This window comes from Oryctolagus cuniculus, chromosome 13 (assembly GCF_051225735.1).
Source record: "Oryctolagus cuniculus isolate XC-2025 breed Fujian yellow rabbit chromosome 13, ASM5122573v1, whole genome shotgun sequence".
NCBI classification, from domain to species: domain Eukaryota; kingdom Metazoa; phylum Chordata; class Mammalia; order Lagomorpha; family Leporidae; genus Oryctolagus; species Oryctolagus cuniculus.
In genome coordinates, this window is record NC_142879.1 from 41908988 (window position 1) to 42039200 (window position 130213).

Below are 130213 nucleotides of genomic sequence, written 5' to 3' on the forward strand. Positions count from 1 at the left end.
TCCTGGTCTCCCATGCGGGTGCAGGGCCCAAGGACCTGGACCATCCTCCACTGCACTCCCGGACCACAGCAGAGAGCTGGACTGGAAGAGGAACAACTGGGACTAGAACTCGGGGTGCTGGTGCTGCAGGTGGAGCCGCAGCGCCGGCCTATAACTTTCCTTCTATGTATTGATTACATTCTATACCTTTTGTTATGTCATATTTTCATTATTGTTCAGTATAAAGTGTGTTCTGATTCCTATTGCAATTTCTTAACACTTGGGGTATTCACAAGTGTGCTGCTTCATTTCCAAACTTCTGCTGTTTTCTAGACCTTCCGTGTTGCCCAGCATATAATCTACTTGATGATATTTTACCAATTTTACACACACATGTGAAAGGAAAATGCACTTGCTGCTTTTTGGTGTAGTGTTCTACATCTGTCAGGGAGACCAAATTAAGGTCCCATCACAACCGTCCTGTGAACAGACACCTTCACAGGATTCCAGCCCCTGGCACCCGAGCCTCCAGACTGAGGAGCAGGCAAGTCACCCCTACCATATGCTGTTTGAATGGCCAAGTGACAGAATGTGTGCAAATAACATGATGGTTTTATGCCATGAATTTTTAGGATGGTTTGTTAGACAGCAACAATAAGAGGACCGTATTATTTTGTAGGCTTTATGTTTGAGAAAATGTTTTATAATTTTTACCGAATTTATGACTGGAGTCAGAATTATTCTATCAGTGTATTTTACATATGGAAGTAGACAATACCAGAAATACTGACATTTTATAGCCGTAATTTTCTGGGCTGGGCTTTCTGGGAACTCGATGCAGGTTTCCTCGGTGGGTTGCCACATCTCCACTGCCTCCTCCCGGGTCTGTATTAGCCAGAGTATAGATGTAATTCTAGTATCACTGGGTTACAATGTCACCATAAGTTTCATAAGGGATTTTCAAAAAGTTCATGGAAAATGGAAAAGTTTATTTTGGTGCAAAAATTTTTGAAATGCATACTAGAAAACATTATCTATGAACTTATTGAAGACCTCCATATATATGTATAGATTCCAACTTTTTTTTAACTAAAATTAATTCTATTTTCCCTGCACTTTTGAAGTACCTTTGTGCATATAAATCTGATGCTACATTTTCCTAAGCTAAAATTTCATATTGTAATTGTGTATGTGTATAAAACAAAACCCTGAACAGTGAGTCACACAACACAGAAGTATACAATTGAAGGTAAAGTTCAGTTTTGAACAAACAGGTTAAACAGGATGAAGCTTCTGTATCTTTGTTCACTAATCCTGACAGCGGCCACCCAGGTTCTCATGCTTCTGGCTGTGTGACTTAGCAGAGCTCTTGGGTATCTCTCTCAAGGGCCCGAGGCCATTAAGCATTTGTTGTATTCTGTGTTCTCAGAGTTGGTAGACAGAAATGTTTAATAATATTTTAAGCCATTAGTATAAAAAACACAAGAGTAAAGTTAAAGAAAAAAGTGTTTATTTAGGCCATCAACTAGGATCATAATAAATAATGCAATATACTAATGTAATAACAGATGTTCTCATGCATTTATCACATTTATAAATATACAAGAAAGCTGGCTTACAGGGCTGTTTGGACAAATTTGGAAAAGTATACTGGGCACTACAGTGAAAATTAACAGTGTTAAGACTATTAAACAGATTCTCTTGTCTATCATTCTTAAAAATACATCCTGTATACATTTGTGAGTAAATAGTAATGGTTCTTTATAGTTCTTATGCTTTGTAAACATGCCATACTTATCCCAATTGTCAAAGGATCTGGGCTAATAATTTATCAATATTTCTAATGAAAACAGTTTAGAAAAGAATTAACTCTTCTGCATTTCAATGTGAAGACTGATATATTACAAGCCAGATCATTCAAACAATAAAATATGCCTGAATGAATTAAACCCAAAGTTTATAAATAGCAACTATTGTTTGTAATATACAAATTCCATAGAATTATATAATTTATAAGTAAATGACCAATTATCTGACTGCAAAAGTGATACTTTGATTAATGCTTAATTTTGTTAGTAAATTTCACACAAAGGGCTAAAATAGGATAATCTTTAAAATAAAGCTTTAAAACAAATAATTTAAACATATCTTAAACACTGAATATGTGTTTTTGTTATTTACAGTTAATCAATGATACCAGTGTTTAGCTTAATTTAGCCAATTGCCAGTCTTGAATCTTTCCACATCTGTTACTAAGATTTTCCTTATAAATACTTAGACAAATCAGTTTAGTGAAGGAGAGCGATCTGTGGTCCAGAGCAGTTCGATGTATGGCCATTTGGTCTGGAGACAGCGTTTAATAGGAGTGTCATCCGTCTGTAGCATGGGATCTTCAAAACCCATAACGACTGCAGTTCCTTCTACGTACATTACCTGTTGAACAAAATAAAGCCACAAAAGTCAACTGATATCCTTAGCAAATTCTGAGGTGGGATAAAACAGTTTTGACAGACTGGCAAATAAAGTATTACTTACTGTTTCATGTGGAACTTTTAGTTTGATAAATTATGAGCGGGAGTATTTGCTTACTGATTAATATGGAAATAAATTTGTAAATTAGATAGTGATACAAATTTTAATTCCAAGGTGACAAGGTGATTCATGCTCTAGAGAAAAATATGAGAATCACAAAACATAATACAGATCGTTTCCAATAAAAGAAAAATCATTCTTCAAATGATATATACCATTTGAAGGACATTTTCTTGTATGAACATAGTTACTACTGCTTTTATATTGAAGCGCTGGAGTGCTTATGCTGCCTCATGAGATGGAAAGCTATAATAGAATTATAGCTTTCTATTCTGAGGAGGACTTAAATTGAAAGGAGAAAATAAAGTATTGTCTTCTTAGAGCTGAAAACAATTTGTGTGTTTGTCAATGAAATTTGCTATTGTATTAGATTTTCTTTGAAATGCAGCTCATGAGTATATTTTGTAATGCATGAAAAGTGATGGAGAAAAAGATTTCAGGTCAGAAAAACAGGCTAACAAACCAAACAAATCAGAGACTTTTCAGGTAGTGGCAATGATCACATAAAATATAAAATCAGGAAAAAAAGTTTCTATGACATAATACACCAACAAAAATCTTAGCTCATTCCAGCAAGGGCCCACTGTGTATAGTAGAGCACTCAGCCATATATTTCCTCTTGCACCAAGAGAATTCTAACTCTGTATAACTTGGACAGACTGCCTTCTTCCAAAGCATGTATAAAGCAACAACTTTATTAGCTCAAATGGGAGCTCTCTTACAAACACATTAAACAGAAATAGAATATATTACTAAGCTAGACAACTTGGTTTCATAAGTTTCATTTTTTAGGAAGCTCTAAAGACCTATTTTGGATCTATGTGGGCTAATGTATTAGTTTCTTTCTAGAGCTGATGAAGTAAATTTACTATGACAAGCTCAGCTCCTGCTTTTCCCTTTCCCAAAAGCAGAACGACCTTTTTGAAAAGTTGTCCATAAAGCATAGAACTTACTTAACAAATAAGATGTGGCTTGTTTTTCACAAAGAACTTAATTAATTCATAGCATCAGAGCAGAATTATTTGGGCAGAGTACTAGGACCTTCCTTGAGTGGCCTCACCTAGCCTTGGGTGCCTTGAGGCTCAAGCTCTCACCTGCTTTGCCAGCATTCTCCTTTTGTTCCCTAAAATATTTTAAATACTGCCTTACTATGGGGTCTACCGTATTTCTGACTCTTAGGCTTTGGACATGTATGCCTAGCTTTATAACTTACAGTGACAGACTATTTCTACAATATTCCATGTTCTTTGATTTTTGATCTTTTGGTTAGTATGTGAGATGCTTGTTCAAAGCATGATTTGAAACGTACTATATACAGGTAGTGTCACCAACAGACCGAGGACAGGTTTGGTGTCGCTCCCCGTCTTCGTGGAGGAACGACACAGGACCCTGCGTTGTTCTTTCGTCTGCTCGGCCCTTCCCGGGTTTGCTGCTGGTTCTTCCCGGGTTGGCTGCTGGTCCTTCCCGGGTTGGCTACCAACCCTTCCACCTCCGTGGAAGGGCGGTTCCCCCCGCCACTTTCCCCACTTCTGCGGGGGAGCGGCACACCGCCGGCCGGCTCTCTCAGGGGCTGCTCAGGTGTTCCCTCAGATGTTCCCCTTAGATGTTCCCCGTGCATGTTGTCTCTCTCCTCCTTTATAGTCCTCTTCCACCAATCCCAACTCTGCTGCCCACACGCCGAGTACGCTGCTCTCCTCCAATCAGGAGCAGGTCCTGCTGTTTATTGGTTGAACTGGAGGCAGCTGTGTAGAAGCTGCTTCTCCCTTCTCAGCGCCATATTGTGGGAGAGCAGATGCATAGGATAAGTCTTAATTCCAGTAACAGTCTAGTCCGAGTTGCTCCCCACAGTTTGGGAATCAGGAACTCAGTTCCACCCCTGCTCTGCCAATGACTTGCTACGTGACCTTAGGTGAGTCACTTTAATCTCCCTGCCTCAGATGCCACATCTGTAAAATATGGGTTATATTTGACCTACCTTGCAGGAATGATGTCAGTGAATAATTAGTGACTATTAAGTAACTCATATCACAAAGCTATGCAAAACTTTAAATTCTAGATGAAGCACCTAGGAAATCCAAATTTTCTTAACAATTTATATTCTTCACTATGTATATCAATAAAATCTGTTCTTGCAAAAAGATCTCTGTACTTAAAAAACCTTGAATTTACATTTTATTATGAAAATAAGAGTAAATACCTTTTAGATTTGGCCTAACTAAAATCATGTATTTAATTAACATTATGATCTATTGTCTGCAGCCTTTCTCACTTATGAAAACTTGTGAAACCAGCATGGATTGATCAAATTAAAAGGGAAAGTTAGGCACTGTTTTTTCAACTATCAGCTACATCTACTGTTACTTAAATAGATGAAATATAACAGACATATCACATGTATACACAAAGCTAATATTTAATAAAGGGTGAATTGGTGAGATCAAACTTTTGCTTTAAGTCAGTTGAATACATCTGGAAAGGAATCACTAAGTGCCTTCGTCAATGATTTACAAAGGAAAGCAGTAAAGCATAATGGGTAAGAGTACAGGCTCCGAGACTGACAACCAGACTCACCCCAAGTCCAGCAGTTAGGACATGGCAGAGCTGGGATTGAGTTGCTTAACTCTCTGTGCTTTGGTTTTCCCCCTCTGTTAAATGAGAATGTACAGACAATACTACTTCATAAAGTAATAGGAATCTAAGATAAACAGAGTATGCAATACAATTCCAGGTAAATGCTCCATAAATGCTAACCATTATGGTTATTTATTTTAATCCTTTAAAACACTTTTCTCAGTAGAAATCTCACCATTACCCCTTTCTCCATTTAAAGGAGTCAGTAACAACTTTCAATGGACTAACCACAAATGTAGATTCAGAAAAATGTGCAAAGGCAAGGGTAACGATATGCATATAGACAAAGTAATTTTATTGTACTGAAACTCTTGGTCCAAACACCAATGTAGAGTATCATGTACAAGAGGTTGTCAAGAAGGCTATGGAAAATGTGTATTATGAAAAAACGGCATGAACTTCAAGTTTCTTTGCACCAATATAAACTTTTTTGAAATACCTTCTTACTGTACTAGTCAAATCAAAATATGACTAGCTCTAAATTATACTGTGATAGTATAGAGACTTCTGGAAAAATCTTTTTAGATAACAAGTGTATGGGATGAAACACTGTTATATACCATTATGTTTCTTTCATCAATCCAGTTAAACACAAATTACATGTGAATTATCATACCTTTTCATTATAATTTGATTGCTTCAATCCATTGTAGTGGTAGACAGTGAAAGATTCTGGACCACTTGAGCCCTATACAAAATAAAGAAATATTAAAACTAAAATCTTCACCTTTTGATAGGGGAAACAATAGCTTGGTAAGCAGAAAACTTAAACACAGAAGATACTGGGAAGTAGGAAAGTGTTGGTTTCCACTACAAGCTTTTCTGCAGTTCAAATTTTTAATTAAGTGCATATATTACTATATATTTTAAAAGGATAAAATTTTAAACCGTATCTCCTTTTTATAAATTATTCTTAATACAGAAGAGCAGGGAATCACTTTTACTCAAATCACAAATATGCATGCACCAAGTTTCCAGTTTTGTCAACAACATTGAATAAGGAGCCTTTGTTTCAAACAATCATTGAAATATTGAATATTGAATCACTGAATATTAAAACTTTTAACTAGTAAAAACAGTATTGTGGGAAATGAGAATACACAGTGGCTAAACTGACTTTAATATGTGGGTACTTCAAAAAGTGGAAAAATGAAATTAAAGTTTTTTGGTGCAAAATAAATTTTGAAATCTATGCATGGGTTTTCCATAATACTCATTTCCATGAACTTTTATGCATGGATTTCACAAATTTTTTGCAATGAAAACAAAATTACATTTTCCATGCACCTTTTTTTTCAGAAACTTTCAGAAAAACTGATGTTATTCCCACTGTGCTTACCATGGTTTTGAATTAGCTAGAGTTAAGTTCAACTCTCAACCTAGTATTCATCAAGGCCATTGCTGGTCTAACCTCACTGAAGCAGATTTCCTGCAGGGCCTCTGATAGAGCCTGCCTGTCTGTACCACCTCCTGCTCTCCCTGGCCATTGCACATCATGCAAGCAGGCCAGAGACCCCCTTGAAGAATTCTTAAAGTTGGAACTAAAGGAAGAGAGGTACTGGCCCCTCTGGTTTCAGTTCTTAGAGAAAGATGGGCTAAGAGAATGACGGTCACTTTACAGTGAGAAAGGAATGGAGAGAGAGGGCCTATGCTTGAGAGGGAAGCCTGAGCGCCAGCTTCCAGGTGCTGCTTCATTTCCTCTGCGCTACCCCCTCCCATCTGGACACTTCCTGTCCACTCAGCCTACTCAGACTGTGCTTCTGTGGTTTGCAACCAAGAATCCTAAAAATAACACAGGACTCAATCTACTGTTTAGTCCTATCACTCCAACTATTTCTCTTTCCTAATTGTTTTAGACAAGCATATGACTCGTTTTCCCAGGAAAAGACCTTTTGTGGGCCTTTCTCACATTCACAATTTTTTTTTGAACTCCTCTCTCTAATACTCTGTTCTTCCTTGTGTCTGCTTTTCCAAGGCCTGGTTGAAATGGACCTTTTCTGTACCGTCTTTCCTGAACATACTGGGTGGGTTCTTTATTACCTTCGAACCTTTATAATTCAGCTGTATGACTGAAAAGGATTCATATCTTGCATCTTTTATTGTTGTTTTGAAAGACACCTTCAGAATTTTAACTGATTTTTAACTTTTCATGTCTTATATTCCCAACTAAAACCAAAGCTCTTTTATAACTTTCTGTATTCTACTCTAAATGCTTGACACAAACTGGAAAAAATCAGTAACTGATCATTTTCTTAATTATATATATGCTGATGAATTTTAAATAAAGTTCTTGAATTCCAGAGTTAATATATTTTAATTTAAAAAACATTTTACTATAAATGGAGAACAATTTATTCTTTTTATTAATAAACAATTGGCATAGAACACCAAAAAAAGTAATGCAACACAGAGTGAAAAGTGTTTAGACTCTGGCATTAGAGCTACATTGGACTCTTGAATCAGCCATTATTAGTTGTATGATCTTAAGCAATTTTACATTCTCTCACCCTCAGTTTCCACAGGCTAAAAGGGAGAAAATAATTTCTGAGATACATAGGGTCTGGTGTATAGCATGAGTTTAATAAATGGCAGAAACTTCTGATATTATAAACAAAAGTTTGGACAGTGCTGCAGCTCACTTGCCTAATCCTCCACCTGTGGTGCCGGCACCCCGGGTTCTAGTCCTGGTTGGGGTGCCGGATTCTGTCCTGGTTGCTCCTCTTCTAGTCCAGCTCTCTGCTGTGGCCTGGGAAGGCAGTGGAGGATGGCCCAAGTGCTTGGGCCCCTGCACCTGCGCGGGAGACTGGGAAGAAGGTCCTGGCTCCTGGCTTCAGACTGGCGCAGCTCCGGCCATTGTGGCCATTTGGGGAGTGAACCAGCAGATGGAAGACCTTTCTGTCTCTCCCCCTCACTGTCTGTAACTCTACCTCTCAAATAAATAAATCTTTAAACAAAAAAGCTGTTTATTAAGCACTTACCAATATATCAAAACATAATATTGGATTAAAAAAACTTTCAAAAATAACCCTAGCAGTTGGAATGTGAATAAGATATCATAATCCAATAGTTTTTCTAATATCAGAAAATGTTATTTTTCAAAGGTTAAAAAGCTCCAAGCCTAGACTGTGACAGTCTTTTACTTTTTGAATTTTACTTCACTCATTTTCTCTACTCACAATATCCACAAAAGATAACAGATTTGAGACAGAAGTCCCCCACCCCCAACTTTTAAAAAAAAGAACAAGACTGAATGCCAGTAATACTTAATACTCGGAAGACAATTTAAGTCTGAGATACCAAATTGACAATTATATCATTTTTCTTCTTGTTAATATATCTGTTCTACAAAAAAAGATAGAATAGAAACTGGCAAGAATTTCTCTTAAAACAGTTAACTTCAACTTAAACTAGGCTAGTATCTGATGAAATGACCATAATCTATAGCTCTATAGCTAACTGAACATTTGGGTTTAGTAGTAAAATTCTTCACTTAGATATGGAACCAAGATAAGACAGCTAGAGAATAGAGGATTGGCTTAATGATGATGCAGACAGAACCAAGACTTAGATCAATTCCTATTAACTAAATCCAATGGAGGGCAGGTCACAAATATGAACAACACAGCTCCAAAGATTTTTCTTCCATTCAACAGCAACTCACCTGAAATTCAGGTTCATTATATTTTCTCCAAGTATCTAAAAAAGTTCTATGAAGCTACACGCTAACCTCTTTAACAAGAGAAGGCAAGTGGGGGTTAGAGTAGTCAAAGTGAATATTTCCTTTTATTCCCATACAAGCATACATCAAACAGCCCATGGAAAATGTAATTAAAAGATGTTTATTTATTTTTTGACAGGCAGAGTGGACAGTGAGACAGAGAGAACGGTCTTCCTTTGCCGTTGGTTCACCCTCCAATGGCCGCCGTGCTGCGGCCGGCGCACCGTGCTGATCCAAAGGCAAGAGCCAGGTGCTTCTCCTGGTCTCCCATGGGGTGCAGGGCCCAAGCACTTGGGCCATCCTCTACTGCCTTCCCGGGCCACAGCAGAGATCTGGCCTGGAAGAGGGGCAACCGGGACTAGAACCCAGGTTGCCAGCGCCGCAGGCGGAGGATTAGCTTACTGAGCCGCGGCGCAGGCCTAAGTTTATTTTAGTGTAAAAATTTTAAAATCAATGCATGAGAGTTCTGTAGAAAGTTCATAGAAAATGCATATTGTAAACTATTCATGGATTTCATCTTTTGTGTGCCAAAATAAACTGATACTGTAATTCTATTTTTTCACAAAATTTGTAAAGTACCTTTGTGCTTCTAAACTTTATCCTTCTTTTAAAAAAAACCTCATTTTATGTATATATTACTGTATGCAGTATCTTCTGCCGCTCCTCACCCCTGTCAAGATTCTGCCATTAATATACTGGGACATACATAGCCTTCTGTCCTTGCTGTATGGGAAGCTGTCTACATAATAGTAAAGTCTCATATCTGCATGTAAGAACATTTTTAAAGGAGTAGAAAAAATGCCAAAGCAATCAAATAATCATACCAACAGAACAAAACAATAGACGTTGACTATATTACCTGATCAGGAAAAAATTCTTGAAGAAATGGACCCAACAATATGATTCCTAATCCTTCTGGATCTAATTTATTCTTCATGAGATTTATGCTATTGGAAGAAAAAAGGAAAAAAAGTGGATAAAAAGGAAAAAAGGCTTACTTTTCTTCTTTCATGATTAAAACTACTGGTATTGTAACACATCTGCCTGCCAAAAATCCTAAGGATCGTTCTTTTTAGAACCTTAATGACAAATACAAAGGAATGACATCTAATTTGCCAAAACTTGGTTATTTTTAAACCAGAGTAATCTGTTACTATTTAAAATTTAAATCATGACTATGACTTTGGAATATTGTTCCTTATTAGGTAAAGTAATTTAAAAACTAAACCCTCAGGCTTGTAACCTCCCAAAGGCAAATTCTCTTTGCTTCATAGGTATGCCTGAATTTAACAATTAAAGAAGCACTGAATTTAAAAGTTTGTTTTAATCTCAAGCAGAAAAATGTTAAAGAATTAAATGAGATAGTTTTAAAATCCTTAGACAATGTAACTTGAGGGTTAAAGAGGCAAGATTCTCCAAGAGTTACAGTGCAGTGGATTACAGTAGGTGGCAGGTACTGTGTGGTCTGGTAGCAGCCTAACATTAGCAGGGCTGCTTTGCATAGCTTTTACCATTTACGTGTAGCCAAGGCTGGTGAAAGTGCTGTCATGTATAACTAGAAAGGTGGCAGAGAAAATGCACTGCAGTTTGAAGGGTTTTGAAAATGAAAAAGTGTCTTCAGAAAGGTTTATTTTCCATGTTCTCTCAAGCCATATTTAACATGGCATTTACAGTTTATTATTACAACACACAAAGTGTCATGTTCAGGGGTTTCAGGTTGTCCTGGTTAAACAACTTCTCCCCTTTGGTTGAATTTGCATCACCGTCTGTTGCTCAGTTTATTCTGGCAGTGCTGTGACAGAGTTAGGAATAAGCCAGTGGCACAGGCCAGATACAGCATGGGTCAGTTACCAGGTAGCTCTTCCATACAGGGAGTTTAGCTGTTTTCTTCTAAGCACAAGCTTCAATTTAAGGTTTGTGAAAGTTGCGTCCCGGCTGAGCAAACTTCAGGGCTGGGTGCCTCACCCTGTTGCAGGCAGTACTGGCCCTGTGAGATGCTGGAGTGGGCCTGTTACTATTATTAACCCTAGATGTCTTATATTTTACAACACAAATGATATGACAAATCCAATTTAATGGCTCTGAGTAAGGCCAGGAGGTTATGATATGAAACAAAGAGAAGGTCATAATACACTTAATATATATTTTAATAAATTAATCCTTAATAGGACTGAGTTGATGAGCCATCACAAATTAAAAATATGACTAATCTGAAATAGAGGGAATAACAGTCTAATCTTCCAACTCCTTCTAGAAAATTAGACTGAATCAATTATACTAATTTTGTAACACAAGAAGTATTATCTGTACTAACTTTCAAGGGAAATTAAGTAGATGATATATAGTTACATGTATGAAATTTTGAAAACAAATTAACCCTTCCTTCTTCTACTTACCCATTTTAAGAATCACTAGTAACCAAAATTACCTGAGTTCAATTTTTTTGCAAATTAGAGGAGTATAAACAAAATGGTTTGTACCTGGAAATTGGTTGAAAAGAAACCTAAGTGGTGTTAAAACATTTAATGGACTAGTTCAACCTTCTCTTAACTTTTCTTCTTTAATTATGACTAAACAACAAATAAAATCATGTCTCCAGATAGCAAGATATCATTCCAAATATAACTAGTTTATTAATGTTTCCTACTTTTAAGAAAAGTACAGCTGAACTCATTAAGTCAGAATGGTACCAAATTCTACACACCGTGTATACCAATGTTTCATATTGCTTTTTTCTACATTATATATTGTCAGCAAACTTGTCTGCTCACTGTCAGAAAAAACTTAAAGGGAAAAATAGATTGTACAGAAACAAAAAGATCCTAGGTGACCTTTATTTCTCATTTGATCAATACTTCTAACTTGAGAGTCATTTTCTCAGGGATAATAAATATCCTACACCTATGGAGGAAGCTATAGGTGTAACAATGTATGAAACTCAACAGTGAGAATGAAGACAATGAAAGGATATTAAGGAAATACTGAAACATTTATGTTCAGTATTGTGTTGCAGCCACAAAGCTTTCACAGCAACTAATTCAATCACTTAACACTGGCGAGGTGGTCATTTATTTAAGCACAGCAATTTAGCAATATCTACATTAAATAGAACTACCATTATTTTCATTGAAGTCATTAAAGATATATATAGTATATAACACTTCTCTCTATATAGGGAAAAGATATACTTAAAGAAAAGGACATTTATGTTTTTAGCACTTTTATAAGAAAGCAGGACAGTAAGTACAGGGTTGGAGAGGAAGCTCACTTGGAATATGCTAAGTCTCAGCTATAATACAGAATTTGTCTTTTTCATAAACCTTTGCTTTATATACATTGCTATGATTTGTATGTCCAAATTTAGAATTTTTTAAAAGGCTAAAATGTACGTTTTAAACTTAATGGAATCTTTTTTGAGTTGGCTTAATAATAATTCTTATTTAGCTTACTATTCAGGATCTGAAACAAGATCCAATGCTTTCATAACGTCTTCTAGAAGTGAATCAGGTATGAATCCATTATCTAGGGAAAAAAAGAATCTGAAATAAGAATTTAGTTCAAGAAGTGCTGTTTTTGCTGTCAGATTCCAGGGAAAAATAATAGAGATGGAAAGAGTTAAGAAACAGCATAATGTTTATTTTAGCACTGAAGACTATTATTAGACATTTCCTTATATTAGGTTCCTTGGCATACAAAGATTTATTTTCAAGTTTAGTTTTAAATAAAAATTAACCATAAAAGGACTCCAATGAAACTTTAAAATCAAATTCTTTTTTAAACAGTCTTACAAATTTCTACTTAAGATTAGAAAAAAACAACTTAGTAATTAGCTGTATCTTTCAAACAAGGTGAACCTTTTAATTCCCAGTAGGAACCCAATTAAAATAATTCTTGGAGTGGGTGTTTGGCATAGCGGCTTACGACATTCACATTCCATATTAGAGTGCTTGGTTCAAGTACCAGCTACTTCAATCCAGCTTCCCGCTAATGCACACCCTGGGAGGCAGCAGGTGTGGCTCACGTACTTGGGTCTCTGAACCCCACGTGGGAGATTCAGATGGAGTTCTGGACTCTAGCTTCAGCCTGGCCCAGTCCTGGCTGCTGCTGGCATTTAGAGAGGAAAACTGCACATGGGAGATCTCTGTACTTTTCAAATAAAAATTTTAAAACATTATTTTTAATCTTAAATATGTTTTCTCACAATGTTATTTGGCTTCTTGAAACAGTGTTAGTGATCCACTCTTATTTAGCTAAGTGACAATAAGAATAAGAAAACAAATCCAATATTTGTCGATTTAAATAAAAGCCACAGCTTTAAAGAAAAATAAATTAAAAGTTGAAATGCAAATGCAAAGTAGAATCAACTGTTGATGACTATTACATGGAAAATATTCCTTTTTTTTCTGGTGAGGGAACAGCTTGATGAGGAAATAAATAACACTGGTAAATTGCAAAAATTCTGATGATGCAATAGAATGTCACACACACATACACACACAAACCTTACAGGGGAGTATGGAATGGTAGTAGTTGTAAACAAGCAAGTTATTTATTCCCTTAAATGTACAGTGCTTGAACTCCCCTATCCATTTACTCATTCCTGAAGACTGTCTCAACTTGAAATCGGCTTCCAACACAATCTCTTTTACAGGGATTAGATGATTAAGAAAAACAATCTTGCCTTGGAGAACAAGACGTCCAAAAGTCCTGATCCAATAATGAAACTGCAGAATAAAGTATGCAGTCGCCCTTTCACGATGTGCAGCTGTACACTGTCTCTATCAGAAAGGAAGGTGTTAGCTTTGCAAGAAGGTCTCTTCTATTCTTAAATCTCATAAGCAGTTTACCCATTTGAAGACAGAATGGTCTGGCTAAAAGGCTGAAGTAATTTGGAATAGTTAAAAATGTACATTCTAAAAAATGCATTTACTCTTATCCTTCAATCTGTTATCCAAATTCAAGGTATAAAGATATTGTTTGAAGGCATCTGTGAAAATATTCGAGCTTTTATTGCTTTGGGAGCTCAGCTTGGATGAGTATGCAGAGAAAAATTACTTAGTCACAGACTGCCCAAATGTAAAACAGGCTTTATTTGGCTACCAGCAGACAGGAACAATTATCTAGATAAGTTTCTGCATTTAATGGACTATCATATACATCCACTGATATTGTAATGTTCTTTAGGCACAGCATGGCATGTGTTTTGATGGCTGGCAGCCTTACCTTAGAAACCACATCTTGCAACCCAGCTGCCACCCCCAGAAACAGTTAATAGGCTGTATACAGACAAATACAGCGACATCAAAAAAATATCATCTTTGTAACACCATATATGTGATTAATCTGAAACTAAAAATATTCCATAAAAATATTTTAAGGTGCCTATATCATCTCCAATCTCCAACACACAAACACTGTGAAATATAACATAACCATCAAGTCAGTGACAACCTTTTATACAGACTAGTGTAGTATTTTAAAATTAAAAGTGTAAAATAATTTCCTCAACACTTCAAAAAGACAATATAGGCTCAAGATAAGAAGATTTCAAAAATACATATCTTTTTAGGACATGTATTCTGCAAAGATAACTTCTACAGAAAAAGATCATTTAGACTATACTTGCATAAAACCTAGGCCATTTAGCATTTAGTCAACTGAATTTCTAGAGACTATGGAAATAGAAACACAATGATAGAAAACCTCAATACCAACAGCAAAGGAAATGTGTGAGCACAACTGTTGATTATTCAAATCTAAAAAAAATTCAAGGAAAAGGTAAAACTTGAAGGCATTTGTGTATATTAACCACATGATACAAACCAGACTTTCACAGGATTTAAAACTCAGAAAAATGGGAGATATGAGATGGGGAAAGCAACAGAAGACACAACAGCTATGATATGTAATATGAATGTTATATGATAGTAAGCATATTCCAATTCCAACACAGATTGTATTTTTAAAACACTTGAGGGAGAAAGTTGCTTAAAAATAAGTTTTTTTAACTTAGAAAAAATGCAGATTGTTCAAAGTGTCAAGTACCTAGAGTTTGAGGAGAGGAATAACTTAATGCAACAGAATGCTGATGGAGAGGAAGTTATTCAGATAGGAATTTCATGGATAAATGATAACATCACAATTTCATAATTGTGAAAAATTCAGAGCTGGATTTTAAGGGAAAAATATACCAATTTTGACTTCTGTTTTGAAAGATTAAAAAATGAAAGGGAGAACTCGCAGGTCTCTTAACAGATGCACTAGCTGAAATGAGCACTGCAGGAAGAAAGCGAATATCAGAAATGCAGAAAAGCAGGAAGTAAAGGAAAAAGGTTTCTGTCATTTGAGCTAACAACAGCTTCCAAGGAGACTGTGGAGAGGCTGAGCACTTGGGATTGTAATATCTTCCAATCCTGTACATGAGAGAAAGTTGACAATTAACTAGGTTTTAACACCATTTGTCTTAGTCAAATTGATCATACTGATCAATTTACTTCCATCCCTATCATTTCTATTTTACAAAAATTGCAATAAAAAAGGAACTTGAATACAAAGCACATATCCAAATACATCCCCCTGCCAAAAAAGATACAAAAGGAACAAAAAAACCCCATAGATGTTCTTCAAAGTCCTTACATAATGCTTTGCATAGTCCTAATATTAAGATTCTCTTTAGGCGCTGAGCACTTGTGTTTATTTTGGCTTCTGAATTTGGGATTACTAAGTTGAGCCAAGTAATTAGAGAAAATATACCAAAGTCCTGCTGAAATTAAAAATTTGGTAGTATTTAACAGTTAACAAAATATATGTTGGCCTTATTTTCTAAGTCCACATGACATCAAATTAAGTAGTAAGGTAATAATATATCCTTAAAGAATTCAAAATGGAGAGCATTTCAATGAACAACTAGAATGAGTCAATTACTAAATTCTTATTCCACTAAATTAAAAACAATAGTTTAAAGTAAATTTATAAAGGGTGAAATGTATCTCTTTATGATTTATGCCTTAACAACAAGATAGTGGGGTGGGGAAGGGATGGTGTGGGGGGAATGTTGAATTGGCTTTCTGGTAGAACACCCCACATCTAGTCTTGCTTCTCACAACTAGCTATGTTGACTTTAGAGAAATGACTCAAACGAAGGTTGGTTTTCTTAAGAACAAAATGTTGATGATGGCTTCTGCCTATCTCCTGGGAATATGGCAAATAGTTAATCAGGCCACAGAGGTAATGTGCTTTACAAATTGTAATCTTTCATGCAAATAGCTCACTTTGGATAGATCTCCATTTACAAACCAGGTTTATGTTCCAAAAGATCAATAAATTGTGATTAGCCTCAGCAAATTCACTTAATTCATAATATGTCTAAGTAGTTGCATTGCAGGTCTACCAAGCAGTCACTTACATGAATAACCACCAAATGTGGGAGGGAAGGTGGTATCAGGAGTGAGATAAAGAGACAAAAATACTCCTGGATTGTCGCTCCCCGTCTTCGCGGAGGAACGACACAGGACCCTGCGCTGTTCTTGTCTGCTCGGCCCTTCCCGGGTTTGCTGCTGGTCCTTCCCGGTTGGCTACCGCCCTTCCACGGAGGTAGCCAACCCGGGAAGGACCAGCAGCAAACCCGGGAAGGGCCAAGCAGACAAAACAACAGCGCAGGGTCCTGTGTCGTTCCTCCGCGAAGAGGGGGAGCGACATAATGGTGCCGTGACTCGGATAGGAAGCCTAGGCAGGGTTTAGTGTCGTTCCTCCACGAAGAGGCGGAGCGACATAATGGTGCCGTGACTCGGATAGGAAGCCTAGGCAGGGTTTAGTGTCGTTCCTCCACGAAGAGGCGGAGCGACATAATGGTGCCGTGACTCGGATAGGAAACCTAGGCAGGGTTTAATGTCGTTCCTCCACGAAGAGGGGGAGCGACACTGGATAACAGAACTTGATTCTTCTTCCGCTTCTATTGAAGGCCCATATGGGATGTGGTATTGCAGGCACTATGCCATAGCATCAACTCCTGATGCCATTTCTTTTTGCCAGTTGATAACATTAACTTTTTAAAGATCAGGTTTCCTATGTCTGGACACTTCTTGCTCTGCAGGCACTTCTTTATGCCTTTATTCGTTAATAGTTATATCCTAAGATCTTCTGACTCCTTGTATGCTACCCATCTGAAGATCCACATTCACTCACATTTTCAACTTTGGCTCTAAAATTTTTACCAACAAAACAAAGATAAGTTGAATTAACCAAAAACAAGTACACAAAAACCGTATGTTTGGTTTAGAAATGTTCTGTGGTAGTTACACTTGGGTGAGAGTATGGATTGATACCTTGAAAATCACTTCAAACCAAAAATAAACTAGCACAACAAAGACTTTACTAAAAACTCTGAGAAGATGCTCAGTTTATTCATCATGCCATCTTACATATTTCAAGACACAATGTGTCCACTATACAAGGGATTTCTTCCTCATAGCTCACACTGTAATTAGTATCAGGATGGGTAGAAACATCTCCCTAAGTAAGTGCTGAAACAGAGCACACATTTTTGTGTGTAAGTGCATGCCTGTAAAGTGGTACTCTGACTGGAAGGTGAGCTAAAAGATAGGAAAACTTAAAGATACCTGAGATGGCAGAAAATAAAACATATGCTTTCAATAAATCCTTTAAGAGGATATGCTGGCCGGCGCCGCGGCTCACTAGGCTAATCCTCCGCCTAGCGGCGCCGGCACACCAGGTTCTAGGCCCGGTCGGGGCGCCGGATTCTGTCCTGGTTGCCCCTCTTCCAGGCCAGCTCTCTGCTGTGGCCAGGGAGTGCAGTGGAGGATGGCCCAAGTGCTTGGGCCCTGCACCCCACGGGAGACCAGGAGAAGTACCTGGTTCCTGCCATTGGATCAGCGCGGTGTGCCGGTCGCAGCGCGCCGGCCGCGGCGGCCATTGGAGGGTGAACCAACGGCAAAGGAAGACCTTTCTCTCTGACTCTCTCTCTCACTGTCCACTCTGCCTGTCAAAAAAAAAAAAAAAATAATAATAATAAAAAAGAGGATATGCTGTGGTTAATTCATTCGACTCATAATATCATTAATTTCCATTGTCATTCCAGTAAATTCTTGCCTCTAGCATCACCTCTCCCTGGTAAATTCTCCCTAACTTTTTCTTGCATCATATTTTTCTATCCAAGTCAAATACCTTGCTGGCTTTGCCTTGCACATAAATTGCTGTCTTGACAACTTAGGACCCCACTTTGGAGCTTTGGAGAGCATGGTGAAATCAGACTGCAGCAGCCCAAGCTACTGGTGAAAAAGCTGCAGGAAGAACCAAGAGGGAATCCAGCTTGAAGCCCCCTGGGGGGATAGTGTACCTGCCAAACTAGAGGAGAAAAAAACAAAGGGGGGGGGCAAGGCATGTTTTCTCTTTCCCCAGTCATCCTGCAAAGGTGTCCTGTAACACGCTAACAGAGAGAAAGCACCAATTTGGACATATATAACAGCTGTGCGAGCTTGTGTCCGTGCCTAGAAACCAGCCAAGCAGAGACTCCTGAGTCTGGTGGGGAGAATAGACAGGGGCTGGGTGCCCATGACTGTGAAAACACTGAGGCTGCATGGGGAGGACTCGGCGTGGCTGGGATATTGGGCAGTTACTGTGGGAAGCTCCACACCATCAGGGCTCCCTGTGCTGGGGAATATGAGCTTATACTGAGGACTGCACAGATCCTTTGTGTGGTCCTTGTGGCAGGACGAATAATATACTCACTGGGCCAGGTGCTTAGGCACTGGTCTCCTTTGAGGAAAGGAGCTCAGGTGAGTCTACACCAACAAACAAGAAGAAATCTCCTTTCTGATTAAAAAAAAGATTTAAATGCCAAACACCCTGCAGCATTAAATAGAGCTCTCTGGCCACTTCCACCAGACACCTCTATATATTCCCTGAAAGTAGACACTCCACTAATCCAATCAGACATAGTCAAAAGATAAAAGCCACCATAGCACAAAAATCAAACCAATGAGTATCCCCAAAAATGCCGAATAATAAATACACCAATCCAAGAAACAAGAATAAGGAAGACAACATGACACCCCCAAAAGAACAAAACATCTCTAGATTGTGAAGATGATGTGAAGGAAGAAATGCAAGAAATGGAATTCAAAATATTGATCATAGAATTACTTAGAAGTAATCAGAAGCAAATGTATGAACTAATGAAATCCATACATGACATGAAAGAAAACTTTTCCCATGAAATTGAGATCCTAAAGAGAAATCAAAATGAAATTTTGGAAATGAAGAATTCAATAGAACAAACAAAAATATAGTGGAGAGCTTTAACAACAGAATTGAAGCAGAAGAAAGAATATCTGACTTAGAAGACAAACCACAGGAAATTATGCAGACCTAACACAAGAAGAAGAAATTAGAAAACTAAAAAACACTGTTGGGAATCTATGGGATACTATTAAATGACTCAACATACAGGTTCTAGGAGTTCCTGAAGGCATGGAAAGACAAAGGATTAGAAGGTCTTTTCAGTGAAATAACAAAATTTTCCCAATTTGGAGAAAGAAAGGTGAATCCAAGTACAGGAAGTACACAGAATTCCTAATACACATGACCAGAAAAGATCCTTATCACAACACATTGTAATCAGATTCTCCACAGTAAAACAAAGAAAAGATTCTAAAATGTGCATGAGAGAAATGCCAGATTACTTTCAGAGGATCTCCAATTAGACTTATAGCAGACATCTCATCAGAAACCCTACAGGCTAGGAGAGAATGGCGACATTTTGTCCAAGACTTAAGAAGAAAAAAACTGTCAACCCAGAATACTATACCCTGCAAAGATCTCATTTATGAATGAAGGTGAAATAAAGACCTTCCATGACAAAAAGAAACTAAAATAATTTGTCACTACCCATCTAGCCCTGCAGAAGATGCATATGGATGTGCTGCACACAGAAACACAAAACATGCTCATCAATACAGAAGAAGGTAAAGGAAGGAAAACTCTCAGGATAAATACAAAGGAAATCCAAAGTAAAAAAATAGGAATTTTTAGGGAAAATGGCAGGGCAAAATCATTACTTATCAATAGTCACCTTGAATATAAATGGCCTCAACTCTCCAATTAAAAGACACAGACTGGCTGAATGGATTAAATAAAACCTATCTATTTGCTGCCTACAAGAAACACATCTTACCAACAAAGATGCATGTAGACTGAAAGTGAAAGGATGGAATAGGATATTCCATGCTAACAGAAACCAAAAAGGAGCTGGTGTAGCCATCCTAATATCAGACAAAATAGACTTTAATACAAAAACTGTTAAAAGATACAAAGAAGGACACTATGTAATGATTAAGGTATCAATTCAACAGGCAGATGCAACTATTATAAATTTATGTACCTAATTATGGGGCACATGGCTATTTAAAAGAAATGTTAAGGGATCTAAAAGGAGACACAGGCTCAAATACAATAGTATTGAGGAACTTCACTACCCTACTTTTCAGCAATGGACAGATCAACCAGACAGAAAATCAGCAAGGAGACAGAGTAAATTGACATTATTGACCATTGGGACCTAACAGTTATCTACAGATTTGTTTCCTCCTACAGTTGCAGAATACACATTCTTCCCACCTATGCATGGAACCTTCTCTAGGATTGATCACCTGCTAGGTAAGTCTCAGCAAATTCAAAAAAATTTATATCATACCACGCATCTTCTGAGACCACAATGGAGTGAAGCTGGAAATCAGCAACTCAGGAATCTCTAGAACATATGCAAAACATGGAGACTGAACACTATACTCCTGAATGAACAGTGGGTTATAGAAGAAATGAAAAAAGATATAAAAAAATTTCTGGAAACAAATGAAGATGACAATACAGCATATAAAAATTTATGGAATACAGTAAAAGCAGTATTACAGGAAAGTTTATGGCAATCGGTGCCTACATCAAGAAATTGGAAAGGCACCAAATAAATGAACTAACCATGCACCTCAAGATCTAGAAGAACAGCAGCAAACTAAACCCAAGACTAGACCTAAATCTATGACCTGATACCATAAAATGATTAGAGAACATTGGGGAAACCCTGCAAGACATTGGCACAGGCAAAAAGTTCTTGGAAAAGACCCCAGAGGCACAGGCAGTAAAAGTCAAAATCAATAGATGGGATTACATCAAATCGAGAAGCTTCTGTACTGCAAAAGAAACACTCAGGAAAGAGAAAACTGACAGAATGGGAGAAATTATTTGCAAATAATGCAACTGATAAAGGATTAATAACCAGAATCTATAAAGAGATCAAGAAACTCCATAACAACAAAACAAAGAACCCATTAAAAAATGGGCCAAGGACTTAAACAGATGTTTTTCAAGAGGAAATCCAAATGGCGAATAGACTCATGAAAAAATGCTTAAGATCACTAGCCATCAGGGAAATGCAAATCAAAACAATGATGTCTCACCTCACCCCAACTAGAATGGCTTTCATACAGAAATCAAAAAATGCTGGTGAGGATGTGGGGAAAAATATACCCTAACCCACTGTTGGTGGGAATGTAAACTGGTAAAACCACTAAGGGAATCAGTCTGGAGATACCTCAGAAATCTGAATATAGGCCTACCATGTGACCCAGCTATCCCACTCCTGGGAATTTACTGAAGGGAAATGAAATCAGCAAATAAAAGAGTTATCTGCACCTCCATGTTTATTGCAGCTCAATTCATAATAGCTAAGACATGGAATCAACCTAAACGCTTGCCAACCTAAGACTGGATAAAGAAATTATGAGATATGTACTCTATGGAATACTACACAGCGTTTAAAAAAGTGCAAGTTATGACCAGTCATTTGCAACAAAATGAATGAACCTGGAAAACATTATACTGAGTGAAATAAGCCAGTCCCAAAGGGACAAACAGCACATGCTCTCTCTGATCTGTGATAATAGAGCACCTTAAACAAAATCTGTTGCAGTGAAATTGACACTTTGAGAAGCAATGACTTGAACAGCACTTGACTTCAACTTGACTGTTTAATTTTTTTTTCCCCTTAATGGAGAATGAGACTAGGAATGGGAGAGGGAGGAGGAGTGGCAGTGGGAGGAGGAGGGCAGGTATGATGGGAAGAATCACTATATTCCTAAAGTTGTACTTACGTCATTAAATAAATGGTTTCTTTGCAAAAAAAAAAAAAATTGCTGTCTCTTACCTGCCTGTGTTATAGATTTATCAATTTTCTCTTTTGACTTCCATTTACCTATGTGATCTTTCCCTCTTCTTCATAATAGCTCATTTAGGAACACTTTAGCCATACCACTTTTTAAATCTTGCATTATACTTGATACATCAATTTTATTTTCATATTGTTACAGTTTCTAAAACCCATTTTTGTTAAGTTTAATCCTTTACTCAAAATACATTAAGAAGTTAGTAACTGTTGTAAGAATGATATATTACTAGAATTTCCATGAATCAAATTTTCAAGACAAAGAACAGATACCTAACAGTTAAGTTTCAAGATAAAAGAAAATGTATTTTTAAAGATAATGAAGCAGTTCACAAGGATCGCAGTGATCCACCAAGTTCAGTTTGCACATTGTAATTTATGATAGAATTTAAGACATTACTCGTTTTGAAGTTACACTTGAAAAGTCAGTGATTTAGGTATAATAGTTAAGTCATAACTTGTACTTCAGTATATAATCACAATGATCATTAAGACAGCCCAGGTAACAGTAATATTCTTTTGCATCTTTTTTTAAAATATTTATTCAAAAGGCAGAGTGACAGAGATTTTCTATCCACTGGTTCATTCCTCAAAGCCCCCAACAGCCAGGGCTGGGTTAGGCCAAAGTCAGGAGCCAGGAATTCCATTTGGGTCTCCCACATGGGTGCCAGGGGCCCCAGTACATGGGCATCATTCACTGCTTTCCCAGGCTCATTAACAGAAAGCTGGATCAGCAGTGAAGCAGCAAGGACTTGAAACAGCACTCTGGTATAGGATGCCAGCACCACAAGCAGTGACTTAACCCACTGTGCCACAGCACTGGTCCTTCTTCCTCTTTATCCTAGTATAATCAATTATACAGAACACCCCACAATATCTGTTCATTTAATATTCATTTGGATAAAGAAGAAAATGACTTACCTTTCTAATTAAGAGTTTATTTAGAAGGTACTATTGTCCCCTGACACTGAATATCAGAGGTCAAGATTCAGGGAACTGAAACTACAGTACTCCAAGAAACATAAAAACCTTACACCATGGCAGAACTTGATGAGCACCTAAGTGCCCTACTTTCAACATTTTCCTTTTATAATTTTCAAGTAAGACAACCTACAGTTCATTCAATAACTCAAATCATTTGGAAAAAAAAAAAACCTCAGGTGGTTATTATTATATTTCAAATATACAAATGGATGAACCAGAGTCAATGTTTATGAAATCTTTTTACCTTCTGGATCATAGGTTTGAAATACTCTCCTAGCTTGTTCTGAAGGAGCCTCAGGGGCAACTAAAGCCATATCCTGAAAAAAATAAAGAGCATACTGTCAACCAGGTACAAAATGACAACGTTAAAAATAAGCAAAACAAACACTAGTGTGAGGTGCAGATATGATGACATTTTGGAGTCAGAAGACTTGGAGGCACATTTATATCACAGGTGTACGACGAGGAAAGTCACAAACTTTCTGGGCCTTAATACTGAATTTGAAAAATGGCAATAATGCTTCAACCATAGAAAAGTACTGTAAAAATTACACGTGAAGCTTTATATAAACAATTTAAAGTCTAATTTCATACAAGCAATTATTATGAAAATGCAATTTGTAACAAGCTCTATGTATATGTTTCATGTTACCATCTAATTAAGAAAAAATGTAACTTAAAATATGCTCTAGTTTTCAAATATTTAGAAATAAAAATCCAGATAATTATTATAACAAAGAATAACAGAATTACATAACAATGCATTTGAAAAATATTACTTTGGTAGGCATTTTATAGCATTTCATGGGAATATTCAATGATCAATCATTTTTGAATATTTTCCTTAAATAAATACCTTGTGGAAGAATTACTTCTTTGTCCCCAAAAAACAAATTTTCTATAGTAAGTATTACTATTTATAAAATGTTAAGCACAAAAATTTTGTTATTTTGATTCTTCACAAAGCTTTACTCCACATATTTAATCCACTATGGAATTCTATCTAACCAACATGAATTCAGGAGTTAGGCTTCTGTTATTTACTTGTGGTCACAGCTCTGGTCTAGAGTAGGCCATTCTCTTTAATTATGTTCACTCCAACAAAACTCATCAGAGAGCAAGCTTCCAATTATTTCTTTCTACCTAGCATCTTAAATCATTTTTTTTTGACAGGCAGAGTGGACAATGAGAGAGAGAGACAGAGAGAAAGGTCTTCCTTTTCCGTTGGTTCACCTCCCCCCACCCCCGCCAATGGCCGCTGCGGCCAGCACGCTGTGGCTGGCGCACTGCGCTGATCTGAAGCCAGGAGCCAGGTGCTTCTCCTGGTCTCCCATGCGGATGCAGGGCCCAAGCACTTGGGCCATCCTCCACTGCACTCCTGGGCCACAGCAGAGAGCTGGATTGGAAGAAGAGCAACTGGGACTAGAACCTGGGGTGCTGGCACTGCAGGTGGAGGATTAGCCTATTGAGCCACGGCACCGGCCCTCGAATCATTCTTAAGAAGCTGTGGAAGTATACATTTAAATAAAATTTAAAATGCTGTTAGCCTACGGGTAAAGGTTTTGTAAGAAATTACTTTCTAACTTTAGACTTACCTAATCATCCTTCACAGATGAAGGAACACACTACTTAATTTTTGTTAAAATGTAAAATAAAAGACCATCATTAGTAATTTCAGTATTGTATAATTATTTCCCATTTAACTATCCCTTGGAATGATGTCCCTTTCAATGTAATTTTGCTGCTAATATACATGTCAAGTGAACCGTATTCCTCTGGCCTAACTTTAATGTTTTTCTGATTTTAAGATCCAGTCCTTGGTTACTGGATAACTGGATTGTGTCTAGTCTTGCCAGGGGGGGTTCAATAATTCATGGAAAACTCCCATTATTTTTTAGCTCCATTATCCTACAACTACTTGAAGCCCCTTCATGTGAACAGTGTTAAACCAAATAAACCTGAACATGCATTTTGTAGGACAGGTCATCTGAGAGGGATTGCTGGGTCAAAGGACAAATGCGATTGTAATTTTGATGGATACTGTTAGATTCTTGGGTTATGTGATGCTATTTACCTATTTCGAACAATATATCCCAAAACACCCTGTTTTCTAATGTTACCAACACAGCCTTTGCTCCATAATTAACCTTGTGCCAAAGCTAGGATTGTCAACTTGGCTCTCAGATTTAGGGAGCAACTAACACTAGGGTTATTCCTTAGCTGTTTTAGTTGCAAAAGCTTTTACTCTGGAAGGCTAGTGTTGTGGAACAGTGGGTTAAGATGCCATATTGGCACCCATAACAGAGTGCTAGTACCAAGTCCCAGATGTGTTTCCAATCTTGCCTGGCAAGGCAGTAGAGAATGGCCCTAGTACTTGGACCCCTGCCATCCTTCGTGGGAGAGCAGGGAAGAATTCTGTCTCCTGACCCAGAACTGACTGTTGCGATCACTGCCTTTTAAGTAAATAAATCTTAATTTTTTGCCTTGTTATAGCATATATTTTAGCTCCCTCATCTATTTTCAACTCCACTTATTTCTTTTTCAATTCTATCCTTTAGGAATGGTGGCTGGAATTTGTGAATGAACACAAATTCTGACTGAGGAGAAGGTATAGAGCTATAGATCAAATCTTATGTAAAGGGGAACTTATATAGGCCGAAGAGGAGGATAGTCATTTTTTCAGTTCACCATCTGTTCCATTCAAACTTTTATTTTCACCAATAAATGCAGATGACAAGTGGAAAATGAGCTGTAAACCATTACCTAGAATTTCTAAATATTACTTAAAACTTCTATTTAGGCCGGCGCCGCGGCTCACTAGGCTAATCCTCCGCCTAGCGGCGCCGGCACACCGGGTTCTAGTCCCGGTCGGGGCGCCGGATTCTGTCCCGGTTGCCCCTCTTCCAGGCCAGCTCTCTGCTGTGGCCAGGGAGTGCAGTGGAGGATGGCCCAGGTGCTTGGGCCCTGCACCCCATGGGAGACCAGGAAAAGCACCTGGCTCCTGGCTCCTGCCATCGGATCAGCGCGGTGCGCCGGCCGCAGCGCGCCGGCCGCGGCGGCCATTGGAGGGTGAACCAACGGCAAAGGAAGACCTTTCTCTCTGTCTCTCTCTCTCACTGTCCACTCTGCCTGTCAAAAAAAAAATAAAAATAAAAAAAAAAATAAAAAAAACTTCTATTTAAAGAAAGGGAAAGGGAATATCAAGTTTTGCTTAAAAACCAAAACAATGTATTGGGGGGAAAAGGGTGATGGAGAATACAAGGAAGCATTACTGTAATACTGCTACACAGTGACGTTTTGGGAAATTACTACTGTTTATCAGGTTGAGAGAAGCAAGGAAGATTCCAGAGTTTTCAGCCACCGAAGTTTTCACATCAAATCCTCTGGCATTAAAGGCATCAAAAAATGCAGGATCATAAAAGAGTTTAAAATAACTACCTGATGGTTTGCCTCTAAGTTTGCCTCTAAGTTGCACATTTACAAAGGAACCAAGATAAATCTTAATAAAAGAATTGTATGTCTTGCCTCTAGTTATGAATATGTAAAAAGGTCAGGTTTTGGAAAACGAGTTATTTTGTTTAAACCCATTATTTGTACTAGCTTGCTACAGAGACAATCTGAAGCTCGGGCAAAAGTCCTGGGATAATCTTGTTTAACAAATGTTCATTTACAGGGCCGACGCAGTGGTGTAGCGGGTAAAGCCGCTGCCTGAAGTTCCGGCATCCCATACGGGCGCCAGTTCGAGTCTCGGCTGCTCCACTTGTGATCTAGCTTTCTGCTGTGGCCTGGGAAAGCAGTAGATGGCCCAAGTCCTTGGGCTACTGGACCTGCGTGAGAAGACCCGAAAGAAGCTCCTGGCTTCGGACTGGTGCAGCTCTGGCCGTTGCGGCCAATTAGGGAGTAAACCAGTGGATGGAAGACCTCTCTCCCTCTGCCTCTCCTTCTGTGTTTAATAAATGAATAAATCTTTTTAAAAAAATGCTCATTTATTGCCAGGGTTGGTAAACTTTTTCTGTAATGTAAATACTTTCAGGTTTTGCAGGCCATTTAGTCTCAGCAACAAAACAGATGACCATGGCTGTTACAATGAAATGTCATTCATAAAACAAGTGATGGCCCTATTTGGCCTGAAGGTCATGGTTTGCTGACTCATGATTTAGGGATGATATTACACATTTTTCTCCATCTGCTCTAACATTTATTGAAACATGGCTTCTTTTTTGATATGTATCTGGTGGTACAAAGATGTATAAAAGCTAAGAAGGTAAGTAAAACACAAAAGATATTCTGGCTACCCCCCAAAAAGGTAGGAAATTCTAGCTGGAAGGAACAAAAATCAGGAAAGGCAAGTGAATTAGAGGGAAAACTAAGTTGTTAACTATCACTGGGAAGAACTGAGAGAAAAGGAGTAGTTCAAAAGGGAAATCAGCTTTCATAAATTTAATTTTGAACTTTTAAAATTTTCAGGTAATGGTCAAACATCTACATAGAACTCATGGAAATATCTTAATCCCCGGGACACTATGAAAAGTCACCAATTGCAATTATAAGCTTATAGGCCATTAGACACAGAATAAACGCACCAAAGAGGGCTGTAAAACCTAGCAGGTAAGATACTGAGAAAGATGAAAGCAGAATTCAAGTAAGAGTTCAAATAAGAATGGAATATCTTCAAAAAGGAATTTAGGCATTTTATTCAAGTTAAGAAATGTGAAATAAGTATCTCAAAATCTTCAATGTGAGGACCTAACAGTTAGCACTACCACCCCATATGTTAACTATCTAGAAACACTACCTGTTTTTCCTTGTTTATTTGAAAGGTAGAGTTAGAGAGACAGGGAGGGAGAGATCTTCCATCTGATGGTTCACTCCCTAAATGGACACAACAGCCAGGGCTGGCCAGGCTGAAGCAAGGAACTTCTGTGGCCCCCATGTGGAAGCAGGGCCCAAGCACTTGGTCCATCTTCTGCTGCTTTTCTAGGCACATTATTGGAGGGAGCTGAACGGGAAGTAGAGCAGCTAGGACATGAACTAGTGCCCTAAGGGATGCTAGCATCCAGGCATTGGCTTAACCATTTATGTCACAACGCCAGCCCCTCTGTTTTCCCTCTTAACATACAACCCAGCAGTACTGGTCAGGTTTGATATAATACAACCACGAATGTGTCATTATTATAAAGCAAATTGTGCTTTTGGTCTCAATGAAATACTAATAGGTAATTTGCTAAACTCCTTAGGAATTAGTTCTTCTTAATCATACCACTTAAGATGTTTTTACATGGTGGGTAATGAGGGGAGGAAAAGGAAGTAAAGAAGGGGTCGGCGCTGTGGAGCCCCAGCCTGCAGCACCAGCATCCCATATGAGCTCTAGTTAGAGTCCTGGCTGCTCCACTTCTGATTCAGAAGTGCTAATGTGCCTGGGAAAGTAGTGGAGGATGGCCCAAGTCCTTGGACTCCTTGCACCTATGTGAGAGACCTGAAAGAAGCCCCTGGCTTTGGATTGGCCCAGCCCTGGCTGTTGCAGCCATTTGGGGACTAAATCAGTGGATGGAAGATCTATCTGTCTCTACCTCTTTCTGTAACTGAGTCAAATAAATCTTTTTTTTTTAAAGATTTATTTATTTGAAAGTCAGAGTTACACAGAGAGAGAAGGAGGCAGAGAGCGAGAGCAACAGAGAGTTCTTCCATCCGTTGGTTCACTCCCCAATTGGCTGCAACAGCTGGAACTGTGCCGATCTGAAGCCAGGGGCTTCCTCCAGGTCTCCCATGTGGGTGCAGGGGCCCACGGACTTGGGCCATCTTCTTCTGCTTTCCCAGGCCATAGCAGAGAGCTGGATAGAAAGTGGAGCAGCCGGGACTTGAACTGGTGTCCATCTGGGATGCCGGCACTGCAGGTGGTAGCTTTACCTGCTACGCCACATCACAGGCCCCAATAAATCTTAAAAAAAAAAAAAAAAAAAGTAAAGGAAAAAAGATTACAGCAAGTTCACAAGTTCTAACTGAAACATTCTAAACATTTTCATGCACAGATCAAAACTATTATGTTGTCTAAAGTGATACTGGCTTGAGTGTTTACAATGTTTTTTGCATGACTGTAGAAAATGATCTTTTTAAAAAATGTTTATATACAGGTAGGAGAGATCAATCGATCTCCCATCAGCTGGTTCACCCCCCAAATGCATGCAACAACCACGGCTGGGACAGGATAAAGCCAGGAACCAGGAATTCCACCCAAGTCTCCCATGTGAGTGGCAAGAACCCAAGAACTTCAGAAGCATAGAAGCCCCGACTCCAGTGTGGCTTGTAGGAACCACAAGCGGTGGCTTAACTTGTGCCACAACTCTTGCCCATTAAATTTTTTTTTTAAGATTTTTTTATTTATGTGAAAGGCAGAGGTGGGGAGTGTGGAGGTCTTCCATCTGCTGGTTCACTCCCCAGATGGATCCAACGGCCAGGGTTGGGCCAGGCTGAAGCCAGGAGCTTAGTGTCTCCCATGTGGGTACAGGGGCCCAAGCACTTGGGCCATCCTCAGCTGCTTTCCCAGGCACATTAGCAGGGAGCTGGACTGGAAGCAGAGCAGCTGGGACTCAAACCAGCACCCATATGGGGTGCTAGCAAAGCAGGTGGCAGCTTAACCTGCTACACCACAGCACCAGCTCCATAAAATGATCTCTTAAAGCTTGTTTAAATTAATATAAAATTGTGCCCATAGGTGAAATAAAGTTTCAAAACTCCATTCCCAGCTAAGTGTTTTATGTTGAGGTTGTTTTAACTTTCTGATTTAATTTAAAATCAAATTCCAGTACATTTAATTTAAATGTTTCTGAATAAAGTTCCTTGTATAAAAATCTGAGGGACAATTCATGTGGCAAATCTGGTAATCTACTAATATAAAATGTGTCTGATTGCTGTTCAAACTTACTATGCAGGCCGGCGCCGCGGCTCACTAGGCTAATCCTCCGCCTAGCGGCGCCGGCACACCGGGTTCTAGTCCCGGTCGGGGCGCCGGATTCTGTCCCGGTTGCCCCTCTTCCAAGCCAGCCCTCTGCTGTGGCCAGGGAGTGCAGTGGAGGATGGCCCAGGTGCTTGGGCCCTGCACCCCATGGGAGACCAGGAAAAGCACCTGGCTCCTGGCTCCTGCCATCGGATCAGCGCGGTGCGCCGGCCGCAGCGCGCCGGCCGCGGCGGCCATTGAAGGGTGAACCAACGGCAAAGGAAGACCTTTCTCTCTGTCTCTCTCTCTCACTGTCCACTCTGCCTGTCAAGAAAAAATTAAAAAAAAAAAAAAAAAAAAAAAAAAAAAAAATGAACAAACTTACTATGCAAAAATCAATCACAGAATTACATTCAATTCAAGTGTATAAGACAAACTGTTTCTCTAAGATTTTATAACTGCCATATTTTTCTTGTACCTAAAAGAAATGATTTAAAGTATGAAGTAAAATAAATTTTAATAACCACATGTGAAGAATATGAAAATTTCTACCCCTCAGATTTCCCATTTCAAAGACTTTATTCAACAATAGTTTTTAGATTATATATTTAGTATATTTTCCAGTCTAATTATTGACACATCTGTAATTATTTTTTTAAAGACTGTCAAGCATATCAGAAGACAGAGAAAGACCTAGTCTTTGTGCTTCAGGTTACAGGCTAACAGAAGATAAACAGTTGTTAGTGTATTATTATTTGTATATTGAGAAAACCAACATTGAAAATGAAGTTCATATAAAGATATACTAATCCTCCATCCCCAAACCACTGAATTTTGTAAATTAAGAAAAGTTATTCAAGCTAACAGGGAAACTTGCAAGTATTTTTTTTTTTTTCATCCTAGCTGTGTACTTAAGAGAATATTTCAATGTGTACTGCATCTGAAACTCTTTAGGTACCTACAGTAGGCAAATGTCCTAAACTAGAGTCAAATAGCTATTTAGGCTCTGCTTTACCATCAATATTCTTTTTATTCTGAAAGCACTCATCTATATTAGTCTGATATGATGACATGCTTTGATCAGAGAAACATTAAATAATTCCCAGGGATGGTGCTGTAGCACAGCAGGTTAAGCCACTGCCTTCAATTGCAAATGGACACTGGTTCAAGTCTTCACTGCTCCACTTTGGATTCAACTTCCTGCTGATGTGCCTGGGAAAGCAGTGAAAAGCAGCACAGAGAGCTGGGTCCCTGCCACCCATGGGGAAGACCCAGATGGAGTTCCAGGCTCCTAGCTTTTGGTTTGGCCAAACCATACCTGTTGCAGCCATTTGGGGTGTGAACCAACAGATGGGAGTTCTCTCTGTCCCTCCTTCTCTGTAAAATCTGCTTTTCAAATAAATAATTTTTTTTTAAAGTAAACAATTAGTATTTAGCCAGTTTAGTGGTCTACAGGGATTATTAAGCAATACAGCTTTAAAAGCCTGACCCAATTCTACTGAACTGGAAAGTACAACTGAATGAAGGGCAGGAGGACAAGCTGCAGTGGGACTATCTAGTATCCTACCAGTCATGAAGTAAACATCTCTTTTTCATGTAGCTCTGTCTGCACTATCAGTATAATAATTCACTGTTTACAAGAAGCTTTTTAACTGTTGTAACATTAGCTATCCTTCGAAACACCTACTGAAATATAAGGCCTGTGTCCAGGGGGTTGGCTAGAATTAAGTAGTTCATTACTGAAAAGGCCTTTAAAGTTTATTCATTGTACCTTTCATCATTATCAAGAACAATCTGCTTTCACGAGTATTCAAAGAAGCTTTGAGAGCCTTAGCTAATTTCAGGACTGATCACATACATATGACATTTTAGCTTGCAGACAACATTTTATAGTGCTATAAAACTAAGAAATAGTATGTAATTTACCCTTAAATTATAATAATACTTCACTGTAAAATACTATCATTTGTTTTGTACTGATTGTTTGCTTACTAAGGAAAATTTGAGAAGTTTTAAGGAACAGGTTTTAATTATAAAATGCTCTCAAAACACAAAGCTCTTTAGGGCCAATGTTTAGTTAACCTCATCATTTGGAAACAGGTAAGAAGGTGATCTATTTTACTTTTCCATTATTTTCCAGATAATGTGTGAATGATTTAGACATCTCCAAACAACGATTTTCTGTGGCTATACCTGATACAAGAGACTGGGTACTTTACAGGGAATAGAGGTTTATTTAGCTCATGGTTGTGGAGGCTGGGATGTTCAATAACAAAGGTACTAGCCTCTTGAGGACTCAAGATGAGGGCACTCTTGCTGCTCTGGAACATGGTGAAGGGCATCCCATGGTGAGACAGTGTAAGTATGCTCGTTCAGGTCTCTCTTCCTATTCTTACAAATCCACTTATGCCACCCCAGAGGCCCCATCATGACCTCATCTAACCCTAATTACCTCTCAGAGAACCTATCTCCAAATTTCATTAACATAGGGACTTGGGGATAAGTTTCCAACACATGGACTCTTGGGGGACACAAGGAAACCATAACATTCTAGGTAGATATTGAGGGAAGACTGGTGGCTCTTTCCTTTCAAGAGGCTGTTTATCATTGCCTGTGGTTGTGAAGGGACTTGAAGTACCTTTCTGTGGAAGGATCTACTTCGACCCTGACCCCGACCCCAACATCAGGTTTGGCTAGACGTCTTCTTTTGGGCAGAGAAATAGAGTGGAGTTCCTGTAGAATCTGGTAAGTGCCACTGTCTGGTTTTATCAGAAGTTTTGCTCTGTTCCCTCAGTCATAAGAACTGCACATTCCAGCAAAAGAGCATTCCTTCAGCTCAGATCGTAGAATGAAGCAGAAACACAGAGCACACTTGGAGCCAACATGTAAATAAAGAGAGAAATAAGTTCTGGAGGGTGTGTGTTCATTTGCACAGGGGGAGGAGTGTGGTAATAGTGGTATTCTCCAGTACAGGCAGAGAGGGTAGAGAATTTAAATAAAACTGTTAAATTCCCTTAAATCTTCATCACATGCAGGAAATTCCAAACGTCAGGGTCAAACATTGCTCCTACATGGCAGGTGGATTATTCTCATTGTCCTCTTCTTGAATAAAACCGTGTAAGCCACAGACATTTTGAGGGTGGTAATTACTGCAACAAGCTGGCAAAAGGAATCAAACATACTATGCTAACTGGAACTGTTTTGCTTGTGCCACATGCAAAACATTTGCTTTTCCTATTCATACCTGATCTCCTCTTTCCTCATATTACCCAGCAACACTGATTTTGAGAACATAAACTGTATATGGAGGTTTCTCCACATATACAGGCTTCCTATGTTTTACAAAGAACTGAAAGTGCCTGAGATGATTGTTGAATACCAATAATTTAACTCTGGTAGGTAGGCTTGGATTATTAATAATGGAAGATAAGGGATACCTCTGGCCCCTACCCTTTTCAACTACAAAGTTTGAATGATTAAAAAACAATTACAGGCTGGCGCCCGGGCTGATTTAGCTAATCCTCCGCCTGCGGCACCAGCACCCAGGGTTCCAGTCCCAGTTGCTCCTCTTCCAGTCCAGCTCTCTGCTGTGGCCCGGGAGTGCAGTGGAGGATGGCCCAACTGCTTGGGCCCTGCACCTGCATGGGAGACCAGGAGGAAGCACCTGGCTCTTGGCTTCAGATTGGCGCAGCGCGCCGGCCATAGTGGCCATTTGGGGGTGAACCAACAGGAGGAAGACCTTTCTCCTAACTGTGCCTGTCAAAAAAATATAGTAATCATGTTTAAACATTCTGTCAGACATTTAAAGAGAAGGCTTCACTGTTTTTTAAGGCCACATTACTATCATAATTGGCTTTATGTCGTTTCATTCTAGTGTTGTCCCTTCAGCACCCACCTGACCCCTCTTCCTACCTCTGCTCTATCATAGCACAGTGACTTATTTTGTCCAAAGGAAGGAGAATAGTTAAAAGCACAGTTCAGGAATCAGAAGATGTGAATCTGAATTCTGGTTTATTACTCACTAGTATAGTCATCCACTGACATTCATGAGGGACTGATTCCAGGACTTCAGGGATAACAAAATCTGTGGATGCTTCAGTCCCTTTTATCAAATGGAGTAGTACACCGCACACAGGCTGTGGGCCATCTGAGTGGCTGACCAGAGATAGTGGGGGTATAAAACAGTAACAGATGGGTAGTTTCTCAGGTAGGATGATAGGGCAGGTGCGTCTGCTAACAAGGCAGACGCTCAGTCTTGTTCAGCTGGTTCTGGTTGGCTGTCAGTTGCAGGCTTGATGTTTCTGGCTGGTACCCAAATGGGCTGACCCACATTCTCTGGAAAGACACAAGACTATCCCCGGCCCTTGGTTAGCAGAAGGTGTGGTCCCTTCCATTCTCCTGTCAGGGGGTCTTTCCACCTAACCATAGGGGCTTGGGTCTGGGATGGAAAGGATCCCCAGTGTTTATAAGCTGGGCTGATTCCTTGGGAATCAAAAGAAAGAAAATTGATTGTGAAAAGGACCTCAGTCAAAGCAAGCTGTGGGTCCAGGGGCATATGATTGTTTTTCTGTCTTTATAAGAGATATTTTATTGCCCTATGAAGCTATGAAGTGTTTTTTTTTTTTTTTTGACAGGCAGAGTGGACAGAGAGCACTGTCACATCACAGAAAGAAAGGTCTTCTTATACCATTGGGGTTCACCCTCCAATGGCCGCTGCGACTGGCGCCAATCCGAAGCCAGGAGCTTCTCCTGGTCTCCCATGCGGGTGCAGGGCCCAAGCACTTGGGCCGTCCTCCACTGCACTCCCGGGCCACAGCAGAGAGCTAGACTGGAAGAGGGGCAGCCAGGACAGGATCTGGTGCCCCGACCGGGACTAGAACCTGGTGTGCTGGCGTCGCAGGTGGAGGATTAGCCTATTGAGCCGCGGCGCCGGCTCCATGAGTTCTTTCAATGACTGCCTGTCCCTGTGGGTTGTATGGGATACCTGTGGCAGACTGTATGTTCCAGGACCTCAGGAAAGAATTAAATTTCTGTGATGTATATGCTGGCCCGTTATCAGTCTTTATCAGGAATGGCTTTGAAACCACCACAATACCTCTCCAAATCAAGCTTACTCAATGACAGCTTTACAAAAAATCTTCTCTAATTTGCTATCAACACTATTAGCCACATTTTTTAAAATCAATTATAGACAGCTGGAGTTATGGACTGCTCAATGCTCACTCTAATGAAAACTCATAGGCTTTACTAATGAACACCTTAGGCCCTTTGATCATCAATATTTTTCATCTTTAGACAGTTATTTGGAGTTTATTTTAACAAAAAATAAAACATGTTCAAAAGGGGAAAGGGACGATTTCAGCAAGCAGGTTGACACGGTAGCTAAGATTATGAAGTAATAACAAAGGAAATTCAGAAAAATTATAAAAATGAGACAAACATTGTTTCATGAGGGCAGTTCGAATTATAGTAAAAAAGACACAGATATGTAATGTTCATTTTGTTTAAGGAAGAACATTTAGAATACATTTTAAAAGCTTTCTAGCCAAAATAACAAGTTTTAATATTAATATGGTACAAATTGCTGCCATAGCTCTAGATCACTGAAAACAATTAGCCTCAAACTGCATTAAACAGATAGAGTTTGTGATTAAAACTTCACATATTTTAGTAGCTGATGCCATGGTGTAGTAGGTTAACAGTCCACATGCAGCGCCAGCCGCCCATATGGGTGCCAGTTCATGTCCCAGCTGCTCTTCTTCTGACCCAGCTCTCAGCTAATGGTCTGGGAAAGCAGTGGAGGATGGCCCAAGTGCTTGTGCCCCTGCACTCATGTGGGAAACCCAGAAGTTGTTCTTGGCTTCTGGCTTTGGATCAGCACCGCTCCGGCCATTTGGTGAGTGAACCAGCAGATGGAAGACCTCTCTGTCTCTAAATCTGCCTCTCAAATAAATAAATAAATATTAAAAGAAATTTCCCATATTTTAATAATTCAAATAACAAAATGGTTAGTATATGTAGACTTCTACCTAAACTTTTCAAAAAGTTCACCTAAGAGAATATTAACTATTATTGTTACTATTCTTATTTTATAATATAGGTGTTAAGTCATATGAGTTAAAATATAAAAAAATACTTCGACCTCTTAAATCCACTTCCTTAAATCCAGAAAAGACATGAAATATAAATATATAGACAGACAGACAGATACACACACTTAAGATAAATGCATGGGATGACTAAACTGTATCAAAGTATTGGAAAATTTGTCATAAAATGCTAACCTGTGAATTTAATCATATCTCATGTCCTATGAATTGTACCCAGTAATTAAACCTACCTAAAAGTAAATTTTCTTATAACAGTAAAGTGTATAAGACATTTCTTTTCCTTACAATTGTCTTCATTACATGAGATACATGTATCAAAGTTAAAGTTTGTTCAGTTTTTAAACACCTAACAAAAACAGGCTCTAACCCTTAATTGCAGTGGTTTTTCTAACCTTATAACAAAGAGCAACACAGAAAAACAGCCTGGTATGTGGAAATAATTCTACTCAGACTCCTGGTAACAGATACCACTATTAAGAACACGGCCAGCTTACACAGGATCAGTTAAATATTTTGTTTCTCTCCTGCATAAAATTTAGCTTCTTTATATTTAGTTTCTATTTAAATGGTAATGTTTTTCATGAGTTCTTATCTGAAAGCAAAATTGCTTTATCATAGAAAAGGTCAAAGGTGATGTTCTATACAAAGAGTCTTTTTACAACCATAAAAGAACAAAAAAAAAGTATGTAAAACTCATCTCCTCAACTTCAAAAGGAAGTCTGAAATGGATTACCCAGAAAATCAGTCACTGATCTTCTGAAGAAACTAGATGCTATAGGTTCCACTTGTTTTTCTATTGTATCAACAGTTGTCATCCATATTGAGATTCAAATGCACAATGAGAACACAAAGAAGACAACCTTATTTTGTGTACCATTTCATACTTATATAAGAAAAATTTAAAGCCCTCATCTTGATTTTGTGTTAAAAATTAATTTCATAATTGGTTCCAATGCAAGGGAGAAGCAAGAAAATGACCTAAATAATTTATTCTTAAAATCTAAATATAAAAAGGACAAAGAATCAAATGGAATTAAAATGGTTAGAGGAAAGAGGAATATTTAGGCATTTAAATATATGAACATGCTTCATTATGAAAGACTGACACCTAAAACAAATATTTAACATATTAAAAAACACATTACACATCCATGTTTTAATTAAGAGTTAAATTTTTTCTCTTAAAATTAAAGGAAAACATGAAAGATGAATTTAAGTATGAGTAGCTTCGAAATTCACTATGTATGTACTTTTCAGAATGTCTGTGCAGTAGGTTTCCAACTTTTCAACCTTATCAAAAGTACATGATTTCTGAAGAATCATGCCCAAATAGGTACTTTTCATCTCAATGTACATATCTAAAGGTTTTGTTCCCCTAGAGTTCAGATGACACACTTGGAAAGTTTTCCATGCTCCTTAACAGGAATTAAGTTTCTGTCTCTGAAGAAGTCCATTCACGTACTGCATTTCACCTTGTCCACATTCAGTCATGAGAAGGTGGGAACTCTCCTGCTTGGGAACCTAGCAGTTTCTGCAAGGTTTCTGCACTAAGATCTGTGATATCCCTCCACAATAGTAATGATAAAAACTCCCATTTACATAGGCAGCTTACATGTATTTCTCAGACTCCCTAAGATACTATGTCAAGGAATATAATACCCGTTTTGTTTTATGGAGCCAGATGTTTTACTAAAAAAAAAAATCACTTTGTCTTTATCAGGTAGAAAATGATATTTATACAACGTGGAAAATTGTGAAATTTTAAATACTTAAGAAATGCATCATCTGTGTGGGCTGACTGCAGCAGCTCAAGTTTTTCTCTTGGTTAATTTGTCAAAAGAAAACTCCTCCAGTTTCTGGTCTCAGTTTTCATAAATTGAGAATCCAATATGTAAAGTTTTTATTTCTATATAAATTTATATAAAACTGGTTATTATAACCTAAATCTTTTTTTAACATTTAAAATTTTTAATTAAAAATAAATCATGCTTAAACACAGACAAATTTTGAAACCAAAGGTACAATCTGAAGGACAGAAAATAAATGGGAGATTATGTACCAGGAGGAAGCTCGGAGCACGGCTCGGGACAGAGCCCATGGGGGTAGCGTTGCGCACCCATGGGGACACCTGCCGTGCAGGGCTGCTGGCCTGGGGGTCCCTGAGCACTGTTGCTGACAGCCGGCCGGCCCATGCCCCTGAGTCTGCAGTGCAGCCGGTGGCGCTGGGTTGACCTGCGCCCAGCACTTCGGGGGCACTTCGGGGAGCTCCCCCAGGCCCAGACGGTGTCGCAAGTCTGCCCCGCTCACCCACACCTGCCCCAGGCAGTCCACCAGGCTTCAACCATATGCCCTGTTTAGGTGGGGCCGCTGTGGCAGGTGGGAGGGAGGCCTGGGAGCGCCAGTCACCACTCACAGCAGAGACACCGCTGAGGCTGGCCAGGGTCCCATGAGCTAATCCAGGGCAGGCATCTGTCCATCTGCGCCCTCACTGCCCCCTCCTTCCCCACACCAGGGGCTGTGCCTGTGTGCCCACCCACCCCCAGACCACCCTGAGGGCTCAAAGCCCCACCTGTGTCTTGGCCCCCGACGCCCCTCCACCTGCTGGCCATTGTGCGGGGATCTCACCTAGGCGAAGCTCCCCGAAGTTGACACAGCCTATCGACTCGGAAGTTGGGACCCACCATCAGGACGCCCGAGCTGGCCCCCGAGGTGCGCACGCCGTGGTTGTTCTGGCTCCCGCCACTCCTGGACATTCTCCTGGCCTCTTCCAACTCCCCTCTCCCTCCTTTCTTGTGAAAATCCGTAAGTCTACGGTATCCTGGCCTCTCCATGGTGACTATGCCACACAAACACCGAGGCTGTGGACCGCTGAGGCATGGGCTCGCGGCAGCTACCACAGCCCCGCGCCAGCTGGCATGGGCACCCTCGCGGGCCTGGCCGTGGCGCGCATCTCGGTGGCCTCATGGTGGCTTTCGGGCACAGGAGACATGCTGCTGGCACCTCAAATCTCATGGCCCCCAGCTGTGCTGCGCCGAGGGCGGCGGGCCGGCTTCAGCAGTACCGCACAACCCTCCGGGCCTCACCCCTCGGCCCTGGCTCGGCTCCAGCCGCTGGGGCGGCCTCCGCATGTTCCGGGCAGGAGGCCTCTGGCTGGCTGCGCTCCGCAGCGGCCGCTCGACTTACACCCCAGCGTCGGCCAGCCTATAACCTAAATCTTTTTTTTTTTTGACAGGCAGAATGGACAGTGAGAGAGAGAGAAGGGTCTTCTTTTCCGTTGGTTCACCCCGCTCCCGATGGCCGATGCGGCCAGCGCACCACACTGATCCGAAGCCAGGAGACAGGTGCTTCTCCTGGTCTCCCATGGGGTGCAGGGCCCAAGCACTTGGGCCATCTCCACTGCACTCCCTGGCCGCAGCAGAGAGCTGACCTGGAAGAGGGGCAACTGGGACAGAATCCGGCGCCCCAACCGGGACTAGAACCCAGTGTACAGGCACCGTAGGTGGAGGATTAGCCTATTGAGCTGCGGCGCCGGCCAGCCTATAACCTAAATCTTTTTTTTTTTTTTTTAACAGGCAGAGTGGACAGTGAGAGAGAGACAGAGAGAAAGGTCTTCCTTTTGCCGTTGGTTCACCCTCCAATAGCCGCCACGGCCGGCGCACCGCGCTGATCCGAAGGCAGGAGCCAGGTGCTTCTCCTGGTCTCCCATGGGGTACAGGGCCCAAGCACTCGGGCCATCCTCCACTGCACTCCCGGGCCACAGCAGAGAGCTGGCCTGGAAAAGGGGCAACTGGGACAGAATCCGGTGCCCCGACTGGGACTAGAACCCGGTGTGCCGGTGCCGCAAGGCGGAGGATTAGCCTATTGAGCTGCTGTGCCGGCTGTAACCTAAATCTTAAAATAAATCTAACTAGATGCTTAATTTGGTTTTCCATATACATCTTCAATGATGCTTAATTATTTTTTCATAAAGCAAAACAGTTCTATAAATTTCAATGTTCCATACTTTACAGAAGCAGTATAATTATTCATAATTATTTGTGTATTATCTACTACTGGTAATGCCTTTTACACTATTAATTTGCTAACACATAGTCCTTTTCCCATATAACAGCTTTTGATATTCTCTGTGCAATGTTAGAAAAGTTTTTAGCCTTCTATATATACTGGTTTCTTTTAGCATGAAAAATGGAAGTCTAGGTCCAATGATTTCAATAGCTCTTGCCATTACTAAATTTTAACTTAAAAAAACAGCTTTTACACGGTGTGTCAAGCATCAGTCTACAATGACAAATCCTCTCTCATTACTGTCTTTTGGAGACGAATTCAAGAAGCAATGTCAGAGCAGCTATAGCACAAATACATGCCTTAGAAAGGCACCTCACATCTTCCCAATCCTGCTGTTTCAGAGTGCATATAATGGTTAAGTTGCCTTAATCATGCATCAGTACACTTAATAACAGGAAAGCTGTTAAGGCATATCTTTGAGTGTCTGAGGCTCTTAGATTTAATCACTAGAAACATCTCATTAGACATCTCTGCCATTCATCCACAAAATCCAACCAATCATGAAATGCTGCGATTTTATCTCAGGAGTAAATCTGTCAAGTTCAAGCACATCAAATCAGACCACTCTATTCTTTGCTTGCCTGCAATACAACAAAAGTACTCATGACCTAAGATATTTTTCAATAGAAGGGGTCTTTAAGAAATCCATTGAAATTGCATATTATTAAAAAATGATGCATGGCTTTCTTTCAAAAAAATTTCACCAAAGTTTAACTTCATTTTCCATGAACTTTTAAATATCATTATATGCTTTTCTCCAATTAGTCAGATTCATCTTTTTAAGATGTGATTTCATTTTGTTCCATTCCTTCCTAACTATCTACTGTAACCACCAATTTTTTTTTTTTTTTTTTGACAGGCAGAGTGGACAGTGAGAGAGAGAGACAGAGAGAAAGGTCTTCCTTTGCCGTTGGTTCACCCTCCAATGGCTGCCGCTGCAGCCGGCGCACCGCGCTGATCTGATGGCAGGAGCCAGGATCCAGGTGCTTTTCCTGGTCTCCCATGGGGTGCAGGGCCCAAGCACCTGGGCCATCCTCCACTGCACTCCCTGGCCATAGCAGAGAGCTGGCCTGGAAGAGGGGCAACCGGGACAGAATCCGGCGCCCCAACCGGGACTAGAACCCGGTATGCCGGCGCCGCAAGGTGGAGGATTAGCCTATTGAGCCACGGCGCCGGCTAACCACCAATTTTTAACAAGCCCAGTGGTTGCCACTACTCCTAGGATTAACAGTAGTAACCTGGCCTCTGTACTTTCCCAACCTCATCTTATACTTTCTCCCCCAAATTCTCAGTGACCCATCTATTCTTGCAGTTTGTTCTCACCACACTCCTCCTTTCCACGAAGTTTGTTTGTTCCATCTATTACCTATGTAAGGAGTGTTCTTTTTCCCATAGTTTAATCTTACTAATGACTTAGTGTTCATTTTATACATCAAAATTCTTCAAAGAAACATCATCATCTTCCAACAGGAAAAATCTTACAGCATTATATACCAGTGCACTCATTACACTTGTGATTTTAAAAATGTGATTATGTGAGTGAAGCCTTCCATCCTTAGAATGTATATACCTCCACAAAAACAGAAGCCTTCACCATTTTTTGTTCACTGTATTCACACCACCTGGCATAATGACATAAACATACTGTACACCCAGTAAATATCTGATAAATGAGTATATGCATGAAGACAGCTACAACTGTTGTCACCTTCAGTACATACATCACATCAAGAATTTCACTACTCTCACAGGTATTTTGCAGTGCCACAATACAGGTTGCCTTGACAATTATCAACTTAAAATGTTTTTCTACTTTGCTCTATCCAGTACAAATAATTCAGTGCATGAAACACATCTAAACAAGCAAATGTAACCATCTAGCAAATCTATACATGATACCATAGATGTTTAATAAATCTACATTGAAAACGGTAATAACAATGGCTAAGATATGTGTATTTAACTTGTCCTAGATACTGCTAAACATTTTACATTTAAACTTTACCACAATTGTAAAACCTATGTATCATAATTAGTCTATATTCTAAAGGCATGGGAAAAGAGGCTAAGAGATGTTAGGAAGTGGCAATGATGGAATTCAAATGAAGACTGACAACAAAGCTCTTTAGCACTCATTTGCAAAAACACTACTCATAGCTAAAGGCTGAGATAGCTTTGTTGCACCAATTTTGAAATAAACATATCCAAACACATCTATTTCAATACTGTAATCATGTATATGTTAAAACTGTGAGAAATATTCTATTTTAATATCACGGAATTAATAGATAAATGGCAGCTTACAATATATTTTATATCATGTTCGATTTTTAGTCTGTAACAAAGCAATCTAACACTTTAAATTCAATTATTTTCTCCATAGTACAAGAAATTTCTGAAAAACAAAAGTCAAAGCTCTAAAGTCAGAACGTTTTATTGAAATGATTCCGAAGCTGAAGAATGATTTATTCTCTAGAATTATTATTCTTTTAGAATTTGGAACAATGCATATTAGCAGGATTTGACTGAAGTTTGCACAACGATCCAAACTAAATATGGACTTATATTACTTATTTTGTCTGACTTCATACTTTAAAAAATCCTGCTATAAGCATACCTTGGCAAAAAATACGGTGAGGTGAGTTTCACTGCCAACAATCCAAATAGGGAATTTTGGCGATTTCAAGTAAGAACCAACCTAGAATAAATGTAGCAAAATAAACAAATGAGCAATTGAAACTGATTATTAAATATCCATCAACTAATATTTGAAACATAGCTAAGATATCCAACTCATATTTAAACAGAATAATGTATTGTTCCACAGCCTTATCCATAGAGATCAAATGCTGAACATAAAGATAAGTGTTATATAGATTGTAAGCACTGAGCTTATATTGCACCTTTACATTAGAACAATAGTATAGATTTTAACATGGCCAGAAATAACCAACTTAGCCCTGAAAATTATTCTCAGGTTTTGTTAAAGTTCCTAGATAGAATGACCACTTCTAGAATGTTAGCTTGACATCTCAAACTCTAAACTTGATAATTCCTTTATAAGGAAAATAACTATAAATTAACAAATTAGATTTTTTGAATAAACAAAGGCAAAATCCATACTAACACCCCTATTCTCAAAAAATCTAGGGAAATACAATAATCTGTTTTAAGAAAAACACAATACACAACATTTAGAAACATAAAAGAATTCTGGTCATTTGACTCTTAATGATAAAATAAGTTCAAAGTTTTATAATATGTAATATCTTTAAAAATGTATAAAAAGCCATATTTATTCCCTGTGTTCAAGATTATATATTTAATACACAAAACACTATACTACCAAAAATTTGAGAACATGTTTTTCTGTGTTTGAGAAAATAAAAGCTTAATACTCAAATAAAATGGATTTATGAAACCTATATGTTCACAATAGTCAATTCCATATTCTTTTCTTAAAAGAACTTCCATTCATTCATTTATTTTATTAATTTGAAAGCAGAGAGACAAATTGCCCATCTACTGGTTTACTCCCCAAATGCCCACAATGGTTGGGTATGAGCTAGGCAGAAGCCAAGAGCAGGGAACTCAATCCAAGTCCCTAAGTGTTTGACAGGACCTAAGCCATAACCTGCTACCTACCAGAGTGTGCATTAGCAGGAAGCTGGAATAAGGAACAAAATTGGGGCTTGAATCTAGGTCCTCTGATATGGGATGTGGGTGTGCCAAGCAGCACCTCTTAACTGCTACAACCCCTGATATACTCTTAGAAGAACAGAAACCCTAACTTACAAACAACTAATCTCACCAATCAAATTGCTGAATTTTCTCTTCTCACTCAGTTTGCCTATACTTGGGAAATTCCCAGTAGTTACTTATAACTATAAATCAGGGTCAATAATTATTTTCTAATTAGTCAACAACCCCTACTTCAACCACCACAATGGCACTCTGGAATTTATCCTCATCACTAGAAGGGAAGTGGAAAATAGTGCTCTTTTTTATTCATGAGTGAAAAATCAGTATCTTCGTCCTATGATAGAATGTGCTAATACAGAAATGCTGAACTAGTGAAGTTTAAGGGATAGTTAGGGGGTTGGCTCCATGGCGCAGTGGGTTAATCCTCCGCCTGCAGTGCCAGCATCCCACAAGGGCACCGGTTCTAGTTCCGCTGCTCCTCTTCCAGTCCAGCTCTCTGCTGTGGCCTGGGAGAGCAGTGGAAGATGGCCCAAGTGCTTGGACCCCTGCACCCACGTGAGGGACTGCGAAGCAGCACCTGGTTCCTGGCTTCGGACTGGCCAACTCTGGCCATTGCAGCCATTTGGGGAGTGAACCAACAGATGGAAGACCTCTCTCTCTCTGTCTCTCCCTCTCACTGTCTGTAACTCCACCTCTCAAATAAATAAAATCTTTAAAAAAAAAAAAAGGATAGTTAGAAGATACAGGATCAAATGCTGAACTCATAAAGTGTTTTATTAACAATAAGTGAATGAACATCTAGTACAATTCCGTTGGAAAAGTTTGACAGTCCCTCAACAGTAAAACATAGAATTACAACATGAAACAATTTTACTCCTATCTATATAACAGATAACGAAAATATATGTTCACAAAAAAAACATGTACATATTTATAGCAGCATTATTTTTAATAGATAAAAGTAGAAATAACCTAATCACCTGATGAATGGATAGACAAAATTGGTATATGATATAGCAGAATATAATTTGGTCATAAAAAGGAATGAAGTACTAACACATGTTTAAACATAGGTGAACACTGAAAACATACCACATAACAAGAAGCCAGACACAAAAGGGTACAAATAATATGATTCATTTACATGAAATGTCCAGAAGAGGCAAAACCATAGGGACAGAAAGTAGAACCATGGTAGTCAAGAGCTGGGGATGAGGGGAAGAGATTGCTAATGGCTTTAGAGGTTTTTTTTTTTGTTTGTTTGTTTGTTTTTGTTTTTGACAGGCAGAGTTAGACGGTGAGAGAGAGAGACAGAAAGGTCTTCCTTTTCCGTTGGTTCACCCCCCAAATGGCCGCTACAGCCAGCGCGCTGCGTCAATCCGAAGCCAGGAGCCAGGTGCTTTTTCCTGGTCTCCCATGTGGGTGCAGGGCCCAAGCACTCGGGCCATCCTCCACTGCCTTCCTGGGCCACAGCAGAGAGCTGGACTGGAAGAGGAACAACCGGGACAGAATCTGGTGCCCCAACCGGGACTAGAACCCAGGGTGCCGGCGCCACAGGTGGAGGATTAACCAAGTGAGCTGTGGTGCCGGCCCTAGAATTTAAGGACGGGGAAAACACTGTGGAATTAGATACTGGATATGACTGCACAGCCTTGTGAATATACTAAAATTCACTGAGTATATTTTAAAATGGTGGATTTTAGAGAATGTGACTCAAGGCCATGTTCTTTTTTCTCTGGGTGGGCATACACATTGTGTTTGTGTGTGTGTGTGTAGAGATCACTTCTTTTTTTTTTTTTTTTTTTTTTTTGGACAGGCAGAGTGGACAGTGAGAGAGAGAGACAGAGCGAGAGAGAGACAGAGCGAAAGGTCTTCCTTTTGCCGTTGGTTCACCTCCCAATGGCCGCCGCGGCTGGTGCGCTGCGGCCGGTGCGCTGCAGCCGGTGCGCTGCGGCCGGCGCACTGCGCTGATCCGATGGCAGGAGCCAGGTACTTATCCTGGTCTCCAATGGGGTGCAGGGCCCAAGCACTTGGGCCATCCTCCACTGCACTCCCGGGCCACAGCAGAGAGCTGGCCTGAAAGAGGGGCAACCGGGACAGAATCTGGTGCCCCGACTGGGACTAGAACCCGGTGTGCCGGCGCCGCAAAGTGGAGGATCAGCCTAGTGAGCCACGGCGCCGGCCCTTCATTTGTATTAATAAACATATGGTCAAAATTTTATCTAAAATTTTAAGTCAGTAAAAATTTTTAAATATTTATTTTTATTTGAAAGGCACAGAGACAGAGACAGAAAAAGAGTAAACTCCAATCTTCTGTTTTTTTCCCTCAATGCCCATAACAGCTGAGGCTGGGCTGGGCCAAAGCCAGGAATGCAATGAAGGTCTCCTATGTGGGCAGGAACCTAATTAATTGAGCCATCACTTCCTCCCAGGATCCACATTACCAGAAAGCTAAAGTCAATAGTGTGAGCCAGGTATTGCAGGTAGATATGACACATGAGTGTCTTAACTGCTAATCCAACCACCCATCTCAAAGAAATTTGCTACACTATTAAAGAGTGGGGATATATTCAGATTTATACAATTCACACAACCACAATTATTTCCTTAATGCTATTTCTCTTTAGAATACAGTAAAAAAGGAATTATCCAGATTTAAAAAAAATTATGTATAGATAAAACCCAGAGAGTAATATTTCTTTTTAAAAATGCCATCTTAACTCATTTTGGAGGCCTTGGCTAGAGTCCAATCTCCTTAAAAAAAGATAGCTGAGGGGCCGGCATTGTGGCATAGCAGGTTAAGTCACTGCCTGAGATGCCAGCATCCCTTAATGAGCACCAGTTCATGTCATGGCTGCTCCACTTCATCCAGCTCCCTGTTAAAGCATCTGGGAAAGCAGGGGAAGATGGCCAAAGTCTTTGGGCCCTGAACCCAACATGGGAGACACAGAAGAAGCTTCTGGCTCCTGGCTTTGGGCTGGCCTAGCCCGGGCCATTTCAGCCTATTTGGGAATGAACAAGTGGATGGAAGACCTTTCTCTGTCTCACCCTCTCTAACTCTGCCTTTCAAATAAATAAATAAATCTTTAAAAAAAAAATAGCTGATTAAATAAGTTCATGCCCCATCCACTTTCCTGATAGGTTTTTCACAGACTATCATCCTAATCACTCTATAGTCTAGACAGCCCCTATGGCCAAAGCCCATGAAAATTATTCAAATTAGCCAATCCATAGGGAACCCAGGAAAACTAGTTAACCCTATAGCTTGTTGTTAGTCAACTGTGTGGCCCTACCTGGCAGCCCCCTCTCATTTGAAGCTGTAAGGAATGAATTCTGTCTTTCATTTATCCCAGTATCAGGGTACTGAATTGCATCATTAAAAGAATCTTTAAATCTTACAGTAAAATGCTAGAACATTCAATAGATAAAGAGAATAATGTACAACAGCTATTGATTTCCCACCATGATCTTGAGGGAAAAAACATTTTCCTGTTCTAAAACTGCACATATTTGGAGAACTTTATTATAGTTGTGGTACAATTATCTGTTCATTCATTTAACAACTATTTACTGTGTACTTAATATGTACCCAGCAAGACAACATTCCTGTCTTCCAAGATTCTATTTTCCATTAGGGAAGACAAAAGAAAAACAAATTTGAAAGACTAAAAATAAAAAAAGTAAACAAAAAGGATTATTACAGAATAACTATTCATATGAAATACTATAAAAATGGGTAACTGAGGGTATGGTCAAGGAAGACTCTTTGAGGCACAATCTGAAGTACGACGTGAAGGGAAGAGAAAGGTATCTATGCAAAAAGTAGGGGTACAGCAAACTGAAAGCCTACTGGGCAGGAAGGTGCTGGGCATGTTTGGTAAAATGAAAGAACACCAGCAAGGCTGGGACACAGCATGGAGTAATGAAACTGAAAGGATCCAGTTCATTAGGTTCTTACTAGTGACGTGGCCAATGTTTTGAATCATAAAATCTGCACACCATACCCTTCTTCGAAACACTTGACCCAGGTTCAGGTACACATACATACATATACATTTACTTTTAGGACTGTGTGTGTGTGTGTGTGTGTGTTGAGGTTAAGGAACACAGTTTGATGCTCTGGTTGCCAGGCTCTCAGACAGCTTTAGCTTGTATTATTAAAGTCAATGAAAACAAAAGGGCTGCTAGAGTTTAACAATATCATCACTATTAATAAGTAAGATCAGGATGAATCCTATTTGTTTATCATACTCATATCATTCTTGTCCAAGTGTTGCTGTGAAAGAGAAATGATATCAGAAAAAAAAAGGAAACAAAGGAAGGAAAAGAATAAAAAGAAAAAGAGAAAGGAAAGGAAGGCAGGCAGAAAGCAAGGTAGAGGGGAGGAAAGAACAGGACATTATTATTGTGACTAAAAATAAGAAAGAAAAATTGTTATTATTGCTAAAAACAATCACCACCACCAGAACCACTGCCATAGGAGTGTTGTTGTAACTGAAAAATAAAATTAGACTAATTTCTTTCTTTATTCAAAATTATGAGATCTTGTTAAGTACAAATCATTAATATTTTAGTATTACCCAGTAGTCATTTCAGATTGTACAGGGAGGTAATAAAAGAGTTTTATTGCAGTTCCAAACCCTAGCACATGTGCTAAAGAAGTTGATGTTGTGAAATGTTTGGAATGTTTTAGTGTGAAATCATTTTTCAGATGGAAGAGTTAAAAGATAAAATTTCAGGTATTTTAGTCAATTCTCTTTTGTTGCCTTAATAAAGTATTACCAGTTGTTTTTGTAAAGCATACTTTATTCATAAAAAAACACTACTTTCTTTTTCCTTAGTATAATATTTATATTCAGTAATCAAGGTCTCTATGTATTGTACTGGGTTCACCCAACCAACACCACCCCCCAAAAAAGCAACACACTTGGCATAGGCAACAGTACAACGAACCAGGTATCCTTAAGAAATTTGTTTAGGGTAGTAATCTGGAAGGAAGTGAATAGAGTGGTTATGTAGTAATGGTGGTAAGCTAAAAAAGGAGCAAAAAAAAAATCCAGAACAGTGGACATGTTAAATAAAAAATATCCAAAGTACCTTAAAAATCATTTTACCTTGGGGTGAGGGCTGTGGTTCAATGGGTTAAAGCCCCGGTCTATAGTGTTGGCATCCCATATGGACACCAGTTCAAGTCCCAGCTGCTCCACTTCTGATCCAACTCTCTGCTATGGCCTGGGAAAGCAGTGGAAGATGGCCCAAATGCTTAGGCCCCTGCACCTATGCGGGAGACCTGGAAGAAGCTCCAGGCTCTTGGCTTTGCATTGGCCCAGCTCTGGCCGTTGCAGCCATTTGGGGATGGGACCAGCGGATGGAAGACCTCTCCCTCTCTCTGCCTTTCAAATAAATAAATCTTTTAAAAAAATTACTTTTACCTTACAGTATCTTAAAGCTTCCATTAATGTTAAGAATCCCACAGCTGCTTGTTCATGTATACCAAGAAGTTCTGTAAAAAATTAAAATATAGCATTGTATTAGTATATATATATATAAATATGAAAAGTACTTTCATGCATATTCATGAGGTTACTTCAAAAGCTTGTGAAAAAGGATCAGATTAAAATATAAGCTTACTTTGGTGCAAAAAAAAAATGTTCAACTATATACATTGTTTACTCATAATATGTGCTTTCCACCAGCTTTTTGAACACCCCTCATAAGCACAGATTCCAGATTTTTTGCATCAAAATATACTCATCGTTGAGTTCCATTTTCCATGACCCTTCAAAAATTTATTTATTTATTTGACAGGTTCGGAGAAAGAGTACTAGAATGTGTTCCCATCAGCCAGTTCACTCCCTGAATGCCCACTATGGCCAGTGAGCTGGAGCCAGAGCTGTTAACTCAATCCAGATTTCCCCTGTAGGTGGCAGGACTCAACCATTTGAGCCATCCCTGTTGCCTCCAGGATCTGCATTAGCAGGAAGCCACAATTAGGAGGTGGAGATGGGCAAAAAACCTAGGCACTTACATGGGATGTAGCACCTCAACTGCTAGACCAAATGCTTGACCCTTACTATACCACAACTTTAACTCAAAACTATACTTTGAAATTTCCCACACATTCATTAAGAAGCCGCATCAATTCTTCATGTAGTACTACTTATTCTAAAATGCTTTTAGATAAGGTGGATAAATCTGATACTTCAGATGTATATTAAATTTAGAAAAATTAATATTCAAGATTACTTTTAAAATAGAACAATACCATCCCTGAAATCTAGATAACTGGTAACAAAATAAAGAAAATGATATTCAATATCCTTGCAAAATGGTTAATTTGAACTAACTATGATTTTGAAAATCATAATGAACATGCTAATAAGTAGAAAAATTTGTCACTGGGAACAAATACAATACTTAAAACATGAAAATTTGATGCTATCCTTCTTCGCTGTAAATGAATACAGGGAAATGAATATTAGGGAAACAAAGATGGAAAGAAAATGGTCTCTGTCTTATAAAGTCTCAAAGGGAAACATGGAAAAAACATGTACTCTTCCAAATAAACACACACACACACACACACACACACACACACACAGTGGTATAAGAGCACCTGCTTACAGTGTTAGGGAAGGTCTACAGAAGTGGAAATATTTGAGTTGAATCCTGAAGCACATGTATGAATTTTCCAGGCCAAAAAGAGGATGAGATCAGAATTAAAACAGAGGAAATAGCAAAGAATGAGAAAAGTCACATATTGAAGGAATGAAGATTTGTCAAGGCTTCTTTAAACATTTCTGGCCTGGGAAACCGGATAAATATTTTTTGATTAAGTAAAAGAAAGAATCTGGAAGAAGTAGGTTCTGGAGTCAAGTGAAGAGAGAACATGAGTTTGGTTTTAGTTAGACAAGCTGGGCTGGAGGCACCTTTAGTACTTCTATCTAGAAGGGGATAAACTGGAAGTAAGGCTCAGGAACACAGGACAGCAAAGTCAGGACTAGATATGGAGATCTGGGAATCATCAGCATAGCAAAATCATGTATGTGGATAAGAAAGAACTAAGAATACGGAATAAAAGGATTTAAAGATTACTGTATAACAGAGAGAGAACTATGATAATGATGTCTTTTATGGACTACAGCTTTCAGCTAACTTATGATGAGTAGAACTATAACAATATATTTGGGTCCATGCATATCTCTAAAAAACATTTTTTTCTGGTTAAAAATTATCTCCACTGTGAACATAATGTATATATAGTTTTGCTTCCTTTTTACAATCTAGTCATGTTTCTACTATGCGGATATTATGTTTTCTTATCAAATAAGATAGTAGGGATATTAACCCCTACTTTGTTGTAAATATTTTACTATAACAACATCTAGATTAATCTTTTTGGGTTTTTAAGTTCAAAATTAATAAAAGGTATTCAAATCACAATTTGTATTTTATCGCCAGCTTCTTACAGACACAAAAGGGTTGTGGTTTAACACTCTTGGGTTTACAAGACCCTCTTTCAGAATACATGAGATCAAAATGATTTTTCTAATCACTCATAATTGTCGGGTTCAGCCTTAATTCTCACTAGTGTACAGTGGAGTTTTACAGAGGTTACATGTGTTACAGAGCAACAGATTGAATTCATAAGCAGATATGAAGACTCAGTTGTACACTTGTACTACTGGTAAGCCAGACATTAAGGAGATTTGCACAAATCTTTTATAATGCCATTCTACTATTTTTTGTTTTGGAAAATAGTTTTATTTAAATTCAACATTGTTCATGCAAGGGTACTTCAAAAAGCTCCTGGCAAAATGGAATTAAAGTTAAATTCTGGTACAAAAAATGTTGAAATCCCTGCATAATTTTTTAGAACATGCATTTTTTTCATGAGCTGTTTGAAGACTACTTGTATGTATGGATTTCAAAACTGTTCAGCACCAAAATAAACTTCTCTAATTCCATTTTCCATTAACTTTTTAAAGTATTTGCATATTTACAACTAACAGACATATTATTGTCACATTAAAAATTACTGCATATCTTTAAAAAACTACATATTTTAAAAATTTCTCAGTCTGAATTTATAACATGAAACTTATTAGTCATGGTTTGCTTATAGTGCATGTAGGTAAATCTCTTTGGGAACCTCAGTAATTTTTCAGAGTATAAATTAGGGCAAGACACCAAAAAATGAGAACTTTGGGTAAGAGCATTCAAAGGAAATAAAATAGAAATGGGTTAGTTTTGTAAGCCTTTTTCTTCCTTTCTGAAATGTAAGAAGCACTAAACATTTTTATGTTCTAAGAATACAATGTTGGGAAATATTTTCACAATTTAATTTCTCAAATGAATTACCACCACCTAGTGTTACAATTAAATACTACATTATCTATTACCTTGGCATTTTAAACAAATGCCTAGAACAGACTATTTATCTCATTTAACTAAACATAGGACAGTAATTATATGCTTAGGCATCTAGTTTGGACAGTAACATTTTAAGAATGTATTATATCCATTTCCAGAAACAGAATATATACTTAACATTTTATTCTCCTTTGAAAGGTAAATGGCATCAAGAATATTTTTATAGCGAGTTATAATGCACTGAGGATACAATAGTCTCACATTATAATTTACAGAATTTGTATGAGCCTTTTTCAGTAAGTGTCAAGGTCTATTTACATTTTCAGGAAATAATGATCATTTTATGATCATCTTAAAAATTTAATTTCTCAATATTTGCTTTTTAACTTACAGAAGAGTGAAACAAACCATGAAGACTCATCCAATTCTTGACTAAGTTTCCAAATATGCCACACTAATGTGTAACTAGATAGCACCAAAGAAACAGGATTATATTCCTTGGCCTAAATATAATACCTGTTTTTATCTTTCTAATCCACAAATGAAAGCTATACATTTTTATAGTGCAGAACATGATATTTGAAATCTACATACTTTGTAGAATGGCTAACTATATGCTAATTAACGTGTGTTACTTCACACACTTATTGCTTGTGGTGGGTACACAAAATCTATTTTTCTTTTTAATTTATTTGAAAGACAAGAGTTACAGAAAGAGGTAGAGACAGAGAGAGAGGTCTTCCATCCACTGGCTCACTTCCCAGATGGCCGCAACGGCCAGAGCTGCGCCAATCCGAAGCCAGGAGCTTCTTCTGGGTCTCCCACGTGGGTGCATCTTCCACTGCTTTCCCAGGCCATAGCAGAGAGCTAGGTTGGAAGAGGAGCAGTGGGGACTAGAACCGGCCCCCATATGGGATGCCGGCACTTCAGGCCAGGGCTTTAACCCACTGTGCCACAGCACCGGCCCCACAAAATCTACTTTCTAAGTGATTTTCAAGTATACAGTACTTTGTCTTTAAGTATATTTACCATATTTACAATAGATGTTGAATTTATTCCTTCTAACAGAAATTTTGTACCTTTTGACCAACATCTCAATTCTCCCCTTCCCTGCCTCCCATAACCACCACTCTACTCTCTGCTTCTATGAATTTGCCGTTTTTAGATTATCTTATTATATTTTATAATTTACTTTGTTTTCTTGACCTTTCATTTAAGATCATTCATTAGTCCCCATCCACCAGCATCTTGCTTAATTCAATGATATCAATTGTGTACATATATATAATATATATAATGTGTATGTGTGTGTATATTTATATATATGTGTGTGTGTGTGTGTATATATATGGCTGTTTTATAGTTTCCTCCTCTCGCCATTGACTACAGAAGTTTCTCCTGACCTTTCAAATTTGATGCTGACATGGAAACAAAGTAACTGTACTACAGTTATTTAACAAATGCATCCTGAGTGCCAAGTATTAAAAAGAACAATATTAAGCATAATGCAGGAAAATAAAGCTACCACAGAAAAGACCAAGATAAAAACACAGATGACCAGATCCTCTCAAAGGTAGATTAACAGTGAACTGTAAGAGGACAAGGTAGGACGTATCATGAAAGTCAACTGCTCAGAGGTAGGATAGATCACTGTAACTGTGAGAATCACAAGTTCTCTTGGAAGACACAGCATCTGAAGTGGGTACTGAAGGACTGGGAAGACATAATAGAAGAGATACAATATGGGTCTTCAGGCATAGAACTAGGACAAACATGAAAAAAAAAAGTAGCTTAATTTTGTTCAAGCAAAATGAATTCATTATGGTTGAAAAAGGAAACTAGGTTGACAGTATATAGGATCTGAGTAAATAAAGTAAAAAAATTTGTAGTTAAAAATGAAAGTTTTTTTTTTTTACAAGAATGTTAGAATAGATTAAAAGCCATAAAATACTGAGATGAGCTTGGGTATCTCTCTTATAGATAAAGGAACCTACAATTCGAGCCATGAAATCTACTTTTGATAGTGAGGAGCTTTGTAAACCTACTTACTGGTTGTCTCTTTTATTCCTAAGAAGTCAACTTGCTAGAGTGGCATCCAGCTAGGGTTGTCACATTTAACAAACTAAAAAACAAACAGGGTGCTCAGTTAAATTTAAGTTTCAGAAAAACTTTTTTTCTCCAGTATAAGTTATCATATATTCCAAATTTAATACAGGATATACTTATACTAAAAAATGATTGTTTTATCTGAAATTCAAATTTAACAGGTACACCTGTATTTTATCAAGCAATCTGGTAACAGCTAACTGAATGTATCTTTTTAAGTAATAACGTTCTGGAAAAATAGCATTTAATACTTTCTCATATTGACTTTGATTAAATACTGTATTTTTCAAATACGCATAACAGCCAATTAATTACAACATTTTAATTATTTAACATTAAGGTTTCAAAAAAATATTAACCTTAAAAAAAAGTTTAGATTTTCTTTCTTCTCTCATAATTGAGCTTTTATTGGGACTAAGAATCCCTACAAAGACATTTCAATTTGTATATAATTCTTCTGTATTGAAAATCTAAAAAGCCATATATTGTGATTTTTTTCAACTTATTCCAGTTACTTTCCAGCTTCAAATTTGGAGGAAAGAATTCCTTGAGAGTATAAAGTACTGATATCTTTAAATGTTGATAAAATGCAACATTAAATCCCACTAACCCACGATTTAATATCAGGTACACTACCTACACAAATTTTCAGTCTTTCACAGCACATTAGCAAAATTGTTAGGAAAGCTCGAGTACCACAACCAAAGATGTCACAGAGTGCACACAATTCTGACAGGGCAACAATCAAAGAATAACTTTCTTTAGGAAACAATTCTACTAAACAACAACACAGAAGTAACTGAAAATGTTCAAGACAGATCAATTGCACAACTGACTCCAAACTGCCTTTTAGTATGCTTTGCATCACAGGTTATAACAACTGCCCCTTCCCCCAGCTATGGAATGCTAAGCTGACAAAGCCTCCCATAATTAATATCCCACTATTTTCTGGCTGCATCCAAAAAATAAGCAACCAGCAAATGATTTCACCTCTTAACAAAACTCATTTACACTTGAAACGTGGGAAGACATGGGATTACTTTCTTAAATAATTTCTACAGCTACTAAAAAACTTGCATTTAGGAAATAGCTGATTCCTCTGGAATGTACACCAAAGGAGACAGAGGCAACTGACATGACTTACAAAGTGATATTAATCAGACATAGATGCTTTCTCTTCTGCTTCATCAGATTCTTCTTTTTCCCTGTGTATCATGAGTTCATCAACTATGAATTAATTACAACTGATGGTCTGCAATATTGATTTCAATTTTTAAAAAAAATCTGTTTCTGAATCATAAGAGTTGACATCTCTATTCTAATGCCAAGAAATGAAGAAAATATTAAATATCAAATATACAAAATAATAAATATACTTTACATACAAAAATAATGAATATAAAAATCCTGAGAAATTCCTTTAAGATAGAAAAATGACCATAGAAAAGTTGATCCACAGAAAAACAAAATCAAAGAAAACTTCAATTCAGAATACTTGTAGAGGTATAAAATGAAGACAGATGGCAGGTCGACAGGGGATAGACCACAAAAGAATTTGAGAGCCTAGATAAGGAGTTTAAATTTTATTTTAAGTACATGGGGAATCCAACCAACAAATGATTTTAAGCAAGAAAGAAACATCACCTGACTTAGTTTAAAATTACCACACTAGCCCCTGGGAAAGATAGAGAGTGAGCAAGAATATACTTAGGGCAATTAGTTCTTTTTAAGTTTATTTCTAGTCTCCTGCAGAAGGGAGTTAGTTTTATTAGCTACAGCAGAATAAAGTAAATAGATCCAGAATTTATATGATATACATGATAAACACTAATTTTTACTAAAGCACATTCAAAACAATATATAGAAAGAATGTTGTAAAGATAATTTCTTCAAAATAATCTACAAATTTAACCTGAATCCAAATCCTCACATATTTCTGAACACTGGAACTTATAAAGCCATGAAAAAAGTTCAATTGAAAGATAATATAGAAAGGACTATAAAAATTTGAAAAAAAATACAGTATCAAGAAATATATGACAATAAAATCAAAATGTAGTTTTGGCATAACAACTCAAAAATCAATGGAATAAAGAGCTGGAAAAATGACTCGTAATTATGGGAAAATGTTTTTTGATAAATGAGGTATTTCATATCTGTGGAGAAGTGACTAGTATTAGGACATAAGGAAAATTCTTCGAAACACAGTAAAAAGGTAGATCTTTACCTCATACAATCCATAAATAAATAATTCAAAAGATTAAAGAGCCAAACCAAAAAACTCACAAAAAAATTACAAGGAAACACTAAGAGCCAGCATGGTGGTACAGCAAGTTAAGCTGCCTCTTGACACACCAGGATCCCATAACGGAGGACTGGTTTGAGTCCCGGCTACTCTGCTTCCAATTCAGCTACCTGTTAATGCGCCTGGGAGGCAGGAAGTAACAGTCCAGTTACTAGGACACTGCCACCCATGTGGGAGATCTGAATGTAATTCCTGGCTCGTGGTTTTGGCCAATCCCAACCCCACCAGTTGCAGCCATTTGTGGAGTGAGCCAGCAGAGGCAAGATTCTTTCTGTCTCTCCCTCTTTTTCTGTCACTCTGCTTTTCAAATAAATAAGTAAATGAACAGATTTAAAAAAAAATCTATAAGCTTTTTTGGTTGGATTCATTCTACATTAATCGTACTTGACCTCATCTAAATTCTGACAATTGCACACAGTACTTTTTTTCATAATCCCTTTCTTCTTTCTTAAATTAGTTGATTCAAATCCTTTCTCTAACCTCTGTCTACTTAATCACAACAGACTTCAAAAATCTCGAGGGCCAGCACTGTGGCATAGTAGGCTTCTGCAGCGCTGGCATCCATATGGGCACCAGTTTGCATCCCAGCTGCTCCTCTTCCAATCCAGCTCTCTGTTGATAGCCTGGAAAAGCAGTGGAAGACGGTGCAACTGCTTGGGCCCCTGCACCCATGTGGGAGACCCTTAAGAAGGTTCTGGTTTCTGGCTTTCGATCAGCCCAGCTCCAGCTGTTGCAGCCATTTGGGGAATGAACCAGCAGATCAAAGACTTCTGTGTCTCTCCATCTCTCTGTAACTCTTCCTTTCAAATAAATAAATCTTTAAAAGGAAAAAATCTTGAGAGTTTTCTCAATTTAAATCTTATACTTCAAAATGCCTTGCTCCTTCCTCAGCACATTATTCTTTTCTGTTTTAGGATTATGCATCTTCCCAAGTTCACTGTACCCTGGATTCCACTTAGTGTCTCCTCTATTAATGGCAGCTTTTCCCTGGTCTACTATTTAGGTGACTGCCAACTCTTAAGACAAAAAATCTATGTATACCAATGAACAAATGTTCATTTACAGGGCCAGCGCTGTAGCATAGTGGGTAAAGCCGCCACCTGCAATATTGGTATCCCATATGGGCACTGGTTCAAGTCCCAGCTACTCCACTTGTGATCCAGCTTTCTGCTGTGAAATGGGAAAGCAGTAGAAGATGGCCCAAGTCCTTGGGCCCCTGCACCCGTGTGAGAGACCGGGAATAAGCTCCTGGCTTCGGATTGACGCAGCTCCAGCATTGTGGCCAGTTGAGGAGTGAACCAGTGGATGGAAGACTTTTCTCTATCTCTGCCTGTGGGCAACTCTGCCTTTCAAAGAAATAAATATTTTTTAAAAAAATGCCCTACCTCCCTGTTTCAAATACAACCCGTACTTTCCTCAAAAAGTTCTCGTCCTTATCCCATTTAGTTCTATTAAAATGTTAACTTCTACTTGTCTGATAACTCCAACAGAAATATGAAAAGAAAAGTTTTCACCTTCTTCTGGATGAATGATATTTTATTTCAAATTCTCCATTATACCTCGCATCATAGTTATTTCTGTACATGTTCATGTTTCCCTAAACTAGGAGTGTTACACTTTTCCGTGAAAAGTGGGCCTATGTTGCTGTGGATTTGTTCTGAGAGGAGGAGCGTGGTGGGGACAAGAGGCACGGAGTCAGCACACAGATCCCAGGAGTTAGGTGAAAGCGGGCCAGAGGTGAGCAGCCCGCAGACTTGTTTATTTCAGTTGGTACAGCAGCTTAAATAGCCAAGGCAGCCAATCTGGTCAAGAGGTGGTCTTAGCCCTAACCAATTACAGCCTATTGCCAGGCAGTTTCCAAAGCCATCCAATCACAGCCTGTTGCCAGGCAGGCTCTGTTGCCAGGTGGTTTCCCAGGGGGTTTCCGAACCCATTCCCGAGAAACTGATGCTAGCTTGCCAGTGGCCATCTTGGCATGGCCTTTTCATTCCACCATACTTCCCCCTTTTCATTTCTATTTGAGCAACGGGAGGCATGATCCTTGGCCATACCATTGTTGACCCCGTTTCCATGTGGTCTCCATGCGCAGCTGTGCCTGTCTTAGGTTGTCCCCCAGGGGATCTTACCCGTCGTTGACTAACCAGCCCTCAAAATGGGAGACCACAGGAGTGCTTGCTCAGATAGGGGTAGGAATGAGGAACAATGGTAATCAGGAATGGCATGACTGCACACAGGCTGTGGGCCATTTGAGTGGCTGACCAGAGCTAGTGGGGTATAAAACAGTAACGGATGTGGCTATGGGCAGTTTCTCAGGGTAGGATGATAGGGCAGGTGCGTCTGCTAACAAGGCAGACTCTCAGTCTTGTTCAGCTGGTTCTGGTTGGCTGTCAGTTGCAGGCTTGATGTTTCTGGCTGGTACCCAAATGGGCTGTTCCACATTCTCTGGAAAGACACAAGACTATCCTCGGCCCTTGGTTAGCAGAAGGTGTGGCCCCTTCCATTCTCCTGTCAGGGGGTCTTTCCACCTAATCACAGGGGCTGGGGTCTGCGATGGAAAGGATCCCCAGTGTTTATAAGCTGGGCTGATTCCTTGGGAATCAAAAGAAAGAAAATTAATAGTGAAAAGGACCTCAGTCAAAGCAAGCAGTTTAACTTGCTGGGCCACTTTGCCAGGCCCAAACTAGTAAATCTTTAATTATAACTTTCCTTTCCATACTATATACTTCTGTTATACAACAGGAAATAAGTCTAATAAATGGTGGATGAGTGTAAAGATTTTTAAGTCTGGTGATTGAAAACAGACTGAACTTCAAGTCAACATCCCTAATGATTGAAGGGAAAAATACAAGAAATATACCCTATTTCTTTTTATTTTCCAAGGTATTAGCCCAAAGTCATTGCTTAGTTGTGATTTTTAAAGTATCTTTAAGAAATATATCCACAGCAGATGATAGCCTGTAAGGGCAATATTCAAGAAGGGCCTAAAAGCCTATGGGAAGCTGGGTGAGGAAAAGCCTAGGAAGAGGAGTATTCTGGTTTGACAGTAAGTAGTGTTTGAGAGAACCTAGAGAATATGTAGAAAGATGGACCATGACAGTAGCAGCAAATGCCACAGTAATACACAAAAGACCAGGTAGAAAATGTTATACCCTAGCACACGAGAATGAGCAAGGGATTAGACATTTCAACCAAAGTTCAGCGAGATATTCCTTTCTAACCATCTGAGATGATAAAGATACCTCAGGCTCCAGAAACCACCAGGAGAGAGAAAGGGGGAGCAGTGAAAAGGGGAGACCAAAAATCCTGCCTATTACTCAGAAGCAACTATGATACCACTAACTGGCAGGATTAAATGCTTTCTGTTATCAATCAGATTGAGGGTTCAAGAAAAGGATGAGCTCAGCAACAAAACAGAGCAAGAAAATGTGCATAGTTTTTAGTCCATAAATGTCACTAGGTTTTGCCATTTACCAGAAACTAGGTTCTCACTCTAACCATACCAGTAAGTGAATAATATTGCATATGTTACCTAACACAAGGAATAAAGTCAGTTCTTGAATTTCTTATTAAACAAAATGCAGATTTGAACTGAGCTATGATCCTTTTTGATTTCCATTAAGTTACTAAATTTTTCCCTTAATTTTATAGCTTTTCATGTTTCTATTACATAGCTTGAATTTGAGAAAAATTAAAATTTACCATCAAGAATTACTTAAGCTTATTTGATCTATCATTTATTTACAGTTTTATCTAATTATCATTTGGAAAAAAACAAAGAATAAATTTGCCTGTGAGCTATGTCCTATATCACACATCCAATAGAAGTTCAATGAATATTAAATGAATGACTTTAGACTGACATATAAACTGAAGGGAATTTTATTTAGAGTTAACACGTGCCAGCTTCAGTTAACTGAATGGATTGGCCAAAATGTGTTTCACATCAATGTCCCTGGCTAGAAAAAGGAAATAACTGAGACCAGAAGGGGAAGTTGTGGTGGAAGGGTTGATAGTTAAAAAGTCCCAGACAATATTAAATTTCTCAGAATTTTTAAGGAAATTACGCACTTTTAAAAGTAACAGAAGTAGGCCAGCGCTGTGGCTCACTAGGCTAATCCTCCGCCTTGCGGCGCTGGCACACCGGGTTCTAGTCCCGGTCCGGGCGCCGGATTCTGTCCTGGTTGCCCCTCTTCCAGGCCAGCTCTCTGCTGTGGCCAGGGAGTGCAGTGGAGGATGGCCCAAGTGCTTGGGTCCTGCACCCCATGGGAGACCAGGAGAAGCACCTGGCTCCTGCCATCGGATCAGCGCGGTATGGCGGCCGCAACGCGCCGGCCGCAGCGGCCATTGGAGGGTGAACCAACGGCAAAGGAAGACCTTTCTCTCTGTTTCTCTCTCTCACTGTCCACTCTGCCTGAATAAAAAAAATGTAACAGAAGTAAAAGCCACTAAACTCTCAAAGCAATGATTTCAAATAAACAATACCCTAATAATTCTCAATTTTAAGCAAAGAATGCAATACAATCCCTGGATTAATATATACTATGTTTATATATAGTAAGACGCCAATTTATTACTTTTTCTAAAGAAAACAGACCTACAATCTCCATTTTATCCTAGAGAAAATGACAGGCTTGAGAAATTAAGTAACTTGACTGAAGTCATACACTTGGGATTTGAATCCAAGACTGTCTGGCTCCACAAACTGCATCTTAGTGTTATGGTATTTTGGAAACTGTACAGAATTCTTCTATTTTAAAGTGCTTATTTCAATATCCAAGAAATATACAACCATTTACTAGATGACTAACAATCAACTATATTCTACTGAAACATTAATCATAAAAGAGATAAAGAATATACTTACTCATTCCTGAGCATTCTCTATCACCATCCCATACATTAGAAACAGCATGTCCCGTCAGTAGGAGGTTAATCAAACTTTGACTATCAATAAAAATTAAAAACCACTTAAAATATGAATAAAAGTAGCTTTCAGATCAACTAATTGTTATAAGGATAAAGTAATGATATTTTTACATTAAATTATGTTTTTTAGAAAACAAAGGGAAAATCTGACATCTTCCAGTGTATGTGTAAGTCTTTGCTAAATGTATCACCAAATGTATCATCAGAATGATATCTATTGCTCCATGTATTTGTATAAATTTAACAAGTGTACTCAAGATATTGTATTTAAATAGATTAAGAAACATTACATAGAATACTTTAACATTTATAAAGCGTCTTTAAAATGTATACGTAATTATTAATAATGTTTTGTCTTTGATGTAACATATAGGAGTTTTAATCTTTCAAGCAGAAAGGTCTAAAAAGAAGATCCATATAATACAGAGCATTAATTATCACTCTTTCTTTGATTTTTAGTAAAACATAGCTATAAAAAGCTTCAGAAGGGCAGATCCAGAGGAAAGGGGGAATTTATTTTCTCGTAAGCAGTACAGTCTTTACAAATAGATAAAGATATACTTATTTATAATTCAAAATGAGTTAATTTCATCTTTCAAAAAACTTTTTAAGCAGAATACTAAGGCAGATGCTAAAATACCTTACCACTGTTATCTTAAAATATTTGCCAACAAATGCTATATACTCAAAAATCTAAATTTAGAAGTTAGCATTTCATACATAAAGCTAAGAGTGCAACACCACTGACAAGCAAAATTATCTGATTCAGTCACATTTTATCTTAAGTTCCTAAAAACTAAAGCCCACATAAGAAGCAACAGACTTCAGTTAATTACCTGCCATGTCCATATACAGGATCTATTAAAGGTTCACTTGCATCTTCAATTTCATTTTTTATGTTTTCAATACCCTAAAGAAACCAAGAATTCATTAGCTTATTTTAGGAATAAAAATTATGGTAGCTTTTAAAAACTGACCAGTTCATATATAAATTAATTCCCCCAAAAATATGTTTTTATTTTTTCTCTCATGAGATCTATATAAAGAACACAAATGGACTGCTTAGTAATAGATCTAATGGCAATTACTTGGGTACAACAACAGGAGAAAAGAGCTTAATAGAGCAGTTAATATTCAGTTAACTTTAGATTCAATTAGACATATGATAGTAATTTAAGAAGCTTGTGGAAAATGAAATTAAAGTAAGTTTATTTTGATGCAAAAAATTTTGAAATCTATTCATATAGGGGGCTTCCAACAATTTCTTGGAAAATGCATACTATGAAAAAACTGCATTATTTCAAAAGTTTTTGCGTACCAAAATAAACCTACCTTTTAATTTCATTTTTAAATGAGCCTTGTAAAATACATTCATACACAAAAGCTATAGCTGGTATATAAGAAAATAGAAGGTCTGGTTCTGATTGTGCTTCTTATAATTATTGGTATCATGGAGACCACTACTGTGGCACAGCAAGTTAAGCCGTCACATGCTATGCTGGCATCCCAAATGAGTCCTATCTGTTCCACTTCCAGTCCAGCTCTCTGTTAATGCACCTGGAAAAGCAGTAGCAGATGGCCCAGGTGCTTGGGCCCTGCCACTCACATAGGAGACATGGATGGAAATTTGGGCTCCTGGCTTCAGCCTGGAACAGCATGGGCTATTTGGCCATTGTGGATTGAATCAGCAACTGGAAGACTGATCTCTAGTTTTCTGTCAGTTATTCCAACTCTCCCTTTCAAATAAATCAATCAATCTTTGGGAAAAAAAAATTGGTAACTCAATATGTACTAACAAAATAAAACGTAATTAGGAAAGCAGAAAGCTTCATATTTTTTTAAACCAGTTTCCTGATACCTCTTTATTCTCCAAAAGGAATTCAAATCCAAAAAACTCTATAAACGCTGAACATGCCTAAGATCTAGATATTTATTTTAACCTCATAGGTGCTGAAAAATGACAAAGAAAAACTGTCATTTATTGTTGTATTTACCTAACCTCAACCACTGGTTCTTTTTCATATAGAAAACTTTAGCACATCCATCAAGTCCCTATATACATCAAATGGTCCCTTGATTTCTTTCTTTTTTTTTTTTTAATTTTTTTTTTTTTTTTTTGACAGGCAGAGTGGACAGTGAGAGAGAGAGACAGAGAGAAAGGTCTTCCTTTGCCGTTGGTTCACCCTCCAATGGCCGCCGTAGCTGGCGCGCTGTGGCCGGTGCACCGCACAGATCCGATGGCAGGAGCCAGGTGCTTCTCCTGGTCTCCCATGAGGGTGCAGGGCCCAAGCACTTGGGCCATCCTCCACTGCACTCCCTGGCCACAGCAGAGAGCTGGCCTGGAAGAGGGGCAGCCGGGACAGAATCCAGCGCCCGGACCGGGACTAGAACCCGGTGTGCCAGCACCTCAAGGCAGAGGATTAGCCTAGTGAGCCGTGGCGCCGGCCCCCTTGATTTCAATCAATAAAATTACACACACCCCCTATTTGCCCACCATGCTCTGAACCTAAAAAAAATAAACACGACAAAAACACTGCCATAATGGAAAATTATTTTTAAGTATCTTTTTAAAAATAATATTGAATAAAATTATTTTTAAAACCCATCTTGTATTGTAAGCACATCTCTGATATAGAGGCAATGCTCTATATCATATCTATATATATATAAAGGCAAGCCTTTATCAAATGAAAAACGTTTGATTTAGATGTGGTAAGCAGAGTAGAATATTCAACTAATAGGGCTGCTAAACATATAACACTGGCATTTGGGGAAAAAGTGTAGGACATATTAATATATATTAGTATTAGACATATAAAAGTTGAGAGAATGAAATATCAATGAACAAAAAACATGTAAAGACAGAATGAAATTTCTAGAATATAAAGACTTGGAGTGAGAGACAAAACACTATGAGATAACAGGTAAAGAAAACAAAGTGAATCTATCAAAGAAAATAAGCAAAAGAGGGACTGGCGCTGTGGCGTGATGGGTGAAGCTACTGCCCGCAGTGCCAGCATCCCATATGGGCACTGGTTCAAGTCCTGGCTGCTCCACTTCTGATTCGGCTCTCTGCTATGGCCTGGGAAAGCAGTGGAAGATGACCCAATTCCTTGGGCCCCTGCAGCCATGTGGGAGGCCTGGAGGAAGTGGCCAAATGGGAAGGGAGCCAGCAGATGGAAGACCTCCCTCTCTCCCTCCCCTCACCCCTGTATAACTCTTGATTTTCAAATAAATCTAAAACAAAGAAAAAATCTAAAAAAAAAAAAAACTACAAAAAAAAAAAAAAACAAGCAAAAGAAAAAGGAACTTGAGACATTACAGAAAGAAAACTAGCATAGTGGTTTATCAGATAATCCAGGAAACAGAATGGTGATCAAGCATTATGGGGTCAAATTTTAGACACTGCGAAGATAAGATTTTTTTCTAGAACAGTATTTTATAATCAGTATATTACTGATGACCACTGTAGTCCAGACAGACAGAAGTGGAAATTTGAAAATGGTTAGGCAGGGGCTGGCATTGTGGAGTAGTTGCTCCATTTCCAGTTTAGCTCCCTACTACTGGCCTGAGAAAAGAAGATGGCTCAGATGTTTGGGCCCCTGCCACCCACGTGGGAGATCTGGAAGAAGCTCCTGGCCCCTGGCTTTGGCTTGGCTCAGCCTTGGTCACTGCAGCCATCTGGTGAGTGAACCACTGGATGGAAGATCTGTCTCTCTCTGTAATTCTTACTTTGAAATAAATATATATTTAAAAAAAAATAGAAAAGGCACCTGGCAAGACTCTGCTCTTTGTCTTACAGGAATAGCTTAGTTTACAGTTAAGGAAAGAAACTGGGAGAAAAAAGGAAGTCACAAGAAGAAAGAGAAAGAGAGAGAGAGAAAGGAAAAAGGAAGGAAGGATGGAAGGGAGAGGGGAAGTTACATAACAAGTGTATAGAGAGGATGAGAGGATAAAGGAAGCTATTTCCTTATTAACAGCATGGCTCTTAAAAATATTTATTTAATTCTTTGAAAGGCAGACACATACAGACAGAGAGAGATATTCCAGTCAGTGGTTCCCTCCCCAAATGCCCACAACAGTCAGGGCTGGGCTGGGCCAGAAACTGGACCATCAATCTAGGTCTCCCACGTGGGTGGCAGAAATGTAACTACTTGAGCCACCTCCTGTTGCTTCCCAGGGTGTGCATTAGCAAGAAACTGGAACAAAAAGTAGAGGCAAGACTTGAATCCAGGTACTTAGAGATGGGATGCAGGTATCCCAAATGGTGTCTTAACCACTAGGCAAAATGCCTACCCCAACACAAGAATTTTTATTATGAGACTTAGAAACAGCATCAAGTATAAACTTATTCATCATATCAGGAAAAACAAGTACTAAACTGAACTTAGAGGCAGAAGAAATATCTTCTTAAACAAACCTTTGTCAGTAACACAGAATACAGAAAAAGCAATACTCCAAATTTGTTTCCCCACATTGAATATTGGTCCAAGACAGCATCTTTTAATTCTGATAAACTCCTGAATGATCTTTTTCTGAGGGGAAAAAATAATTATGTATTAGTATCATCACGAAATTGAGTACATTCAAAAATGGGAAAAAATTTAATTGTCTTAGACATTAAAACCTACACAGAACAGATTTTTTTAAGTGTCTCAAATTTTCAAATACAAATTTAGCTATTGAGGGCAAAAACTACTGTTGACCACTACCACTACATACATTTTATACCATTAAAACAGAACACCTACTTGACAGGGACTGCTTTCATCCCTTTTGTGAACTGTCTAGCATCAAAAGCTTCTTCAATAATATAGTTATTTCGTTATTTAGAGAATAGAGTAGCCCTCTTCTAAGAAGTTTTTAAGAGCAAAAACATTTTAGTTTTTTAATCTGGAAATTATTAACATATCTAAATGCTAAAGAGAAGGCATATATTTGCAGATTGTAAAAGAAGTTAATTGCAATAAACCAAACACCATCTATAATTTTTTATCAACACAATCATTCTTACCTTTTATTTTGTAATAAAGTTTAAATGTTCTAATGAAAATATGGGCACTTTTAAAGAAAATTATGGAAAGCATACTTTGGCAAATAAGAAATAATACTGATTTATTCCACTAGAAATTCATTCAGAACATAGAAACATATGTTAAAGTGATTTTTCATTGTATTAATGAACACACTTTTAATGTTTTTAAAAAAGCATATCTGGATAGTTAATTTAGGATTCAAAACAATTTAAATGTACACTTACAAGTTACTCTTTTTAACTTAAAAGCAAATTAATCCTCAAGCAATGGGTTTACAATCCATGTTTAAGTAGTGCAGTACTATATAAATCTAAGAACCTTTCCACAGTATGAAGAGACTTAAAATGGCAATGTGTGCACAAGGTAAGTATTTTAAATGTTCCAATGTTACTTACTGAATTAATGCATGAAATCGCTCAAAGCCAAGCTCTTCGACAGCCAAGGCAGCTATACATAAAAGACACTTTTCAGCACTACACATGGCAAATAAATGACACAAGATACACACAGCAGGCTGTAAATACTTTCAAGCAATCAAAACTGTCCCTATTTCCTTACTCCCTTAAAATCATGTTTATTTTCAACTTTAGTATAACACAAACTTATACGTCAACACTGTAGTTACCACAATTATAACTAAAAAATAGATATAATACTGAGAATGTAGAGGGATGATTAAATATCAAACATTTCTTTTCAATTCAGTTATCCTAGGACGATTTATAAAACAGGTGAAATTACTGACAATCAGTGCTTCACATATCAATGTGTCTCGCACTTTTATTAAATAATCTTTAAATGTATAGCTTTAAAATGAAATCATGATAGCTTATTCTTCCTCCTTTATAATATAAAATCTTTAGAAGTAATGCTTCATTATTTTAAAAAATGTATATAAAAAGGCATAGCACTTTGAAACTACACAGGTTCAACAATAGCTTTAAGTTTGTTTCCTCATTTATTCTTTTAACTGTTGAGAAGTTTTCAGTAACTTGATGGTTTACTAATACAGTACAAACATAAATTCACAAAAATCAAAGGAAGCATTTTAATCAAAGGCAATGTTTACTGGTACCTTTATTGGGCCAGGCCTTTTTTCTGTTTTACAGGTCTGACTCCTTTTAATCCTCATTAAACCTTTTTATCTCCATTTTACAGAAGAACTTGAGGCACAGAGAAGAATCCTCTCAAGGGCACACAGCAAGAAACAAAGACCTGAGATTTGAACCCAGGTATTCTTGGCTCCAGGAAGATAAAGTCTTAAAGATAACCTCAAAATACTTTAACTTAACACCATGAACAATTTCACATATATTTTATACTTAGTACTTCCAAATATAAATTCTCACCAGTGAGTTAAGAAAGCTGATTATGAATTCAAAGTTTCAAAGTTGTATTTACAATTAAAAATGTTACATAATATTAGGTTTTCAAAGCCTAGTTTTAATTTTCAAACCACTTCTAAAAATCTTTCAAAAATTTTTTGGTTTATGTGGGAAACAAACTGAAATTGAACCTGAGTACTCACTACTGCGAACAACTGTGCATTACCAACAAGCCAAAACTATACACACCACACAAGCCAATGAAATTAATGTTTTAACAGAACATAATGTAATGAGAGGGGAAAACACTTCACACATAAATTTCAGGATAAAATAAAAACCAACTGTGCTAACTGTTCTGCAGTGCTTGATTATTCCAATAATTTTACACTAAGTATACTACAAAAGTAGACATAAAGGTACTAATTTAGAGAAGAGAGGCAAGCAAAATAAAAAGCTTAGCAGGCAGGAATGGTGGAAAATAAAACACAAGAAATAGAACACAGCTGGGAATAAAAGAAAGAGGAAGTAAGAAGAGATTGTTACATGGAATAAGAATTTTAACTTAAGTTCAGTTTGTCAATATCTAAGGTAAATTCTCAAATTTTTCAGTAATAAAAATTCTTCAAATGTATATTTAAAACAGACTTAATATGGTTTTATTTCATATCAATTTTTAAAATGAGGCACAAAGTAAACTGGAAAATTATTAAACCATAATTTTTAGAGGGGAATTCAAGATAATATGCCCATCTGAATTAGTTATTTAAGTTAAAACATAACACATTCAAAGACTATTTAACATAGGACAATCTAACCTACCACTAGAGAAATGCACCAGCATATTTGATAGTAAGGACACCATTTACCATGACGTTACTAATGATAAAATATAAAAAACTCATTAGATTTCCAAATACTAATAAATAGGTTGTCTTTAAGCATATATTCTTGAAAAGACCTTTTAAACAAACCATTATCTCAAAATTTTAATACTGTAAATGGAACTATTAAACATGTTTACATGTAACCAGGAAAACCAGGAAAGTATTTTTAAAGCAAATTTAAATGATATTTTAGATTATCATCCTTGTAAATATTTTCCATTTGTTGTCTTTGTCATTATCCATTCTGGAAAAATGTTATATTCTTTGTAAAAGGCTATGTTTGAAAGACATGAAACGGAAACATATTATTTAAATTTTTAAAATTATTCCTTGCAAATGTACTACTATTAGAATTCGCCACACTGCAGGCATTTTAATTTGCAAAGGTAAAGAAGAGAAGACACTGACAACACAGGGACATTTCAGCCCAAGCAGGCAAAAGCGCTTTATAGATAATCTTATATGGAAAGCAAGGTGTTTCTTACAGTGATAGAAAATTCACTTTTATAAATCAGGTGTCTAATCTCTTTGAAAACAAAGAAAAACTCACTTATTTAATATAAGTACTTGGGACTACCAATTATCAAAAATCACCTACTGGCAATATTATTCCTGAAAAGCAACCCAAAAAAGCAGTTCTTTTTTCTAGCTTTCGTTCCACCAGAATTCTCCATTTTAATGTTCACTCTATCAGATTTTTAGGTCAACTACATCAGACTTTCAAAAGTTAAAGACCACAGAATAAATGGGTATAATTTTTATGAGTAATGACAGTAGCTGTTATTTAAGGAGAAAAATCTTCAGTAACGATATGAAAAACTTAAGGCCTAATTAAAACTCCCTTAAAATAATCCATACATACAACAATGTCCAAAAAAATTCAAGAAGGAGACAAACTGCATGCAATAGACAAAATGATATCCATCATTTCTCTAAGAAGCAACTACAGATATTTAAGAAAATTTCTGAAGCCAAAAAATCCCTACCTTTCTAACAAGGCATCTGAAACTATGATTCACAGACATACAAAGGTAATTCAAGAAGTTCATGGAAAAAAGAGATTGAAGAGAGTTTATTTTGGTGCACAAAATTTTTAAAATTCATGCATGGCTTTTTCAAAGTACACATTTTCCGTGCACTTTTTGAAGACCACTTGTATATTCTGTAAACTTCCTAAATTAGAGTTCTAAAGCTCAAAAGAAATTGTTAGCAGGGAGAAGTTCACTGTAACTTTTAAAAAAGTTTATTTTTTTTTACAAAATTATATCTTCTAGTAAATAAAATAACTGAAAAAATATCAAAGTTCATGAATTATGTTTAAGCTAGAAAAATGATTTTGCAAAATTTAAAATATTTTCTTCAAAATTTTCCAGTTTTATTAAAATAAAGGTAGAAGAAATTATTTCAGGAAATCAAAATGTATCTTACAAGAATGTTCCACTTGGCAACTAGACTCTGCAAGACTCCCAGAAATACCAGCAGTTTCTTCGGTTGTCTTTCCTCTTAACCATGAAACCAAGCAGTATGATCCAGAGTTGTCACAACAAGCACTTTCTAAAATGTCACATAAGGTATGACAAAGGAGTTCCTTTCGTTCTTCCTCTAAAAGTAACAAAAGTATAAATTATAATGGTTTTATCTGGAAAACAAAAACATGTCCTAAAAACAATATTAAGTATATATTAATTTAATTATGAACATCAAGCACTTTAAGATGTGGAAAAATCCATAAACAGATTTTAATTATATTTTAGAAAAACAATGGCTGCAGGGTTAAAATCTCTATTTAAATACTGCCATCAGTTACAAACAAAAATCTTGAAAAAGGCACAATTAAACATTATGAAAAGAATATTCTGCTAGAAATAATTGATATTGATCCTCCCTTTCGTAAGCTGCAAATGTAGCATGTAAGCTGAGGTTTCCTTTATAGCAGAACCAACCACAAAGTAAAGACCTGCTGAGACTTCTACTTTTTTCCCCCACTGTGAATTAGTCTAAAGCCTTTGTCCTGTTCCTCAGGGATAAGAACAATGAAAACATCATCAGCACATACAGTACCACAATCTATTACACCAGCAGGGGCAATAATGGTTATGCTACTTCTTCAGTTTTGAGGATATATAAACAATTAGAAATTTTAAAGAAAACACAAATGCTCATTTTTTTCTTCCCCCTGAATTTTAGCTACTCTCTCCTCTTCAAACTGTAGTACCACTTTCTGAAGCTTTCACATAAAGGGGCTAAGATGTGCACATATTCTATATAAAATTTTATGATACAAGGTTTTTCTCATTCCTAATGGAATGTAAGTTCTTTAAAGGCAAGAACTTATGTAAATAATAAAAGTCATGTACAGGGGGGTGGGGGGTAAGGGGGCCGGATAAGAAGGCAAGAACTATATCATTAATTAAATCAAATAATTGACAGCATTTATGACAATGCCTTACAATTTTAAATCAAATTTGATGTATTTCTGTATAAGAAACATTATAAAGCTTGTTGATAAAAAGTTCATGTCAATCATAGTATCTCTTAAATAGTTTCATTTCAACTACTAATTACTAAAAAAAAAAAAAAGTGACACCTTAATTTCAAAACCATTAGTACATGCTATCACCATGGCTTAGAATGGAAGCTATTATGTATGTCCTTATATACAAAACTGGGGTTGTAATCTATCCTACATTCTTCCAGAAGTTATTGAAAGGCTCATATGAAATCGTGTAAGTGAGTAAAGACTTTTGTAAACTGTCAAGTGGAATGCAAATGTTTGTTTTATCAAGTAGTACCATATCTCTTTCTGACTTAGTCATGTTACAGACACTATGACAATTTCATTTCCCATTTAACTTAGAATTATTTGCATTATGAAAAGTATTATTCTAAAAGAGGCAGGAATAAAATGAATTCTGAGCTTTTGCTAGGAGTAAATAAGATAACAAAGTAACATAAATTTGCTATTCTTGATGGTATGCTATCATTTAAGTTTTGAGAAATACACCATGTTTTCCCAAGAAGCCAAAGGCTTTTCCCTTACTTACACATATTATCCTGTCTTATATCTCTCAGCTAGGAAATGTTTAAAATCTAGAGTCATTGCTTATCAAACTTCCTGAAACACTTTAAAAATAAAACTCAGAAAAAAAAAATTCTGTATTGATCACTTAATGGTTAAGACACCTGTGTCACACATAAGAGTGCTCGATACCAGCCCCTGACTCCAGCTACCTACTAATGCAAACCCTGGGAGACAATGGTAAGGGCTCAAAGAACTGAGTTTCTGCCACCCATGTGGAAGACCTGAATTGAGTTCTGAACTCCCTGCCTTGTCCCCTTCATTAGGGCCATTGTGGGCATTCTAGCAGTAGGAGCTCTCTGTGTCTCCCCCTTTCAAATAAATAAATGTTTACTCATTTATTTATTTGAAAGGCAGAGAGAGAGATACACAGAGAGATCTCCCATCATCTGATTCGCTCTGCAAATGCCTGCAACAGCTGGCAACAGCCAGGACTAGGCCAGGTCAAAACTAGGAGATGGGAACTCAATCTACATCTCCAGTGTAGATGACAAAAACCTAACTAATTGTGCCATCACCTGCTGCTACAGGGTACACATTAGGAAGCTGGAAACTGGGGCAGAGCTATGACTCTAATACGGGTTATAGGCATCCAAATTGGTTTCTTAGCTGCTATGCCAAATACCTGCCCCACAGGGTGCAGGGTGGAGTAGAAGTTTTAAAAGATGGCTATCATACCTGGACAATCCCTCCAAGAAGACTTTTCAGAAGAAAACAGGAGCTTCTTCAAGAGAAATGCCTTTATAGAATTAAAGCAATGATATTAGTAGAATGCATTATAAACATTTTATCATTTTTTATTTTAAAATGGGAAAATTAATTTATACTTTCTTAACCTTCGAATAGTCTATAAAAATTTCAAATGGTTATCCTTCATATTCAATAGTAACTATGCATAGTTTTTACTCAGCATATAGTACCATAAACTTGATTCTAGATCTATAAAAAAATTCTTCCACAACATACATTTTCTGACAAGAACTGACTCAAATAATAGATACGTAACTAGAAATTACAGAAGCTTACTGCTCCATGCACAAGGTGAAGGCCACATAAAAGAGGAACAAGTCTATACTTCTCTGAGATTGCTTGCAGTTCAAGAAATCTAGACACAAAAGTGGTTCTGTTCCATCGGCTCTAGTCTATGATACAAGAATACTACTGGTAGAGTACCTAACTTCCTGATTTAACTAAAAAATATAAACTTCAAAAGAAGGGCCGACACTGTGGTATAGCACGTAAAGCTGACGCCTCCAGTGCCAGCATTCCATATGGGCACCAGTCCTGGCTGCTCCACTTCTGATCCAGCTCTCTGCTGTGGCCTGGGAAAGCAGAGATGGTCTGAGTCCTTGGGCCCCTGCACCCGCGTGGGAGACCTGGAAGAAGCTCCTGGGTTCGGATTGGCACAGCTCCGGCCCTTGCAGCCATTTGGGGAGTGAACCAGTGGATGAAAGACTTTCTCTCTCTGCCTCTGCCTTTGAAATTTAAAAAAAAAAAAAAAATTCAAAAGCAAAGTACAAACAGATTTGTAATTTTTACCATAAGCCTGTCAATTATTCTGTGTTGGTTATTTGACAGTGTCAGTTCAGGGTAGTATAGCTGTTTCCTTCTCAGTGTGATTGCAAGGAATTTGCATTTTAGACTCCCGATTTAAAATGCAGATTTTATTTTTTTATTTTTTGACAGGCAGAGTGGACAGTGAGAGAGAGAGAGAGACAGAGAGAAAGGTCTTCCTTTTGCCGTTGGTTCACCCTCCAATGGCCGCTGCGGCTGGCGTGCATCGGCCGGCGCACTGCGCTGATCCGAAGGCAGGAGCCAGGTGCTTCTCCTGGTCTCCCATGAGGGTGCAGGGCCCAAGCACTTGGGCCATCCTCCACTGCACTCCCTGGCCACAGCAGAGAGCTGGCCTGGAAGAGGGGCAACCGGGACAGAATCCAACACCCCGACCGGGACTAGAACCTGGTGTGCTGGCACTGCAAGGCGGAGGATTAGCCTAGTGAGCTGTGGCGCCAGCCCTAAAATGCAGATTCTTAAGTGCCACTTTTAGAACCTGAACTTCTAAAGGAAAGATCCAAGAAAAGCAGGTTTCTATGCTAACTCTTACATGTGTTTGAAAGCATAATATACAAATTACATGGACTGCTTTTAGTCAAATCTTGGTTTGAATCCTCATTGCACTGCTTTACTAACTAAAAATAATACAAGCTTTAAAATGTTGTAGCAAGGATTATATGAAAAAAATTTAATATACTCAGTGCAGTACCTGACACCTAATAAGCAGTCAATTCAAAGTATTTTAGCAAAGTTAATATTCTATAGTATTTATTTTCATAGAAGTAAAAGCTACAAAAAATAATCAAGTGCTTCTGATTTTCCTTTTTTTTTTTTTTAAAGATTTATTTATTTGTAAGTCAGAGTTACACAGAGAGAGGAGAGGCAGAGAGAGAGAGTCTTCCATCCGCTGGTTCACTCCCCAACTGGCCACAATGGCCACAGCTGCCCCAATTCGAAGCCAGGAGCCAGGAGCTTCCTCCGGGTCTCCCACATGAGTGTAGGGGCAAAAGAACTTGGACCTTGGGCCATCTTCTACCGCTTTCCCAGGCCATAGCAGAGAGCTGGATCAGAGGTGGAGCAGCAGGGTCTCTAACTGGCATCCATATGGGATGCAGGCGCTTCAGGCCAGGGCATTAACCTGCTGCGCCACAGTGCCAGCCCCTGATTTTCCCTTTTTTATTTTTTTAATTTTTATTTTATTTGACAGAGTTAGGCAATGAGAGAGAGAGACAAAGAGAAAGGTCTTCCTTCCATTGGTTCACCCCCCAAATGGCCGCCACGGCCGGCGCTGCGCTGATCCAAAGCCAGGAGCCAAGTGCTTCTTCCTGGTCTCCCATGCAGGTGCAGAGGCCCAGGGACCCATCCTCTACTGCCTTCCCGGGCCACAGCAGAGAGCTGGACTGGAAGAGGAGCAACCGGGACTAGAACCTGGCGCCCATATGGGATGCTGGTGCCGCAGGCGGGGGATTAACCAAGTGAGCCACAGTGCTGGCCCCCTGATTTTCCCTTCTAATAACAACCACCCTTAGATGGAGTAGTACAATGACATTACAAAATTTTGGAATGAGGAGAAGATACTCATTATTTCACCAATAATACAATCACCATAATCATTTTCATATAGTACTTACTTTTATATACTTGTTTTTAATTTTATTACAGATTAGATAAACATGGGTATATAATGTCTTCAATTTTTTGACAAAATTCATAACTATCAGGGTTAATCACAACTTGTCTATCAAGCTGTTTACCAAAATTAATTTTTTGATTTCATATTGAATTATATCACTGTACATCATTTGGAATTATTTCTTTTTGCTACTATAAATGTATGAGCTTCTTGAATACAAGTTTTTCCATTTTAAACATTCTAGAAAACATTCACAGAAATATTAAAGAATCCTCATTATTATGGTTCTAATTATAAAATTACTTACATAAATCAAAACACAAATGTGTACCACACAGTAATATTTGAGTCTGTCAGCATCACTTCATTCTTAAATGCACTAACAATAATTTTAAAGATTAAAAAAAGAAATAGCACCTAGTTATGGTTTTATTTTCACTTTCTAATATTGCTAGTGAGATTGAACACCTTGATTCTTTTCTTGTTCAGCATCCTACCTGTTACAATGCATATTTATGTGCATTTCACCACTGAGGTCTTAGTACATTTTGTACATGTTCTTTGTGTAAGACAGATATATTCCTTTATTGCTAATATCCACAGCAAGTATTTTTTTGAGCCTGGAACCATCCATATTCAATTTTTCTATGGTTAAATACTATCCCAAGAATATATTTGATCCATGATATAAGATGATCTAACTCAGTTTTTCCCATCAAACTGCTAATCAGTCATATTGGTTGCATTTAGGAAACATTTTATTTCATCACTGATCTTAGTTCCTGCTTTATCATGGTATGTGATAAATTCTGGGTACATTGTTATAGCTAATAAGGTCTATAACTGTATTATCTATTCAGTTGTTTAGCATCCTTCTAGCAATGGTATCGTGTTATAATTTTATCATTTAATGAATTAATATCCAGATTAGTTCATTTCTCTCAATGATTTAATTTTGACTTTATAAACAAAATTCTTTCATTGAGAAGATTTCTATGCCCCTTAAACCAAATTACTACATCAAAGTTACAAAATTTCAGGTTCAGGATTTTGAACATTATAATTAGCCCTTGTTACATTGTACATCACTTGAAAACATAACTAACAATTTTGAAATACACTGAACTTTAAGGTCATATGGTATACTAGGCGTTTAACTACATTCACAGACTTTGAATAACAATAAGGTACTACTACTAACCAGGTACTATATTTATATAATCTAATTTATATGTGCACAGGACAAATAATCTTCAAATTCAGGTAAGATTCCTACTGGAAACCAAAATTTGCCTCAATTACTTATTATGACAGATATAATTAGTCATTCATAGTTAAATTCCATTCTCTGTATTCCCTATCTGGGACATATGAATTCTTCTTCACTTTAAAAATAATTTTATTAATAAAAAGGTCAGGTTTACTAGTTGAAGAAATAAAATAGTAAAAACAATATAATAAAAAATGCAAAATACTAAGAAGATTATAATCTATAAAGATTACTGGAATTAAACAAAAATTTTTTTTCCTTTAGACAAATACATTTTTTTTTTTACAGGCAGAGTGGACAGTGAGAGAGAGAGACAGAGAGAAAGGTCTTCTTTGCCGTTGGTTCACCCTCCAATGGCCGCTGCGGCCGGTGCGCTGTGGCTGGCGCACCGCGCTGATCTGATGGCAGGAGCCAGGTGCTTCTCCTGGTCTCCCATGGGGTACAGGGCCCAAGCACTCGGGCCATCCTCCACTGCACTCCCTGACCACAGCAGAGAGCTGGCCTGGAAGAGGGGTAACCAGGACAGAATCCGGCGCCTGGACCGGGACTAGAACCCGGTGTGCTGGCACCGCAAGGCGGAGGATTAGCCTAGTGAGCCGTGGCGCCGGCCGGACAAATACATTCTTAATTTAATAATGTAAGTCCATGAAGTATTAAGTTCTAGAGACAAATTTACTGTGACAGATCAGGAATGCATTCTTTATGCCTAATGAATAATAAATATCACATAATGTTTAAAACTTAATAAATTTCAGTTTCCTTTATAACAGATCTGAAGTTACACTGCTATTCAGAGACATTATAAATAACACAATAAGCTGAAAATCCTTGACTAATGACATAGCAGTTTATTACCATGGGACTCCAAATCCCATTAAGTTGGATGGTAATAATGCCATCTTAAGTGTTAAGGTGATCATATTAAGTGTTAAATTGATCGGATCATATAGACAGGTTTATGTGTTAAATGGATCATACTGACGTCATAAATAAGTGTCAATTGTTAAATCAACAATGGGAGTCACTGTGCACATGCTCCCCACGTAGGATCTCTGTCCTTAATGTGTTTTACCATGAGAGTTTATGATAACACTACTAGTCGAACAGTACTCTATATCTTGTGCAGGTGCAATCTGTTAAAATCTTTGCTTAGTATATACTAAGTTGATCTTCTGTATATAGAGATAATTGAAAATGAAACCTGATGAAGAGTGGGATGGGAGAGGGAGTGGAAGATGGGAGGACTGCGGGGCGGGGGAAGGCACAACAATGCAAAAGTTGTACTTTGTAAATTCACATTTATTAAATTAAACAAAACACAAATAATAGCTACACTATTTCTATAATGCCTGTCAAAGCATAAACCAAGAGAAAGGATATGAATATGTCAGTGGGAGACTGGTGATTCAGCATGAGGTATCCTCATTCTAGGAAGAGTAGTGCCGTATTCATGTGTGAAGAACAACTAACTACGGTGTGTAATGCCAAGTGATTTATGTAGCTAATGTATTAGAAAAATGTTCTAGATAGGAATTTACAGTGATTGGGGGTTGCAATGTGAGAAGGTAGAGAATGTGATTCAGATGGGACCTGTGCCGTCCCCTTCCCCATCCATTTGTTACCTCACTTGTGATTTATCTGGAGGATTCAGGCAGTGAGAGTTTCCCAGTCAAAATAAAAAGAACAGCCTGAAAGAAGGGGCCATCAAAGAAGGGATGTACTTTTCTCTGAAGGGAGAAAAGAACTTCGACTTTGCTTATGGCCTCCTCTAAATACTGACAGACTGTGGATTCAAAAGGCTTCCATAGCCTTGGCAGTTCATGTCAAGAGCCTCAGGTGATCAATGACATATACATAAGAATGTTAACTGTTAAATTAACAATAGGAGTCACTGTACACTTACTCCCCATCCAGGATGTCTGTCCTCATTGAGTTGTACTATGAGAATTAACTGTAAAACTTGTTCTCGGTTTTTTATATTGTGTGTGTGTGTGCACGCACAAACTCTTTACTTAGTATAGAGTTGGTCTTCTGTGTATAAAGTTAATTGAAAATGAATCTTAATGGAAAATGGGGCCAGGAATGGGAGAGGGAGGAGGTGGTGGGGTAGGATGGGTGGGGGGAAGGTGGGTATGGTGGGAGGAATCTCTGTATCCCTAAATACAAATTGTACTTATAAATTTGTACTCATTAAATAAAAGGTTTCTTGGGAAAAAGATATATAGCAGTTTATAGCAAATCAGCCTTTCAAGTTCAAAAAATGTAAAACATCAAGAGTCAAAATCAAAGACATTTAGATAAAACCTATAGTTTGTACCAAGAGAAGTACTTTTTATTTTTGAATTTCTGTTTGAAATCAGTTGCTAATTTTAGTTTGAAAGGTTAACATTATACCCTAAATTGCATATACTGCCAACTTACTTTAAAAATTTAAAGTTACAAGCCATGAAAATATTAACTCATCTTCAAGTTTTTAGAAAAATCACTTTGATAGAACAAATGAAAATACTATAACCACTATAATTATACTTAGAATATAAATTATTACTCAACAAGATCTTCACTGTAGATTAGATCAGTACTTTCTAATTTTTAGAAAGTGACGAAAAAGCCATATTTTTCTTAAAAATGATGACACTCAACAGGCTATTAACGTGTAGTACATCCATTTTCATTTTTGTTAAGCATATTTATAGAAACTTACATGAGCAAAAGTTAGAGTTATCTGGTCATGGCTTATGATTATATAGAGCACAGATAATAGAAAACAAAAAGCTAAAGTATGAAATACTTGAATATGTCCTTCTAAGAAGTTGGTAAAGTAGTGTTTCTTTTTACCTGAACAGGTGCAATAACAGCACAGGGGCCACCTTCAAACTGTTCTAATGCAGATCCCTCTGATTCACTAAACACAAATCCTAAAAATGAAAGTATCAAAGATTAAAAATTCAAGTAGCAGCTAAAATAGTTTTCATGTACTTTGAGAAAGATCACTTATAATAACTTATCTGCAAGTCATCAGAAACAGTGGTTAACATTTGGAGGTGAGGAAGGAATCTTTTGAGAACAGCCAAGGAACCTATGCTCCCACTCCCACATGGACGTAACTGCATGTGCACACACACGTACAATTTTATACCCAGCATCCCCTCTAGGGAGACAAAGTGTAGACCTGAGTAAAAGAACACTCAATAATTTTACTTGTTCTCAGGAAAACTTATCTACTGAATTCAAACAAAATTTTCACTATTCTTTCCATACAGTATCTTCTGATCATTTCAGTGTTTCAGTCACATTCTACAAAGTGTAAATGCACCCTAGATAGTCAATGTGCTCATACTGGCTCTGTCTTATTTTAAATATTATCCAACCATCACTGACTGAACAGCTAGTAAAAGCTCTTCAGAGGACCTCAGCCAGAAATCAAGAGAATCCAGTCACTATCTGAATGACTTACGAAAAATCATTTTCCCTAGGCCTCACTGTTCTTATCCTGAAAATAATCACTTCCAATTCCACCAAGCTAAGAATCCATTTATTAGTAGTTACAATTCAGTAATCAGCTACCAACTATTTAATGAACATCAATATGATAATAATCATCTAGGATATATACATGAAAGTGACAATTCTGGTCTGGTGGAGTGAACCATAATTACCAAAATAAACCAATAAATTTCTGTCCTAGTAGAAGAATGAAGAGAGTGCTATGGATACAGAAAGGAATGACTTGCTCTGCCTGAGTCAAGTTGTAACACATGACTTCAAGGCTGACCAGAGGTACGTGTGGGCAAATGAAATTCAGGGAAAGAAAATATCTTTTCATTAAAGATTTCCTAACAGCAGGGAAAGTTTGTGAATTAGAAGGAAATTTAACATAAATACAGGTAGTATGTAGGTAGGATGGAGAAGGAGGTAAAGAGAGGAGTGGAAGGCAACAACAGGTTAATACTGCAGAGGAGCAAACCATGAACCAACTAGGAAAGGTCTTTTAGTCAAGTATCCTAAGATCATACTGGTTTTTGTTTTCCTTTTCTAAAGGACAAAAATGGGTGAAAAGCTGGTTCAATAGCCCTAATAAAAGCAACATTAGTATATAGAGAAACTGGATTAAAATATTTCTGTGGTAAATCTAAGATTTGATAAGTATATGTAAGTAGGGCAAAGTCTCCATACAAGGAATTAGAGCTGCCTCTGAAATATCTAGATTGAAACACTAGGTGATAGTAACTGAGATAAGAAATACTGGAAAGGATTTCATTCCATACCATCCTCTTTCTTTTCCTTCCATCTCTCTCTTTCAAACAGCATTTTAAACATGTATCTAACATATCTAGAGAAAAAAAAATTTTTTTTTGGACAGGCAGAGTGGACAGTGAGAGAGAGAGAGAGAGACAGAGAGAAAGGTCTTCCTCTTCTGTTGGTTCACCCCCACAATGGCCGCTGCGGCCGGTGCACCGCGCTGATCCAAAGCCAGAAGCCAGGTGCTTCTTCTGGTCCCCCATGCGGGTGCAGGGCCCAAGCACTTGGGCCATCCTCCACTGCACTCCCGGGCCACAGCAGAGAGCTGGACTGGAAGAGGAGCAACCGGGACAGAATCCGGCACCCCGACTGGGACTAGAACCTGGTGTGCCGGCACTGCAGGTGAAGGATTAGACTATTGAGCCACGGCACCGACCAAAAAAAATTTTTTAAAACTCCAACAAAAACTCCAATCACATGCCATCCTTTTCCTCTCAAAGCTCACCTAGTCATCTCTATGCACTGTCTCCATTTTCTTAACTCAGAATTTATTCAACCCGCAATAATCTAGTTTTCAGCCTGTGACTCTACCACTCATTTTCACTCAAGTTCACCAATGACCAGTGCAGGCTATTCCTCAAGTCTTCCCTTATTTAATCACCTAGAGAATCCTCTGAAATGCTGACTTCAATTTCTGGAAAATCTTTGTCCCTTGGATTTTGGTCTCACTCATTTCAAGTTTTTCCTTCCTATTTCTTCTCAGTCTCTGATCAACTCCTTTTAAATGTGACTTTTCCTCAAGTCTTGTTTTAGGATCTATGCTCTTTTTATTCCATGCATTTTCCATAGGTAACTTCATGTATTCCCTGAATTTCCATTACTGGGTATAAAACCAGGAAATTCCCTAATATAGCCTACAGCAGAATTCCAGACACTCTAAGAGTCTACATTTCTTAACATGGGCCTGTATGACCCGGCTTCTGCCTTTTTCTCCTATTTCATCATCCTTTGCCATTCTCGTTCATTACATTCCAAGGAGACTGAGTTGCTCTCATAGTCTCAAATATTCTATTTCTTTCTGGTTTCTCATCCTTTACATGTGACGTTCCTTCTGTTTGAAACACCTGCTAATCCTTTCCCTCAAAAACTCTGACTACATTCTAGGCTTCTCCCTAAGATAATGTCTTCTTCGTCAAAGGCTCCCAAACATATCTTGAACATATCCATTTCTATCCCATCTCTCTAGTCCACACAGTAATTCAAACTACCATCATCTCTCACCTACAATACTGTTTTCAACCAGTTCTTCCCATTCCACCCTATTTCCTTCCCAATTTCCATCTATTTACCATAGAATTGCCAGAAAAATATTTTAGAAATAGAATCAGATTTTGTCACATGGTGCTTAAAGCATTTCAGTGGCTTCTCACTGCAATTAGAACAAAATCCAAACTCCTTTTCATGGCCTAAAAGAGACACTATAGGAATAATCCAGTGACTCTTGAGTTCCCTCTACCTGCATTATTTATAGTGACTTTAGGTCCTTAGAACACCCCAAGCTCTTTTCCTGGGGCCTAGACAGCTATTTCCTGATTAACCTAAGCAGTCTCTACTATCATTCTCCAAGAAACCTGTATTTATTGTAATCTGTAATTATATTTTACGTGTTTATGGTCTGCCTTGCCTCACAAGTATCATGCCCATTTTACTGACCACTGTTTTAGTGCTTGTTGAAGTTTTGGGGGAGAAGTTAGTGAGTGAGTGTTTCTAGGAATGGCAAGTTCAATCTCAAAAATGTGTGAAACTATTTAGCAACCTTCAGAAGTAAAGAATATGGGACTGGAGCTCAGGGAAGTAACTGGGATGGGAGATAGTAATCTGTACATTCTAAACATGCCAGTTAAACTGAACGAGAACATGCAGAACAAAGATAATGAAGTTGAGAACATCAAAAAGTAAGCAGAGGCTGAATCAGCAAAAGGGACTCAGAGATTAGAAAGGTAAGAGAAACACACATTCCCTGAAGTCCTAGAAAGTCAAAATCAGAAGCAAATAGTACACAACTGTTTGGATGCTAAGAAAAAGACATAGATGAAAACATTGGATTAAGCACTTCATTGGGAATACTACAAAAAATAAATTTGGCGTGTTAATAGTCAAAATTTAAAGGAAAAAAAAGTTATTCAAAATAGGATAGAGTCAAAATGAACTATTTGTTATAAAGTCTGGTAGACAGAAATAGAATGATGACTTGAAAGGTAGTTAAGAATTATTACTTATGTATACTGAAGGGTGTGAATTTAAAACAAGATGGTATGGTAAGAATGTCTATATGGGAAAGAGGAAATGTAAAGGCCCCAACTCATCCTAAAAGAGAGGTGAGAAAGTGTGATATTCTATTAGTAGGATTGGCTAAAAACAGAGGTTCTCAATTGTGGTGCACAGACCCCCTCCCTTGGAAGTTAGAGATCCTTTTGGGGAGACCATTAGTGGTTAAAATGATTTCCACAATAATACTAAGGCATTATTTGCCCTTTGTACTTTGTGCACAGTCACAGTGATAGTCAAATGGCAGTGGTATGACGCCAAAGTAAGAGTCATTACACTAACAACCACCACCCATCTCTGTCTCACACACACACACACACACACACAGAGCCCATTTTACTTATGAACACCCTTTCTGACGTAGTGAAAATGGCTCTTTTTAAATCTTGACCTTGAAAACAATATCTTTTTAAAAATATTCCGTGTAAAATGAATCTTGATGTGAATGGAATGGAATGGGAGAGGGAGAGGGAGATGGGAGGGGTGCAGGTGGGGGGGGATCCATTGTAATCCATAAACTGTACTTTGGAAATTTATATCTACTAAATAAAAGTTAAAAAAAATAAAAAATATTCTGTGTAACAAAATAAATTACCCATAAAACACTTCTGCTACATTCTAAGGTATGATGGTTGAGAGCTATTTCAAGGAAAAACCACAGTTAAAAATCGTATTTACTTATTTGAGAGGCAGAGAGCAAGCGAGCAAGTACTCCCATCTGCTAATTCACTTCCCAAATGCCTGCAAAAGCTAGGAAGCTGGGATCTCCATCCGGATCCCTCATGTGGATGACAGGAACCCAGTCACTTGAGTCATCACTGCTGCCTCCCAGGGTTGACATTAGCAGGAAACTACAATGAGGAGTAAACCAAGTATTAAACACAGGTACTCGGATATGGGACACAGGTGTCATAACTGGTAGGTCAAATGCTCACCCCCTTCAAGTATAATTTTTGGAACTACAAGTTGAACTAGCTGCTTTTTTAAAGTGGAGCATTCTAACAAACCACAATTATTCAGACTTGGGTATGTGAAAGACATTTTCTCAGACATCAATTAACTTGAGTTCAACACTTTAAGGAAAACAACTGACAGCATTTTTGTCAATGATAAAATTTCAATCTCTCAAACAATAACTGGGCAAACTTGCATCCACTACTGTGAGTTTGAGATTCTCAATGATTAAATATTTTTCCTGCCTGCGCCGTGGCTCACTAGGCTAATCCTCCGCCTTGCGGTGCCAGCACACCGGGTTCTAGTCCCGGTCCAGGCGCCGGATTCTGTCCCGGTTGCCCCTCTTCCAGGCCAGCTCTCTGCTGTGGCCAGGGAGTGCAGTGGAGGATGGCCCAAGTGCTTGGGCCCTGTACCCCATGGGAGACCAGGAGAAGTACCTGGCTCCTGCCATCAGATCAGCGCGGCGGCCATTGGAGGGTGAACCAACGGCAAAAGGAAGACCTTTCTCTCTGTCTCTCTCACTGTCCACTCTGCCTGTCAAAAAAAAAAAATTTTTTTTCCAATGAGAACAGTAGTAACAGTAACAAAATGTGACTTTTGATAACTATAAAATGAAATATATTAACATTTGGAAGGTCATCATAAGCTAGTGCATCAATAATTTCCAAATGACCAATGCATGCTGTTACAAATCAATGTGTAGGTAAGAGAGCCATTCAATAGTATAAGACAATGGGGCCTGTACTGTGGCATAGCAGGTAAAGCCGCCACCTGCAGTGCCAGCATCCCATATCGGTGCTGGTCCAAATCCCCCGTTGCTCCATTTCCAATCCAGCTCTGCTGTGGCCTGGGAAAGCAATAAAAGATGGCCTAAATCCTTGGGCCCCTGCACCCATGTGGGAGACGTGGAAGAAGCTCCTGGCTCCTGACTAGCACAGCTCCAGCAGTTGCGGCCAATTGGGGAGTGAACCAGCGGATTGAAGACTCCCTTCCTCCCTTCCTCTCTCCCTCTTTCTCTCTCTGCCTCTCCTTCTCTATGTATGTAACTCTGACTTTCAAATAAATAGTCTTAAAAAAAAAAAGTATAAGACAAACCAACAGATTTCAGTTTAACAAAGTTGAAAAGCTCACTGAAACAGCCCCAGATTACATATTACAACTAACCTCCAAGACACAACCACTTGAGTTTAGGAATGATCTCAAAAAAGAATATCCACAAGTATCTCAAAAGGCTATTAAAATACTCCCACCTTTTCCAATTACATAGCTGTTCAAGACTAGATTTTCTGCATACATTTCAGCCAAAACAATATATTACAACATCTAATGAGCTAGAAATTAAAGAGATTTGCAAAAGAAAAAAGAAGACAACAATGCCATGGGTCTCATTCATTTTTAATTTTTCACATTAAAGTCATAAGTAGGGGCCAGCACTGTGGCATAGTGGGTAAAGCTGCCACCTGCAGTGCCGGCATCCCAAATGGGTGCCGATTTGAGTCTTGGCTGCTCTACTTCCAATCCAGCTCTCTGCTGTAGCCTGGGGAAGCAGTAGAAGATGGCCCAAGTCCTTGGGCTCCTGCACCCACATACCCACATGGGAGACCCTGAAGAAGCTCCTGGCTTCAGATTGGCACAGCTCTGGCCATTGCAGCCAATTGGAGAGTGAACCAGACGATGGAAGACCGACCTTGCTCACGCTTGCTCTCTGTCTTTCCTTCTCTCTGTGTAACACTGACTTTCAAATAAATAAATAAATATTTAAAAAAAAAGTAATAAGTAATTTATGAGAGTGTTAAGGGACCTGGGGCGGATGGGGGGACTTGAAAGCCATTGGCCTTGGAGGAGAAAATCTTAGAAGGCTTCTAAGTTAAACATACAGAAAGGAAGAGAATCAAAGTGAGGGGAATAAGGAGGGTAGAGAATTGCAGAAAATGTTAATTCTAAAAAACCCATGAAAAGCCGGAAAGGATGAAGAAGTAAGAAAAGCATTGAGAGCTCAGCTAAGGTTTAATTACAACATTTATATTGAGGTTGCCCTCAATTTTCTCCAGCAATACACAGAATCTTTGGAATTAGATGGCAGGATAAACAGAAAACTAAAAATAATTGAGGTAAATGTATGGGGTAAAGTTTTTAAGGACACATGACAACTAAGGGTACTGATTATCACTTTAAAACAATCAATTTAAGGCCAGCTCCGTGGCTCACTTGGCTAATCCTCCACCTGTAGCACCGGCACCGTGGGTTCTAGTCCTGGTTGGGGCGCCGGTTCTGTCCCGGTTGCTCCTCTTCCAGTCCAGCTCTCTGCTGTGGCCCGGGAGGGCAGTGGGATGGCCCAAGTGCTTGGGCCCTGCACCCACATGGGAGACCAGGAGGAAACACCTGGTTCCTGGCTTCGGATCAGCACAGCGTGCCGGCCATAGTGGCCATTTAGGGGGTGAATCAACAGAAGGAAGACCTTTCTCTCTAACTCTGTCAAAAAAAAAAAAAAAAAAAAAAAGAAAGAAAGAAAATCAATTTAAGGTCCAACCTAGGAACAAGAGATAAAGCCTATTTGCCCAATGGTAGTAGGAAAGGCCCCCTGGATGTATCCAAGTACAGAAGAGAAATTAGGCTCTGTCAAGCTTTCGGTGTTATATAATAAACGTGAATGAATAATGAATTCTCGTGTACCTTAAAAACTCTAATAATGTAATTTTCAAGATCTATGGCTAGGGCTTATAGTTAGAATTACATAATAGTGTAATAGTGAGCTGTTTTTGTACTTTGAATATTAATACCCCATGGAGGCGCCATTGCTGTGGTGTAGTGGGTAAAGCCACCACCTGCCATGCTAGCATCCCATATGGGCACTGGTTCAAATCCCAGCTGCTCTACTTCCACACCAGCTCTCTGCTAAGACCTGAGAAACAGTTGAAGATGGCCCAAGTCCTTGGGCCCCTACACTGCGTGGGAGACCTGGAAGAAGCTCCTGGCTTTGGATTGGCCCAACTCTGGCTGTTGTGGCCATTTGGGGAGTGAACCAGCAGATGGCAGATCCTCCCCCCGACCCTGTCTGTCTATAACTCTGCCTTTGAAATAAAAGAAAAAACAACCCGTGAAGACAATTCTGCCAAATATGCTTTCTGCCACATTTCGTTTAATTCCAGTATACATGTTTGAGTATAACTAATAATGGATAAAGGCTATGAGCCTAAAATGAAATAAAAGTCAGTGAAATAGAAATTAAGTGTTCTAACCAAAAATAAGACTATGCTCATTAGCCTTCCCCTTTATTACAAGGTTTATTTTAATTTAAATTTCTTAGGACAAAGAGTCATTTTATCTTGTCAGGTGTTCTCATATTCAGATCATTTTCTCCATTTGAAAGGAATTATTACAAAATGGCTGGGCTTCTTCTGTTTGATCAGAAATTACCCATCTAGCATCTGATCCTAAATAAACCATTCTGTATCACATTCCACAGTATTACAGAATAGAGAAGTCTTTCTCAATTTCACATTTTAAAACTCAATAAACTTAAGCCATGAATTTCTTTGCAATTTTCCACATGACTTACTATATATACACACACATTATTCAAACCAGTTTTATTTGCATATGACTTACCTTACATATATACATTATTCAAACCAGTCTGACAAGTACAGCTTACATAATTCTGGCCAACCATATAAACAAAAGTCCATAGAAAGACTTGATTTGACTATTACAAGTTACATGATCTCAGTTGAGACAAATATCTGAACTGGGATTTACTTCCTCATCTATAAAAATGAGGATGACTACACTTGTCTTTTGTTACCTTTCATGGTTAAGGATTAAATAAGATTTTCAAAAACTAAAGTAAAACAAAAATAAGATATGACATATTTTGAAGTCTGAATAAAAAAAGCTAGGTTTTCAAAATACTAAGGAATTATTTGTCAAATATGCTTATAAATCATAAATTTTAAAAAGCTATAACTTAGATCAATTATGTTTTTAGATATGTTAGAGATTAAAATTAAAGCTTCCAAGTACAATGACACCTCTAAAATGATAGGATCTACAATATTATCCTCTCTTTGGGAAAATAATATTGGCATGGAATTTTATTACTTTTGTATAATGTTAAATCACCTTACAGTAAATGCTCATACATTCAAATTTTAAACCCAAATGTATGAACTCCTAATACACACTGTACTATATTTTAACTGCACTTTCACTTTTCCTAACTTATTTGTTCAATCTTTGTTTTCATATTATGTAACAAAAATTGTGCAACATTGAAAACATCAAAACTATTTCAATAAATTATAGTCCCACTCCCCCAAAACACTGAAATGCCACAAGCAGCAAAATTAGGTTTCTCTCTGTTTAAATTTTAGGTAAAACAATAAAGTAACTTATAACTTGGAGGAAGAGAAATGGTTTCTAAGAGTTTATAATCTCTGTCAGAGGTTGGCAAACTACAGCCCTCATCTACTTTTAGACAAATTTTGAGATACAGCCATACCCACACTTTTGCTGCAACAGCATAATTATTACTGAGACAGAGGCCACTGGACGGTTTCCAGAGTTAGCCAAATACTGAGCTAATCAATAGAGAACAAATTCTCAAATGTCAAATGTTTTCATTTAAAAATTAATCTGCATGGTCAATCTATCTGACTGCTTTCTACTATCTCCACTACTACTTGCCTGGTCCAAGCCACCATCTTGTCCCTGGATTAGTGCAACTCTCTCTGATTTGATCTTGTCCATCTACTTAGTCCAGTACAGTGTATCTGCAAACACAGCAGCCAAATCAATCCTTTAAGAACTGTCAGATCCTCTCTTTTCCTTCCAATAAGAGTTAACACCCAAAGTCTTTACAATGACCTTCAGAAAGTCTTATTTCTCATAGAATTTTTTATTACTCTTCCCTTCCTTCATTCCCCTCCAACCATACTAACCCCCTTTTTCTTGAACTGGCCTGGCATATTTTCTGTTAAGTCGTTTATAATGGCTATTCTGTCTAGAACATTCTTCAGACATCTGCATGGCCAGCTCAGTGACTCCCAAGTGTTTGTTTAAATTTGGTCTGGAAATGAGGCCTACTCAGAGTATCCCACCCAGAACTCCCTAATCCCTCACCTTCAACTACTGTAGACGATTTATGCTATGTTATGTTTATTGTTTGTCCCCTCTTTCCTATCCTGCCTAGTCTCAACTGCAAGAACCTGGAACACTTGTAGTTGCTAGGAAGACACACAGGAGAGTAAGTGGTACTAATGAACTGCGGGAATGAAAAATATGTTCATAAAATAGGACTATAGGTAATTTAGCAAAAGTGTAGAAAAAAGCTATAATGATTAAATTTTGAGTTAAAAAAAACACCCAAACTCAAGACATTAAATCACCTAGTTTATTGTCTTTAAAATAAAAACTAAGCAAAACACACACACATACACACACCAGAAAACAAAAACTCACTCATATTTTAATGAAAAGGGATGTGCAGAAAAGGATTATCTAAGAATGCCAAATCAAAAACTAGGTGCCAGTCTGTTTTACTAACCATATTAAAATAATTCAGATTGACTAATCAGTATGATTTCATAAATCTACCTATAATTTTATAAGCATTTATTCCAAACATCTTACACCTATATCTTGCTTCCAAAAGATTAATGAGATCACAATTTTCAATTCAAGGTAGTTACAGACTATTTAATAGAGCCAGAGTTGATGTTACATTAATAATGAAGCAAAGCAGTCTCTTGCACCTATTCCCACAACCCAAAGGACTGCCACAGTGATATTTAGCAAGGTTCCCAGAGAATGACTGAATGCAAGTATCAGTTAACATATCAAAATCATTAACTACCCCCACCTTGATTCAGAGTTGATAACTTAAAAACTCCCCGGTTACCTTAAAATTTTTTAAAATGTAAGACTTTGTAGAATTACATATCACGATGTAACTATTCTTTGACAAAACAAAACAAAAAATCCCTTATTTTGAAATGGTAGTGATTAAGCTAAATTTTTTTAGGGAACTTCTGCAAGACTAAAAATGTAGTAAAGCATTCTAATGCTTCATAAAGTTCTTTTTAGAATGTTATCACCAAACAAACAATTTCTTGTAATTGTCAGGGCAAAGCCACAGAGTAATCTTTGACATAGTTCACAATTAAAGGCTTTAAAAATTAATATAATAGCCACCATTTACAGAGTGTTTACTGTATGCCAGACACTGTGCTAAGCGCCTCCGTGTATTTAATGGGTTCTTTAATCCTCACAAAAACCCTAGACTGCTACTATTATCTGCATGTTACAGAGAAGGAAACTGAGCTCAAATAAGTTAAATACCATGAGCCTAGGACCCCAAAAACACATTCCAAAGATTGTGCTGTTAACCATTACCAGAACTGTCTCCCTGAATTCTCCTTGGATTTGCCCCCAATAGAAACATAAACAAGACTGGCTATCACTGAGGTCTACACTGTAAAATGCTTAATACTGACTGACTACCAAACAAGTGAAATGTTCCAGTTTTGTGTCTTTTGTAGCTGTTCACTATTAGCATAAATAAATCAAAGAGGATGTTAAAATGTGCAAATGCAGGTTTCCAAAGTTTCAAAAAAAAAATTTAGTGACTTAATGTGTGAAAAGAGCCAAACTAATTATACGCAGTGTTTAGAAATGCAAACCAAAATACTGAAAACCAGTGTTTTAGGAGTTGGAGGACTTGGAATTCATTCCCAGTTCTATCAGTCCTGCAACTCTGGCCCAGTCAGTTCGCCATCACGATGCATTTCCCTCACCTGTGAAGCAAAAGCGATGGGCTAAACAACCCAAGATGTTTTATCAGCTCTTCAGACAGCCCTATCTGGGAAGGACGAGGGCACTGTTTTAAGTACTGAATTTTCCTTCTAAAACACATTTTGAAGTAGGGATTTATATTCACTATGCCCCCATTCTTCCCATAATCCTTTGGGAATAGGTCTTTTCTGAATAAATATTTTAATAACAGTGCTTCGCCAGCACGCATTACTGATCCTTTCTATTCCAAAGGCTTTGCTCTTAACCACAATCGTTGGTCCCCTGAAGCTATGGGTCAGTTACGTTATACAAGCAGAATTCAAGAATCAGGGCTAACGCGCCCAGAGCCGCGCAAGGATTCGATAAATAGCTATTCTGTTTCGCTAATGCCTGTATTATTAATACGACTTCTTATATAAGTAGAAATACTGTCTGGGTAACCTCAGGCCTGCACAGGAAGTGATGCGATTCATAGTAACAGACACTAAGGTCTCTCAAAACCAGGGATGCTTTGGGCCAAGAGAACACTTCGTTAACAAGCCAACGCTGCGCTCAAACCTGCAAAACTGCTTTCTTGAATTCTCCACCTGGGCTTTCTGGCAGACGCTACGCTCTCCAAAAAACAGGACGGACACCAAGAACACAAAGCTCTGCTGGGGGGTGGGGGGTGTCAAGCCCCAGGCCGCCGCAGCTCGCCAGCAGAAACTGACAGAGCCCAGGCGAGGCGCGCTCCGCGGCGCACAGCGGGGCCACCCCCACCCAGGGTCGCCTCCCGCAGGCCGGCAGAAAAGCTCCGGGTAGTTAACAGACGGCTGCAATCAGCGACCCTCTTCCCCCGAAGCGGACAGAACGTTTCTGGAAAACCCAGATTCAGCGCTGAGCACGGGAACCGGGACAGAGCGCGGGGCACGTGAGGGGCTCGAGCGAGAGGCGTCACAGCCAGAAGCTCGCCGGCTGAGGAAGCGGCGGCTGCAAGCGCCAGTCCCGCCAATGTACCTTGCGTCCAGCGGCAGAAGATAGTGTCGGAGAGGCCGGGGCTGCTCTTGGTGCCCCACACCAGCTCCATCAGCTCTTTGGTCAGTTCGGACATGACAGAGTACAGGCAGGCGGGTCTTCGCTTTCAGGACTCCTGCCCCGGAACATGGGCATGGGGCGACTTCGGAGACAGAAGGGGCAGGACCGGTGCAGCAAACGAATTCGAAGACTAGGCTGGAAGAAAGCGAAAGGAGAGAGAACTACTGGCAGGGACCGCGCCTGTCAAGCTGGGTACGAAGCAGCGGCAAGGAGTTTCCCTACCGGAAGTGCCCGTGCCACTTCCGGATCCTCTTTCACCCCGACGCAGGGGAGGTGCCCGGTAGTGGCCTCCCCGGAAGCGGAAGTGGGGGCGGGAAGAGCCGCGGAAGGCCGTGGAGGCGGCCTTTAACCCTTGTGAGGCATTTGGGGCCTTTAGGTGGGCTGGTGGGTTCTGCACACCGACGAAAGCACACCCGTGGGCGTCAGCATGGTTTTCTCACTCTTGGAACACGCCCCTTCCATCCCCGCCCCGGGGACTCTGTGGTCGCAGCTGCTGGAAGTTCTCAGTTCCAAGCCCTTGGGCCTAGAACCTATGCCACCTGCCTTAAAATTCCTGATAGTAATTAAGCACAGAATTCTAAGACATTGGTTGAGTCATAGTGAGTGAGGCAATAACCTCGCCTGTGTAGGATATATTGGAGGCTGACTGCCTCTGTGCCTTGATAAAACGTGTAAATTTGAAATGGCTGGTACTTAGAAAATCCTAAGACTGTAACAGGTGTAAGATAAAATTAAAATCTATTTGTAGGGAAAACAGCATTTTAGCTCCAATTTGGGGAAATGTAGGGTGTGTGGACAGCACCTGGAGTTAAAGTCAGGTCTTATTCATTGAATAGTGCTCAGTTAAATTTAGTTTGTGTGAAAACATTTGTGCTGCTTAAAAAGGAGATAAATTGTCCTTTTGAATTTGAAACAGGAGAATCTGATATTTTAAATTTTGTCTTCATTTCTCAAAGATTTGTGTCCCTTGGAAACCATTTTACCTTTGGGTGCAGTGCTTTTTCATTTACCTGGAAGATAGCAATCCTTCATTATATTTTTTTCCGTTCTAAAATGGTCATAACATTTCATCTATTATAAGGAGTTACCATAAATGTGAATGCATGCAAAGTATTAAGTCTACTTTCTGGCACATAGAAGGCATTTAAAAATAAGAGGTGTTTCTGCCTAAAGAAGTATCATGTGGGAGCCTAATACAACGATGACATTTTCTGACTTTTTTACTCAAAATCTAGCTAATTGTGTGTGTGTGTGTGTGTGTGTGTGTGTGTGTTTTCCCCACAGGCAGAGTTAGAGAGAGAGACAGAGAGAAAGGTCTTCCATCTGTTGGTTCACTCCCCAAATGGCTGCCACGGCCAGTGCGCTGTGTCGATCCGAAGCCAGGAGACAGGTGTTTCCGTCTGGTCTCCCATGCGGGTGCAGGGCCCAAGCACTTGGGCCATCCTCTACTACCTTCCTGGGCCATAGCAGAGAGCTGGACTGGAAGAAGAGCAACTGGGACAGAACTGGTGCCCCAACCGGGACTAGAACCTGGGGTGCCAGTGCCACAGGCAGAGGATTTAGCCAAGTGAGCCATGGTGCTGGCCATGTGTTTTAATATAGTTTTTTTTTTTTTTTCAGGCAGAGTGGACAGAGAGAGAGAGAGAGACAGAGAAAAAGGTCTTCCTTTTCTGTTGGTTCACCCTCCCTCAATGGCCACTGCGGCCAGTGCACTGTACTGATCCGAAGCCAGTAGCCAGGCGCTTCTCCTGGTCTCCCATGCGGGTGCAGGGCCCAAGCACTTGGGCCATCCTCCACTGCACTCCCAGGCCACAGCAGAGAGCTAGACTGGAAGAGGAGCGACCGGGACAGAATCCGGTGTCCCAACCGGGACTAGAACCCGCTGTGCCGGCGCTGCAAGGCGGAGGATTAGCCTATTGAGCCGCGGCGCCGGCTTTAATATAGCATTTTATGTTCCCTAATGTCAAAACATGCAGTTTAATCTAGTAGGATGCCCTTACATTGCCTAACTAAATTAATCCCTAATTTAAAACCTACCAGGTTGCAAATAAGAAGGTTTTCCTAATTTATACTTTATTTCCAACTTAAGCATCTTTTTCCTTAATTTGTGAGAATTACTCAAAGTGCTTGGAATATACTCATGGGTTTTTTTTTTTTCCCTTTAGATTTTCTTCATCCCATTTTTGCAAATTTAATTTTACCTACCCCTCAAGAATATGCACACTACTTAATGGTAAAACTTTCTCTGATCATTACCATCTACAATAATAATTATAATTTCTGAATTTTCATGATACTTATCTGTAACTTGCTTTTGATAATTACTGTCATCCTTGCATTTGCAAAGAATTATTTACTCTTCTTGGATATAAATTTGTGGAAGCCAAGGATGCGTCTTTTTATACTTCTAGCATACAGCCTTGATCATTACTGTACCTCATTAAGTATTATTGGAAGGAATGGATACCTACCTTCACTGGAACTTAAGAATTCCTATCTTTCACAAGTGAGATCTCAGGGGAAATAGCACCGACTGGTCCCGTTAAATAGCTAATATTTGCATGATTACAAATCACAAAATTCTTTCATTTCATTAAAGTCATAGAGAAGTCTATGTACATAGAGTCCATTAGTAGTAGATCTCTAAGTTCAGATGTCTTTGCCACATTTTATTTCTATTAATGCATGCAAATATTAAGGTACAGAGTATATATTATTCTGTCACATTTGTTTTGTTAGTATAGTTACAGGTTTGATTATTATGTATAAATACAAAGAAAAAACTGGTTTTAAAATTTTTTTTTAAGTTTTGTCAAATTTTTTTAAAGATTTATTTATGTATTCGAAAGGCAGAGTTTCAGAGAGGCAGAGGCAGAGAGAGAGAGAGAAAGAGAGAGAGAGAGAGAGAGGTTTTCCATATGCTGGTTCATTCCCTAGATGGCCACAATGTCCAGAGCTTTGCTGATCTGAAGCCAGGAGCCAGGAGTTTCTTCTGGGTCTCCCAAGCAGGTACAGGGGCCCAAGGACTTGGGCCATCTTCTACTGCTTTCCCATGGCATAGCAGAAAACTGGATCTGAAGTGGAGCAGCCAGAACTCGAACCAGCACCCATATGGGATGCTGGCACTGTAGGTGGTAGCTTTACCTGCTATGCCACAGCGCTGGCCCCTCAAAATTACTTTTAAATTTGGAAAATGCCTTGATTTATTATTTTACCTGTAGTTTCTAGCTGCAATGAAGCTGGCAAAATCTTGAGTGGACATTGATATGGATGTCCTTTCCTTTAAGTTATATTCCTTATTTGTAATGTTTTAAATTTTTTAACTAGTAGGACATAGTTTTTAACAATATTTGATTAATGTTGATTTAACTTGCTTAAGAAGTATTTATTATTTATAATGTGAACTTAAATTGTGAACTTGCAGGGGCCAGCACTGTGGTATAGTAGGTTAAACCTTTGCCTGTGGTGCTGGCATCCCATATGGGTGCCCGTTTGAGTGTTGGCTGCTCCACTTCTGATCCAGCTCCCTGCTGATAGCCTAGCAAAGCAGTAGAAGATAAAATTTTATTTATGCTTGGGCCCTGCACTCACATGGGAGACCAGGAGGAAGCACCTGGCTCTTGGCTTTGGATCAGCTCAGCGCACCGGCTGTAGTGGCCATTTGGGGTGTGAACCAATGGAAAAGGAAGACCTTTCTCTCTGTCTCTCTCTCACACTAACTCTGCCTGTCAAAAAAAAAAGTAGTCAAGCTTGTTACATCTGATACTGGATGACAATGCTTTTGTTTTAATGACTTGAAAATTATGAAAGTGCTCTCTGGAGTACTTCTATTACTTCATATTTTAGAATATTATTTTTCTCTTAGGACTCTCTGTAGTCTTAATTAAACTCTGTTTTGTATCATTAAGGTGTGCCTAGGTTTCATGAATAGCCTGCATCTTACCTGTATTTCAGCTTTTTTAGTAATACTTCTTTTTATTTGCAGCTCAAGTCAGAGCACTTCCATAAAGCTGGACTGAGATCTCTACCATGTGAATTTCCTGAAACCAACTTGGCAGCAACAAAATTAATGACTTATTATCAAACCTTAATTGTATTTATTTTCCTTTCCCCCCCAAATTTTCCTGCCAAATAAAGGGACAACCATCATCACCCAATTTATAACAAATCCCATGCAAAGAACAATTCTCCATTTTGAAGCTCTCAACTCCTAATCTGGTATATTTACTCTATCACTATATAAAAGAAGTCAGATCTTTAAAAAACCCACCCTGCATTAAAATTATTTAGTTCTAGGCAGGTCATTGAAAGAATCCTGTACTCATTTATTAGTAAAAATTTTTCATTTATATGGATGCCCTCTGTCTTCAAATAGCAACATTAATGTATCAAAACAAATAAACTCACTTTCTTTTGCATCCTCCTAACCTTGTCTTGGCAGGATAATTTTCTGAGTAAGCATACCAAGTTTCTTTCAAGTCCACGATGATCATGCCAAGTAGGGCGTAATGAATCATTTCCCAGTGCATTTCTTACTAACAACATATAGTGGAAAAGGAGTTCTGTTATTCAGGGCTGGGTTAAGTAAATTTAAATGTATTATTCCTGTAGCTCTCCAAGAGGGAGGATTGTACTTAGTGTGAAAAGACATATTTGAATCATTTTGTTCACTATGCTTCTTTCATGGTTGTGTTCTGTGGGATACTGTTAGGAAATTACTGGTATAATGGAACTAGAAAATCTGAATGTTAGTCTCAGTTTGGACACGGTGACCTGGGTAAGTCTTAACTGGCTACACCTTGCTTTCTTCATCTCTAAAAAGGACTAAATTTGAATAATCTTAAAATCTTGTTCATTCCAGATCCTTTTCACTTTTATGATCACTTTTTGTGCCAGTGGACCTATTAAGCTTTTTACATGTATTACCATACATAATTCCCACAACCCTGTGAAGTAGGTGCTGCAATTCCTCTGGACCTATTTTGTGTCATACATTCAGCAGCTTTGACCAGTCAGTCCTGGGTGAGACTGGAGCATAGACAAGTCAAAATCTGGCTCACATTTGTAAAAGCAAATGAAAGTAGAGACCCCAAAGTTGCTCTTATGGATTTATTTTTATTTGATTTTTTAAACTTGTTATAAGAAATTTCAAACATAAGGAAATGAAGAGAATGATAAAACACCTGTCACCTCGATTTATTAGTTATACCCTTTGCTTAATCTATTTTTGGTAAGTTTAAAAATTTAAATTGCAGATATCATACATCTGCAAAAAGTGAGACACTCTGCTATATAACCACATCATCAACAAAACAGCACCTAAGATAGTTTAATGTCAATCATTATCCATGTCTTAATTAGGTCTCACAAGGCTGTTTATTATATATATATATGTAGATGATTCTCCCCTCTTTTTAATAATATTAATTTGTAAGAGTCAGGACCAATTTTACTTTAGAACATTTGATTTTTTTGAATGTGTGGTGATTGTTTTCTGTGGTATTCTTTGATTTGCTCCTTACTGTAGGTCTTGGTATTTCTTATGAATTGAAAGTTTAGGTGTTAAGATTTGATTAGATTTACTTTGAATAAATTGATTTGATGCCAAAGCACTTCATTGCAAGAAACCTTCATATACTAGTCAGATTCTCATTCCCTTAATGAAACTATTCAAGAAGACATTTTTGGGAAGGAAAAGGTTTGTTTTGTCTTAACATTTGGAGATTCACAGTTCAGGATCTAGTGGCCCTGAGGCTGATCTGTGGCAGAGAAGTTATATAGGACCATCAATGATGAACCAGGAAGCAGAGAGAGAAGCCAAGCAGAACTCAGCTCAAAGAATCAACCCTCTCATAAGGACCACCTGCTGAAAGCAAACCCCTCCCCCAAAAAGACCCAAAGACCTACCACTAGACCCTCCTCTCAGACACCATAGTTAGATCAAATCTCCACCCTTAATTCACCAACTCTTCATATTAAGACTTCAGAGTTTAATTACATGCATGAATTTTGGGGAGCCGATTTCTATTCAGTCTTAAACACTTAGCAATAAAGCTATGCTGTGTTTCTTATTGTATCACTCATAATCTGGGCATCTAATTATGAGTTGCCAGCATTGGTCACTGGTGTAAAGTGTCACCAACAAGTAATCTGCAGGCTCCACCTTAACATAGTGTCAATTCAGTTCTCTATCAACATTTAAAATTTTTTTTTTTTCATTTATTTGAAGCAAAGGGAGAGAGAGGAGAGAGAAGTTTTTCATCTGCCAGTTTACTCCCCAAATGACTGAAATGGCTAGAGGTGGGCCCTGGAGCTTCCTCTGGGTCTCCCATGTGGGTGCAAGGACCCAAGGAGTTGAGCCATCCTCCGCTGCTTTCCCAGGCATATTAACAGGAAGCTTGATCAGAATTTTATCTCACAGTTTAGCACTGATTGAAAATCTTGCCTGAGTTGTCACTTTATTGAGAGTTTCAAAGTAATCACATTTCATTTATTGCATGTTGTTTTTCATTCTTTTTTAAAATCTTTTTTAAGATTTTATTTACTTGAAAGAGTTACAGAGAGGCACAGGCAGAGAGAGAGAGAGGTCTTCCATCTGCTCGTTCACTCTCTAAATGGCCACAACAGCCGGAGCTGAGCCAATCCGAAGCCAGTAGCCAGGAACTTTTTCTGGGTCTCCCACGTGGGTGCAGGGGCCCAAGGTCTTGGGCCATCTTCCACTGCTTTCCCAAGCCATAGCAGAGAGCTGGATTGGAAGTGGAGCAGCTTGGACTTGAACCAATGCCTATATGGGATGCCGGCACTACAGGTGGCAGCTTTATCTGCTATGCCACGGTGCTGGCCCCATGGGTGTTGTTTTTCCTAATATCTTCAATTGCATAGTGAGTTCATTATTCTTCACACTGTCACTGCTTTCTAATATAGAATTTAATGCTATAAAATTACAATCCAAAATTAAAAACATTTTGTTATATAATTTTTGACAATTATCATTAAACCGAAATATTCTCATACTTTTCTTCTTTAACTTTAAGCATTATTTACAAATAGTGTTTTAATTCTTCATATAGCCTTAGATTTCTCTATTTTTAATTTCTATTTTAATTATTATTTACAAGACACAGGTTTTATGATCCTGGTTCTTTGATACTTGATGACACTTGATTTTGGACTTAGTTCATGGCCAAATTTTGTAAATTTGATACATGATTGAAAATATCTGCTCTCTGATTAACTTGGTATAGTCTCTGTGTATTATTAACAAATTAATATGTAAATTCATTGTTTTATCCACCCACAGCCTGAAACATCTTTAAAAGCCAAAAGTTAAATAATTTAGAGAGGGGAATGTTAAATCTCCCACTGTTAAGGTAGGTTTCTCAGTATTTTCTCTTGTGTCAAGCATTGCTTTAAATGTTGCTATGATATGTATTAGGTATTTCTGTATTGAAAATTGTTATATCTGTCTGACAAATTATTCTTTTTATTAGGAAGGTAATATGAGAATAAATGGTGATAGTATTCTTGTGCCATCCCTAAATTAATCTTCATATTTATTATATTTTGGTTATTGTGTTTTTGAAGTTAAGGGTTTTACACTTACTCATAGTTACCACTTTCCTTGTTTATCTCTTTTTTGGATGTAATTTCCTACTTCCTAAAGCATAACTTTTTAATTCTCTTAATGAAGCACTCTTTTAGGGCCACTAGATATTTGTTCAAAATGTGGGTAGGCATTCAGTGCAGGGTTAAGATACTGCTTGGGATGCCTGCCTCCCATATCAGAGTGCCTGGGTTTGAATTCTTGCTCTGTTCTCAATTCTAGTTTCCTGTTAATTTGAACCCTGGGAAGCAACAGGAGAAGGCTTGAGTACTTGGGTCCTTTCCACCTTGTGGCAGACCCAGCCAGAGTTCTTGCCTCTTGGCTTCTGCCTGGCCCAACCCCAGCTATTGTGGGCATTTGGAGAGTGAACCAGTAAATGGAAAATCAATCCCTCCCTCTCTCTCCCTGCCTTTCAAACAAAATGAAAATAAATAAATTTACATGTACTTATTTTGTCATTATTCATAATTGACAGTATATCTGGGATAAATTCCAAACACTAAGTTCTTACTAGCTGTGTAACTTTAAGCTTGCTACTTTACCTCACTATTCCTCTTTCATTAATTTGGGAAAATTTCATCCATTTCAATTATAATATTTTCTATCAAGCATTCTACTTGTTCATTTTTGGAAACCTAAATAGACATATGTTGGGCTTAGACAATTTTGTCTTGAATGTCTCAACTTCTCTTTTATATTTTCCTTTTTTCCCTCTCTATCTGCAAAACCATGTCAGAGACAAAGTCAGTTCTCTGTAGGTCTAACATATTTGTTTTTAGCCAACCCATTTTTCTAAATTTCTTTTTTTTTTTTTTTTGGACAGGCAGAGTGCACAGTGAGAGAGAGAGAGAGACAGAGAGAAAGGTCTTCCTTTGCCGTTGGTTCACCCTCCAATGGCTGCCACGGCCGGCGTGCACCACGCTGATCCGAAGGCAGGAGCCAGGTGCTTCTCCTGGTCTCCCATGGGGTGCAGGGCCCAAGGACTTGGGCTATCCTCCACTGCACTCCCAGGCCACAGCAGAGAGCTGGCCTGGAAGGGGGATAACTCGGACAGAATCCAGCGCCCCGACTGGGACTAGAACCCGGTGTGCCGGAGCCGCAAGGCAGAGGATTAGCCTATTGAGCCGCGGCACCGGCAATATTTTTCTAAATTTCAAAGATTGTATTTGTATTCATGCAAGTTCCATTTAATTGTTTCCAAACTACCAGTTCATTTATGATAGTTTTTTTTTTTTAAGAATTATTTTATTTATTTGAAGGACAGAGTTACAGAGAGAGTTGGAGACAGAGAGAGAGGTCTTCCATCCGCTGGTTCACACCCCAATTGGCTACAACGGCCGGAGCTGCACCTATCCGGAGCTAGGAGCCAGGAGCTTCTTCCGGGTCTCCCATGTGGGTGTAGGGGCCCAAGGACTTGGCTATCTTCCACTGCTTCCTCAGGCCACAGCAGAGAGCTGCATGGGAAGAGGAGCAGCCGCGACTAGAACTGGCGCTCATGGGATGCCAGAGCTTCAGGCCAGGGTTTTAACCCACTGCGCCACAGTGCCGGCCCCTGTGATAGTGTTTTGAAACTGTTAGTTTCATGATTTTTGAGCTCTGCACTCATATTTGTGGAGCTTTTTAGTGAGAATCCAGTATGACTATATGGTCTAAAATGAATATTGGCCAGCACCATGGCTCACTAGGCTAATCCTCTGCCTGCGGCCCCGGCACACCGGGTTCTAGTCCCAGTGGGGGAACCGGATTCTGTCCTGGTTGCCCCTCTTCCAGGCCAGCTCTCTGCTGTGGCCAGGGAGTGCAGTGGAGGATGGCCCAAGTGCTTGGGCCCTGCACCCCATGGGAGACCAGGAGAAGCACCTGGCTCCTGCCATCGGATCAGCGCGGTGCGCTGGCTGCAGCGCGCTGGGCACAGCGGCCATTGGAGGATGAACCAACGGCAAAGGAAGACCTTTCTCTCTGTCTCTCTCTCTCACTGTCCATTCTGCCTGTCAAAAAATAAAAAAATAAATAAAATAAAATGAATATCAGCTCCTCAAAGAGGTTTTGAATTTCTCATGGAGTTATGCAGTGAAGCTGCCATAGACCAATTTGTGTTGGATTCTCAGCTGAAACATTCCTGGACCAGAGAGATAGTGAAATGAAGAACTTCAACCTGTGTAAGAAAGAATTCATCATCACACATTCATTAGCCTGACATCATTTATCCATCTAGATTCCAGATCAAGACAGATGAGCTTCCTTGTTATTTGCCTAAATTGATGTGCACATATTTTTTCTATCCCACACTTTCACTGAGGGTCTAGTCATTTAAATAGCTCAGTTTCAATTAGTGACCTCAAGTTACTATTTTTTTGATTTGAGCCTTTAAAAACCAGAGAACTTGGGAACTACTAACACATATATACTTTTTTCAGACAGCTGAAGAATATCCAGTTCATTGGGTTATTATTATTAATTTTTCTTTTGAAGGTTTTTTTTTTTTTATTTTTTTTTATTTTTGACAGGCAGAGTGGACAGTGAGAGAGAGAGACAGAGAGAGAAAGGTCTTCCTTTGCCGCTGGTTCACCCTCCAATGGCCGCCGCTGCAGCCGGCGCACCGCGCTGATCCTGGCAGGAGCCAGGAGCCAGGTGCTTTTCCTGGTCTCCCATGGGGTGCAGGGCCCAAGCACCTGGGCCATCCTCCACTGCACTCCCTGGCCATAGCAGAGAGCTGGCCTGGAAGAGGGGCAACCGGGACAGAATCCGGCGCCCCAACCGGGACTAGAACCCGGTGTGCCGGCGCCGCAAGGTGGAGGATTAGCCTATTGAGCCACGGCGCCGGCTTCTTTTGAAGGTTTTACCTGGAGGAATGTTCCTTGCTTCCTCACAAGTAGAAGTATTCATTTGAGGGTATATCTGCCATGTTATAAAAGCTGTTTTTAAATGTGTCTACTGTTATTTATCCAGTCTGGTATTTTTCCAAAAAATAAAGCTTAAGTCTCCCAAAATATATTCTACAGAACACTAATGTTCAGTCCAATGTGACTGCATATTGTATGAAAAAGTCTATGTTAACAATATTTTCTTCTAAAATATACACTTAATTATATTTAAGAAACTAATCTTAATTACATATTTTTCTAGGTTCATGCAATGATTAGGTTTTAGATAAAAGCTGAGTCATTGTACAGAATGCCAGAATGAAGGAAGGAATTGATGTGATCAAATCTAATATCATAGAGGCTTCTCACTGATTTGTCATCAATTGTCAATGACATGTTCTATTCCTCGATTTATAATTCCAAACAATATTTGATATTGTAATATCATTTTAGGATTTCAGTTCCGCCACTCAATCAACAGGTGGTGCCATTGTATTACAGTTTGAATTTGTGAAAGACAACAAAATATTTTGTTGTAGTTGTACCTACATATACATCATTTTTTAAATAGGCTTCTGTCACCACTTTTGTACCCTGAGAAAATTTGGTTTTGATGCATTAAAAAATTGATATGAGGGTCTGGCATTATGGTACAGCAGATTAAGTTGCTGCTTGTGTTACAGGCCCCTTCCACTCATGTGGGAGACCCAGATGGAGTTTCCAGCTCCTGGCTTCAGCCTGGCCCACTCCTGACTGTTATGGCTATTTCGGGAGTGAACCAGCCAATAAGCAACCTCTCTCTGTCTAACATCCTGCCTGTCAAATAAATAAATAAATATTACAAATTGATATGGTTAAGATTATGTTACAATACAAAGTGGGTTGGATTCTTCTCACATATAATTTTAGAAATTGCAGGGCATAAGTGTGCTATTTTGTCTACAAAGAAATTAACCAAAGATAAATTTTATAATATGTGGCTTTATGAGTATATTCATATATCCAGAGGATAGGTGTGCTAAACTTTTTGATCATGACAATTCTCATTTTGTTTTTATGTTAGAAAATTTAAAATACTATGTGTTAATAAAAATCTCTGCTTTTTAAAAAAAGCTGCTTTGTTTTTCTCCATTAAACTTTTAATTTTTTTTTTAAGATTTATTTATTTAACAGGTAGGAGGGACAGAACAAATGGCCAGAACAGCAAAGGATGGGCAAGGCTGAAGCCAGGAGCCAGGAATTTCAACTGGGTCTCCCACCTGGATAACAAGAACTCAAGTACTCAAGCCATCATCCACTGCTTCCTAGTTGCATAAATGGGTATTGGGATGGAAGCTGAGTAGCTGGGACCCCAGTTGGCACTCTAGGGAGGGATGTGGGCATCCCAGGTAGCAGCTTAACCTGCTGTGCCACAATGCCCACCCCTCAGCATGCATTTTATCCTAACAAAAGCATGGCACTACCCAATGCCTGTTCATGATTGTTCCTTTACAGATGCTATTAAATGTAATGTTGGTCACAGTTGTGCTGAGAGATCACTTTGATGTTACAACAGTCATGCAGAGACAGCTTGGAGTGGGTAACTATATGCCCTGCTCTGAACAGGACCAAGAGAGAACGACACCAGGCTTTATCGCATTCCTAATTCTGCCTGTGATTCACTGTGTAAACTGACAGTGCTGCTTCCTCAGGGTGGTTGTCAAAGTCACAGCACGATCACAGGAGGTGTTCATAAGACGTTGGCACAAGTCACTGACAGATTAGCTGGAAGCTTGTTGTGATTCTCCTCAGGGATTTCAGGAATAGCTAACTCTTCAAGCTAATTAGTCCTGCGTGGTTGAGATGGATGATCTGGAAAAAAAAAAGGCAATTGAAAATGATACAGTTATTTAGCAATACAAAAGTGTAAATAATAGAAAAATCAAGAAATGAAGCAAACACATTTAGAAACATTTGGATCAACTAGATGAATAGGTCAGCAGATGGAAAATTCAATTTCAAAGTAGACAAAGAAAAGTATAATGTGTTTGGGAGCAGAAATCCAAGTTAGTTAATGTTAAACAATGCAATTGTCAATACAATAAACATTCTATTTTCTAATAAATGGAGATATTGTTAAAGTCTTTTTAGTGTAAGTCTGAATATGTAGCTCTCATTTAATAGCATATTTCTATGGTTCACAGATACTTTGAAAAATCTCTCCTCAGCTTTATTCTCATTCATTATTTCTATATAATTCTATAACAATTCTCATTTCACAGTTAATATAAAATTTCAATAATTACACTGCAATTAAAAATGGGAGCTTAGACTACAAGCCAGACCTCTTTAAGTGTTCTTTTTTTTTTTTTATTTTACACCAATGGGGACTGAACAGATTGAATTTTAACTAATACTATTATATTTCTCTGTAGGAGAGCAAGTAAATAAGTTTAGAGGACAAAGGTGGTATATAGAATAGTACCAGTGTTATTTTTACTAAATTGTGGTAATAGATTTATGTACACTATCCTTTGCAAGAATGTCCTTCCATTTTTGTTGGGGTTAATATTGGGCAGACAGAATCTCTTTAACTTTCATATCTGGCATTTTCCCTTAATTAGATTGATAAGTAAGGAGAGGGAAATATACTTTTGTCTGACATAAAAAAGAATGAGAGAAAATCCAAAACTTATTTTGTTAATATTCAATTCCCATCTGCCTTATACCCTTTGAAACTTTGTTTCCAATTCCTCAGCCATTCTGTGAGAAACTGTATACATTTACACTTTAGCCTTTATTTCAGGAAAGTGATTTTCTTAATGAGGATGAATTTTTATTTTCTTTTTAAAAATATTTATTTATTTTATTTGCAGGGCAGAATTATAGAGAGGAGGAGAAACAAAGACCTTCCATTTAATGGTTCACTCCCTAAATAACCATAAAACCAGGAACCTGGAATTTCATCCATGTCTCCCATATGGATAACAGGGGCTCAAGTACTTGGTTCCATCTTCTGCTGTTTTCCCAGGTACATTAGCAGGGAGCTGGATTGGAAGTAGAACTGTCAGGATTAAACCGGTGTCCATTTAGGATGCTGGAATCACAGGCAGTGGCTTAACCTGCTGCGCCACAACCTGGGTGGCAGGGTCCCAATTAAAAAAATTTTTTTTCTTTAACACTTTATATTTCTTGATAATAGAAAGCATATTTGTTGGTCGGTGCCGCGGCTCACTTGGCTAATCCTCCGCCTGCGGCGCCAGCACCCCGGGGTTCTAGTCCCGGTTGGGGCACCGGATTCTGTCCCGGTTGCCCCTCTTCCAGGCCAGCTCTCTGCTGTGGCCCAGGAAGGCAGTGGAGGATGGCCCAAGTGCTTGGGCCCTGCACCCGCATGGGAGACCAGAAGGAAGCACCTGGCTCCTGTCTTTGGATTGGCACAGCGTGCTGGCTGAAGGAAGGCCTTTTTCTCTCTTCTCTCTCTGTCTCTCTCTCACTAACTCTGCCTATCAAAAAAAAAAAAAAAAAAGCATATTTATTTATCCAATGAGTAAAAAGTGGCTAATTTTTTCACAAAAATATGCAAAGTGCTTATGTGTGTTATATATTACATATACTAATTGGAATGTATGTAATTTAGCAACTCATAGAGTTTTTGTTGTTGTTGTTGAAGAAAACTGAGTTGCAGGGATGACAATTTACTTCCAATGGAAAATAAGAAATAGTAAATCTGAGGACATCATCCATTTCCATAGTACAATGCAAGAATAAATGCCATTTATTTTTTTTAAAGATTTATTTATTTATTTGAAAGGTAGAGTTACAGAGAGGCAGAGAGAGAGAGAGAGAGAGAGAGAGAGAGAGAGGTTTTCCATCCACTGGTTCACTCCCCAATTGGCCACAATGGCTGGAGCTATGCCGATCCGAAGCCAGGAGCCAGGAGCCAGGAGCCAGGAGCTTTTTCCAGGTTTCCCACATAGCTGCAGGGGCCCAAGGACTTGGGCCATCTTCTACTGCTTTCCCAGGCCATAGCAGAGAGCTCCATCAGAAGTGGAGTAGCTGGAACTTGAACCGGTACCCATACAGAATACTGGCACTGCAGGCAGTGGCTTCACCCACTATGCCACAGCACCAATAAATGCCATTTATTAAAGGAAAATTATATCATTTCAGTGCTGGAGTGTATCCACTTGAATAATTCTTTCAGAATATAAATTCAACCAGTGCACAAAATGGTGGCAGGGAAGGTAAACAGAAAATGGAGAATCAAAATAAAGATAATGGGAGAGAATAAGCTCTACATATGGCAGGAAATTATTTTTTATTGGCTCACTGCATATAAGATAGTATGTGGGTAATAGTAGGACTCATACTTATTGAAAACTTACTTGAATTTTGAAAGCCATTGAATAATTGGTGATTGCATCAATAAGGACACTTTCATCTCTGATTCACAAAAAAGTTAGCTTGAAATGATTTAGGCCATTAATGAAAATGGTCACGTAACTTGAAGTCCAGGAGTAGGGTGAAGATCAGGATTGGCTGATTTGGTGGCTCAACAATGTCAACAAGGACAGTTTTTTTGAGATTTATTTATTTTAAAGTCAGAGTTTCAGAGAAAGGGGCAGAGACAGATGGATCTTCCATCTGCTGGATCACTACCCAGATGGCTGACATGTATTCTAACTATCCCTCTGCTCTTATGTATGTGCACATAGCACATGCCTCAGGTTGTTCTTACCATAGTTTTAGGAGCATTGCTGCTTCCACGCTCAAACCCAGTGCAATAAAAAGAACATCTCCCCTTAACCTTTAAACAAATATTCTCCCTCTTAATTTGGACAATTTAGTTTATGTTTCCAAAATTTGTATTTATTCATTTATTTAATTTGAAAGGGATGGGGGAGAGGGTGGAAATCTTTCATCTGCTTCTTGTTCATTCCCCAAATGATTGTGACAATCAGGGCTTGGCCAGTCTGAAGCCAGGAGCTAGGAACTCAGTCAGGATCTGGGTCTCCTACATGGATGCCAGGGTCCCAAGCACTTGGGCCATCATACCTTCTCAAGTGCATTAGCAGGAAGCTGTATGGGAAGAGGAACAACTGGGTTTTTAACCGGAATTCTGATATGGGATGCTGTGTCTCAAGTGGCAGATTAACCCACTCTGCCACAACATGGGCCCCAATAAACTCTTCTTTTTAAAATAACAGTATATATTCTCTTGTACAGTGCCTTAGGACATTTGTAATAATACATGGAATATTAGGCTATGATTGGATTTCTCAGTAAATGTAAATTGTAAAGGACACATTCTTGAATCACAAAATATACAAAATGACATTTTTATAATTTCTGGCCAAAGTAAAAATTCAAACTTTATGAAATATTAGAGTTTTGGTCTTGGTGTCTATTGCTAAACATAAGTCATAAACATAAATGAACTAAATTTACCATTCAAAAAGATTTAATAAAAGAAATACTGAAATGTTTGGGAAAATCAGAAAACAATGAATTAAAAGCAATAAATAGAAAAGTTATTTGAAAAATGTTTACTTATTTATTTGAGAGGCAGAGAGACAGCAAGGGAGACAGAGAGCTCCTGTACATTGATTTAACTGGTTCACTCCCCAAATACCCACCAACAGCTGGAATAGGGCCAGGCCAAAGCCAGGGTCTGGGGAATCAATCAAGGTCTCCCTTGTAGGTGACAGGGACCCAACTACTTGAGCCATCACCTGTTGCCTCCTACAGTGTGCATTAGCAGGAAGGTAGACTCAGGAACATAGTTGGGATCTGAACCCAGGCACTCCAGGGTGGGATACAGGCATTTCAAGGCCATCTTAACTGCTATTCCAAACACCTGCCCCCATGAGGAATTCCTAAATATAACTTCAAGGCAGAAATGTAGGAAATCAAGATTGCTAAATGACAAATTCAGAAAAAAGTTAAAACATTCATAAAACCACCATACAGGAAATAAAACATAAAAAAAAACAGGGAGAAATAAAGGATTAAGTTTTTTTTTTTTGGACTAAGTTTTAATATTTATAAGGTATTTTATGACTCAAAGAGGAAAAACTACATATACACCCACCCTTTTTTTGGTCTTAGTTCTACATTTGTGGTGTTTTTAGAAACCTTTTATTTAATAAATATGAATTTTGAAAGTACCACTTTTGGATTACAGTGGTTCCCCCCCCCCCATAACCACCCTCCTACCTGCAAACCATCCCATCTCCCATTCCCTCTCCCAACCCATTCTTCACTAAGATTCATTTTTAATTATCTTTATATACAGAAGATCAACTTAGTATATACTAAGTAAAGATTTCAACAGATTGCACCACACAGACGCACAAAGTATAAAGTACTGTTTGAATACTAGTTTTACCATTAATTTGCATAGTATAACACATTAAGGACAGAGATCCTACATGGGGAGTAAGTGCACAGTGACTCCTGTTGTTGATTTAACAACTGACACTCTTACTTATGATGTCAGTAATCACCCGGGGTTCTTGTCATGAGTTGCCAAGGCTATGAAGCCTCTTGAGTTCATAAACTCTGACCTTATTTAGAGAAGGCCATAATCAAAGTGGAAGTTCTCTCCTCCCTTTAGAGAAAGGTACCTCCTCCTTTGATGGCCCGTTCTTTCCACTGGGATATCACTCACAGAGATCTTTCATTTGGGTCATTCTTTGCCACAGTGTCTTGGCTTTCCAAGCCTGAGAGACTCTCATGGGCTTTTTAGCCAGATCCAAATGCCTTAAGGGCTGATTCTGAGGCCAGAGTGCTGTTTAGGGCATCTGCCATTCTGTGAGTCTGCTGTGTATCCTGCTTCCCATGTTGGGTCATTCTCTCCTTTTTAATTCTATCAATTATTATTAGCAGACACTGGTCTTATTTATGTGATCCCTTTGCCACTTAATCCTATCTTTAACTACATACCCTTATAAAAATGAATTAAGAATGTAAATGAGGGGGCTGGCACTGTGGCATAGCAGGTTAAGCCACTGTCTGTAGTGCTGGCAGCCCATATGGTTGCCGGTTCAAGTCCCAGCTACTCCACTTCCAATTCAGCTCTCTGCTACAGCCTGGGAAAGCAATGGAAGATGGGCCAAGTCCTTGGGACCCTACACCCACATGAGAGACCTCATGAAAGTTCTAGGCTCCTGGCTTCGGATCCAACCAGCTCTGGCTGTTGCAGCTATGTGGGGAGTGAACCAGCAAATGGAAGACCTCTCTCTGTCTCTCTCTGCCTGCCTGTAACTCTGCCTTTCAAATAAATAAATAAATAAAAATAAAAAAATATTTTAAAAAAGAATATAAATGAGTAATTAACTAACAAATAAATCAAATGACCCACATGGGTACTGTGCTAGTAATCAAAGGGCTGCACCTGAAAACAGTATACTTCTCTTCCCTCGAATGAATTTTTAAATATTTATAGCTATTTTTGAGGAATTGTTACATATTTTCTGGAAAATTTGTCTACATGTCTTACAAGTTTTAAAAGAAGTACCTATTTTTTGATCTAGATTCGTGTGCCTCTATAAATTTATTCTAAGGAAATGATCAAATAAGTGCAGATATATGTGCCAAGACCATTTATGAGAGTTAAAAAGTGTACAAAAATAGGAATTTGTTAAATAAATAATGAGACATTCATAATGGAAATACTGTAGAAGTAAAGCTATATTAATTAACATAAAATATTCCAAAGGAGGAAAAGTCAGGTTACCTGCAAATGAAGGAAGCCAACTTGACTAGCCAATTTTTTTTAAATGGAATTATTATAAAATTGACGAGATCACTTAAGGATCCCAAGGCTACTCCTTGGGAGAAGCATCTCAAGGGAAGGCTAAGCCATTCAATGAAAAGTTGCCAGCATTCTTCATTTTTCACCTCTGTCTACCTGACTGTTTAATTCCATGATACATGTGGTAGATTATTTCTAAGCTAGAACTCCTAGCTTTGTGATTTACAGCTCATCTATATCTAGAAACTGCTTGGCATTTTGTAAATTACACTTTAAATTCCTAGAGATTTGAGATGAGAATATATGAATGCTGTTTGTGATGTATGATCAGAGGAATAGAATTGTGCCATTATGCATGTGGCTGTCAGGGATCCACTGGGTTTGGGAGTTTGATGCTGCTACTAGGAGAAGGAGAATGACTAAGGTTGAGCAGAAATCCCATAGGTTTATAAAAATAAATGAACATATTTAGATATAAAGCTGAATCACCTGTTTGTCTTCATTAAAACAATTAGAAGTGTGATATCCTCCAAATGGGAATGAAACAATCATTTTGGGGTATGATTGCTGTTAGCCTTTGTTCATACTCCTGTGGAACTGTGGTCTCCCTACTTTTTACTTTTTGAATATTATGATTAGTGGCAAATTAAGCCTGTGAATATAGAGTGGATTAATATTATGGCTTTGCAAAACACTGATGAAGAGAAGGGAAGGAGAGAGGAGGATCTGGAGGGAGCAGGGGAGTGAGGGAAGTGTTGCTGTCTTCTTGGAACTGTACCTATGGAAGGCACAAAATCTGTTCTCTTTATAGTAATTAAAAAAGAAAAGCAACTTAAATCTTTATTGTGGCATATTCAGTATACATTTCTTAAACTTTCTTCTTTTTCTCAATCTTTGAATCAATCTCTCTCTCTCCCTTCTCTCTCCCTTTCTGTTTCTCAACAGATGCACACACACACAACACACACACATTCTATTTAAAGCTTAATCCTTAAACCTTAGTCCTCCCTCCAGATTACCTAAATTCTCTCTAATATTCACAAGACTGATCTTTTCTCTTTTTTTTTTCATTTTACATAGTATTTTCTTGTCTTTCAATGCTCTTTCCCTGTGCATATCATTCAAGCCATGTTTGCTCTCTTGTATCTCTCATCACCTATAACCTCATTCTGCATAGAAAACAACCAGGGGACTCTACAAACAGATATAATGTCCTTCTGTGGCAGCACAGGCTTAAGGATGTTATGTTTTCTCCCCTGCCACATGTATGGGAGAATGGTTAAAAGATCTAACATGAAATACTAATACTGTTTATCACCAGAAAGTGAGATTATGTGTGCTTATTTCTTTAGTTGTTTAAATGATAAAGATGCATTAGTTATGAAATAGACATATGATACATAAAACAAACAGATCTTGCTCCAATGATTCTCATTATTGTTCACAACATATTTATATTTAATTGACATTTTATACCGAGCAGATCAAAGCCTCCACTTTATATACATATGTAGTATGTATACATATGTAGTGGTTTAATAAATATTTATTTTAAAAATGAACAAGCAAATACAAAAAGACATAAAAGTTAATTCCATAGTATACACGGAAACCAAAACAGAAAAATCTATATAATGATGTAACCAATGCTATTTTTTTTCAAATCACACAAAAAAATCCTTTATTCTGCAGGAGATGGACAAGAGCTTAATAAAATTATATAAATGTTTTGTTATATAATGTGCTATTCTGTACATGGTACTATATATACATATATAAATACCATACAAGTACTATATATACTGTAGTATATGGTATACACACACACACACACACACACATATAATGATTATAATGTACTGGATTAGAAGCTATATGTTTACTGAGGAATTTTATTGTTGCTTGTTCAAAACCAATTTTCTTATTTTTTTTTAAGATTTTTTTTTATTCTATTTATTTGAGAGGTAGAGCCACAGACAGTGAGAGGGAGAGACAGAGAGAAAGGTCTTCCTTCTGTTGGTTCACTACCCAAATGGCCGCAACAGCCCAAAGCCAGGAGCCAGGTGCCTCCTCCTGGTCTCCCATGCAGGTGTGTGGGGCCATCTTCTACTGCTTTCCCAGGCCACAGCAGAGAGCCGGATGGGAAGAGGAGCAGCCGGGACTGGAACCGGCGCCCATATGGGATGTTGGCACTGTAGGCAGAGGATTAACCCACTGCACCACAGCACCGGGCCTCTTACATTGTTTTAGGCTTTGAGGGACTCTGAAGGACTTGAGCCTTGCATATCTTCGTTTCTGGCAGCTGCTCCCTGCCGCTGATTACACTTGACTTTATCCAGTAAGTATTCCTTTCTACTCTCCTTGGTAAAACCAACTTGCCCAAACAATGGCTGCTAAAATGCAAGAATAATTTGTTGGCTCCTGACACTGATTGATTTCAGTGATGCCCTTCTGCTCCAACCTCAGAAGAAACCTCACCCTCCTTTCCCAGCATGGTCATCCCAGGAGAATCTTCTCCTGCCAGGTACTGCTGAGTAAAGGATTAGGCTGCCAGAGCTCTGGTAGATTTTTGCCCAAAATATGAATAATAATAACTATTAAGGGAATAAAGTTAAATAGGACACGATCAAAAATTTCAATGATAAAATTCTGATTTCAAGGGCTGGGTGTTATAAGAGTAGACTGTGGTTCATGGTAGGAGTTATGTTGTTTTTTGCAGTATGTTTATACCCTACACAAAATGTAAGATTAGGTGCTCAGTATCAAGGAAATAATTCACAAACCTGCTCTCGAAGCTCTGGGTAGCAAGAGTAGAAGCCACGTGACAGGCGGCAGAACTTCAGATGTTCTAGCTTGTATGAATGTTTGTGAGTTCGGATTCATTAGTTGATATACTAAATGAATATTTTCCTTTATTTATTTATTTATTTTTTGACAGGCAGAGTGGACAGTGAGAGAGAGAGAGACAAAGAGAAAGGTCTTCCTTTTTCCGTTGTTTACCCCTCAATGGCGGCTGCAGCTGGCGCGCTGCGGCCGGTGCACCGCGCTGACTGAATTCCAGAGCCAGGTGGTTCTCCTGGTCTCCCATGCAGGTGCAGGGCCCAAGGACTTGGGCCATCCTCCACTGCATTCCCTGGCCACAGCAGAGAGCTGGCCTGGAAGAGGGGCAACTGGGACAGAATCCGGCGCCCCGACCGGGACTAGAACCTGGGGTGCTGGCACCGCAGGTGGAGGATTAGCCTATTGAGCCACGGCGCCGGCCTAAATGAATATTATCCTTGAACATTATTTCATTCCCCCAAATTCTAGCAACCATGTATTTATTAATTCTCTAAAATATCCAATGTGATGAAATGAAGATTTAAGTATTATATTTTTGTGAAAAGTTATCTTACAACTTTGTTATATAATGCAAGGAGAAGTCAGATTTTTGGGGAATTGCACAGTGGTCCAAGCTCATAGGAATTTGCCTGGGGCCAGCATTGTGGAGTAGCAGGTGAGGCCGCTGCCTGCAGTGCTGGCATCCCATGTGGGTGCTGGTTTGAGTTCTGGCTGCTCCACTTCCCACCCAGCTCCCTGCTAATGTGCCTGGGAGGGCAGCAAAGGATGGCCCAAATCCTTGGGCCCCTGCACACATGCGGGAGACCCAAAAGAAGCTCCTGGCTTCAGATCAACCCAGATCCAGCCGTTGTGGCCATATGGGGGAATGAACAACTGGATCAAAGACCTTTCTGTCTCTGCCTCTCTACAACTCTGCCTTTCAAATAAATAAATAAATAAATCTTAACCAAAAAAAAAAAAGAAAGAAAGAAAGAAAGAAAGTTTCCTAACTTGCTTTGTGGGTTCCAACTGGCTGGCACTTACTCTTGAAATGGGACAGAGAATCCCTTAAATTGTTAACTTTTTTTTTTAACTTTTATTTAGTAGATATAAATTTCCAAAGTACAGCTTATGGATTACAATGGCTTCCCCCCCGCCCCATAACTTCCCTCCCACCTGCAACCCTCCCTCTCCCGCTCCCTCTCCCATTCCATACACATTAAGATTCATTTTTGATTATCTTTATATACAGAAGATCAATTTAGCATATATTAAGTGAAGATTTCATCAGTTTGCCCCCACACAGAACACAAACTGCCAAATACTGTTTGAGTACTAGTCATATCATTAATTCACATTGAACTATACATTAAGGACAGAGATCCTACATGGGGAGTAAGTGCACAGTGACTCCTGTTGTTGACTTAACAAATTGACACTCTTGTTTAAGGCGTCAGTAATCTCCCCAGGCTCTAGTCATGAGTTGCCAAGGCCATGGAAGCCCCCTGAGCTTGCTGACTTTGATCTTATTTCGACAAGGCCATAGTCAAAGCGGAAGTTCTCTCCTCCCTTCAAAGAAAGGTACCTCCTTCTTTGATGGCCCATTCTTTTTTTTTTTTTTAACTTTTATTTAATAAATATAAATTTACAAAGTACAGCTTATGGATTACAATGGCTTCCCCCCTCCATAACTTCCCTCCCACCTGCAACCCTCCCCTTTCCCTCTCCCTCCCCCCTTCCATTCACATCAAGATTCATTTACGTTTCTCTTTATATACAGAAGATCAATTTAGCATATATATATATATTTTTTTTTTTTGACAGGCAGAGTGGACAGTGAGAAAGAGAGAGACAGAGAGAAAGGACTTCCTTTTGCCATTCGTTCACCCTCCAATGGGTGCCGCGGCCGGCAGGCTACGGCTGGCGCACCGCGCTGATCCAATGGCAGGAGCCAGGTACTTATCCTGGTCTCCCATGGGGTGCAGGGCCCAAGCACTTGGGCCATCCTCCATTGTACTCTCTGGCCACAGCAGAGAGCTGGCCTGGAAGAGGGGCAACCGGGACAGAATCCGGCACCCCGACTGGGACTGGAACCCAGTGTGCCGGCGCTGCAAGCTGGAGGATTAGCCTAGTGAGCCACGGCGCCGGCCAGTTTAGCATATATTAAGTAAAGATTTCAACAGTTTGCACCCACATAGAAACACAAAGTGAAAAATACTGTTTGAGTACTAGTTATAGCATTAAATCACAATGTACAGCACATTAAGGACAGAGATTCTTCATGAGGAGTAAGTGCACAGTGACTCCTGTTGTTGACTTAACAAATTGACACTCTTGTTTATGGCATCAGTAATCACCCTAGGCTCTTGTCATGAGTCGCCAAGGCTATGGAAGCCTTTTGCGTTCACCGACTCTGATCATATTTAGACAAGGTCATAGTCAAAGTGGAAGTTCTCTCCTCCCTTCAGAGAAAGGTACCTCCTTCTTTGATGACCTGTTCTTTTCATTGGGATCTCCCTTGTGGAGATCTTTCATGTAGGTTTGTTTTTTTTTTTTTTTTTTTTGCCAGAGTGTTGCAGTTGATTTCTCAACAATGTTGCAGTGGATTCATTTCTGAGAGGAGGCGTGTGGTGGGGGCAAGAGGTGCGGAGTCACCACACAGACTCCGGGAGTTGGGTAAAAGCAGGCCTGAGGCGAGCAGCCCGCAGACTCGTTTATGTCAGTTGGTACAACATCTTATATAGCCAAGACTAGCCAATCTGCTCAAGGGGCGGTCTATGCCCCAACCAATCACAGCCTGTTGCCAGGCAGTTTCCAAAGCCATCCAATCACAGCATGTTGCCAGGCAGTTTCAAATCCATTTAATCACAGCCTGTTGCCAGGCAGTTTCAAATCCATCCAATCACAGCCTGTTACCAGGCAGGCTTTGTTGCCAGGTGGGTTTCAAAGCCATTCCTGAGTAACTGACGCTCGCTTGTCAGTGGCCACCTTGGCATGGCCTTCTCATTCCACCACACCAGAGTGTCTTGGCTTTCCATGCCTAAAATACTCTCATGGGCTCTTCAGCCAGATCTGAATGCCTTAAGGGCTGATTCTGAGGCCAGAGTGCTGTTTAGGACATCTGTCATTCTATGAGTCTGCTGTGTATTCTGGTTCCCATGTTGGATCGTTCTCTCCCTTTTTTATTCTATCAATTAGTATTAGCAGACACTAGTCTTGTTTATGTGATTCCTTTGACTCTTAGACCTATCATTATGGTCTATTGTGACCTGAAATTGATCACTTTGACAAGTGAGTTGGCATTGGTACATGCAACCTTAATGGGATTGTATTGGAATCCCCTGGCACATTTCTAACTCCACCACTTGGGGAAAGTCAGCTTGAGCATGTCCCAAATTGTACATCTCCTCCTTCTCTTATTCCCACTCTTATATTTAACAGAGATCACTTTTCCATTAACTTTAAACACCTAAGAATAATTTTGTGTTACTTACATAGCTCAACCAATGGTATCAAGTAGAACAAACAAAAATACTAAAAGGGATATAGTATTAAATTGTACATCAACAGTGATGATAAGGGCTGATCAAGTCATTGTTTCTCATAGTGTCCATTTCACTTCACCAGGTTTCCTTTTTGATGCTTGGTTAGTTGTCACCAATCAGGGAGAACATATGATATTTGTCCCTCTAGGACTGGCTTATTTCACTCAGCATGATGTTTTCCAGGTTCCTCCATTTTTTTTTGCAAATGACTGGATTTCATTGTTTATTACTGCTGTATAGTATAATTTGATTTCCACGTGCAGAAGCATGAAGCAAGACCCCTACCTTTCACCTTACACAAAAATCCACTCAACATGGATTAAAGACCTAAATCTATGACCTGACAGTATCAAATTATTAGAGAAACCCTGCAAGATATAGGCACAAGCAAAGACTTCTTTGAAAAGACCCTGGAAGCACAGGCAGTCAGAGCCAAAATTAACATTTGGGATTGCATCAAATTGAGAAGTTTCTGTACTGCAAAAGATACAATCAGGAAAGTGAAGAGACAACCGACAGAATGGGAAAAAATATTTGCAAACTATGCAACAGATAAAGGGTTAATAACCAGAATCTACAAAGAGATCAAGAAACTCCACAACATCAAAACAAATAACCCACTTAAGAGATGGGCCAAGGACCTCAATAGACATTATTCAAAAGAGGAAATCCAAATGGCCAACAGACACATGGAAAAATTTTCAGGATCACTAGCAATCAGGGAAATGCAAATCAAAACCACAATGAGGTTTCACCTCATCCCGGTGAGAATGGCTCACATTCAGAAATCTACCAACAATACATGCTGGTGAGGATGTGGGGAAAAAGGGAGACTAACCCACTGTTGGTGTGAATGCAAACTGGTCAAGCCACTATGGAAGTCAGTCTGGAGATTCCTCAGAAATCTGAATATAACCCTACCATTCAACCCAGCCATCCCACTCCTAGGAATTTACCCAAAGGAAATTAAATTGGCAAACACAAAAGCTGTCTGCACCTTAATGTTTATTGCAGCTCAATTCACAAAAGCTAAGACCTGGAATCAACCCAAATGCCCATCAACAGTAGACTGGATAAAGAAATTATGGGAAATTGTCAACTTTTAAATACAGTCTCAAAAAACAATGTATCACTATTTAGTACTATACCATAGGCTTTGAGTTTTTAGCCAATTTTGCTAGCCCTAGGAAAGGTAAAATAATAGATTGCTCTGTATCTCTACAGGCCTACAGGAATAGGTGCTCTGAGCCTCTAGCAGCCCTGCTGTTTTCCCACATTATGCATCTGGAGGCTGCATTGAGTCATAGGGCTTATCGACAATTAATCAAAATTAACTGATACGTTTCTTTGGGAAGTTTTTTTTTAAAAAATATATTTATTTATTTCAAAGGCAGAGTTACACAGGAGAAACAGAGAGAGAGAGAGAGAGAGAGAGAGAGAGAGAGAAATATTCCATCCACTGGTTCACTCCCCAAATGATCACAATGGCTGGTGCTGGGCCAGGCTGAGGCCAGGAGCCAGGAGCTTCATCTGGGTCACTCACATGGATACAGGGCCATTGTCCGCTGCTTTTCCCAGGCTGTTAGCAGGGAGCTGGATCAGAAGCTGAGTCAGGACTAGAACCAGGGCCTACATGGGATGCCGGCACTGCAGGCGGTGGTTTAACCTGCTGTTACAGCACCGGCCCCCAGGAAGTACTTTCTTAACATTTGTGTGCCAAGGGCTGCAGAAGAAGCAAAAACAGTCTCTGTCTTCAGGAATTTGCAGTTTATGAAGGGTGTGTTGTTGGGGTGGATTAGGATATCAAAAATTGTATTGAAATGATAATGCTGATTAAAGGGATGATTTCATAGTTTGAATATGGGTAATAATGGGCTAAAGGCTCTAAGCAAATATAAAATTGATTCCTTATGGGAGGAAGTAATAACATTTGATTAGGAAAATTGCTCAAGTTTCCCACTGGGAGTGTTATTTGAATTTTAAACTGGATATGGACTTCTCCTAAGGTTCAGATAGCGTCTGGTGAGGTGCCTTGTTCACCATTGTATTTCCCACAAGAGTATGAGGGTATTTCAGACCCTTCATGGAAAAATTGGAATTAAATGATAAGTTTATTCAGGTGCAAAGTTTTTTGAAATTCATGCATAGTTTTTCATAATATGCACTTTACACAAACTTTTTAAAGCGCCCCTTTACACTGCCTGCACATACTTGCTCAGAAATATTTTTGCTGGTTGAATAAAGCAGAATCCTTTTTTGAGAAATTTATGTATTTCAAGAGTTAACTTATAAAAGCTCCAAAACTTTCCATTACCTTATAGTAATATGGATTTCTTAAAATAATATCTACAGAGAAGCTGACATTTATACTCCTCTAAATTATTGTTAGTATTTTGATTTTTGATCTTGCCTATTTAAAAAGGCTGACCTGTCTTCTTGGCGGTTTGGAACCTTGAAAAGTTAGGCTCCTCTGTTTCTCTACTTTGTGGATTCTTATGGAATACTCCATTCTGGGAGGAGATTCGTTGGGTTGAAACTTCAAATAGAATCTCATGAGTCACATGTGTGTCTGGGAACAGGAGGAAGAACAGAACGGATGATCAGTAAGGAAAGCAATGGGAAAAGAGTTCCTCTATTTTTTTTTTATCTCAGCTAGGAAATAGTCTTTCATCACCTGAATTTATTTGTTTTAAACAATATATTCCCCAGCAAGACTAACTTGATGAGTCATTTTATAGGAAATATGGGTTTAATTTTCTAAATACTTGGCTCTTTAGTCTCCAGCAAAAACCCAGCAGTGACATTTAACAATTTCTCTGTTTCTGTGACTTGGCTACTTTTTAAACCAAGAGGGCTACATATGTGAAATAGAATACACTTATTTGATAACTAATGTCAGCTATGCACTTAGGAGAAAATCTTAAATGCTTACCCACATAAATCTGTTCTGAGACCTAAGAAGCAAACTCATTAAAATTTATTTGCAGTTCCTGTAACCTTTTCTAAGGAAACAGCAGCAGGTATGAAATGTGAAGTTTTTCGTGATGTGTGCAAAGCTGTAATTCTAGTCTATAAAAGAAATCTCTTTTTTTGTGGGTAGTTGAAAAGCCTGGTAGGGGTGGGTGAGAAAGTGATGGGAGTTTGGAAGTGTGACATAGTAGATTATGGTAAACTAGAAATTTGTCCCAGAATATTGATGGAGGAGATGCCAGGCTGAGTCAGATTTCCCCAGTGCCTAGGCAACGGTCTAGTTATAAATCAGACTCCCTTGGAGATTGAATCAACATTTTTGGCTACTAGGTCGATAGAATTTGCTTCTCCCAAATGCAGTAATAATGATAATAGTAAGTAAGTCTGCATATTTTGTAACTGATATTATGCTATATATTGCTAGTGACCATTTCAAAGTCTGGGTGATTGATATCGGTAGTAACCTCTTATCAACTACAGAATGAAGTCAAAACTCCTTACCATGGGATGTGCAAGGCCCTCTGTCCTCTGATGTGCTGCTTAGAGCGCATCCTCTCATGCTACTAACACACCTAGATTCTTTTTTTTTTTAAAGGTTTACTTTTCATTTATTTGAAAGACAGAGTTACAGAAAGAGGTAGAGACAGAGAGGTCTTCCATCTGCTGGTTCACTCCCCAGATGGCTGCAATGGCCGGAGCCACGCCAATCCAAAGCCAGGATCCAGGAGCTTCTTCTGTGTCTCCCACATGGGTGCAGGGGCCCAATGACTTGGGTCATCCTCCACTGCTATCCCAGGCCATAGAAGAGAGCTGGATCGGAAGAGGAGCAGCTGGGACTAGAACTGGCGCCCATACTGGATGCCAGTGCCTCAGGCCAGGGCTTTAACCCATTGAGCCACAGCGCCATCCCCCACACCTAGATTCTAAACTAAGATTCAGACACATCTCTCCCACTTTTATGCCACCACTGTACCTTTTAGAGGCCTCTATTGTTGGATTTATCACAGTAAGATTGATTCATAAATCTTTTCATGGGCATAAACCATGGTTTATTAATCTGTGTATGAGAAGCTCCTGGTGCATGGTTGGGATGTCATAAATGTTTGTTAGTTTAATAGATATATAGTCAATTTTTATAAAGCATTACTGCAAGTTGAATTCTATGCAAGACCTCAAAGTGTAATCCCATTCCCTTGAGGGTGGTGGACCTCTGCCCAGGATGAAATGTCACTCGCATGATTAGGAGCATTCTCAAAAATGTTTGTGGAAAAACTGAATTAAAAGATTTTGGTGCGAAAATTTTTTGAAGGGGCGGTGCTGTGGCATAGCGGGTAAAGCTGTGCCTTCTGCTCCAGCATCCCATATGGGTGCCAGTTGGAGTCCCAGGTGCCCCTCTTCCAATCCAGCTCTCTGCTATGGCCTGGGAAAGCAGTAAAAAATGGTCCAAGTTCTTGGGCCTTTGCACCCGCATGGCAGACCCTGAAGCTTCTGGCCCCTGGCTTTGGAGCAGCCCAACTCTGGCTGTTGCAGCCATGTGGGGAGTGAATCAGTGGATGGAGGATCTCTCTCTTTGCCTCTCTGTAACTCTGCATTTTTTAAAAAAAGGTTTATTTATTTATTTGAAAGGCAGAGTCAATCCAAAGGTGGACTGATCTGAAGCCAGGAGCCAGGAGCTTCTTCCACGTCCCCCACAAAGGTGCAAAGGCCCAAGGACTTGGGTCATCTTCTACTGCTCTGCCAGTAGCAGAGAGCTGGGTTGGAAGTGTAGCAGCTGGGACTAGAACTAGCATCCATATGGGATGCTGGCACTGCAGGTGGTGGCTTTACCTGCTATGCCACAGTGCCAGCCTCCAAACATTGTTTTTTCTTGGTGAACATTTTTCATGAATTTCTTTAAGACCCTTCATAATATAGAGAGATATAAAAATATTTTGCATCAAAATAAGCCCTGGCCTTTGCAGCCCTTTGGAGAATGAACCAGTGGATGGCAGATCTCTATCTCTGCCTCTGCCTCTCCTCTGTAACTCTTTCAAATAAAGAAAGAAATATATTTTAAAAAAGACATGCTTTTAAATTGAAGCAATTTTTTTCAAGAACTGTACTGTGACAATCTGAAAATATAAACATATTGTCAAAATACTGAATATATAATCTCTTTAATACCTTTGAACTAGATATATTAGGCTGCAGGATCATGATGACTGTGATTATAGTAAATTCATCAAGTATTTATTAAGAGCATTAGTGTACACTAAATCATAGTAAATCTCATGATACATGCAGAAAGTTAAAATAAAACATTTAGACATTTTAACTGAGGAACCAAGACCCATTTCTAATATGTGTGTGTGTTTGTGTGTATGTGTGTGTTTGTGTGTGTGTATGTGTATAAAACTAACCACGGCAACAGTATTATGAGTACAGAAGACCAGATTACCAAACTTTTCTTCTTGTACTGTATGTAGTTAGGATGAAATTTTTTTAACTTATTTATTTGAGAGTCAGAAAAGAAAAATGGATAAGGGGGGAGTGGAGATAAATAGAGAAAATAAACTCTTCTCTGCTGGTTTACTTCCCAAATTCCTGGAATGACTGGGGCTGGGTTGGGAATGAAGCTGGGAACCAGCAAGTCCATTCACATCTCCCACGTGGATGACAGGAACCCAGCTAACTGAGCAATCACTGCTGCCTCTCCAGGTCTGCATGAGCAGGAGGCTGGATTCAGGAGCTGGGACTCTAACCCAGGCACTCCAGTATGGGAAACAGATACTTTAACTACTAGGTCAAATACCAGCAACAAAGAATGACTATTTTTCAGTAGCTTCTTGAAGATGAGGAAGAGGATGGTAAGGTCTTGAGAGGATCACCTTGATGTGGGCTTGCATTTTCGGGAGAGGGATAAGAAAGTATTGGGAGTAGTGGGACAGGGACTGGGCTTCATGGCCCTCTTTCTGTGCTCTTACCCACACCACATGGACTTCTCCTTTACTTGTTTCAAGTAATATTTATCAAGTATGAATTAGAGTGTGTCAAATTATTAGCCTGCCAGGATGCCCACACCTGTATTGGCCATAAATGGACAAGAAACCTGTATATAGCACACAGCACAGAAAAGTCTAAAAGGTGAAGATCATGTAGGATTTGGAATTAGGACTATTGTTGGCTGTAGCAATCAGTACAGTGGATATGAAGACCTGAGATGGGCCTCGGAAGTGGTGAAGTTGTTTTACCGCAGACACGAGGTACATGGTAGAGTGGGGGCCAACGAGAGAGAAGCCTAGAAGGAATTGGGCTTTGGGTAGGGTTGTGAACAGGTGCCACAAGGCCAGCTGTTGGAGAAACAGAATTCCTGGCAGAGTATGAGAGATTTTGAGTTGATCTAATAGGCAATAGGGAGCTGGCTGCTTTTGTTAAACAGCTGGTGCTAATTAATTGAGGATACTCCAGAGTCAGTCAGTTGTGCAGCAAGTTAGTGGCAGAAGCATTTTAGTTTATTAAGAAATGTTTGTATCAGCAAAATGCTTCCCAAACTCGTCCGATAAGAATCACATGGGAGCAATTGTTGAAAGTATAAATCACAGAGCCCCTCTCGCGGCACTTTAGTTTCAGTGACTATGGGATAGAAACAGTATTTTTACAAGCTCCCAGAATGAATACTGTTCATGCATAGCTCTCTTGTAAGGTAATTAGAAAATGTATGAGAGTATTTTAAAAGTTGGTGGAAAAGAAAATGAAAAAATGAATTTTGGTATAAAAATTTTTAAAATCCATGAATACTAGCGGTCTTCAAAAAGCTCATGCAAAATGCATATTTTAAAAAAGCATGGCTTTCAAATTAGTTTTATTTACCAAAATAAACCTTAAAAAAACTATTTATTTATTTATTTGAAAGGCAGAGTTGCAGACTCATTTGCCAAGTGGCTGCAATGGCTGAGGCTGGGCTAGGCCTATACCTGGAGCTAGGAACTCCATCCTGGTCTTCCACGTAGTTAGTTGAGGACCAAGCACTTGGGCCATTCTTGGTTGCCTTCTCAGGTACATTAGCAGGGAGCTGGATTGAAAGCACAGCCAGCACCCATATTGGATGCAAGAGTCACCGTTGGCAGCTTAACTGGCTGTGCCACAATGCCCGTTCCCCCCAAAACTTTTAATTTCTTTTCCCATGAACTCTGAAGTTCCCTCATGTTTAATAACAGAGTTAGTGTTTGTCCTACAGAGAACTTCAGTTAGATGATGCAGGAAAAAAAGCACCACAATTCTGGTGAGAAATGCAACAATTTTGGTAAGCTTCATTTAGGCAGCAGGCTGTTTTCCATTTAATGGCTTTAAATAAATCCCCTAATATTTTGAGCCTTTTATATCACTAATTAGTTTCATTATCATGGCATCTATAGAAAAGAAGACATTTGCACAGCTAATATAAGGTGTTTCAGGAAACAGCTAATATTACCAAATGGTTTATATTGAAATGTGCATTTTTGGTCTAATCATTGCATTTAGCTGATATCCAGGGAGGAATTTTCCTCTTCCAACCAGTAGAGGGAGGTACAACTCTTGTGATATAAAGTATTTTCTCCAGGCAGAAATAACACTGCCAACTTAACTTTTTCTTGTTGAACTACTGCACCTTTGAGTTTACAATGAACATCTTGGAAATGTAACACGGTGTCCATCGGTTTCATAATTTGTAAGTTGGTGGTCAAATATGAGGAAACTTACAAAATTTTACAGAAAATCAAAAAGGCAAATTTATATTTTGATAGAAAAATTTTTGAAATCCACGCAGTTTTCCATTCTATGTGTCTCAATGAACTTTCTAATAGGCAATAGGGAGCTAGCTGCTTTTGTTAGACAGCTGGTTTTCTTTTTTTCTTTCTTTCCTTTCCTTTCCTTTCTTTTTTTTTTTTTTTTTTTTTTTTTTTTGACAGGCGGAGTGGATAGTGAGAGAGAGAGAGAGAGAAAGGTCTTCCTTTTTGCCATTGGTTCACCCTTCAATGGCCGCCGCGGCTGCGGCTGGCGCACTGCAGCCGGTGCATCGCGCTGATCTGAAGCCAGGAGGAGCCAGGTGCTTCTCCTGGTCTCCCACGGGGGTAAAGGGCCCAAGTACTTGGGCCATCCTCCACTGCACTCCCTGGCCACAGCAGAGAGCTGGCCTGGAAGAGGGGCAACAGGGACAGAATCCAGCGCCCTTACCAGGACTAGAACCCGGTGTGCCGGCGCCACAGGCAGAGGATTAGCCTAGTGAGCCGCGTCGCCGGCCAGACAGCTGGTTTTCGAATACCTCTCTGTTCTAGGATTCCAAATTTCTTTTGCCCACAAAACCTTTAATTCTATTTTCCATGAACTTGTTAAGATTCCCCAGTACAATGTTTAGGATATGCCTTGTGATAGCAGGAGTATATCTTTTTCATATCTCCCAATAGGAACATCTTTGCCAGCCAAAAGTTCCATGATCCAGGACATGTGTGGCTCTTTTCTTGTCTCCTCCTTTACTCACGTGTCCCTGTTTTCTGGAGCACCAGTGGTTGTCATTTGTCTGTATATGACTTGTTTGCTCAGTACTCAACCCAGTTCAGAAGCAACTCAAATGAATCCCTTGTTCCCCCTCCTCTCAGTTTGTATAGCATAGTGAAGGTCCAGTTGTCTGGTACTTAAGAAAATGTTTATTTTATACTTATTGGAAAAAATAATGACTCTTGTTATTTACTGTTAGATTATCATAAATTGTCCAATGTAATGCAGGATGTTCCACTAAATTAGAATTTCAAGTGAATGCTTTTTAGTAGAATGATATTATTGTTTATTTGAAATTCATAGTTAACTGGATATGTTTTATTTTTATTTACTGTATCTGGCAATAACTGCAGAGCAAGGTATCAACTTGTTGTGCATGCTCAATAAATGAATGAGTAAAAAGCGACCTTGTGACTTGGTGATTATAGGATGAAAGATTAGTACTTTTGAAGGCAATACCTGCTTTTAATTTTAAAGATTTATTTTACTTATTTTGAAGGAGTTACAGAGAGAGAGGGAGAGACAGAGAGAGATCTTCCGTCTGCTGGTTCACTCCCCAGATGGCCACAAAGGCCAGCCCTAGGCCAGGCTGAAGTTAGGAACTTGGAGCTTCATCTGGGTGTCCAGATGGGTGGCAGGGGACCAAAGACTTGGATCATCTTCCGCTGCTTTTCCCAGGCCATTAACAGGGAGCTGGATCCAAAGTGGAGCAGCCAGAATAGGAACAGGTGTCCATATATGATGCCATTGTTGCAAGCAGTGGCTTTACCACTATGCCACAACACTGGCCCCCAATAACTGCTTTTAAATTATCTGAATTGGTTTTGCATTACTGTGTTGACAGTAAATTCTTATTCTTTCTAAAAAAGAACATAGTTATAAGAAAGAATTTTGTGCTAAGTAGAAATTTAAAGACTTAAAAATAAAAATTGGCGGGAACAATGGAAGATATTTAAGAGCCTTAAAATATCTCTTTGAGTTGTTAACAAAATTATGCAGTTAAGAAAATTTTTTTGCAAAGTGATTATGGATCTCTTAAATGAAAAGGAAAGTGTAATTTTAAAAAATGCATATGTGTTGTATCCAGATGTAAGTTATAAAAATACAGTTCCAGTACTGTGCATTGTTTACCAGTAATGAGTTTATTCTCATTCCTTGGTTTCTAGAGGGAGGAAAAAGTGTTATGCAGATATTACTATGTTTGAATAAATATATTTTGTATACAGAATCTAAAAAGTCTGGTTACCTTAACCCAATCTAAGGATATTTCTCTACAAATTTCTTAGGCTTTTGATTTACTGATGAAGAAAAAAATTGAGCAGGTTTATAACCTATCAACATGTAAATATTCTAAAGTCTCTAAAATCTGACAGTTGGAAGTCATATATTGGACAGTCTTATGATCAAGTTCCATAATACACAGCAAGACGTTACATTAGTATGTAGAGATGAAATTATACTGATACAGCCAAGGTAGCATATTAGCAGTCTGAAGCAGGAGCACATACACACACACTCTAAAAATCACAAATGACTGAAAACTTAAAACAATTTGAACCTCATCAGGAACAAAGAAATACAAGTTATTATAAGAGTACAACACAATACTTTACCTATTAGCTAAAATTTTAAAAAGTGATACTACTCAATATTGGCAGCACTGCCTAGACTATTGGTAGGTTAACACTGGTAATTTTTCCAGAAAGTATCTTGGTCATGGTTATGTATATGCATACATGTGCATAGTCCATGGCTGTGTGTATAATCTAATGCATTACAGACCTAATTTTAAAAGTTCATGGTGTTAGTAAGAGCCCTTTTATAAATTCCCACAAATGTGTACAGAATCTCCTACAAAAGCACAGGTTCAGTCAATCCCACTACATTTTGAAGACAGAAGGTAAGTTCATAATTCTTGGAGGCAAGGCCAAGAGAATTGACTCTCTGAGCTTCCCTTGCTGGTTTGCTTCTGATCAGTCAGGCACTAAAGGTTTGCTTTTTCACACGGACCATTTCTCTCTGGCCCCTGCTACTGCATCTCCTTGTGATCTCCCTCTTCTTGTCTTTATCCCAAGCCTTCTTGTGCAGATGCTTTCATGGGGCCCCATTGTGGGGGAGGAGCATCCGAAGGCTGATCTGTTTCTGTCCTTGTGGCCTGGGAAGACAGACTTCCTTCCTCCACCCCTTTCCCAAGTAGTCATTGAGACAGACCAGAGGTTTCATGATTAGGAACTTCATGTCCATGTACCCTGATCCCTGCAGTGGCTCCAAAGGAAGTAAAATCTGTACAAAATCTGGACATTTGAGTAGATTTTCCCCAGCAGTCAGTGCTGCTAACAATACATTCAACTGTTTTTCTGTGTTTCTGATTATTCTTCCTCTCCTTGTTCTTTGGTCTGAGAGAAGCCATAAATGAAGATTTTTCTATAATTATATTGTGCTGAGAATGAGGTTTCTACTCCACCCTTTTCACCAAAGATATCACATGTGACTTGGACACATTCCAAAGTATTTGCAATAGAAACATTTTGCAAATGACTAATTGGGGACAGTATTGTTGTGTAGCAGGTAAAGCTGCTGCCTGCAATGCCAGCAACCCATATTGGTGCCAGCTGGAATTTGGCTGCTCTACTTCTGATGCAGCTTCCTGCTAATGCACCTGGGAAATCAGTGAGAATGGTCCAAATTCTTGGGCCCCTGCACCCACATGGGAGATGAGGATGAAGCTCCTGGCCCCTGGCTTCAGCCTGGCTCAGCCCTGGCTGTAGCAGCCATTTGGGGAGTGAACCAGCAGATGGAACATCTCTCTCTCTCTCTGTCTCTCCCTCTCTCTTTATGTAACTGCCTTTCAAATAAGTAAATCATTTTTATAAAGTGACTAATTTTTCAATATAATCAAATTTTGGGACTGTAGATTCTAAATAAAATATTTTTTCCTTCATGGTGTACTGCTTGAAGAAACTAAATCTTTAAAACTGCTGCAACTTTGTAGACCTTTTGCTATTTTGACCATTTTCTGCAATATTCCAATTTAATTCTTTTTACTTTATTAAAATAGAATAATATATTTCCACATTATTCCTGATAGTCATTAAACATTTAAAATATCGGGTATCTCTTCTTACCTGTTCAGAACGAATCCAGATGTTCACCGACTGAAAGGGTGCCAGGTTTTCTTCCTGCCATAGATCTAACTCTGGAGAATAAATTTGGAACAATTCTGTAGGGATCATTGGTCACAGATGGCTGAGTGATAATAACTCCCTAGACTGAGAGTACTTTTGGATTGCAGCACCTGAAGTGATTTTAATAATTTTAAATACTCTGCATCATCCAAGTAAACAAAAGGTAAAAAGTTTTTCACTTTCAGGAAAACATATAATTGGGTTAGATCTTCCTGGTTTGGTTTTTACTCTTTATACTCTGGTATTTTTTCCAGAAATTTGGTCCTTTCCTCCAAACCATAAAAGCTCAGTTTCTTTCATATTACAAAAAAAAAAAAATCCCTCTTCCTGCAAGAAACTTTCCTGTGTGTCTGAAGCTGAGCTATATAATGTCCGTTTTGGGATTCATCATCAGACTTGTCATGTGGCATTATCATTATTGACTTATCCATCCTTGGAGGCAGGGACTATTTCTCATCAATCATTCCATTTCCAGTGCTTAGCAGAATGCCTGGTAGTCACAGATGCTCATCAAAGAATGAAAGAGAGTTGTTTAATGAAGGAGAGGTTTATACTCAGTAACACTGCCCACGTAAAGGGCAGAGACAGGAATCAGAAAGTTCTTTAGTCATTTTAGTTAGGATTTGCTTACTCATTTATGTTATAAACTATAATGGATTGAACAGGACTGTTCTTCTGTGTCTGAATTTTTGTCTAAAAGTTTTTGAGACTTGTCCATGTTATTGCATATTTCAGTTGTTCATTTCTTAGTATTCCATGTTGCTACTATACCACAATGTTTCCTCATTCTCCCTTCACAGGTTGCTTCTGGATTTGAGCTCTTAGAGTAAGTCTCTGATTTTTATTATTTTTGCAGGTAAATATCTAGGACTAAGATAAAATATTAGGGTAGCTAAATAATTTAATAAAATTATCAGTCATTATTTTATTTTATCCTCCCAGTAACAATGCAAGGACATTTTATTGATTGACTATACTTATTTATTTACCTGAAAGGCACAGAAAGAGAAAGAGAAGGAGAGAGATACCTTTTATCTACTACTTCACTCCCCAAATGGCCTCAACAGTCTAGGCTTGGTCAAGCCAAAGCCAGGAGCCAGGAAATTCCTTCAAGGTCTCTCACAAGGGTGCAGGGGCCCAAGCACCTGGGCCATCTTCTGTTGCTTATATAGGCAGTGGAGCAGCTGAGACACAAACAAGTGCTCATATGGGATGACAGGTTTACAGGTAGCAGCTTAACTCTCTGTGCCACAATGCTGGCCCTATAAGGACTTTTTTATTTCATTTTATGTATTTGAGAGGCAGAGTTACAGACAGAAAGAGGAAGAGACAGAAAGGTATTCCATCCATTGATTCACTCTCCAAATGCCTGCAATAGCCGGAGCCGATCCGATCCGAAGCCAGGAGCCAGGAGCTTCTTCCGGGTCTCCCACGTGGGTGCAGGGGTCCAAGGACTTGGGCCATCTTCTACAGCTTTCCCAGGCAATCAGTAGGGATGCTGGATCAGAAGAGAAGCAGCTGGGACTAGAACCAGCACTCATGGGATGCTGGTGCCACAGGCAGGGGCTTAGCCCACTATGCCACAGCACCAGCCACTGCAAGGACATTTGAATTGTCCCTCAGAAACATAAGATATTGCCAATATTTTAAATAGTAGCCATTTTTACTGAGTTTGTAGTTGTACCTTTTAGTTTCCTTTTTAAATTTCCCTTTTAATTTGCATTTTCCTGACCACTCATGATTTTGAAAACTTGACATTTCTTTACTGGCTATTGGTGTATTGTTATTATTGTTGTTGTTATTATTATTTTGGATGGAGTGCTTGTTCAAATCTTTCATCCTGGGCTGGTGCTGTGGCATAGTAGGTTAAGCCTCTGCCTGCAGAGCCAGCATCCATATGGGCACCAGTTCGTGTCCCAGCTGCCCCTCTTCTAATCCAGCTCTCTGCTTATGGCATGGGATAGCAGTGGAAGATGGCCCAAGTACTTTGGCCCCTGCAACTTTGTGGGAGACCCAGAAGAAGCTCCTGGATCCTGGCTTTGGATCAGCCCAGTTCTGGCCATTGTGGTCATTTGGGGAGTGAACCAGCAGAAGGAAGATTCTCTCTCTGTCTTTATATTTATTATAAATAAATAAATCTTTTTCAA

General features: G+C 38.8%; 1 protein-coding gene and 1 long non-coding RNA gene across 15 annotated transcripts; one reads left to right on the plus strand and one right to left on the minus strand.

The window, feature by feature from the left end:
- Nucleotides 1–1467: 1467 nt before the first annotated feature.
- Nucleotides 1468–92062, minus strand: MINDY3 (MINDY lysine 48 deubiquitinase 3). Of its 14 annotated transcripts, none has more exons than XR_016219690.1 (16): nt 91756–92062; nt 79282–79361; nt 72665–72725; nt 70336–70509; nt 67091–67142; nt 66080–66194; nt 62496–62569; nt 61598–61677; nt 49382–49452; nt 42865–42945; nt 23383–23455; nt 13602–13698; nt 12370–12442; nt 9780–9867; nt 5819–5890; nt 1468–2412 (listed from the first exon to the last, which is right to left on the minus strand). XR_016219690.1 is itself a non-coding variant. In XM_002717426.6 (15 exons), the coding sequence occupies exons 1-15, from the start codon at nt 91847–91849 to the stop codon at nt 2263–2265; spliced, it is 1338 nt and encodes a 445-aa protein (XP_002717472.1). In that variant the 5' UTR covers nt 91850–92062; the 3' UTR covers nt 1468–2262. The 14 variants fall into 14 exon arrangements, 9 of the variants coding, with proteins under 9 accessions (XP_002717472.1, XP_069911550.1, XP_069911549.1 ...); XR_016219691.1 differs by lacking the exon at nt 13602–13698 and adding an exon at nt 29046–29076; XR_016219693.1 differs by lacking the exon at nt 13602–13698 and adding an exon at nt 54372–54444.
- A 120-nt stretch (nt 92063–92182) lies between these two features.
- Nucleotides 92183–96256, plus strand: LOC127483550 (uncharacterized). Its single transcript, XR_007909940.3, has 2 exons — nt 92183–94066; nt 95819–96256. It is a non-coding gene; the product is annotated as an uncharacterized LOC127483550 (long non-coding RNA).
- The last annotated feature ends 33957 nt before the right edge of the window (nt 96257–130213 follow it).

What these genes read in the sequence shown, in the direction of transcription:
- MINDY3 (XM_002717426.6), bottom strand. Translation starts at nt 91,849, where the DNA reads ATGTCCGAACTGACCAAAGAGCTGATGGAGCTGGTGTGGGGCACCAAG. An exon ending in CTGTTATTGCACCTGTTCAG is followed by an intron (nt 72,726 to 79,281) that starts GTAAAAAGAAAC and finishes AATTCTATAAAG; the next exon opens with GCATTTCTCTTGAAGAAGCT. An exon ending in CGATTTCATGCATTAATTCA is followed by an intron (nt 66,195 to 67,090) that starts GTAAGTAACATT and finishes TTTTCCCCTCAG; the next exon opens with AAAAAGATCATTCAGGAGTT.